At 46.3% G+C, this 144,179-nt stretch overlaps 1 protein-coding gene across 1 annotated transcript; it reads right to left on the reverse strand.

Moving 5' to 3' along the window:
• Window positions 1-5,337: 5,337 nt before the first annotated feature.
• Window positions 5,338-113,245, reverse strand: LOC135043682 (Krueppel-like factor 15). The gene is made up of 3 exons (XM_063955146.1): window positions 113,080-113,245; window positions 92,168-93,220; window positions 5,338-12,218 (listed from the first exon to the last, which is right to left on the reverse strand). The coding sequence occupies exons 2-3, from the start codon at window positions 93,145-93,147 to the stop codon at window positions 12,044-12,046; spliced, it is 1,155 nt and encodes a 384-aa protein (XP_063811216.1). The 5' UTR covers window positions 93,148-93,220; window positions 113,080-113,245; the 3' UTR covers window positions 5,338-12,043.
• Window positions 113,246-144,179: the final 30,934 nt, after the last annotated feature.

Below are 144,179 nucleotides of genomic sequence, written 5' to 3' on the forward strand. Positions count from 1 at the left end.
TCGTCTATATAGACCACGACATGACGGTATAGAATGTCTCTGAAAATCTCATTGACAAAATGCTGGAAGACAGCTGGAGCATTGCTCAATCCGAAGGGCATGACGAGGTACTCATAATGTCCGTCACGGGTGTTAAAGGCGGTCTTCCACTCGTCACCCTCACGGATCCGGATGAGATTGTATGCACCTCGCAAGTCCAGCTTTGTAAAGATGGTAGCTCCGCTAACTCTGTCAAAGAGCTCAGTAATCAGGGGTAAAGGATAACGGTTCTTAATGGTAATGTCGTTCAAACCTCTGTAGTCGATGCACGGCCGCAGACCACCATCTTTCTTTTTTACAAAAAAGAAGCCTGCGCCGGCTGGGGAAGAAGAAGGTCGAATGAACCCCTTTGCTAGGTTCTCTTTAATGTATTCCTCCATAGAATGCGTCTCAGGCAGAGACAACGGATAAGTTCGGCCTCGAGGTGGAACCTTCCCTGGAACGAGATCAATCGGGCAGTCCCATTCTCTATGAGGAGGAAGGATATCAGCAGAAGCTTTACTGAACACATCCGTGAAATCTTGATATGGAGGAGGTGGAACATCAGACGACCTGGGGGAGGAAGAACAGACAGGCAATACTTTAAACAAACATGTCTCTGCACAGGAGGAACCCCATGCCAGGATTTGCGTAGTCGTCCAATCAATTGTAGGATTGTGAAGACGGAGCCATGGAAGGCCCAGGACCACAGGATGTGTGGCTCTTGGAATCACTAAAAGTGAAATAAGTTCGGAATGAAGAACTCCCACTCTCAGACGAACTGGTAGAGTCCTTAGAGCAATAACAGTATCAAAAATTTTACTGCCATCCACGGCAGTTAAGGAAAAGGAGGAAGGAAGTCTCTCGATGGGTAGGGACCACCGTTTAACATAGGCTTCAGTAATAAAGTTCCCAGCTGCTCCGGAATCAAGGAGAGCAATGATGTTCCGATAACGTTGAGCAACTTGAAGCGAGACTGGGAGATTACAATCATGAGGAGATGGAGAGGAGATCATTACTCCTAGCCGGCCCTCTCCTGGGCGAGCTAGGGTTTGGAGTTTTCCCGGACGTTCGGGACAGGCATTGATGGTGTGAGACGGAGCTGCACAGTAAAGACAAAGAGACTCAGAGAGACGTCTTCGGCGCTCAGCAGGCGTTAAACGGGAACGGCCAATTTGCATGGGCTCATCTTTAGATGGTGACAGTTGACGAGGAGGAGGAGCAGAAGATTTTGGAGCAGATGATCTTCCACGCTCAGTTGCTCTCTCTCTGAAACGTAAATCAACTTTCGTGCAGAGTGAGATTAGCTCATCTAACTTAGAAGGTAAGTCTCTGGTAGCTAACTCATCTTTAATAAGCTCAGATAAGCCATGCCAGAATGCAGCATACAGGGCCTCATCGTTCCATGCCAGTTCGGATGCCAGGATCTGGAACTGTATCAGATATTGTCCTACAGTACGTGACCCCTGGCGTAAACGGAGAATCTCGGATGAAGCTGAGGTTACCCGGCCTGGCTCGTCGAAGATGCGCCTGAATGTTGACACGAATGCAGTGTAAGAAGATAGCAGGGTGTCGGACCTCTCCCATAACGGTGATGCCCAGTCAAGGGCGGAGCCACTGAGAAGAGAGATGATGTAGGCAATTTTTGTACGGTCACTGGGAAAATTGCCAGGTTGTAGCTCAAACTGAATCTCACACTGGTTGAGAAATCCCCTGCAGAATCTTGGAGATCCGTCAAATTTTGCTGGCGTTGGAAGATGAAGACGTGGAGCAGAAATGGGTAAGGTGGGTGGGGTTATAGCTGGAGTCACTGTGGTTGACGCACCAGACGCGCCTGTTCCACGGAGAGTTGTCTGAATCCCATCCAGCCGAGTAGAGAGATCCTGGAGACAGCGGATGATGTGGCCCTGTGCAGCCTCCTGATGTTCTAGTCGGGCTGCCAGTTCTTGCATCGGCCTGGCCGCTTGATCCTGGTCTCCGGCTGGATTCATTAGGTCAGTGCTTACTGTCACAACTGAGGGCCTGAGCTGACGGGAGGCAGCCTCAGTTGTAGGGGCTGAGATGTACCGGAACCTGGGAGGTTGTATCAGACCCCTGGACATGTAAGTAACATGAAATAATAACTGCCCGAAGGCGTGACCACGACAACTTGGATAAAAGTCAATGATGTTTATTATGACAACTCCGCAACACAGCAGCAGTAAAAGAAAACGTAAAAGTCAGCAAATAATAAATACAGTTCCTGGGTACTACAGGATGGCAGGAGCCACAGGGCACTGGTAGTGTGAGATAGTTCTTATGATCTTCTAGATGGAAAGTCCTTACCAGGCCCGACTGTAGCAATGGAGATAACCCAGGATTGTGCCAGCTGGTGTTCCAGGAAAAGCTGGGTTGCTGAAGGTAAAACAGCTGCTGTGGATACTGGCTGGAACCAGACTGTTGTTAGCACGGAGTGGATACTGGCTGGAACCAGTTAAATAATAAATGAACTTGGGAGCGATGAAATATGAACTGAAATGTAGAACTTGAGAGCGGAGAAATAATAATACCGGTGGAGAGTGGTAAAGTGTAGAAAGGACACCGGCCCTTTAAGGGAAGCTGTACACTGCTGGAAGCTGAGCTGGAAGCAGGTAATGTTGTAGCTGGAAACAGATGAATCCACAATGGATTGGAGAGTCAGGCTACACCGCAGGTGGAATGCTGGTGCGGGTCTCTATGGTGGAAGTCTTGAGACAGGAGCTGGAACCTGGAAGACAATCACAGGAGAGAGACAAACAGGAACTAGGTTTGACAACCAAAGCACTGACGCCTTCCTTGCTCAGGCACAGTGTATTTATACCTGCAGCAAGGAAGGGATTGGCTAGGCAATTATGCAGATTAACAATACTGACAACAGATTGGAGGAAATGATCAGCTGACAGAATCCAAGATGGCTGCGCCCATGCAGACACTTGGAGGGAAGTTTGGTTTGTAATCCATGTGGTAATGAAAACAGTAATGGCGGCGCCGGCCACTGGAGACAGGAGACGCCAGGCTGACAAGTGCACATCCAACCACGCGGACACAGCGGAGGCCGCGGCTGACGTAATCGCCACTCTGACACTCTGCATGCAGAAGCTCAGGGACGGCGGCGGAGGCCGCGGGAGACGCCATGCCAGATGTAATAAGGCGTTACTGTGACAGCGTCTCAGAGAGACAGGAGAGGATGCAGGAATGTGAACATTAGGATAACAGATGGGATCCGGTCCTGGAGCGCTGAGCCAGCCTTAGGAGGCATCTGATGGGTAAGAAATGGCGTCCAGATACCCGGATCGTGACACCTTGTCAGCAATCGGCGTACGAGGTTACATCCAGAAAATGTGGAGAAGATGATGTTCATTAAAATGAATTATAATCAATTCCTCCGCGGAGACATTGACCAGCAGCAATTGCCTCCACAAAGTACACAGGGAGCTGAGATGGTGGATTCCAGTGGGGACGAATTGATAATCTGTGAGGAGGGGGATGTACACGGTGATATATCGGAGGATGATGATGAGGTGGACATCTTGCCTCTGTAGAGCCAGTTTGTGCAAGGAGAGATTAATTGCTTCTTTTTTGGTGGGGGTCCAAACCAACCCGTCATATCAGTCACAGTCGTGTGGCAGACCCTGTCACTGAAATGATGGGTTGGTTAAAGTGTGCATGTCCTGTTTATACAACATAAGGGTGGGTGGGAGGGCCCAAGGACAATTCCATCTTGCACCTCTTTTTTCTTTAATTTTTCTTTGCGTCATGTGCTGTTTGGGGAGGGTTTTTTGGAAGGGACATCCTGCGTGACACTGCAGTGACACTCCTAGATGGGCCCGGTGTTTGTGTCGGCCACTAGGGTCGCTTATCTTACTCACACAGCTACCTCATTGCGCCTCTTTTTTTCTTTGCGTCATGTGCTGTTTGGGGAGGGATTTTTGGAAGGGACATCCTGCGTGACACTGCAGTGCCACTCCTAGATGGGCCCGGTGTTTGTGTCGGCCACTAGGGTCGCTTATCTTACTCACACAGCTACCTCATTGCGCCTCTTTTTTTCTTTGCGTCATGTGCTGTTTGGGGAGGGTTTTTTGGAAGGGACATCCTGCGTGACACTGCAGTGACACTCCTAGATGGGCCCGGTGTTTGTGTCGGCCACTAGGGTCGCTTATCTTACTCACACAGCTACCTCATTGCGCCTCTTTTTTTCTTTGCGTCATGTGCTGTTTGGGGAGGGTTTTTTGGAAGGGACATCCTGCGTGACACTGCAGTGACACTCCTAGATGGGCCCGGTGTTTGTGTCGGCCACTAGGGTCGCTTATCTTACTCACACAGCTACCTCATTGCGCCTCTTTTTTTCTTTGCGTCATGTGCTGTTTGGGGAGGGTTTTTTGGAAGGGACATCCTGCGTGACACTGCAGTGCCACTCCTAGATGGGCCCGGTGTTTGTGTCGGCCACTAGGGTCGCTTATCTTACTCACACAGCTACCTCATTGCGCCTCTTTTTTTCTTTGCGTCATGTGCTGTTTGGGGAGGGTTTTTTGGAAGGGACATCCTGCGTGACACTGCAGTGCCACTCCTAGATGGGCCCGGTGTTTGTGTCGGCCACTAGGGTCGCTTATCTTACTCACACAGCTACCTCATTGCGCCTCTTTTTTTCTTTGCGTCATGTGCTGTTTGGGGAGGGTTTTTTGGAAGGGACATCCTGCGTGACACTGCAGTGACACTCCTAGATGGGCCCGGTGTTTGTGTCGGCCACTAGGGTCGCTTATCTTACTCACACAGCTACCTCATTGCGCCTCTTTTTTTCTTTGCGTCATGTGCTGTTTGGGGAGGGTTTTTTGGAAGGGACATCCTGCGTGACACTGCAGTGCCACTCCTAGATGGGCCAGGTGTTTGTGTCGGCCACTAGGGTCGCTTAGCTTAGTCATCCAGCGACCTCGGTGCAAATTTTAGGACTAAAAATAATATTGTGAGGTGTGAGGTATTCAGAATAGACTGAAAATGAGTGGAAATGATGGTTTTTGAGGTTAATAATACTTTGGGATCAAAATGACCCCCAAATTCTATGATTTAAGCTGTTTTTTAGGTTTTTTGGAAAAAAACACCCGAATCCAAAACACACCCGAATCCGACAAAAAAAATTCGGTTAGGTTTTGCCAAAACGCGGTCGAACCCAAAACACGGCCGCGGAACCGAACCCAAAACCCGAAAAATTTCCGGCGCTCATCTCTAATATATTTAATAAAAAAATAAACATAAGAAGAGAACAAAAAGACATCAATAAAAATAATCAACACATTGGCAAATATGGTAGGATCATCAACATTTATTATGCCAAGGGACATGGGAAAAAATGTGATGTTTATTAAACCTCTAAGACAAATAGTCATTGTAAGATCAGAATATAAAAATAACTATACAATATTTAGAATTTAAACATGAAACAAATACAAAACAAAAACCAGAAAACGCCCTTTAAAATTACTTTTCAAACAAAACTGTTTTGTGTCAAGAGTTTTATTGCAATTGTAAGCTAGGATTTGTGGCAACCTATGACAGTGAATCACTCAAGATAAGCATAACATGAGCAACTTCTAAATAAAGACAATTAGAGGTTAATTCAATTAACAGCAGTCTGTGGTTTGATGTGCGTACATTATGGTGCCCCAACATCACACATTTTTCTGCACTCTCCATGGGGTGGGAAGTTCAACATGTAACATTGGTGGCTGCAAGGCTCCCAGAATAACTGGCAGAACACCAGCACAAGAAGATCACCTCCTAGTTGAATACCCCTTAAAGCAGTGCAGTCTGAAGTTTTTAGATAACTTTATGAAGGCAACAGCTTCAATTTTACCACTAGCAGAACATTATCACCAAGCTCCCTGTATAGAGCTTCAGAAATGAACAAAATCAATATATGGGTCCTGGCAGACAGCACACTGGACATTCTAGTATCTAACACAAATGTTTGAGCATTGGGGGTAACTCCAAGTTGATCGCAGCAGGAATTTTTTTTAGCAGTTGTGCAAAACCATGTGCACTGCAGGGGAGGCAGATATAACATGTGCAGAGAGAGTTAGATGTGGGTGGGTTATTTTGTTTCTGTGCAGGGTAAATACTGGCTGCTTTATTTTTACACTGCAAATTAGATTGCAGATTGAACACACCACACCCGAATCTAACTCTCTCTGCACATGTTATATCTGCCACACCTGCAGTGCACATGGGGGGTAATTCCAAGTTGATCGCAGCAGGATTTTTGATAGCAATTGGGCAAAACCATGTGCACTTCAGCGGGGGGCAGATATAACACGTGCAGAAAGAGTTAGATTTGGGTGGGTTATATTGTTTCTGTGCAGGGTAAATACTGTCTGCTTTATTTTTACACTGCAAATTAGATTGCAGATTGAACACACCACACCCAAATCTATCTCTCTCTGCACATGTTATATATGCCTCCCCTGCAGTGCACATGGTTTTGCCCAGTTGCTATCAAAAATCCTGCTGCGATCAACTTGGAATTACCCCCATGGTTTTGCCCAACTGCTAAAAAAAATTCCTGCTGCGATCAACTTGGAATTACCCCCATAAAGGGGAACTATCAAATAAGAACATAAATAACTGTTTTGTTTGCATTTTAGTAGAACTGAAACCTGCTATTTTTTTTTTCCTTTAGAAAAAAAAATAGAAACTATAGATTTATTCATATTTATTAATTTGTAATGATCCTCATAAACATGTAGTACGATGGCTAATCTATGGAGAAAGGACATTGCTGGCTGTGGGAAACATTTACTGTACAAGTCACCGAATGTTCTACATAGCTACCAGTGTAATTAAGTAACAACATTAATTAAACTATATTTCAACAAATGAATATCACACACACACACACACACACACACACACACACACACACACACACACACACACACACACACACACACATATATATATATATATATATTTATATTAGAATTTTTCTTAATAGGGAAATGGAAGTAAAATTGTCCAAATAATTTAGAATGATAGTATAGTTAAATGGTTGGAAAATCATGACTACTATCATTGGAAAACAAAACACAGTTTTGTAAAGTTTCAGTCCATAGCTTCAAATGTACAGACACTGTGTGCAGCACGTTTGGGTGTGAAGTATTTGTGACAGTGACATTGTTGCCCAGTTAGAGATCGTTAAATAACATTCTAAAATACGGGTGCTATTCATGTGACCAGCGGTCGGGAGACCGACGGTCACATGACCTCCACCAAAATCCTGCCCCCTCACTATCCCGATGGTCGGCATGCCGACCAACAGGGACTATTTCCACTCGTGGGTGTCCACGACACCCACAGAGTGGGAATAGAACCCGTGGCGACCGCAAGGGGCTTGCTTCACTCGCCCCTCCCCGCTGGGATCCCGGCGTCGGTATGCTGACCCGGTCAGCCATACTACACCCCTAAAATACACCCATATGATCACTGACTGACTGAGAGCTAGGCCACTCTCTTCATCTAACTAAAGGTCCCTACTTGATAAATTATTATTAGTATTTCTCCTGCTTTATGGCTTATGATCGGACAGCAATATGGGTCAATGGTTTCTAAAAAGTATACATAGATTTCAGCTATTGGCGTTCTGGTTTGCTGCAGTGATTCAGTGAAGCAGTCAGGCAAGAGAGGTACCTGCATGTAAAGATCCAGAAAGCAGTCAGCCCGAATGATCTTGTTGCCAACTTGCCATAAGAAATGGATTTAAATATGTCCTTTAGTACATGCATGAAGTGCCAGGACATTTAATACAAATGATAATGTGCATAATGTGACACTTCAGACGTCCTATATAAGTGGTGACAAAACTGTTATGGGGAGATGTATCAATCCATGGAGAGAGAGAAAGAAAGTGGAAAGAGATAAAGTTGCAACTAGTCAACTAATAACTGCCATGAATGTTACAGGAAAAAAGGTCAGTTCATAACCAATTGTGTGGTACTTTATTTCTCTCCAATGCTTGATATATCTCCCCTCTTAATATAGAGTTTGGCATACATAAAGAAAAAAAAAAAATTACTTGTACCTGCTAGCTGAATACTTGCCCTTATACGGACTTTAATCCTATAATAGATTGGATCAGGCATTACCATGCCTAGTGACACACTCCCTTTGAAGAACGAGACAACTACTGTAAATGCCTTTGTAATAAAAAAAGAAAAGAAAACGCAAAACAAGTAAAGCTATATCATAAGTGCCAAAATAAGCTGTAGTGAACACACACTGCAAGTTGGGTATGGCCCAAGAACACTTGGGGCCAAATGTAATAGAGTGAGAGTTTCAAAAAAACGAGAGATTTGGTAAGGTTTTGCAGTGGCAATCATTTACACAGCAAGATCAACCTAGTTTTGCAGTGTAAATGATTACCACTTTAAAAAAAAAAATTAAAAACCTTACCAAATCTCTAACTTTTTGAAACTCTCACTCTATTACATTTGGCCCTAGGCCTCTTTATAAGTCTAGGCTCAGGCTACAATTCAGAATTGCACTTGGGGCCTAATTCAGACCTGATCGCGGAAGCAAAATTGTTCTCTAATGAGCAAAACCATGTGCACTGCAGGTGCGACGAATATAACATGTGCAGAGAGAGTTAAAAATAAAGCAGCCAGTATTTACCCTGCACAGAACAAAATATTCACCCAAATATAACTCTCTGCACGTTATATCTGCACCCCCTGCAGTGCACATTGTTTTGCCTATTACAGAACAATTTTGCTGCTGCGATCAGGTCTGAATTAGGCCCATACTACACTCCCATGCAATGTTGTACATAGTCTCAAGTAGATGTTGATGTAGCATAATTGCCTACCCTCCCTCATTCTGCAGGAGACTCCCTGAAATAGTAGCAATCTCCCCGTCTCCCTGAATAGTCCAGCAATCTCCCTCATTGTACCTTACCCCCATTATGTAGCTGTTATATTCTTGGGGGGGAACAATAAATCAGAGATATATCCATTCAAATGGGATCATCAGTGCCATTTCCCTGTATTGGTTATAAGGCACAATGAACCCTATGGCTACATGCATTTTAAATAAGGGTTTTTATGGCCACTTGCAGTATATGTGTATACAGTATACTAACTTTTGGGCTCATTTACATTTGGATGTAAGCAATTTTCAGGACATGCCTCTCAGATGTAGCAGTACATGTCCACGCTGATAGGTGTTACTTTCACAATCTCCCTGAAATGTTTTTTAAAAAGTAGGCAAGTATGTGATGTAGCAGTAAAGTTTCTTGAGGCTCCAAAAATAGCAATATAATAGCATTTAGCACTTCCTATTTCTGTTGGCAAAAAAAAAGTCAGGACTTCATTCTAAATGATCGAAAGGTTTTGGTCACACAGCCTAGACTGAAAAAATGTTTTAAATGCCAAAATATATTAATCCCTTTGGAAGACTATGGAGTTTTGTAACAGAACCAAATCCCAACCCAAATCCAGCAGAGTAGTATTGTCCAAACTAGAACCACTGTGACATAAGAAATGTACATAAAGTAATTCTAGAGAAACTAAGCCTGCAATCCATGTGTTTTATAGGAAAAGCACCTGGTATCATTAATTTAAGTAACATTTTCCATCAGAACATATTTGACATCGCAAGTAATCAACAGTTATGTTTCTACGTACAAAAAGAAGTCCAGAGGTAACTTATGGGGGAAGACGTCAGGTATGTGAACATAGGTGGTTATACAGCCACATGTGATGCATTGCCCTTTACTAACTACAACATTAAAGAGATTATCCATCAATCCTCATGAGGAATGCCTTATCTATACTCACTGGGAGGACACTGAATGCAAGTGGTTTGAGCTGAATTTCTGGTCGGTCCAGTGAGAAAAAAAAAGCATTTAAACAGTCACTATTTGTGGTCCGTCGACACTGTTCTCACCTTCCACAGGGCAAGGCACCTCCCGCAAATGTGTAACTGCCCGGGAGTACTTCCAGTCATGTGAAAAACAAAGCACAGACTCTTGCAAATGTGTTTTTACATACCAGGACATAAGTAACAATTTGGGAAAACAGTTCCCTTTGTATATAATGCTCATTAGAATAATAGTTTGGAAATTACTTTATAATCATTTGCAGATCGAGGAGAAGCAACAGTTTCTTCTCAATATCATGGCAGATAGTTTCCCCCCCCATAGCATTGTGTTACCGCAAACCTAAATACTCCAGACCAAACTACCAGTGGTTCTGCTTTCACTTGTATAGAGATTGTAGTGATGATCAATAATGACAATCGATTAGCAGCACCTGGCTTCAATAACAGTCTGTATTACAATAGGAGCAGAACAGCAACGGTGCACTAAATTTTTCAAGCCTTCTACACAATTGCTAAATTTTTTATGAATAAATGAAGTAAAACCTTCTCTAAAGGGAGGTACACATGTAGCGATTTTTACTTAATTTCTAGGCAATCTGACTAGATTGCTTTGAAATTAAGCACACATCGCTCCGTGTGTATGCCCAAAGCGACAGTGATGTGTGACCCCGCGCATCACTATCGCTCGAGCTAGATTGCCTGATTGCAGGAACAATCTTGCTAGATCACGAGGCTCTCATTGAGCCTTGCGGTCTAGTTAGGATCGGGCTAGCACACATCACAGCACGTGTACAGACACCCGCTGCGATGTGTGCTAAGCCCACATCGGGCTCAGCACACATTGCGCTGAGCCCGTATCACTGCGTGTGTACCCCCCTTAAGACTAGGTTTATCACATTTATGGGACTTAGGGGTAGATTTACTAAAGCTTCTAAAACAGACAAATGAAGGTGTTGACCATAGAATCTGATTAATTGCTATAGGCAACACCTTTCACTTTTAATTTGTAGAAGCTTAGTAAAAATGCCCCTTGGGAGGGACTTGATGATCGTTAATTATATCCTGAATAGTAAAAAATAGATGTGAAAGATAGTGTACTATTTCATATGACTATTTTCAAATTGAATTTATCATAGTATAGAAATATTGCCTTTTAGCCATATCCAAAATAAATCTACGCTCTCTAGAGTAATGTTAATTTTAATAAAGTACATTCTATAGTTGATAAAAGCAGTTAGGAGACACCTTACCAGAGTAAAGTCTAGTGTTATTTTAATTAAATATTTTGGGGCCCATTTATATACGGGTTTTTGCTAATTTAAACTTGTGACATATGATAAATGGTGCTCCAGCCAATCAGCTCCTGTCATGCGTTTAAGCAATGACAGTTAGGAGCTGATTAGCTAGAGCACCATTTATCATATGCAATGAGTTCTAAATTGCTAACTTCTTGATAAATGGCTCCTTTGTTTGTAACAGCTTCCAGTGTGTATAATACAGTCCTAAATGTAGGTTTATGGTATTGTGTAGTTTGTAATTCTGTATTAAGTGCACACACATACTTTGAACGTACTGTGTTTTTCCTTCTTTTATATATATGACTATATGATCATCTTTCTAAGACAAACACTCCAAAAATAACAAACAAACAACATATAGATGCATTCACACAGCAATGGAAGCTTGATTACACGTGTGTGAACAAATCACAACAGTGTAATAAAAGTAACAGCATTTACAATATGTAAAATCTGTACAAAATTACAGATGGCATTGTACACAAATGTTCTACTTGTCAGAGACCTGACTAACCAAGTGGTCAAGGCAGTCAGTCAACAAATGAGAGGTAGGGAAATATTCACAGGGATTCATTGCAAAAGTCTCCTCATATAGAAATAAGAGACTTACTACTGAAAAGTAATCAAGTAAAACATGACCTATTGGCTGAAAGTTAAGACCACAGTCAGAGGACCCAGCAACTCATGGTCACATAATACTTTCCAGGCCCCTCTGATCCTAACCATTCGTTTGCTACAGTAATCCTTCTTGCAGTTCATCTTTGAAAGAATGAAGGCATGTTATGAGGGAAGCAGCAAGTATTTCACATTGGCCAGCTGGTGTAACTGAAAGGAAGATGAGGAGGTTAAGTGCTGGCTCGCGGTGTCCTGCATCCACCAACCCGCTGGCTACGGTGTATCTTCATGTGTTTGGACAGATGGTCGCTACGAGCAAACTTCTTGTCGCACACAGTGCACTGGTATGGTTTTACCCCAGAGTGAGATCTCTTGTGACGGGAAAGCTCATCAGACCGAGAAAACCTGCAGAAGATGTAAAATATAAGGTGATCAAAATTTGACTTTCTGCTAACACAGGGGTTTGTTACATAATTACCAGCTACATAATTGCTTGTGTGTCTCATTTTTAATGGGTGACCTGGGGTACTCACTACTTAGGGGTCTATTTAATGTCTGTCGGATGCTCTCCAATGGAGAGGATACGGGCATTTCAGCGGGCATTTTCGACACAGTTTTACCCGTCTTCGACAATGCTGATCCGACTTTTTTTTTAAGTCGGACCAGCATTTTCGAAAACGGGCCAAACACCTGTCAGAATTGGCAGCTAATTCTACAAAACACATGGATCCAGGGCTAATCCGCCAATCCATGTGTTTTCCGACAAGTCGGAAAAACGGCAACTCCATTGAATAGGTCGAATCCCGATTCGACCTAAAAAAAAGTCTGAAACTGCCATCTTTCCGACTGGACGGCAATTCCGACAGGCATTGAATAAACCCCTTAGCCTGCATGTGTGTGATCTTGTGGTCTGATTAATAATGGGGCTGATTTCTAAATGGAGACCTGGGGCTCTTCTTCCATAAGAATGATGGTTGGCTGCTGTTGCGCTGCGCCTGCTTGTTTCACTTTTAAGTGCAGTTTTTGGAAGTCTCAGTTACAGTTCAATATATTATACTAGTAAAGGAACTAAACATATGTGGGGTCACCTCAGTCTGCCCCCAGCCCCCCACTCCATCCCACCCCTGCTGTCCTATCATGCCCCTTTTCTAAATATTTACTCTGTGTCCCCCAGCTAAGCTAGGTCTGTCCCGTCTCCCTAGCAGTGGGAGCCGATGGGGTGTGTTCCCTGGTTCCTACTGCACATGCATGTTGGAGACTGGGCGGACCTTTCAGAAATATAGTTTTGAATTATCTGCAGTACCTTACCTGTAGGAGATACTCTTCCCTGCCTTGATCGCCTGCAGCTGGTTCACTTTTACAGTAACACCCCTCACTATGTACCTAGCTGGTGATTGATTGGTATGCAAGTACTAGGGTATGCCATGTCCTAGCTGAGTATCTGTCCTGTATTTTGAATTTTTACAACCTAACTTCTGTTCCTGTAGTCCTGTTAATTGCTGCGATTATCATTTAAGCCTGCAAACCGGTATTTATGTTCCAGTTTTTCCTAGTACAGTCCATTTCCAGCTAATCCTGCAAACCGGTCTCTTCAGTTCCTATTTTGGCTGTTGCCATTATCCAAGCACAAGTGCACTAACAAACTCTTATTTGCTTATGCACACTATCCTAAGAAACAAGCACTTGGCAAACGTGTAGAACAACAACATGAGCCTTGCAAATAACACATACAGGCAGCCAGAGAGTTCTTGACATTGCTACATTGACTCTTTGAACGGGGTCTATCACACATCGCATTATGAAGGAGATACATCCTGCCACGGATAGCATGCATAGCGGTGGTTAAATACACAGTATGCATGTACAACTGTGATTAAAAGCGCAAAGTACAGCTCTTCTGATAGGAGCTGTCCTTTGCGATATAAGGACTTCCCGGGACCTCTGAACATTCGCGGCTGTCAGCCAGTGTCTGCAAAAGCTGCTGTTTGTTTTTTTCTGCAGACTTTACTGGTTCAGTACAACTGTGGTGACTCGCCCGCAGGGTAATCCCCGCTAATTGAATACCTCTGTTGCTGCTAAATGAATACCCCTGTATGGGGCTCATTTAGGGGAAATTCAATTGTGGACGGGAAACTAAAAAAAAAAAAAAACACCACACAGTGCAGGGTTTGGCTACTCAATTGAAGGACAGAAAAAATGGTATGCAGTGATTCTATAGAAACCATTTTTTTTTGTTTTTTAATGCACCTCAAGAGCAAGTCTGATTTTTCATTAAGTAGTTAAATTTAGGGAAAAATCACCAGGATGTGCTCTGGCACCCCGACAGCACCCACTCAGAGGGCTAATTAAGCAATTGGAAGTTTCCAATTAGCTTAGTCTGTAATTACTTTCCAAAGCGGTGTCTTCTCTTCCAGCATCGGGATCTGGTCCTTTGCAGCAGCAGTGAGTATGTGAGGTGTGTGTGACACCCCTGTGCAGTGTCATCCCCCCCGAAGCTGGACGCTGGGAGAACTACAGCTCCCAGCAGCCCTTGAGCTTCCCAGTATCCTCCTTCCAAGTGGGAATATGGAGGGGTTTCCACCGGGAGCTGCAGAGACCACCAGACAGGTAAGTATGAATTATTTTTACTAAATGGATACAGTGGGCATCAGGAGTAAGCATACTCATTGGTGTTTCTATGATGGGTGCAATGGGTGCGGTGCACACGGGCCCCTGGTCCAGGGGGGGCACACACCGCACAAATTGTACCCATTTTTTAATTCTTACCTCTCCGGAGTCCAGCGTTGGGTGCTGCAACCGCGTCGAAAGTCGCAAACAAAATGGCCACCGCACATGCACAGTAGTGATTCTGGTCTCCGTAACATGGCAGACGCCAGGTTTCCAAAGACCTGCTCATGCGCAGTAGACTCTGGCACGATGCCGGAGACAGCTGCTCCGTACACGAGTCTGCACAGGACACCCTCCTCTGTTAAAACGCCCCTGCGCATACCCATGGTAATCCAAAATTGGACACGAGACACAAGGTTTTTTAGCTCACTAAACATTGCACCCAACTGAATTCCCCCTTAAGGAAGGTACACACCTAGAGATGTGTGCTGAGCGATCTATCACGGACTGCTCAGCACACATCTCTCCCCCCACTCAGCACTGAAGTGAGCGACCTGCTAGATTGTACCTGCATGATTGCAGGCTCAATCTAGCACCGGCGACAGCGATGCGTAGCTGGGGGGCATACACACGAGAGATCCGTGCTTAATTTCTAAGCAATCTAGTCAGATTGCTTAGATTTTAAGCACGGATCTCTCTGTGTGTACCCCCCTTTAAGGTCCATATAGACGGGCCGATGCGGGAGAGATGTGTGCTGAGCGAACCGCTCAGCACACATCTCTCCCGCCGCTCAGCACAGCGTGATGTGTGCTGAGCGTGCGGGGGGAGACGGGGGGGGGGGGGGCGCGCATTTCACCCAGCGGGTGAAGTGAGCGACCCGCTAGATTGGCCTGCATGCAGGCCAATCTAGCACCAGCGATAGCGATGCGCGGAGCTGCGCATCGCTATCGCTGTAGGGGGTACACACACGGAGCGATAATGCTCAAATTCTAAGCAATCTAGTCAGATTGCTTAGAATATCGCTCCGTGAGTACCCCCCTTTAGAGTTGAAACAAAGCAATCGCAGCATAGATGTATAACAAATGAGTCTTTTAGCAAATATGTCTATTGCAGGTGTAAGAATAGGCAATCATGAAGACAACATCCAGCTGTTTCTAATTGGCTGGATGCGTAATGATCCCTCTAGCATCATTTAACATTTACTATTCACACTTGGAAGACACATCTCTACACTATGGTGGGGCTTTGTCGGACTGGCTGACCGGGGAACCACTTCTGGTCAATTTATGCCGGGACAATGTTTCGAGGCACCTGGTTCTCTGCGCTCGCACCTGCAAATCACCTACGACTCAGGTAGCGGGTGTAAAGAGCTGGGTGCTTCTAGACATTGTTCTGGCATAAATGGTATATAAATAAACAATAGGTTTGTGTTTTGCTGGAGATGTTCCTCTTCCGTTGGCTCTGCAGGATCGGAGTGCTGGACAAGCCCACTGGATGAGGAGCAGAAAAACAACATCTCCAGTAAATAATGGTATCATCTATGTGTATTTTGCACGGACAGCTGAAACCAACACGTAATTTGTCCATGCCTGTTTAACGGAGGTAAAAGATGTTCTAGCATAGTGGAGGGAATGTAATAGGGTGTGAGAATCAGAAAGTGAGGGATTTGGGGCGATTTCTCCAGGTTTTTTTTTAAAGTGGCAATCATTGACATGGCAAAACCAGGTTGATTTTCGAATGTAAAAGATTGCCATTTTTAAAAAACATGAGAAATCTCCCAAAATCTCTAATTTTCTGATTCTCACACCCTATTACATTCCTCCCCGTGTCTGGGATGGAGACATACGTAGGTGCATTGATAAGTGTGTTCACTCTCCTATCCCATTCGCCTTGAGTGTCAGTTCACTGCATGTAACTGTGACGGCACTAATAAAATAAAATAAATAAAAATAAAAGGCAGGCCTGCTGGCAATCAGGTCAAACAGTCTGTGGAATAAGAATACGTGACTTGTTGAGAGTCATTTTTTTTGTTTGTTTTTGGAGTGCTGTCTACAAAGGGACAAGAAAAAATAGTATTTTATATACGTAACGGTAAATCCTTTTATCGTAGTCCATAGAGGATGCTGGGGTCCAATTTAGTACCATGGGGTATCGACGGGTCCACTAGGAGCCACTGGCACTTTAAGAGTTTAATAGTGTGGGCTGGCCCCTCCTACCAGACTCAGTCTAGAAACTGTGCCCGAGGAGACTGACATACCTCGAGAGAAGGAAATACACAGATAGTGTTGAGATTCACACCAGCTCACACATAACAAAAGGAAAGCCAAGCTAACCAACGTGAAACGATTCAGCAATGGCTGAACCAACAATACTTAACCAAGTAACAATGCAGGAAATCGAAGTACTGGGCGGGCGCCCAGCATCCTCTACGGACTACGAGAAAAGGATTTACCGGTAGGTATATAAAATCCTATTTTATCTTACGTCCTAGAGGATGCTGGGGTCCAAGTTAGTACCATGGGGATGTACCAAAGCTCCCAGTACAGGAGGGAGAGTGCCGAGGTTCCTGCAGAACAGATTGGCCTCTGAGGACCTAAAGTTTGGTCAAAGTATCGAACTTGTAGAACTTACCAAACATGTTCGACCCAGACCAAGTAGCAGCTCGTCAAAGGTGAAGAGCCGAGACACCCCGGGCAGCCACCCAGGAAGAACCCACTTTACGGGTAGAGTGGGCCTCAACAGATTTTGGAATCGGCAATCCTGTCGTAGAATAAGCATGCTGGATAGTAAGTCTGATCCAGTGAGAAATGGTCTGCTTAGAAGCAATCTTGTTGGGATCATAAAGGACAAACAGTGTGTCCGACTTCCTGTGACGAGAGGTTCTCTTCACATATAATTTCTAAGCCCGTACAACATCCAAGGACTTTGAGGAAATCGAGGTGTAGGTAGCCACTGGCACCACAATAGGTTGGTTGATATGAAGAGCCGATACAACCTTAAGAAGAAAATGCTGACACGTTCGGAGCTCAGCTCTATCCTCATGTAAAATCAAGTAGGGGCTCTTGTGCGACAATGCCCGCAATTCTGACACGTCTTGCAGATGCCAATGCCAACAGTGTGACCGCCTTCCAAGTAAGAAACTTTATGTCTACCTCCTGTAAAGGCTCAAACCAATTTGATTGCAGGAACTGCAACACCACGTTAAGACCCCAAGGTGCCATAAGAGGCACAAAAGGTGGTTGGATGTGCAGAACTCCTGTTCAATAATGTCTGAACCTCAGGGAGGGCAGCCAATTGTTTCTGGAAGAAAATGGACAAAGCCGAAATCTGGACCTTAATGGAGCCCAAACGTAGGCCCACATCCACACCCGCTTGCAAAAAGAGGAGAAAACGTCCTAGTTGAAACTCCACCGTTGGAAACTTCTTAGATTCACACCAAGACACATACTTCTTCAAAATCCGATGGTAATGCTTAGACAGTACTCCCTTCCTAGCTTGGATCAGAGTAGGAATGACCTTGTTTGGAATGCCCTTCCGAGCTAAGATCTGGCGTTCAACCTCCATGCCGTCAAACGTAGCCGTGGTAAGTATTGATAGGCGAACGGCAGAGCCGTAACTAGGTGTGTGCAGAAGGTGCATTGCCCACAGCGCACTTGCCCTGTGGGCGCACCTTCTACATACACCCCGAGTGGCCCATATCCCTTCTGCTGACGGCCACTCTTCTGCTCCCCTGTACCTGCCGCCCGCAGCACCAAGCTCCGCCAGCTGGAGCATCTGCCGCTGATCGCTGTGTATAGTCAGCGGCAGCGATGGACAGTTTATCCCCCCTGTGCGGCTGCGCTCCCGAGTTTCGCGGCCCGCCCCTCTCTGTCTGTGAAGTGTAGTGTTCTGTAGAGGAGCCGGCGGGACTCGGGAGCGCAGCAGCATAGGGGGAAAAAAACGTGTTGTTAAGTAAGCGCCTACACTACACTACACCTACACTAACACTACACTAGCGCTGGGGACACTGTGGTGAGCCGCTCAAGAAGAGTGTATGGTCTCTGCTGGGGGAAGCGGCACCGGAAGCTCCTCTCTGGCATTTTCGAGCTGGGCTGGCCGGGTGAGGCAGTGATTGTCTTGTGAGTCACTCATACTGCAGGTGGAGAAGTGGAGTGGGGGGCTTTAACAAATTATGCTTGCCAGGTGAGCCCTCTCTAAGACGGTATCCTGGGGGAGGGGGAGAGGGGTGGGGAGCATCGATGAAAAGCTATGGTGAAATATTTACTTTAATTAATTATAATGGCTGTTTTCCATTTTTATGTGAAAGAGGTGTGTGTATATTATATATATTTATATACTATGTTACTGTATGTGTTTGTGGATATGTCAGCAGTGTGTATGTATACTGTGTGTGTGTCGGCTGTGTGCATGTATGCTGCATGTTTGTGTAAGTATGGTGTGTGTGTGTGTGTGTGTGTGTGTATATGGCTGCATGCTACTGTATGTATGTGTGTCTGCTGTGTGTATATGTATGTATGTATGTATGTATGTATGTATGTATGTATGTATGCTCTGCAGGGCCGTAACTACGTGTGTTCCAGGTGTGCCTGCCACACAGCGCAGTTGCCCTGAGGGCACAACAGCCAGCGGCTTATAATGAGTCAAATTGACTCATTACAAGCCGCTTCTGCTGTGTGCGCCACGCTGGAGGAGAGCAGCAGCGCCGGAAGCAGAGAATGAGAAGGAGGGAGGGGGACTGGAGCCGCAGCAGCGCTATGTAATTGGTAGAGGCGCCACTGCAGCATTCCACTCTCCTTCTGTATTGGCTGCCCGGCACTGCTGTGAATGCTGGGATGCTGTTCCTTCATCCCAGCATTCACAGCTGCGGCGGGCAGCCAATACGGAAGGAGAGGGGACTGCTGCAGTGGCGCTAATACCAATTACATAGCGCTGCTGTGGCTCCAGTCCCCCTCCCTCCTCCTCCTCCTCCCCTGCCTGCACCGAGGGATCTGCCAGCATGGAGGAGCCTGACTGCCAGCGGGGAGAGATGGTAAGTATCTCTCTCTCTCTCTCTCTATTCTGTGCTGCAATATGTAAAAAGGGGATGCTGTCTGCCGTCATGTGTAAAAATGGGACGCGGTCTGCCGTAATGTGTAAAAAGGGGACGCTGTCTGCCGTAATGTGTAAAAAAGGGGACGCTGTCTGCCGTAATGTGTAAAAAAGGGGACGCTGTCTGCCGTTATGTGTAAAAAAGGGGATGCTGTCTGCCATTATGTGTAAAAAGGGGATGCTGTCTGCCGTTATGTGTAAAAAGGGGATGCTGTCTGCCGTTATGTGTAAAAAGGGGACGCTGTCTGCCGTAATGTGTAAAAAGGGCACGCTGTCTGCTGTAATGTGTAAAAAGGGGAATCTGTCCGCCGCAAGGTGTAAAAGGGGCTCTACCTGGTGTAGTGGCGCTACTGTACAGCGTAATTTGAATAATGGAGACTACTGTGCACCATAGTATGAATTGGTATTATTTTGTGGCCACGCCCCTTCCCAATGAAGCCACGCCCCTATATATTTTTTGCGCGCCCCTGTCTTGCATGGAAGGGGGGGGGGCGCCAATGCCGTTTCTTGCACACAGCGCTAAAATGCCTAGTTACGGCACTGGCGAACGGCCCCTGTTGTAGAAGGTCCTCGCGAAGGGGCCTCAGATCCTCGAGCAGTAATTCAAGAAGATTTGCATACTAAGCTTGTCTTGGCCAGTCCAGAGAGATGAGGATCGCTGGAAACTCCAGTTCGCTTTATTAGTTTGAGAATCTTTGGGATGAGCGGAAGTGGAGGGAATACATACACTGACCGGAACCCCCCATGCAGTTAACAGGGCGTCCACCACCACTGTTTGTGGGTCTCGTGACCTGGAACAGTACCTCCAAAGCTTTTTTTTGTTGAGGCGAAAGGCCATCATGTCTATTTGAGGTACGCCCCATCGGCTTGTTAACAAATACCTCCAGATGAAGGCCCATTCTCATGGATGGAGATCGTGACTGCTAAGAAGTCCGCTTCCCAGTTGCCCACTCCCGGAATGAAGATCGCCGACAATGTCACCGCGTGTCTTTCCGCCCAGAGGAGGATTCTTGTTACCTCTGACATTGCAGCTTTGCTCTTCGTTCCGCCCTGTCTGTTTATGTAGGATACCGCTGTGACGTTGTCCGACTGAATTTGAATGGCCTGATCTTTCAGAAGATGTGCCGCTTGTAGAAGGCCGTTGTAAATGGCCCTCAATTCCAGAACGTTTATTGGAAGGAGAGATTCCTGACTGGACCACCTTCCTTGGAAGCTTTCCCCCTTTGGTGACTGCTCCCCAACCTCTGAGACTTGCATCTGTGGTTAGAAGAATCCAATTCTGAATCCCGAACCTGCGGCCCTCTAGTAGGTGAGAAGTTTGGAGCCATCAGAGGAGTGAAATTCTGGCTTTCGGCAAGAGGCGTATCCACTGGTGCATGTGAAGATGTGATCCCGACCACTTTTCCAGGAGATCCAGCTGAAAGAACCGTGCATGGAATGTTTCATACTGGAGAGCCTCGTAGGAGGCTACCATCTTTCCCAGAAGGTAAATGCACTGATGAACTGATACCCGGGCCGGCCTCAAGACAACCCGGACCATTGATTGGATCACCAACGCTTTCTCCATTGCTAGAAATACCCTCCGCACTTCCGTGTCGAGTATCATCCCCAGGAAGGGTAGTCTCCTTGTCGGTTCCAAATATGACTTTGGAAGGTTCAGGATCCACCCATGAGCCTGGATTGCTGAATTGAAAGAGCAATACTCTGCAACAGCCTCTCCCTGGAAGACGCCTTTATCAGCAGATCATCCAGATATGGAATTACGTTCACTCCCTGCTTGCAGAGGAGCAGCATCATCTCTGCCATGACCTAGGTAAACACCCTCGGTGCAGTGGAGAGGCCAAATGGCAATGTCTGGAACGGATAGTGACAGTTCTGTAGTGCACACCTTAGATAGGTCAGATCGGAAAATGTGACGGTACGCATCCTTGATATCAAGGGATACCAGGAATTCCCCCTCCTCGAGACCTGAAACCACTGCTCTCAGAGACTCTATCTTGAACTTGAATACTTGCAAGAATGGGCTAAAGGACTTTAGGTTCAATATTGGCCTTACTGAACAGTCCGGTTTCGGTACCACAAACAGGTTTGAATAATAACCCCTGTTTCTTAGATGAGGTGGAACTGGAACAATGACATTTGTTTGTACCAATTTGTGAATGGCTTCCTGTAGGATAGCACTTTCTGTCAGCGAAACTAGTAAGCCTGATTTGAAGAATCTGTGAGGCGGGAGTTACTGAAACTCCAGTCTGTACCTCTGGGTAACAATATCTCTCACCCAGGGGTCTAGGCATGATGACGCCCAGAAGTGACTGAAATCTTTTAGTCTCGCTCCCACCTGACCGATCCCCAGGCTGGGAGGTCCACCTTCATGCTGAAGACTTGGAGGAAGCAGAACCTGGTTTCTGTTCCTGGGAACCTGTTGGTGCAGGTTTTCTGGGTTTTCCCCGACCTCCTCTAAAGAAGGTTGTGGGGCCCTTGGATATTTTAAATTTTGCGGTCTGAAAGGACTGCAGTGTAGACGTAGGATAAGATTTCCGAGCCGCTGCAGCTGAGGAGGGAAGAAAGGTCGACTTACCTGTAGTTGCCGTGGATGTCCACGCATCTAGTTCTTCCCCAAACAGGGCCTGACCTGTGAAGGGTAGATTCTCCACGCTCTTCTTGGATTCCGCATCCGCGTGCCGAGACTGCCATGGAAGTAGCCCTCACACTAAGCAGGCCAATGTCCTTCATGGCTTCCACCATGAAACTTGCCGAATCCTGTATGTGACGTAAAAACAAGTCAATGTCACTCCTATCCATTATATCAAATGCCTCTAGTAATGTTTAGGAATGGAGAGAGATTGCGCTCACTGAGGGAGGGTAAGTATGAGTGCTGCTTGACCTGGAGGTGTCCTACCTCCTGATACAGATAATATGGAAGAAGTAGGTCAGCGCGCTCTGGGGGTATAGGGGTTGAGGAAAGGGAAGGGGGGGAAGGAGGGGGGGAAATTGGTTTATGCTTGTATGAGGGTACCAATAATAAATATCTTACTTGTAAGTGCAATGATACCTCGTGAGGCAGAATTAGGGTTGTGTATATTTATTAATAAAGTTTGATATGTGGATGAACCCCCTCTTCAGGTATGTCATGCAGACTACCCTTTTTGGGTGTACCCTCCTAGGTGGTACACCTGTGTTGGGGCCCTTATAGTCAATGTGTTTAATTACCACTATCAGGTGCGTCTTGCAGACCACCCTTTATGTGTATACCCTCCTGATGGTATACCCTCTCAGAAGGACCCCAGCTGGGGTTAATGTCGGGTGTACCCTGTTTACGGGTCACCTTTACCATAGGTGTGGTGGGCCTATGTGCTTCTGGTTATTTTACTGTTTATTGCAGATATATGAGTATGACAGTTTGCGGCGTCCCGCCTGTCAGACTCTGTGTCTTGTCCTCGGCTGTGGGTAGCGGGTGTGGGGCTGTGAGATCTCACTTACCGCCGGGGGCAAAGCTGGCGCGCCTGCCGCCGGTGTCTGCAGTCCCGTACCGCTTCCTGCGTTGCCTCCGTGTGTCCTTTCTGTGGTGCCGGTCCCCGTCTCTGTCACAGGCGCCGCGGTCTCTCTCCTGCTTCCGTGGTCTCGTCTGCTCCTTCCTGGTGCCGGCGTCACGTGCAGTGTCACGTGAGTGGGCAATGCAGGTCCGAAGTTGTGTGTTTCTTCTTCTCCAGCCGGAGAAGGGTGTAATTAATGAAAGGAAGTCTGTGTGTGTGTCAGGTCTCAGGTCTCCAACGCGTTTCAGCATACAAGCCTTTTTCTAGGATTACATTCCTGGTGATCTGGCACCAGGAAGGAGCAGACAAGACCACGGAAGCAGGAGAGAGACCGCGGCGCCTGTGACAGAGACGGGGACCGGCGCCACAGAAAGGACACACGGAGGCAACGCAGGAAGCGGTACGGGACTGCAGACACCGGCGGCAGGCGCGCCAGCTTTGCCCCCGGCAGTAAGTGAGATGTCACAGCCCCACACCCGCTACCCATATCAAACTTTATTAATAAATATACACAACCCTAATTCTGCCTCACGAGGTATCATTGCACTTACAAGTAAGATATTTATTATTGGTACCCTCATACAAGCATAAACCAATTTCCCCCCCTCCTTCCCCCCTTCCCTTTCCTCAACCCCTATACCCCCAGAGCGCGCTGACCTACTTCTTCCATATTGCCTCTAGTAATGTGCCTGACCACTTTACTATGGCTTTAGAAATTCACGCACATGCAATAGTGGACCTTAAGGCCATGCCTGTAGCAGTGTATAATGATTTGAGCATAGTCTCAATTTTGCGATCAGCCAGCTCCTTTAAGGCGGTTGAACTGGGGACAGGTAAAACCACCTTATTTGACAACCTAGATACAGAAGCATCGACTATATGTGGATTTTCCCATTTTTCCTGTCCTCTTCCGGGAAAGGAAAAGCAATGAGAATTCTTTTAGGAATTTGGAATTTTTTCTCTGGGTTTTTCCAGGATTTCTCAAACAAGGAATTTAACTCCTTAGAAGCAGGGAAGGTAATCGAGGATTTCTTATTTACAGTAAAATAAGATTCCTCTTCCAGCTCAGGTACCTTTTCAGTAATGTGCAAAACATCCCTAATTGCTTCAATCATTAGTTGCACCCCCTTAGCAAGGGATGCATCCCCCCCATGCATATCCGCATCACCGTCCCCTGTATCAGAGTCGGTATCAGTGTCAGCTTGCATTATCTGGGCAAGTGTACGCTTTTGAGGGTATGTAGATGGGTCTTTTGATGAAGTAGTGGGGGTCGAATATTGTAAACCCTCCAGAGATTTCCTCAAAAACTGCGTATCTTTCTCAATATGTGACATCCTGGTAGAAATCTGGGATATCAATCCCCTTAAAGAATCCACTCATGCAGGTTCGGATTCGGAAGGCTGAGAAAGCATATTGCAGTCCTGAGTACATGGAATAGACTCCTCAGGAGAAGATAAACCACTCTGTAGCACAGGACACAGAGTCCTTAGACATGGTAATGTGGAATATACACACTTACACACACACAGGAAAATGTCAGACACAGTTTCCCCCAAAGTACCTTCAGAGAGTCACAGAGTATAAGGAGCCAGCCACACAGCGCCTCTGAGCAATTATTATGATAAAAGCACGGCGCTGACTAACTATCCTTAATAGGGTAGTCTGTCCTAATATAACACTACACCCCCCCCCCCCCCGGGAGTGAGCGGTCGCCTCGTGGGCTTGCAGTCATCACCCTCAGGAGCTCAGTGTCCTTCAGGAAGTTGGTTCCTACTTCCCCCCTAAGTCCCACGAAGCAGGGAGGCTGTTGCCAGCAGCCTTCCTGTAAAATAACAAACTCTAAACATTTAAAAAAATAATAAAACTAAGAAAACTCCTAGCAGCTCCCCTAGCTGTGACCAGCTCCTCCGGGCACATTTTCGGAGTCTGGTAGGAGGGGCATAGAGGGAGGGGCCAGCCCACACTATTAAAACTCTTAAAGTGTCAGTGGCTCCTAGTGGACCCATCTATACCCCATGGTACTAAATTGGACCCCAGCATTCTTTAGGACGTAAGAGAAATGTATTTCACCTCTGTAAGTTTTAGTGCTAGACGAGCTTGTCACAGATTACAACAACAAAAAAATTACTTATTAGCTTAATTTATATATATATTTTTTTTAAGACTAATGTAGGTATCCTGATACAAGCTGATCCGAGTTTGTAAGTTTTTCCCAGATATGTACCAAGACTTTACCCTGGCAGGTGCTGATCATTCTTCTACAGCCCCTTATATCCAGACTGGCTATCATTTGGCAGCTGCATAGGGTGGTAGGATCAGGGAAGGGAGTGCCACTGAGTGTGCTGGGCAACTTATAATACACCACCTCAGCACTCTCTGTGCATAACAGTCACTAGGGACTGAGGCACCCGCTGCCTTGTGTCTCCACCTCATTACTACTGATATATCATAATAAGCAGGCTGACAGCCCCCAGGACTGTGCACATTATTATATGTACCACCCTGCCAGGGCAGCACTGACCCCCCAGCACATATGTTTGGATTGTGGAAGGGAACTGGAGTACCCAGAAGAAACCCACAAAAGTATGGGGTGAATATACAAACGCAATTAAGCTGGGTACACACTGGAGCCATGGTGGACTGTGCCGGCAGGCAGGGTACCATATGAGTCACTGTCACCTGGCATTTCAGGCTGCCTCCGCTGCAGTGAAAACTGGTGATTCAGTGGTTGACGCGGGCACTATCAGATTATCACGGTCAGCATTTGCGGCACCGTGTGTTGATCGCAAATGTTGCACTACACCTGTTACTTTACATCCTACAAGGCTACGGAAGATCTGTAGGACCAAAGTAAGTAACAGCCTAGCCGACATCCTGGACAGCAAGCGGGAAGATGTGTGTGTGGGGGGGGGCGGCGAATGAATGTTGCCCAACAGTGACTTAGGGGGACATTTACTAAGCAGTGATAGGAGCGGAGAAGTGCCCATGGCAACCAATCAGCAGCACTGAAGTAACATCTATAATTTGCATACTATAAAATTATACAGAGCTGCTGATGGGATGATGGGGCAACTTCTCGACTGGCTCACTTCTCCGCTCTTATCCAGGCTTGCCTACCCTCCCGCATTCAGCCGGAGGCTCCCAATTTTTAAATGAGCCTCCCGCTGCACCGCACACCTAGACAGCCCTCCCGGATTTTGAGGGTCCTTCGTTGAAATTCTGGACTGCACATGCGCAAGTCCGGAAATCGAGGGGCGGGGCCGACACGGGAGACTTCAGAGCCGGCCACCGCAGGGTTGTGTGCAGCGGTTTTTCCCCTGCTGTGTACACAGAGAGGCAGTCTAAAGCTGGGCTTTGCTTCCTGGTTGCTTGCCCCTCCCACCACACTGAGATGGCAGTGTATCAGCAACTTCCCTCCTCCTGCTCCTCGATAGGGTGTGCCTGCGCTGTGCTGCCTTCCCACAGACCCACACTGACTCCTGGGGCCGGCTCCCAGTCCTTACAGGAAGGAGCAACATAGCCAGGTGGGTGCTGTGTGTCCTGTAATGTGGCACTAGGACTGGGTGTAAAATTATGGGGTGGAAGGGGGGGGGGGGGGGGGGGGGGGGGGTATGCAGTGTGTACTCTAGTACTTGGTGTAATATGGGGAGGGGGTATATGTAATGTGTTTGGTGTAATATGGGGAGGGGGTATATGTAATGTGTTTGGTGTAATATGGGGAGGGGGTATATGTAATGTGTTTGGTGTAATATGGGGAGGGGGTATATGTAATGTGTTTGGTGTAATATGGGGAGGGGGTATATGTAATGTGTTTGGTGTAATATGGGGAGGGGGTATATGTAATGTGTTTGGTGTAATATGGGGAGGGGGTATATGTAATGTGTTTGGTGTAAGCTTCTTTCGCAGGGCGCTGCGCCCTGCCCCTTTTTTGAGTGACAGAATGCCACCCTGCCCGTTTGTGCCCTGCCCGGCCCCCCTGCTAAGGACTGCTCTTCTCCCCCCACCGCGCTGTCACTTCTCCCCCCCGCCGCGCTGATAGCTCTCAGCTGAAGGCGGAGACAGGGTCAGCGTGCAGTGGGGAGGAGCAGCCAATCAGAGCCTGCGGTGTCTCCCGCCAGTCCTCCGGCATGGTTTGATTCCCCCTCACTATGGCGCTGCGCGCTGAACTGGGCTCCGCCGTCAGCATCAAGAGACCGGCCCCGCTGACCCGGCACAGCGCTCTCCTCCGCAACGGTGAGTGCCGCTCTGCATCTGCCCTGTGCCTGTCCTCCCCTTCCTCCTAGTGCTCTCTCCCTGTTACAGTGTGCCTCAGTGTTCTCTCCCTGGTGCAGTGTGCCTCAGTGTTCTCTCCCTAGTGCAGTGTGCCTCAGTGTTCTCTCCCTAGTGCAGTGTGCCTCAGTGTTCTCTCCCTAGTGCAGTGTGCCTCAGTGTTCTCTCCCTGGTGTAGTGTGCCTCAGTGTTCTCTCCCTGGTGCAGTGTGCCTCAGTGTTCTCTACCTGGTGCAGTGTGCCTCAGTGTTCTCTCCCTGGTGCAATGTGCCGCAGTGTTCTCTCACTGGTGCAATGTGCCGCAGTGTTCTCTCCCTGGTGCAATGTGCCGCAGTGTTCTCTCCCTGGTGCAATGTGCCTCAGTGTTCTCTCCATGGTGCAGTGTGCCTCAGTGCTCTACCCCTGGTGCAGTGTGCCTCAGTGTTCTCTCCCTGGTGCAGTGTGCCTCAGTGCTCTGCCTGGCGCAATATGTATAACGTGCTCTACCTGGCGCAGTGTGTATAGGAGGCTCTATCTGGCGCAATATGTATAACGTGCTCTACCTGGCGCAGTGTGTATAGGAGATTCTACCTGGTGCAATGTGTATAACGTGCTCTATCTGGCGCAATATGTATACACCTGGCGCAGTGTGTATAGGAGGTTCTACCTGGTGCAATGTGTATAAGCAGCACTATTGTGTGGTATAATGTGATTTGGTACTACTATGTGGTCACGCCCCTTCCTCACAAAACAACTCCCCTAAATTTTTGCTGCACGCCTCCGGCGCGCACTGTCCATGCTTTCACCTATAGGAATGGGAGCACCAAGCATTATAGTATGTACCTAATTTTGCCCTTCTAACTTAAAAATGTGCCCTCACGAATGAAAAATGTGCCCTCACGAATATAAAATGTGCCCTCCCCGTGATCAGCACCCTGCCCTAAAAAAATCCTAGAGTGAACACTATAATGTAATGTGCTGGGTGTAATATGGGGGGGAACGTGTGTAATGTCATTGCTGGGTGTAATATGGGGGGAGGGTGTGTAATGTCAGTGCTGGGTGTAATATGGGGGGAGCGTGTGTAATGTCATTGCTAGGTGTAATATGGGGGGAGCGTGTGTAATGTAATTGCTGGGTGTAATATGGGGGAACGTGTGTAATGTGCTGGGTGTAATATGGGGGAACGTGTGTAATGTAATGTGCTGGGTGTAATATGGGGGGAAGTGTGTAATGTCATTGCTCGGTGTAATATGGGGGAACGTGTGTAATGTGCTGGGTGTAATATGGGGGAACGTGTGTAATGTAATGTGCTGTGTGTAATATGAAGGGGAGCGTGTGTAATGTCATTGCTGGGTGTAATATGGGGGAACGTGTGTAATGTGCTGGGTGTAATATGGGGGAACGTGTGATGTGCTGGGTGTAATATGGGGGGAGCATGTGTAACGTCATTGCTGGGTGTATTATGGGGGAACGTGTGTAATGTGCTGGGTGTAATATGGGGGAACGTGTGTAATGTAATGTGCTGGGTGTAATATGTGAGATGTATGCTGTGTGTAATCTGGTACTGGATGTATGCTGTATATACTTTAATGTGCAGGGTGTATTATGGAGAAGGGAGGCTATGTATGCTGTGTGTAATGTTGCACTGAGGATAATATTGGGGTCAGGCTCCTGCTTTTCACCAGAGTCCCCCACTGCCCCGCAAATTGAAGTACAGCTCCCGGATTCCACAGCGCGAGCGCCCCCTCCCCTCCCCCCCCCCATAGAATATGGACTGCGCATACGAGTCTGGAATTAATGGGGGCGGGGCTGGTAGGACTGTGGGAAGGAACGCAGCATGTGGCCCCTCTCCCGTAATACATCACTCAACATGCTTTCCAGACAGTGCACCAGCAGCTACAGAGACTCCGCAGCTTGGAGGAGCCTGTGCTTCTGATCTGGAACCAGAAGCTCCTCCAGCCACCAGTCCCCGGCGGCATCCACTGTGACAGCATGCCCAGCACAACAGTCACACGTAGCAGAGCCACAGCGGTCTCATTATCCAGCAGGCAGACTCTGTTTGCAGAGTGGCTTGTTTCCTTAGGCTTTCACTTTCTCTCCTCACAGCTGCAAACTTCCCCCTTCCCCATCTGCAGCACCCCTGACCCCCTCTCCCCCACACAGATTCCCCACCTGCTCGCTCTCTCCTTACATCCACCTCCCCTGACCCCCACCCCTCCCCACACAGGTTCCCCTCTGCTGCTCACTCTCTCCTCACATCCCTTCCCCCATCCACGACACCCTTGACCTTCCCCTCCTCACATCCCTTCCCCCCATCCACAGCACCCCTGACACCCCCCCCCCCCCCCCCCCGACACAGGTTCCCTTCTGCTGCTCACTCTCTCCTCACATCCCCTCCTCCATCCAGGGCACCCCAGACCCCCCCCCCCCCCACCACACACAAATTCCCCTCCTGCTCGCTTTCTCCTCACATCCACCTCCCTCATTCACAGTACCCCTGACCGCCCACCCCTCCCCACACAGGCTCGCCTCTCCTGCTCATTCTCTTCTCACATTCCCCATCCACGGCACCCCCAACCCGCCCTCCCTCCCCTCGCCCCCTGCTCATTCTCTCCTCACATCCCCCTCCCCCATTCACGACACCCCCAATGCCCCCTTCCCACAATTTCCCCTCTCATGCTCTCTTTCTCCTCACAGGGTGCTGACTCTGGCGGTGTCAATTAGGTGAGGGCTGCTGGCTGGGGTGTTGAAGCAGTACATTCTTCATTGCTGTCCCCTCTCCCAGCGCGCGACTCCAGCATGGGTGTGACCTGGCTGCTGAAGTCTGATGCCGGCAACTCCCCACAGCCACCTCCGTGTTGCCTGGTTAGTGTTCTCTGCTGCAGGACCGGATTCCTGTTGGGATTGAAGGGGTTTGGAAAGAAGATCTGCCTTCAGATCTCTCTCTGACACCCCTTCTCTCTCACCCCCTCTCTCTATCCCCGACACACTCTCTCTTCCCTCTCTCTCACCTCCTATCTGCCTGTCTATCTATGGAACTCACTTCCCCGCACAGTGCGAGAGGCCCCAACTATAGAATCCTTCAAAAGTAGACTCAAGACTTTCCTGCTTACTCAGCATTGCCATAATTGTCCCTTTAGTATCTCCATGCTTCTGTATTTGATGAAAAGCTGTTCTGTACTTCATTATTTTCTGTACTATGTTATGCTATGTATCTGTTAAGTGCCTTGAGTCCTATTGGAGAAAGAGCGCTATATAAATAAAATTATCATCATCTATCTATCTCTGACACCCTCTCTCTCTCTCTCTCCCTGACACCATCTCTCTTACTCCCTCTCTATCTACTCCTGACACCCTCTCTCTCAACCCCCCCTCTCTCTTCCCTCTCTCACACCCCCTCTCTCTATCAATGATACCATCTCACCCCCTCTCTTTCTAACCCTGACACCTCCTCTCTCTATTCTTGACAACCTCTCTCACTCCCTCTATCTCTGACACCATCTATCTCTCACCCCCCTTTCTCTCTTCCCTCTCTCACCCCCCTCTCTATCCGATACCCTCTCTCCCCCTCTCTCTATCAATGACACCCTCTCCATCACCCCCTTCTCTCTCATTCCTCTTTCTCACCCCCTCTATCCCTGACACCGTCTCACCACCTTTCTGTCCCTGACATCTTACCCCCTCTCTCTCTCTATTCTTGACACCCCTCTCTCTATCACCATCTCTCTCACTCCCTCGCTCTTCCCTCTCTCTCACTCCCTTCTCTCTCTTTCCTCTCATCCCCTCTCTCTATCCCTGACATGCTCTCTCACCCCCATCTCTCTCTATCTCTGACACCGTCTCTCTCTCTCTCACCCCCCCCCCCACCTTCTCTCTTCCCTCCCTCTCTATCCCTGCCACCCTCTCTCGGGATCCGGTCTGAAGGTTGACACTGTCTAGGTCGACAATGTTTAGGTCGACCACTATAGGTCGACAGTCATTAGGTCGACAGGGATGGAAGGTGGACACGGTTTCTAGGTTGACATGTGCTAGGTCAACAGGTCAAAAGGTCGACATGAGTTTTTTCAATTTTATTTTTCCAGAATTTTTTCATACTTAACGATCCACGTGGACTACGATTGGAACGGTAATCTGTGCCGAGTGAAGCGGTAGCGGAGCGAGGCACCTTGCCCGAAGGCGAGCCATGCGAGGGGACATGGTGCACTAATTAGTGGTCGACCTAAACATTGTCGACCTAGAGATACTGTCGATTTGATGATCCACAACCCCCTCTTTCGGTCATCCCCTTCTCTCTCTTCCCTCTCTCTCCCTATCCTTGACATTGTCGCTCACCCCTTTTTATCTCTTCCCTGTCTCTCTCACCCTCTCTCTTTATTCCTGACACCCTCTCTCTCCCTCTCACCCCCTCCATCTATCGCTGACACGGTCTCTCTCACCGCCCTTTCTCTCTTACCTCTCTCTCTATCCCTGACACACACTCCCTCTCTCTCCCTGGCATACTCTCTCTCCCTCTCTATTCCTGACACCCTCTCTCTCACCCCCACTCTCTCTTTCACTTCCCCTCTCTATCCCGCACAACCTCTCACCCCCCTCTCTTTCTATCCCAGACACACTCCCTCTCACCCCTTCTCTCTCTATCAATGACACTCTCTCTTTCTAACCCCCCTCTCTATCAATGACACCCTCTCTCTCACCCACCCTGTTTCTATCCCTGACACCCTCTCTCTCATCCCTTCTCTCTCTATGAATGACACCCTCTCTCTCACCCCCCTCTCTTTCTATCCCTGGCACACTCTCTCTCACCCCCTCTCTTTCTATCCCTGACACTCTCTCTCACCACTCTATCCCCGACACTCTCGCTCTGCCTTCTCACTTTGTCATTACCTCACTTTCCCTGACATCCACTATCTCTCGCATTCCTCTCTCTCCCTCTCACCCCTCTCTCTCTCACCCTGACACTCTCTCGCTCTCTGCTTCTCATTTTCTTACTTTCTCCGACACCCCTCCCCCCTCTCCCTGACACTGTATAAGATCCTCCCACCCCGGGTGGCACGTAAATAATGAACATTAAAAGTCAAACTTAGTAGTTCTCACCAGGCCCGGATTAAAGTCTGTCAAATGTATACGACTGGATTCGTATACCGTCAGCATACCGATGCCGGGATCCCGGTAGTGGAATCCCAGTGGGGGGGCAAGTTTAGCTAGCCCCTTGCGAGCTCGGTGGCGACCGTGCCAAGTGGGAAAAGTCCCTGTTGGTCGCGGGATGCAGGGGGAGGGTATGTGTCCGCTGGTCACATGACTACATGCTGTATATGACACATATACTGTATGTGTATAATGATGTAGATGTGATGTCAGTATTATGCTCTGCTGTGTAATGTAGGTGTGATGCCAGTATTTAGTCCCCATGTGTGATGACAATGTGTAGCCCTGCTGTGTAATGTTGGTGTGATGTCAGTTTGTAGCCATATAATGTAACTGTGATGTCAGTGTGTCGCCCTCTGCTGTGTAATATAGCTGCGATGTCATTGTGTAACCAGTACTGAGTTTTGTACTTCGGTTTTCACCTACCACTGCAGGACACACCCCTGATTGACAGATACGCCCATAGGTGGAGATAGACACACCCCTTGGGTGGAATGTGACAAGCCCCCTCAATGGTGCGCCGAGTGGCACATTAAGAGTGCGATCTATAATCTCCCTGAAACTACTTTTCAAAAGTACGCAAGTATGCTCTTATCACTGCTTAGTAAATGTCCCCCTATATATATTAGTGACATGGCTGCACTGCAGCTAGCTCCCATGTCACCCAGGACCCGTTGCCCCCAGTATCCAATGCTCCCACCCCCACCCCCAGTTAAAGTAATACAACTTGAATAACCGGTAGCCTCATTCTTAATAGGAGGCTCCCAAATTTATTAATACTAAAACATATTAGATTGACTCATAGGAGTCAGTCACCGATATGGGAGCTTCTATCAATAGGAGACTAACATACAGTATAGCATACCTCCCAACTGTCCCGATTTTCGCGGGACAGTCCCGTTTTTTGGGGACTGTCCCGCTGTCCCACCCGCGGGCCGAGTATCCTGCAGTGGGGTGGGCAGTTGGGCGACTCATGGACTCGCTGCCCTGCTTAGCAGAGCAGCGGTGAATAGACGCTGTGCGCATGCGCACAGCGACTATTCACTGGAGTCAGAGGGAGAGGGGGAACGTCCCGCGAAGCCACGTCCCCTTTTCTTAGGCCACGTCCCTTTTTCGGGAGCGCGTGTGTGTCCCTCTTTCCACTGAAGAAAAGTTGGGAGGTATGGTATACGCAGGGTCACAAAGTGTGACCCATTTCATGTTAAACAGATAAACAAGGAAGAGAAGAGTAGAAGGAAGAAGGAAAATAGAAGAACCCAGTTAAAGGAAATAAAAGAGAAGAGACAAGAGAAAAGCAGAGAAAGAGTAGTAAAGAAATCCAGGTAAGGTTATCTCTAGTGTTAAATTATTATTATTTTTATTTTACCTGCTGTTAAAAAAAAAATGTAAAAAAAATTGGTGGCGTTAAGGAGTTCATGTATGCATGATTTCCCCCAAATGTCAGATGTATAGATGTATGTATGTATGTATGTATGTATGTATGTATGTATACCTCCCAACTTTCTGTTATTGTGGAGCGGGACACTCGCGCAGCGAAGCCGCGCGCGCTCCCGAAAAGGGGCGTGGCTTTGCGGGAGTACCCGCGGTCGCGAGCCACGCCCCGTTTTTGTCACTGAGGGGGCATGCCCAGTGCTCTGTAAGCAGCTGGCATGCTCCCTCTCCCTCTGACTCCACTGAATAGACGCTGTGCGCATGCGCACAGTGTCTATTCACCGCTGCTCTGCTAAGCAGAGCAGCGATTGACAGAGCCTCCCAACTGACCCCCCCACCGCGGGACACTGTGGCCCGCGGGTGGGACAGTCCCCAAAAACGGGACTGTACCGCGAAAATCGGGACAGTTGGGAGGTATGTGTATGTATGTATGTATGTATGTATGCATGCATGCATGCATGCATGCATCTACTATTGGGGTGATTCAAACGTGGGTGTTAGTTTCGCTGCCACTGCGTTTTTTTATGCAGCGCCTGTGCGAAATATGCCGCAGAAGGTATCTTAAGTAAAGAAACGCCCACTGCCGGCTTCTGTGACCCACTGCTGCAGCATCAGATAAACTGTGTGGCCATTGGACATCTGTGTAACCCTCAGATTTCTCAGGATGTCCTGCAAAATCACGCTGCTGGGTCCAGTAAAGCACTGGTTTTGGCACGCCCAGAAAACTGGGCTAACGCCCTTATTTATTTGGAGTGCTCACATCAGCACCTACAATACGCCAGTAGCAATGCAATCATGCTGTTGCTTTTGAGACACTGCGACAGACATTGCAGAAACAGATCTGCACACGGGCAGTGTGACTCATGCAGAGACCATTAAACATAATGGAGATTTACGTAAATATCAAAATCTCTGAATCAATCTCTCTCTCTATAATACATATATATATATATATATATATATATATATATATACATACATACATACACATACACATACACAAGTCCCCATTGAGGCAGGTGTATGAGGTGATAAATTTCATATGCGCTATAACTACCGCTGTTCTACACTTACGTGCAACAAGTCAAACAAAACAAATAAAGTAGATTTATGGTAAGAACTTACCTTTGTTAAATCTCTTTCTGCGAGGTACACTGGGTTCCACAGGGATAACATCGGGGTGTAGAGCTGGATCTTGATCCGAGGCACCAACAGGCTAAAAGCTTTGACTGTTCCCAAGATGCACAGCGCCGCCTCCTCTATAACCCCGACTCCGTGCACAGGAGCTCAGTTTTGTTAACCAGTCCAATGTAGTAGCAGGTAAAAGAGACGACAACCGTTAGTAGCCACATACACCACATTCTCACGACAGGAGAAGGTATTAGTGGCTAATGCCATACAAACCCAAGGAAGCTAAATGCGTCAGGGTGGGCGCCCTGTGGAACCCAGTGTACCTTGCAGAAAGAGATTTAACAAAGGTAAGTTCTTACCATAAAACTTGTTTTTCTGCAGCGGGGTACACTGGGGTTCCACAGGGATAACATCGGGGATGTCCTAAAGCAGTTCCTCATGGGAGGGGACGCACTGTAGTGGGCACAAGAGCCCGGCGTCCAAAAGGAGGCTATACTGGGAGATGGAACTATCAAAGGCATAGAACCTTATGAACATGTTCAATGAGGATCACGTAGACGCCTTGCACAATTGTTCAAGGTTCGCACCATGGCGGGCTGCCCAAGAAGGTCCAACAGACCGAGTAGAATAGGCTTTGATGGTAGCAGGAGCTGGAAAGCCAGCCTGTACATAAGCATGTGCAATCACCATTCTAATCCATCTGGCCAAGGTCTGCTATTAGCAGACCAGCCACGTTTGTGAAAACCAAAAAGGACAAAGAGAGAATCAGATCTCCGAAGAGAAGCTGTCCTCTTCACATAAATACGAAGAGCCCATACCACATCCAAAGACCTCTCTTTGGAGGATAAACCTGGAGAGGTAAAGGCCGGAACCACAATCTCTTGGTTAAGGTGGAAAGATGACACCACCTTAGGGAGATAACCAGGGCGAGTTCTAAGAACCGCACGGTCACAGTGAAAAATCAGAAAGGGTGACTGACAGAACAAGGCACCCAAGTCTGAAACCCGTCTAGCAGAGGCAATAGCCAGCAGAAACAAGACCTTAAGAGTATGCCATTTAAGGTCTACAGACTCAAGAGGCTCAAACGGAGACTCTTGTAAGGCATCCAGAACAACTGACAAATCCCAAGGAGCCACAGGCGGGACATAGGGAGGTTGAATCCGTTGAAACACCCTGAGTGAAGGTATGAACGTCAGGCAGTCTCACAATTTTTCTCTGAAACCAAATCGACAAGGCAGAAATATGAACCTTGAGGGAGGCCAGATGAAGGCCTAAGTCCAGGCCCTGTTGCAGAAAAGCCAAGATTTTGGCGGTACTGAACTTTTATGCATCATAATTGTTAGTTGCACACCAAGCAAAATAAGAATTCTAGACCCTATGATATATCCGAGCAAAACCTGGATTACGGGCCTTCAACATAGTTTGAATGACCGCCTCAGAAAAACCTTTGGCCCTTAGTATGGAAGCTTCAAGAGCCATGCCGTCAAAGCCAGCCAGGCCAAATCCTGGTAGACACAAGGGCCCTGAACGAGGAGGTCTGGGCGCTGTGGAAGCAGAAGAGGACGCTCTATCGATAGACCCTGCAGGTCTGAGTACTAATGCCGTCTGGGCCACGCCGGAGCGATTAGAAGTAGTATTCCTCCTTCTTGCTTGAACTCCCCTATCACCCTGGGCAGAAGTGACACCGGAGGGAACACATACGGCAACCAAAATTTCCATGGAATTGCCAGTGCATCCACGAACGCTGCTTCAGGATCCCTTGTCCTTGCTCTGAAGACCGGAACCTTGTGATTGTGTAGAGGCACCATCAGGTCTACATCTGGTACACCCCACTGTTCCACGAGGAGTTGAAAGACCTCCGGATGAAGGATCCACTCTCCGGCGTGTACGTCCTGACGACTGAGGGAGTCTGCTTTCCAGTTTAGGACCCCCGGAATGAACACTGCCGATATGGCTGGCAGATGGCGTTCCGCCCAAGAATCTTTGACACTTCCATCAGTGCTTTGCGGCTTCGGGTACCGCCTTGATTATTTATGTATGCCACAGTGGTGGCCTGTTCTGTACTAGAGGCAGGGTCAGTGTCAACGCATTGAACACTGCCTGCAATTCCAGAATGTTTATCGGGAGGAGAGATTCCTCCCTGGTCCACCGACCCTGAAGAGATTGTTGCTCCAACACCGCGCCCCAACCCCGCAGACTGGCATCCGTTGTCGGAAAGACCCAGTTGGAGATCCAGAATGGATGACCCCTGCTCAGTTGATGGCCCTGCAGCCACCAAGTCAGAGACAGACGGACCTCCGGAGTCAAGGATATCATGTGAGACCTAATCCGGTGAGGCAGGCTGTCCGACACGGAGAGAATTAACCTCTGTAGAGGGCGGGAATGAAATGGAGCATTCTCCACCAATGTCGAAAGTCGATACCATGAGGCCTAGTACTTACATCGCCGAGTGAATTGACACACGTGGGTGAGAGAGGAAGCATCTTATCTTGTACTGAAGCTTCAAGACCTTCTCCGGAGACAAAAACAACCGCTGGTTGTGGGTGTCCAATAGTGCTCTCAGGTGCACCATACTCTGAGCAGGAACCAGGGAAGACTTCTTCCAGTTGATGAGCCACCCGTGGACTTGCAGGAATTGGACCATCCGTTCCAGGTGACGAAGGCGAACCTCTGGGGAGTTCGCCAGGATCAACAAGTCGTCGAGATACGGCAGGATCCTGATACCCTGACAGCGGAGTAGGGCCGTCATGACCGCCATGACCTTGGTGAAAACTCGAGGAGCCGAAGTCAGACCAAAAGGCAAGGCCTGGAATTGAAAATGTAGGTTGCCAATAGCAAACCGCAGGTATTACTAATGTGACACTGCAAAAGGTATATGCAGGTAAGCATCCTGTATATCCAGGGATACCATGTAGTCCTTGGGCTCCAGGGCCAGAACAATAGAGCGAAGAGTTTCCATACGGAATTTGGAAACTTTCACAAATTTGTTCAGAGACTTGAGGTTGAGAATGGGCCGAGAAGATCCATTCGGTTTCAGGACTAGGAACAGCGTTGAATAGTACCCCCTGCCTCTCTGAGCCAGAGGCACCAGCGCTACCACTCCCGTATCCCGAAGGAGTAGTACTAGGCAGACATGCAGTCTTAGCAGACGCTAAGTTAGCGACAATCTTGTTGAGATCTTCCTCAAAAAGAATGTTTCCCTTAAAAGGGATTACGTAATTTTCGAGTCCAGATCTAACGACCAGGACCGCAACCAGAGGATTCGGCGAGCCAGAATAGACGTGGTAGACGCCTTGGCCGCTAGGATACCTGCATCCGATGCCGCCTCTTGAATATAATGAGAGGCTGTATCAATGTACGAAAGACACTGTTTTGCATTATCAGGAAAATTTAACGGTAGCTCTGCCTCAACTTCCTGAACCCAGGCCTCTATAGCTTTAGCAGCCCAAGAGGCCGCAATAGTAGGCCTATGCATGGCTCCAGCCAGAGTGTAAATGGACTTCAAACAACCCTCGACACGCTTATCCGTTGGTTCCTTCAGAGAGGTGACGGTAGTGACAGGCAGAGCAGTTGAAACCACCAGAGGTGCGACCTGTGAGTCCACCGGTGGCGGCGTTTCCCAATTTTTGCTTAACTCTGCAGCGAGGGGATAGCGAGCTAGCATCTTTTTAGACAGAGAGAATTTCTTTCCTGGATATTCCCAGGATTCCTGACGTATGTCAACTAAATGGTCAGAATGCTGTAAAACTAACTTAGTAACTTTCCGACGCTTGAACTTATCTGGTTTCTTAGAGGGAGCTGGTGGTTCTTCGTTGTCATTAATTTGAAGAATCATCCTTATAGCCTCTAAGAGGTCAGGAACATCCACTTGGGTCAGGGATTCTCCATCAGAAGCATCTGCATCAGTGTCTGAAGGATCAGTATATGCGCCATCTTCATCATAAGAAGTGTCTGTAACATGTGTGGATTTTGAGGACGTAATGGCCCGCTTAGATGACCTCTTGGTCTTAGACGGGAGAGGGTTAGGATTTTGCTTGGCCAAAGACTGATTTAATTGCTGTAACTGAGAGGAGAGAGTATCTGCCCACGGTGGTTTAACAGCAGGGACAATATGTAGCTGTAATGGCACAGGAGGTCCCATAGGGGGCACACGTCTAAGTTACCAGCATAGTCAGTAAATTAGAAAATATAGCCCACGGCGGGTCAGTAGTTGCCCCCGTTGTAGTAGACTGACTGAGGGGTACAAAGCCCCCAGCACCTGAACCCTCAGCGGCAATGTTTTCCTCAGAGACATACATGGCATGAACACTGCAGGACGCAGGGTCAGCCACAGAACCCTCACCCTGTTGAGCTGACATTATAAGAAAGCTTTACCTTAGGGTGGAATAGTACAATATAAGCTGACAAAGTACCTAACATCCTGTGATAACCACTATATTATATGAAAACCGTGCCCCCCTCAGGGTACAGAATATAGGGATAGCAGTAGATGTAAGATACACAGAAAGGAAATCACACAGCAGGTATTGGCACACACACAGTCACATGTACAATGCAGAAATGATCACAAATAACAATAAACCTGCACTGGACTAGCAATACTGTAGTACCTGCACTACACAAGTAAAGCTAATTAGGTATATAGATATAGCAATGCACAGTAAAGACTGGATGTATATCACAGGGTACTTGTACTAAATATCCCTGACAATGTCCACTTGTTCTTAACGAACACTGTCTAAAGACCTGTAGAACACTTAAGTGTCCTGTAACTGCCCAGTGCTGATGATGCAGTGCCCAGCAGTCCCAGATCAGCGCAGCTGTGTGTAATTGTTATGATTCCAGCACTCTGGTCTGAGGTGGTCCTATTGCAAGGACCGGAGCACTGGAACGGAATGCTGGGGAAGGGAGCGGGAATAGAAAGTAGCCCCTGGCGCCCTAACTCCGTTGTCTCGCCCGTGTGGTCAGAAATCCCCTGCGAGACTATGGTTGCTTGAGCCCATGGCAGCCGCGTTTGAAGGGCGGATTATGTCTGCCCAACTCCGATGCCCCCTCAGGTCTTAATGGGAGACAAAGGGAAATCCGAGACAGGGTGATAACAAGGGGCCCTCTGACTAAACAACCAGGCCAGGGGCTACAAGCTAACTGACTAAACCTGAGGTATGTGCGGTAACCCGCCAGGGAAAAGGACAACCAAAATCCACTAGTCCGTACTCCTACCCAGCACCGCTGGATACCAGAGTGGATCTGTGGGAGCGGAATCCTCCGCAAAAGCTCCGGAACACAAATAATAAATGATAAATAATTAAGCGGCCCAAGCCGCAACACACGGCTACGCCGTGACTCACGAACACCACTGGATGTTCAAAGGTGCTCAGTCAGGACTCCAGGAACAGATGACGACTTCCGAGTACAGGACAACTGAGAACAGGAACGACCGGATACAGCAGGACTGGAAACACTTTCAGCAAACAGATTCAGCATTCAGGAAGCTATTACCGGCGTCTGTGAGAAGCCCAGGAAGTGTATTTAACAGGGAGTCCTCCAATCAGCTGTTTGGAGGCTGATTGGATTAAATGCCATACAGCTGCCAAGCTGCATGGCCAGGAAAACAGACATCTCATTATTTAAATTGAACCCAGCAACGGGGAACGCAGTCCGTAAGTGGCGTCCCCGTTGCTAGGGTCCGTGCGGCTCCGTGCGCCCGGCGTCTAGCGTTGCCAGGGAGTCGGCGGCTGTACGCGCACGGCGTCTCTGGTTGCTAGGCGCCGGGCCGCAGCGACGAGCGGACCCCGGCGCCTAACAGTACCCCCCCCTTGAGGAGGGGTCAAGGAACCCCTAAAGCCAGGTTTCCGAGGAAATTCCCGAAAAAATGCCCTCTTGAGCCTCGGGGCATGGAGATCCTTATCCAGGACCCAAGACCTTTCTTCTGGACCATAGCCTCTCCAGTGCACCAGAAAATAAAGCCGACCCCGGGACAATTTGGAATCGAGAACCTTCTCTACCAAGAACTCCTGATGACCCTGTACATCTACTGGTGATTTCCCCTGAGAGATCTTCCGAGGAAATCTACTGGATGAAACGTATGGTTTCAACAGGGAGCAATGGAACGTATTTCCGATCCGGAGAGCTCTTGGTAAACGTAACCGGAAAGCAACTGGATTGATTTTTTTAATAATATGAAATGGTCCAATAAATTTGGGGCCCAATCTAGCTGAGGTTTGTCGAAGTTTAATGTTACGAGTCGACAACCATACCCTATCTCCCACCTTAAAAGTGCAAGGCCGCCGGAGCCTGTCAGAAAATTTTTTCTCTCGAAATGCCGCTTTTCTGAGAGCAAGGTGCACTTTTCTCCAAATGAGTCTGAGATGAGAGGTTAAGGTTAGCGAGGAGACAGAGGAATGTTGAAAAAAAGAATTAGCTCTGGGGTGAAAACCAAAAACTGAAAAGAATGGAGACACATTAGTGGAGGAATGGCAAGAATTGTTGTACGCAAACTCCGCCAAAGGAAGAAACTCGGACCAATCATTCTGGAGTTTGGCTGAGTACAAACGCAAATACTGTTTTAATGATTGATTAACTCGCTCGGTCTGCCCGTTGGATTGGGGATGGTAGCCGGACGTTAAAGACAATTTCATCTTTAATGAGGCACAAAAAGACTTCCAAAATTGTGCAATGAATTGTGGACCCCGATCAGAAACAATATCAGTGGGTAACCCATGAAGTCTGAAAACATGGCGGAGGAACAAAACTGCCAATCCCTGGGCAGATGGCAGTCGGGGAAGAGCAATGAAATGGGCCATCTTGCTAAAACGGTCCACTACCACCCATATGACTCGGAATCCGGCTGACAGAGGGAGGTCTACCACAAAATCCATGGAAATATGAGACCATGGCCTGAGAGGAACATTTAAGGGCATAAGTTGCCCGATAGGCAAGGAACGGGGAACTTTATGCTGTGCACAGACCTGACAAGAAAAAACAAACTCCTTAATGTCTTTAGAAAGACCAGGCCACCATACTGAGCGGGAGACTAATTCCAAAGTCTTAGAGATCCCCGGATGCCCGGCAACTTTGCTATCGTGAAACTCAGTCAAAACAGTAGCTCTCAAAAACTCAGGGACATAAAGACGACCAGCAGGAGTATTCCCAGGAGCTTGATGTTGAAGCTGCTTTAACTGGGTAAATAAATCTTGTGTGAGGCCTGCCCAAATGGCTGAAGACGGAAGTATGGGAGTAACAGGACTGTTATTATGAACTGGAAGAAAACTGCGTGACAGGGCATCCGCCTTGGTATTCTTGGAACCTGGCCTGAAGGTGATAATAAACTTGAAACGAGTAAAAAATAAAGCCCAACGAGCCTGCCGGGCATTCAGCCGCTTAGCTGATTCGATGTACTGAAGATTTTTGTGGTCAGTCAATACTGAAATGGTATGTGTTGCTCCCTCAAGCCAATGCCTCCACTCCTCGAAAGCCCATTTAATAGCCAGTAACTCCCGGTTACCAACATCGTAGTTGGATTCAGCGGATGAGAATTTCCTGGACATAAAGGCACAAGGATGTAATTCTAGAGAGTTCGGATCCTTCTGGGATAGGATAGCCCCCACTCCAACCTCCGAGGCATCAACCTCAACAATGAAGGGCAATTCTGGGTTGGGATGTCTGAGGACTGGGGCTGAGACGAAAGCTTGTTTCAAGGCCTGAAAGGATAACTCAGCTTCACGTGACCAGTTGGTAGGATCCGCTCCCTTCTTAGTCAGTGCCACAATGGGAGCAACCAGGTCGGAAAAAGAATGAATAAATCTTCTATAATAATTCGCAAACCCTAAAAAGTGCTGAATTGCTTTTAAGTTGGTGGGTTGCGCCCAACTAAGGATGGCTTGGAGCTTCTTTGGTTCCATACAGAATCCCCGAGGGGAAATAATGTACCCTAAAAAGGATACCTCCGTGACATGAAACTCACACTTCTCCAGCTTGGCATATAGGTGATTTTCACGTAATTTTTGAAGAACCTGACGCACCTGGGTAACATGTTGTTCACTAGAGTCAGAATAGATCAGGATATCGTCTAAGTAAACGACCACGAATCTTCCAAGAAAATCACGGAGCACATCGTTAATGAGATCCTGGAAAACTGCCGGAGCGTTAGACAAGCCGAACGGCATCACCAGATACTCGTAGTGACCCGACTGAGTACTGAACGCCGTTTTCCACTCATCTCCCGACTTGATTCGGATGAGGTTATACGCTCCCCTCAGGTCAATCTTAGAAAAAATCACAGCCGAACGCAGCTGATCAAAGAGGACAGAAATCAGCGGCAGAGGGTAAGTATTTTTAACTGAGATCTTATTCAGGGCTCTAAAGTCGATGCAAGGTCTAAGTGATCCATCTTTCTTCTCCAGAAAGAAGGAGCCTGCACTTAAAGGGGATTTAGATGGCCTAATAAATCCTTTCCCTAGGCTCTCCTTAACATACTCATTCATGGCCGCAGTTTCTGGTCCGGACAATGCATATAACCTTCCCTTTGGCAATGTGGCACCAGGAATTAGCTCAATAGCACAATCATAAGGCCGATGGGGAGGCAGAATGTCCGCATTGCCCTTGGAAAATACATCAACAAAGTCCTGGTATTCCACGGGAATGGGTTCGGGAATGGCAGCAGCTATTCTGACGGGAAACGTAATACATTCCTTATTACAGATGGTACCCCATTGTGAGATCTCCCCCGACTGCCAATCAATGATGGGATTATGAAAGGCCAGCCAAGGGTGACCCAGAACCACTGGAACTGCTGGGCAATGGGTAAGGAAAAACTCAATCTTTTCGGAATGAAGAGCTCCTACCGTAAGTAGTACAGGGGGTGTACAGAGGGAAATAACCCCATTGGACAAGGGACTCCCGTCTAAACAATGCATGGTGACACACCTACCCAAGTTTAACTGAGGAATACCTAAGGCCTTGGCCCACGTTAAGTCCATAAAGTTCCCTGCAGCTCCACTGTCAACAAAAGCCGACACCGAAGAACTGAGGCTGCCAAAGGAAACTTTAGCTGGGACTAACAGGGAGTTATTCGAGGAGATAAGCTGCAGACCAAAGTGAACCCCCTCACAATTCACTTGGTCGAGGCGTTTCCCGACTTGTTCGGACAATTACGGGCAAAATGTCCCTTACCCCCACAGTACAAACAAAGACCAGAGTTTTGCCTTCTGGCTCTTTCTTCTGGAGACAGCCTGGAGAGACCCATCTGCATGGGCTCCTCTATGTCCTCAGGAATGGAAAATACACACGGAGTAGATCTGACCGGTGCTCCTTTTTCAGCCCTCCGCTCTCTGAGACGACGATCAATCTTAATAGAAAGCTCCATGAGTTTATCGAGAGTCTCAGGAGCGGGATACTGAAGGAGACTGTCTTTTATAGACTCAGATAAGCCGAGGCGAAACTGACTGCGCAGGGCTGGGTCATTCCAGCCACAGTCGTTCGACCAACGGCGAAACTCTGTACAATAAACCTCTGCAGGATTTCTACCTTGTCTGAGAGCGCGTAACTGACTCTCGGCGGATGCCTCTCTATCAGGGTCATCATACAAAAGCCCTAAAGACCCAGAAAGGCGTCTACAGACAACAATGCCGGATCCTCTGCTTTTAAACCAAAAGCCCAGGTCTGGGGATCCCCCTGGAGCAAAGAAATAATAATTCCGACCCGCTGAGATTCAGTACCTGAGGAGATAGGTCTTAAACGAAAATAAAGTTTACAGGACTCTTTAAAATTAAAAAACTGCTTCCTATCACCAGAAAAACGGTCAGGCAAGTGCATTTTCGGTTCAGGAACTACCCTCGGGGAAGTTCGTAAAAGATCTTCCTGCGACTTCACCCGAAGGGAAAGATCCTGAACCATCTGAGTAAGTTCTTGAATCTGGCTAACTAGAAGCTGGCCAGGATTTGGCCCTAAACCAGTGGGATTCATGAGGCCGACAAACCTTACAAAACTGAATAAGGGAAAAAATCAAACCCTGTTTAATTTTAAGTTTTGGTGTGGCCGGTAATAATGTTATGATTCCAGCACTCTGGTCTGAGGTGGTCCTATTGCAAGGACCGGAGCACTGGAACAGAATGCTGGGGAAGGGAGCGGGAATAGAAAGTAGCCCCTGGCGCCCTAACTCCGTTGTCTCGCCCGTGTGGTCAGAAATCCCCTGCGAGACTATGGTTGCTTGAGCCCATGGCAGCCGCGTTTGAAGGGCGGATTATGTCTGCCCAACTCCGATGCCCCCTCAGGTCTTAATGGGAGACAAAGGGAAATCCGAGACAGGGTGATAACAAGGGGCCCTCTGACTAAACAACCAGGCCAGGGGCTACAAGCTAACTGACTAAACCTGAGGTATGTGCGGTAACCCGCCAGGGAAAAGGACAACCAAAATCCACTAGTCCGTACTCCTACCCAGCACCGCTGGATACCAGAGTGGATCTGTGGGAGCGGAATCCTCCGCAAAAGCTCCGGAACACAAATAATAAATGATAAATAATTAAGCGGCCCAAGCCGCAACACACGGCTACGCCGTGACTCACGAACACCACTGGATGTTCAAAGGTGCTCAGTCAGGACTCCAGGAACAGATGGCGACTTCCGAGTACAGGACAACTGAGAACAGGAACGACCGGATACAGCAGGACTGGAAACACTTTCAGCAAACAGATTCAGCATTCAGGAAGCTATTACCGGCGTCTGTGAGAAGCCCAGGAAGTGTATTTAACAGGGAGTCCTCCAATCAGCTGTTTGGAGGCTGATTGGATTAAATGCCATACAGCTGCCAAGCTGCATGGCCAGGAAAACGGACATCTCATTATTTAAATTGAACCCAGCAACGGGGAACGCAGTCCGTAAGTGGCGTCCCCGTTGCTAGGGTCCGTGCGGCTCCGTGCGCCCGGCGTCTAACGTTGCCAGGGAGCCGGCGGCTGTACGCGCACGGCGTCCCTGGTTGCTAGGCGCCGGGCCGCAGCGACGAGCGGACCCCGGCGCCTAACAGTAATAGCGCACAAACGCTGACAGGGAGTGAGGGAGAGAGAGAGAGGTGCAGCTCCAGGGCGGGAACATTAGCAGTAAATGGCACCCTGGGGCTGGGGCTACAGGTCAGAGCCAGATCCCCTCGCTGGACTTCACCACCGGGTACTGCGGGCCGTATAGAAATGGATTATTACTAACATCCAACCTGTGCCCTTGCCCTGGTGGTCTAGTGGGGTCCCTGCACGGCCACAGTGTCCACGCCTGCGCACGCGGTCTGCCTCCCAGAGACCGCGGCGGATCGCGGTTTGCAGTGGGTCCCGCCTGGTGAACCCTCTTACCTCCTCCTTGCAGCGGCCACGCGATCCCGGAGAGAAGTGGCAGTGTGTGTGTGCCCTAAGTAAGAACTGGAGCCCTCCGCTGTAGTTACCCAGCAACCAGGACGCGGGAGTGTACAGCACCGCTGGGAGGTGAGGGAGCCGCAGCACGATGTGTCATAATGACACATAGCACTTTTAAAGTGCCTATGCTGAGGCTCTGAAGTGTTCTTTCTTCAATTGAAAGCTCTTTTTAGGGCTGCCCAGCGCAGCCCTCCCTGTTGTAATCCTGCACTGCAGGCACCAACTTACAAACTGAGCTCCTGTGCATGGAGGCGGGGTTATAGAGGAGGCGGCGCTGTGCATCTTGGGAACAGTCAAAGCTTTTAGCCTGTTGGTGCCTCGGATCAAGAGCCAGCTGTACACCCCGATGTTAACCCTGTGGAACCCCAGTGTACCCTGCTGCAGAAAAATCACTTTTCTCAATGGTATCTGTGAACATCAAACGATTTCGCCATCACAATACTATTGTATGGCAATGGAAATCATATAGATGTTACTAAAAAAATAAGCGCACTTTTGTAGATTATCATTTTTCACATATTGGCAGGCTTCCCTGTTGGTATGTGTACTGTACTGTTCAGCGGTGGCATCTGTGATGGTCAGTCTTCACGCAATTTAATAATGGGCCACTACTTATAGACCAGTTGTCTGGACTTGCCACCCAGGCTAAAAGATGCTACGCAGTCCCTGCACTGGAGTGATGTTGGGCCAATTTGGCATTTCATAACAACAAATCATCTACATTGGTCAGTGTATATGCGTGATTGTGCGCCCCCGCTGGCACTAGCGACAGTCATCAGTTTTGATGTGCTGCACAATTGCTATTTGGTGCCTATCGTGCAGTGTGTATAGCAAACCAGATGACAAACGATATGTCGGACCAATATGATGTCACCTTCATGCCACTTCCTGGAACAGAGTGGCATGAAGGTTTTTCTAGTGTCTACTGGAACAACGATTAATCGCATGCGACCACACGATGCAATACATTGTTCGGTTGGTAGAAAGATTGCAGTGTGTGTACATTTAATTTTGCTTGTTCTGGGCACATAGGAAATCGTCAGTAAAGTCAGAACAATTGGCATTGTTCAAGTGTGTAACCAGACTTGGGGCCTTGGTGAAACTTTGAACCCATAACCTCTGTGCTGTGAGGTAGTAATGCTAACCATAACACCATGTTTGTAATTTCTCTAAATGTTTAAAGCTTTGAATATAAGGAGGAATAATGACAAATAATGTAAGGGGCATGAATCAGGACTGAAATTATAGTGCTATGGATTGTTTGAAGGAGGGGGGGGCCCAAACCGGTAAACTTGCCTAGGGTCTCATGAGGTCTAAATCTGGCTCTGCAACCACCTTCTTTCCAATCAACGTCACCACCTATCTAATCTATCTATTAAGACACTGTTACCAAGGCTTAAGCTGGGTAGCTGGGTACACACTGTACGATGTGTGTACCCAGCGATATCGATGACAGGACCCCGCAGGGGTGCCGGCATGCACACTTGCCGTGGAGCCAGGCCATGTTGCATTCGGGAGCATGGCTCACCTGACGGATGATGATGTTGCTGATGACGCGCAAGAGCACGCATCTTCAGCGACATAGTGCTTACACACTGGACGATTTTAGCGATGTGTCATTCTGATCTGTCAGAATTGGGCACATCATTCACAATATCGTCCAGTGTGTACCCGGCTTTAGAGAGTCCAGTGAACTAAGAATTTATTTATTTCCAAATGCAGTCCACAATCTCCCGCTCTGCTTAACTTTGGAACAGGTACGGGAGTTTGGGGGAGCGGTGGAAGAACCTTAACGACCCTGGACATTAATATAAACATTGGTCTTTTTATACACTATTTAACTATAGATGGTCTATAGTAGAGGCTGTATCAAACATTTAAATAATGTAAATAAGTGTCCTGGAAAAAGGTTAAACATACCATAATACATCAATAAATAAATAAACAAACAAACAAACAAACATATATAATAGAACCAGTACTGCACTTTCTAAGCACGCATTCTTCCACCTCATGGATGGGCTCCTGTTTCTTTTTCCTGGTAGCTACTCTCTGATCCAGTGCACTGATTGAGGGCTCAGATCCACACACTGCAAACTTGGTAGAAGAAGCTGCTTCCACTGGACATGTGCAGCAGCTCTGTCCCTTACACTGCATGTTGTGGCGGCAGCTCTAGAAATCTTATTATATACCATTGCTATCGTTGTAAAAATTTGAGAAACTTGCTAAGAGGAGAGGGTTTCCGGGGAAACCAGAAGTATTCTACAAACTTTTTTTTATCTAATGGATGGACAGCATTCTAAACAAGCAGTTATGAACGGATGACCATTTGGCTGGAAAATCACACATACTGTAACATTATCATTATCCTAAATAAATGTCCCTTTTTCATGGTGTTGGAAACAAATAGAACTCCTGATGCATCCCTTCCTGCAGAGATCAGAGGATATATACATTATGGGTGGTCTTCAGTATGCCGCCGGCTGGGATCCCGGCGATGGGATCCCGACCGCTGGCATGCTGACACATATTCTCCCTCTTGAGGGTCCACGACCCCCCTGGAGGGAGAATAAATAGCGTGGCACACACAGCGAGCCTGCAAGGGGCTCATTAGCGTTCGCCCAGCTGTCGGTATGCCGGCGGTCGGGATCCCGGCGCCGCCCACTCATACTATACCCATACATTATGGTAAGAACTTACCATTGATAACGGTATTTCTCCTAAGTCCACAGGATAACATTGGGGATATGATGAAGCGACAGCGGATTTGCAGCAATCGGTCAAAGCTTTTCGGCATCCCAGCATGCAAAGGGCCCATCCATATATCCTCCCCTCCTGGCTCAGGCAAATCAGTTGTTTACCCAAAGCTTAAAGGCAGGAGCATCATAGATAGCCCTAATCAGGCGAGAAGGACACACATGCACACCCTTTCGTACAAGAAGGAAGAGGTTAGTGAGTAAAAGGATCCTCAAATCAGGTGCGTCAGGGTGGGATCCCTGTGGACTTAGGAGAAATACAGTTATCAACGGTAAGTTCTTACCATAACGTATATTTCTCCGGCAGGGTCCACAGGTTATCCACAGGATAACATTGGGATTTCCCAAAGCAATTTATTGGTGGGGATGCTCCTGATTGGACAGGAGAATCCTTCGCCCGAATTCAGTGTCCTGAGAGGCAAAGGTATCCAAGGCATAATGTCTAATGAATGTGTTAATGGAAGACCATGTGGCTGCCTTACATATCTGTTCTGCTGAAGCACCACGTTGTGCTGCCCATGATGGACCTAACTTACGAGTAGAGTGAGCAGAGACATTAGCCGGAACAGGGAGATCAGCGTAAGAATATGCTTCTGAAATAGTCATCCGAATCCACCTCGCCAGTGTCTGCTTATCCGCAAGCCATCCTCTCTTGTGAAATCCGTAGAGAATTAAGAGAGTATCTGTCTTTCTGATGGCACTGGTACGATCCACGTAGATCCTTAAGGCACGGACCATGTTCAGCGATGCATCTCCCGCAGAAACGCCCGGTTCCTGGAAAGCCGGGACTACAATTTCTTCATTATGGTGGAATTTAGACACCACCTTGGGAAGATACCCAGATTTAGTTCTGAGAACCGCTCTATCTAGATAAAAGATCAGAAATCTGATACTCTTCTAGCTGACGCCATGGTCAGTAGAAAGAGAACTTTAGCTGTCAACCATTTAAGATCCACTTTATTAAGTGGTTCAAATGGGGTAACTTGAAGGGCCTTTAAGACTAAACTTAAGTCCCAAGGCACTGTATGCGGAACAAAAGTAGGTTGAAAGTGCAGCATTCCCTTGAAAAAAGTATGCACATCCTATAAGTTGGCAATTTTCTTTTGGAACCATACAGTCAATGCTGACACTTGCACTCTCAAGGAAGCCACCTTCAAACCTTTATCCATTCCTGCCTGAAGGAATGCTAAGACCCTGAAAACTCTGAAAGACCTATGGTCCATTTTCCATTCACTACACTAATGAATATAGGTTTGCCATATTCGGTGATAATTTCGAGCTGAGGAAGGTTTCCTCGCTCTGAGTATTGTTTGAATTACCTGTTGTGAGAATCCTCTTGACTTCAGGATAGAGGTCTCAAGAGCCACGCCGTCAAAGACAGTCGATCCAGATGTCTGTGATAACAAGGACCCTGCGTCAGTAGATCTGGACGTTGAGGGAGCAGGAATGGAGCATCCGTCAACATTCTCTGCAGATCTGTGTACCAATGTCTACTGGGCCAAGCCGGAGCTATTAGTATCACGGCACCCTTTCCTTGCTTAATCTTTCTCACCACCCTGGGTAATAAGTTGATTGGAGGAAACACATAGGCCAGATGAAAGTCCCATCTCACCGACAGGGCATCCACAAAGATCGCTCTGGGATCCTTTGTTCTTGACCCATATGCGAGAACTTTGTTGTTCTGATGGGACGCCATGAGATCCATCTCTGGTAACCCCCACTTGTCAACTAGAGTCTGGAAGACCTCCGGGTGTAGAGCCCATTTACTTGCCTGAATGGGATGTCGACTGAGAAAATCTGCTTCCCAGTTTAGGATTCCCGGAATGAACACTGCGGACAAGGCTAGACGATGAAGTTCTGCCCACTTTAGTGTGTGACTTACCTCCTTCATAGCTTTTTGGCTGCGAGTTCCTCCCTGATGGTTGATGTACACTACTGCCGTCGCACTGTCCGAGTGGATATGAACTGGTTTTCCCCAAAGGATGTCCTTTGCCTGAATCAGTGCCATGTATATGGCCCGAAGTTCCAATATATTTATTGGCAGACAACATTCTTACTTGGTCCATTGTACCTGGAAACAAAACCTTCCTGACACTGATCCCCAGCCCTGGAGACTGGCATCTGTTGTCAGAATTTCCCAATCTGATATCCAAAAGGCCACCAGGCTAATGACCTCCTTACTTCCACCATAAGGACCATAGTCTGCGTTTATATCATCTGATGAAACCCATTCCATTTGGCAAGGATCAGATACTGCAGAGGCCTTGAATGGAACTGAGCATACTCCACCATGTGGAATGTTGACACCATTAATTCCATCACACGCATTGCTCCGTGAATGGATACCCTTTGACCATGGCCAGATTATAGGAGGGTCGACCGTCCAGGGGCCCCCACACATTAGCGACCCCCACAGTCTGTCCCCCAGACTCACCGCTGCAACTGACATGAAAGAATTCTTCCTCTGCGGCGGCTCAGCTGTCATCTAATTGCAGCCACCGCCGAGGATCTTCTATAGAAGAGATTTCCAGCGCCGATGGCCCGGGAAGCGGGTTGCCGGCGGGAATGGCGGCACAAGGGTGGGAGCGCAGCTCTGACAGGCTGCACTCCTGAAGGCTTAATGGCACTTGGTGTACGGCTCTGTGAGGGGCGTCCTGGGCCAGCGCAACATACCCTACACTGGTCACATATGCTAACAGGGGCTAATCCCACTGTTAGCAGCGCAAAACCTCAGGCCAGTATAATCTCAAAAGTGCGGGAAGACGCGCCATTACAGGGGGCGGGGCTTCTCAGAGCGGATCCAGCACTCACCAGCGCCATATTCTCCCTGCAGATCAAACTGAACAGACGCTGACAAGGATCTCTGGCCTCCACATAACTCCAGCACACCTCTGCGGTACCAGGGTGTTATAGACGGGGGGGGGGGGGAGAGAGTGTTATAATCACGGTTTAATCCTATTAAAGGTTATTTAGTCAGCACCGGCTGTTTAGTCTATTAACTGCCTACTGGGGCGCTGTGTGGCTGGCTCCATATACTCTGTGACTCTCTGAAGGTACTCTGGGGGAAACTGTGTCTGCATTTTCCTGTGTGTGTTTATATATCTCACATGAGCATGTCTAGGAACTTTGTATCTTGTGCGGCAGAGTGTGTATCTTCTCCAGAAGAGTCTATTCCCTGTACTCAGGACTGCAATGTACTGTCTCAGCCTTCTGACTCCGAACCCCCATTGGTGGATTCTCTTAGGGGAATGATATCCCAGATTTCATCTCGGATGGCTCAAAATGAGACTGAAACACAGGTTTTAAGAAAGTCTGTTGAGGTTTTGTCGTATTCAGCTCCCACTACCTCATCAAGAACCCCAATTACATAACCAAAGAAGCGTGCTCTTTCCCAGATAATGCAAGCTGACACGGATGCCGACTATGATACAGGGGACGGTGATGGGGACATGCAAGGGGGAGATGAATCCCTTGCTAAGGGGCTGTAACTCATGATTGAGGCTATTAGGGACATTTTACACATTACTGATAAGGTACCTGAGCAGGTAGAGGAGGCTTACTTTACAGACAATAAGAAAACCTGCCTTACCTTCCCTGCGTCTAAAGAATTAAAAGCATTATTTGAAAAATCCTGGGAAAACCCTGAGAAAAAAAAAAAAGTTCCAGATCCCAAAAAAGGTTCTCATTGCTTTTCCTTTCCCTGAGGAGGACAAGAAAAAGTGGAACCCCCGCCTGTAGTAGACGCTTCTGTTTCTAGATTGTCTAAAAAGGTGGTTTTACCTGTCCCTGGGTCCACCGCTTTAAAAGAGCTGGCGGACCACAAGATTGAGACTACGCTAAAATCAAATGCAGGTTTCATGGTGGAGGCCATGAATGACCTTGGCCATCTTAATGCGAGGACTTCTTCCATGGCTGTCTCGGCACGCAGGGGACTCTGGCTGCGCCAATGGTCTGCGGATGCAGAATCCAAGAAAAGTGTGGAGAACCTACCCTTCACAGGTCAGGCTCTGTTTGGGGAAGCGTTAGATGCGTGAATCTCCACTGCAACTGCGGGTAAGTCAACCTTTCTTCCCTCAGCAACACCGCCGATTAGGAAATCTTATCCTACGTCTACAATGCAGTCCTTTCAGACCGCGAAAGTTAAAAAGTCCAAAACCCCTTCCACTTTCTTTAGAGGCGGTCGGGGGAATCCAGAAAACCTGCACCAACAGGTTCCCAGGAACAGAAACCTGGTTCTGCTTTCTCAAAATCCTCGACATGACTGTGGACCTTCCAGCTTGGAGATCGGGCAGGTGGGAGCAAGACTAAGAAATTTCAGTCACGTCTAGGTGTCATCATGCCTGGACCCCTGGGTACAAGATATTGTTACCCAGGGGTACAGACTGGAGTTTCAGGAACTCCCACCTCACAGATTCTTCAAATCAGGCTTACCAGCTTCGCTGACAGAACGTGGTATCCTACAGGAGGCCATTCAAAAATTGCTAAAGTCAAATGTCATTGTTCCAGTTCCACCTCACCTAACAAACAAGGGTTATTACTCAAACCTGTTTGGGGTACCAAAACCGGATAGTTCGGTCAGGCCAATATTGAACCTAAAGTCATTGAACCCTTATTTGAGGGAATTCAAATTCAAGATGGAGTCTCTGAGAGCGGTGATCTTAGGTCTGGAGGAGGGGGAATTTCTAGTATCCCTAGATATCAAGAATGCGTACCTTCACATTCCGATCTGGCCGCCTCACCAGGCTTATCTAAGATTTGCGCTGCTGGACTGTCACCATCAATTCCAGGCACTGCCGTTTGGCCTCTCCACGGCACCGAGGGTGTTCACCAAGGTCATGGCAGAGATGATGCTACTCCTCCGCAAGCAGGGTGTGAACATTATTCCTTATCTGGACGATCTGCTGATAAAAGCATCTACCAGGGAGAAGCTGTTACAAAGCATTGCTCTGTCAACTCAACTACTCCAGGATCATGGATGGATCCTGAAAGTCGCATTTGGAGCAGACTAGGAGACTGTCCTTCCTGGGGATGATCCTCGACACGGAAGTACAGAGGGTGTTTCTGCCAGCGGAGAAAGTGTTGGTGATACAAACAATGGTCTAGTATGTCCTGAAGCCAGCCCGGGTATTGGTTCATCAGTGCATTCGCCTTCTGGGGAAGAAGGTTGCCTCCTACGAGGCTCTACAGTATGGAAGATTTCATGCACGGTCTTTCAAACTGGATATCCTGGACAAATGGTCAGGATCTCATCTTCACATACACCAGAGGATATGTCTGTCGCCAAAAGCCAGAATTTCGCTCCTCTGGTGGCTGCAAACTTCTCACTTACTAGAGGGCCACAGGTTTGGGATTCAGAATTGGATCCTTCTAACCACGGATGCAAGTCTCAGGGGTTGGGGAGCAGTCACATAAACATTCTGGAACTAAGGGCCGTGTACAACGGTCTTCTACAAGCGGCACATCTTCTAAAAGATCAGGCCATTCAGATTCAGTCGGACAATGTAATGATGGTGGCCTACATAAACCGACAGGGCAGAACGAAGAGCAGAGCTGCAATGTCAGAGGTAACAAAAATCCTACTCTGGGCAGAAAAGCACGAGATGGCGCTGTCGGCAATCTTTACTTCGGGAGTGGACAACTGGAAAGCTGTCTTCCTCAGCAGACACGATCTCCTTCCAGGAGAGTGGGGCCTTCACCCGGACGTGTTTGCGGAGATGACAGGTCTGTGCGGCTTACCTCACATAGACATGATGGCCTCCCGCCTCAACAAGAAGCTTCGGAGGTACTTTTCCAGGTCGAGAGACCCACAGGCAATGGTGGTGGACACCCTGGTGACTCCGTGGGTGTTCAAGTCCTTGTATGTGTTCCCTCCACTTCCACTCATCCCAAGGATTCTCAAACTAATAAAAAGAACAAGAGTTCAGGCGATCCTCATTGCTCCTTACTGGCCTAGAAGGGCTTGGTACGCGGATCTTCTGGAGTTACTTCTGGAAGATCCAAGGCCTCTTCCTCTTCGCGAGGAACTTCTGCAATAGGGGCCGTTCACTTATCAAGACTTACCACGGCTAGGTTTGACGGCAGGGAGTTGAACGCCAGATCTTAGCTCGAAAGGGCATTCCGAACAAGGTTATTCCTACCCTGATACAGGCTAGGAAAGGAGTAACGTCTAAACACTACCATCGAATTTGGAAAAACTACGTGTCTTGGTGTGAATCCAAGAAGTTTTCTGCGGTGGAGTTTGAACTAGGACAATTTCTCCTCTTTCTGCAAGGAGGTGTGGATGTGGACCTGCGTTTTGGCTCCATAGAAGTCCAGATTTCGTCCTTATCCATTTTCTTCCAGAAACGACTGGCTGCCCTCCCTGACGTTCAGACTTTCTTGAAAGGGGTTCTGCACATCCAGCCACCCTTTGTGCCTCCTACGGCACCTTGGGATCTTAATGTGGTGCTGCAGTTCCTGCAGTCGGATTGGTTTGAGCCTTTACAGGAGGTTGATGTCAAGTTTCTTACTTGGAAAGCGGTCACATTATTGGCATTAGCATCTGCTAGACGTGTGTCAGAATTGGGGGCATTGTACTGCAAGAGCCCCTACTTGATTTTCCATGAAGATAGAGCTGAGCTCAGGAAGCATCAGCAATTTCATTTCAACCCACTTATTGTGGTGCGAGTGGCTACTGACTCCTCAATCACCTCAAAGTCCTTGGATGTTGTGAGGGCTTTGAAGATTTGTGTTAAGAGAACTTCTCGTCACAGAAAGTCGGACGCTCTGTTTGTCCTTTATGATCCCAACAAGGTTGGGTGTCCTGCTTCTAAGAAGACAATTTCTCGATGGATCAGGTTCACTATCCAGCATGCTTATTCTACAGCAGGATTGCAGTGTCCAAGATCTGTTAAGGCCCACTCTACTCGTAAAGTGGGTTCTTCCTGGGCGGCTGCCCAGGGTGTCTCGGCTTTACAACTTTGCCCGGCGGCTACTTGGTCAGGGTCGAACACGTATGCTAAGTTCTACAAGTTCAATACTTTGGCCTCTGAGGACCTAGTTTGGTCAATCTGTGCAGGAACCTCGGCACTCTCCCTCCCGTACTGGGAGCTTTGGTCTCTGAGGACCTATCTGTGTATGTCCTTCTCTCGAAGTATGTCCGTCTCCTCGGGCACAGTTTCTAGACTGAGTCTGGTAGGAGGGGCATTGAGGGAGGAGCCAGCCCACATTATTAAACTCTTAAAGTGCCCATGGCTCCCAAGGGACCAGTCTATACCCCATGGTACTAATGTTAACCCCAGCATCCTCTACGGACTACGAGAAAAGGATTTACCGGAGGTAATTAAAATCCTATTTTTATGATGCATGTAAAACTATGCTGAAAGACGATATAGACACTTGCAAAGTAGGGAATTAATCTTAGTTTCCTGGGCGCAAATTTCACTATTGCCATACATATTGTCCTTTCTAGTTCTGCCTAACAGGAAACTTAGTGGAATAAGGCAGCCAACTAGTCCGATACCATTCTTCTACTCTCTTAACAGTGCAACAAGGGAGTTTGTTCTACATATATATATATATATATATATATATATACATACACACACATACATATATACATATACACACACACAGTATATATATATATATATATATATATATATAAAGGCTGGAATGAACCATCACTCGATGTTGTAATTGATATCTCATGATGCCCTCAGTGAAGTAGTAGTATCAGACGTGGAAACTGCGGCACTCGTGATGATTTTAGAAGAAAATGCTGTTTAATAAATCATATCCAATATAAAAATGCCCCACAAGGCCTGTATATATTGGATATGATTTATTAAACAGCATTTTCTTCTAAAATCATCACGAGTGCCGCAGTTTCCACGTCTGATATAGATATATACACACACACACACGTATACATATATACACACACACACACACACATATATATATATATATATATATATACACACACACACACACACACACACACACACACACACACACATATATATATGTATATACACATATACATACATACATACATACATACACATATAGGATGGCAAAATATCGTAACCTACAAGTCTTACCAGTCACACCCATAATTAGAACCTAAGACCAGGTCCTGAAGGCAGTCATCGTACATATAGAGTCATGTACGGTAACAGAAAAACCATACAAAGAGGAAGAGAAAATGACAGTAACGCTAGGAATCTTGTAACCAGTTAAAACAATTCTGTCTAGAGCTGGACTTGAACCCAGAACTCTGTGTTTACCAGACCTCAGCATTAGTCTGCTGAGTCACAGCATCCCATTATATATCCACACCGCCGGAAGAGAGCAGCGCCGAGTGGGTGTCCAGCGTCCCCTATGGACTCAGAGAAAGGGATTTATCGTTAAGTACCAAAATCCTGTTTTCTCTATCATCCATAGGGGACGCTGGAGTTCTGTACCATGGGGACGTCCCAGAGCTTTCCAAACGGGCGGGAGAGCGCTGATAATTCCGGAAAACTGCACAGTCGAGCCGAGACTCAAGGTTACAACCAAGAGAACTGTGGAACGTGACAAAAGGATGGCAGGTAACCTAAGATGCATTATGACCCAGAGTCAACCAATACAGTGACCCATCCACACAACTGGGAGACATATATTGTACCAATATCCCTGCCAGCGAACCAGACCGTATGGGAAGGTTAGCCAGGCAGTCATCGAAAGAAAACATGGAGCCATCACGTTTTCACAAAAAACTAAAGTCAAAATCGAGTTCTGAGGGTACATAGACTGCAGAGGCTAGCCCGAGCTAAGGCGGAATGGTGAACCCCAAGATCGCTCTAAAGCAACAGATGAATGTCCGGTAGGGTGCTTCATAGAGAAGACAGACAAGGGAAACCTATCCTTAAGGAACATGAAGAGACCTGCTATGCCACTCAGGCAACATATGCCATCCGATAGGTGCAGGATATCTGGACTAAAAGCGGTCCGCGTCCACAGATGCGGCGGAGTAACACCACAGAACGCTATATGTCCGTCCTAGGAAAGTACACTGTATGTTGCATAAATTGAGAGACCCCAACAGACTGAGCCACCAGAGTTGACACTGCATGAGTAAGCAGGGAAGGAGCAGAAAGGACAGTGAACACCCAGGCCAACTGGTAGAACCACGGAGCACACAAAGGCTCCCTGGTTATGGACCCCACCTGTATACTATAAGTTAGAAAGTTTGTACAGAAATCCCCTGTCACTAAAAGAAGGATTTGGCTGTTGGAAGGACTATGGTCGATAAGATGTCCTGGGGAGTCTAATCTGTGTATTCCTACTCCTAAGAGTATGCAACAATAGGGTGTAGTCTGACCAGACCTAATCACCAACTCTCCCCCCCAAAAAAAAAAAAAAAGGAATCAAGGTGACCCAACCCTGTTCAAATATTCCCAGAAACAGGACATCGATGGGCAAAACCGAAACCGCAGGCGATACCTGTACTGGCTCGGAGAGACAATTTTATTTTTTATTTTTTTTCACAACCAGAACCTTGGGAAAATCCGCAACTGAGTAAAGTTGTGGAAGAAGGCCTATGGGAAGTCCTACTGAAGGTTATCACCGTATGTACTGAGAGTCGAGGAAAAACTTCCCTCATGTAAATCTGTGTGTAAAGAGAAAACAGTATTCAAATTCTCTCTATAAACTGCCCAGAGGAATAGGTCATCCAGATAACAATGAAGCTTAATAGCGGAGGTCATAAATGAGCAACTCCTGTTTGGTGTGGTATGGAAGGTAGATAGTAACTAGATCGACAGTGTCTAGGTCGACCACTATTGGTCGACAGGGTCTTTAGGTCGACAGGTCAAAAGGTCGGCACAAGTTTTTTTTTTTTTCGTGTCGTTTTCTTCGTAGAGTGACCAGGAACCCCAATTAGTGTACCGTGTTTGCTCGCCATGCTTCAGGCAAGGTGCCTCGCTGCGCTCAAACACAGGTTACCGTTCCCAAATGTAGTCCACGTGGATCATTAAGTATGAAAAGGTTAAAGAAAAGAAAAGAAAAAAAAAGTGAAAAACTCATGTCAACCTTTTGACCTGTCGACCTAGAGATCCTGTCCACCTAGAAACCCTGTCGACCAATAGTGGTCGACCTAGATAGTGTCAACCTAGTTACTGTCGACCTAGAGACCGGATCCCACTCCTGTTATCCTGAGTAATGCCTCCCAAGTCACGGGTGGCCATGAAAATCAGATTAAAAACTGGAAAATAACTAGAGGACTACAACTCGAGTTACCGAAGAAGAATCTTTTATAAGGGAACCAGGAGGTACACGTAAAATTATTCAGGAAAACGCCTTACACCCAGACTAAACTGGGAAGAAAAACCCTTCAAGTCTAAAAGAGACCGCGACCTTAACCCAGGTCCCTATATCGCTAGGGGCTGCAGATGAGTTTCTCCTGAACTTTAAAAGAGAAACTAGGTATGTAACCTGAAGGCTTGGAAACTGAAGTAGACTAAGAACCCTCTGCGCCAATCAACTGAAATAATGGTTGCGGAGAGAAGTCAGGTAGCTGAAAAATGACTATCCCTGTAAGCAAATGAAATAGAGTCAGGAGACCCCTTTGTGATACTTCCGTTAGGGTGATAGACAGATTGCATTACCTATGGAACCAACTAAGACAACCCGAATGTACCCATCATCTGTACATGTCCACTAAGTAATACATATAGATATATATACTTGAAGATCTATATATTCTGAGAAATATGTATCCATATATAGATAGATCATATATATATATATATATTTATTTATTACACACACATACACACACCAACACATCTGCACATACATATACTTATCCAGATGTTTGAAAAAGGGGGGTCCCGAGTCCCGACGGACAGGAGACGGAATACTACCATAGTGTAGTCTTCTATTTATAAATAAGGGAGAAGACTGGAACCAGCAATAGATGGCAGAACTCTGTAGAACTTTCTATGAACATTCCCCATACTCTCTAACCTGTAGGATAGGAAGTACACATATACATAAATATTAACATTATATATATATATATATATATATATATACACACACACACACACTCTCGCAGAAATCAATCACTTTGAAGATCTTGATGTGTCAATCAGTTTATTCAGGTTAATCAGGTTCAATAACGTTGCCTTTAACATTCGACATTTCGGTCCTATTATAGGACATTTATCAAGACTGGCAATTCAGAGCATCTACATGATCAAAAAGATAAATACAATATGTATAAAATCAGACTAAAGGTATCAGATCATACCCACACCACCACCACCAGTGCCTCCCAGGCCCTTATAGCAGAAAATAGTGACATCAAGTTAATTAATTAATAGAATCATACTCTATATGGAAACAAGGATAAAGATCAGCATACTCCAAATCTACTCCCACAGGACAAGCATAGCACCTCACTCTAGGGTAAACTTCACAAATTTACCTGGGTCAATATTAGACACAATGAGTCAAATGATAGCTCCTGGAACACAGGACTACTATAAAAGAAAATTGGAAATCTTATTAAAACACTGACCCTCACAAGTGTATAATAGGACACAATATACCATATAGAAGTCATACCTGGATAATTAAAAAGTAACATTAGGCAGCTACAGATCCATCAGCAAAGGCCATATAGTTTTCAGCAGCAAGGTCTGCAATTTAAAACACAAACAAGATATATAAAATAATCCAAACTAGATAAGATATTCCTACCATTGGGGTCCACACCAGCCAGTCCACTCACCACTCTGCTGTTTAGTATCTGATGATAGCTGCATGCTGCACATCAGCAGCTGCATGCTATTTAACACAATGGGACAGGAAATGCCACTTAACCCTGTGATGTAACTATATGTGTGCTAAACGTTAACCCCATAAGAAAAAAGAGTGTTACTTAGATATCAAACCATTAGATATACCCAGCGCTACTGATTTCAGGGGCCAAAATCATCACATGTAGCTTAAAAGTACAATATTGGCTGCATTCGCAGCCGCTGGCAACGCCACTTCCGCGTTCCAGCGACCGGAAATGGATGCGTTCCACGGGCCGGAAGTCCCGCGGACGCCGCTTGGCCAAGCCGCAGGGGCTCTCATAAAGTGAAAAAGACAAAACTAAACTCAAAAAACGGGTGCCAAGAAACATCCCAGCACATGGGTGAAAGCCAAAACAGCAACTATGTAGCTAGCCACATTCGGTCAATAGTCAAGTCGACCTGACCGGAAGTGACGGCACCATCTACTAAGCATAGATGGGAGGGGAATATGCTAATAAACCAACAGAGTATATTAGAGTGAGTTATATTGGACAAAGGCATACCAATAAGGCAACTAGAGACAATTGTTAAATATCAGTGAAACCCAGTAGCGAAAAATCCCTCAGTGTACATAGGCTGTATTTAATTATATTCATAATTTCTTTTCAATAAGGCATAAAAGCATAACACCTATTAGTAAAGTACATCTGTCTATGAACTATCACCATGGGGGATAAAAAGCAGTGGATCCCACTGAAATTCTGCCAAGGACCTGGGTGGCTGATACCCACCCGCGGAGAGGGGGGTATCAAGAGAAGAGGCCGGAGGAGGCGGCATTGAGTACTGTGTTTAACTTGTCAGATACTGAGCTCGGTGAGGCTGAAGTTAGGCTTCTTTCGCGAGGTCTATCGTTTGTCCCCACTTGTAGGACCAACACGTTTAATAGGGTTATTGACCAGTATAAATTTGGCCGTTCTCTCCGCCTTCGTGAATTCTGTGCCAATAAACCCACCAATGAAAATACATCTGTCTTTAGGCCCAAATCTGCCTTTGATCCTCCCTCCGTGAACCCCAGTATCAAGACGTTTTTACGCCTGGTACAGAAGGATTCTGAAATTCCTCCACCTAAACGGATGTTTGATAATCTGTCCCTTGCAGAAAGGAAAGCCATTAAATCCCTACTAGCCACCATGGATGTGTGCTCTTTGTACACTGTTATACCGCACCAACAAGGTATAGAAGTTTTACGGACTCTGTTTTCCAAATCCCCATGTAGAGATTACCAAACTGAGTTTTTGCTGGAATTAGCGACATTGGTATTGACCTGTAATCATTTCATGTATAAAAATGACTATTTTTTACAGGTTGCGGGCACGGCGATGGGGTCGAATTTAGCCCCATCGTACACCAACCTGTTTATGGCCAACTACGAGAATACGTATGTATTACCAGTTTATGGGCAGAAAATCCTTTACTTTAAACGTTTTATTGACAATATTTTTTTACTTTGGGATGGTACTGAATCAGAATTTATCGATATGGTGAACCAAATTAATTCCCTTGACAGTCCCATCAAGTTCACATATTCGGTTTCTGCCGTCAATGTCACTAAGACTGGGAAACAGTTAAACACTACGATGTTCCGTAAAGCAACTGATCGTAATCTAACTCTACATGCAACGAGCCATCATCCTCCTGCCTTGAAAGAAGGCCTCCCTATCTCACAATTCCTTAGAGCAATGAGGATCAATTCGACCCCTGCCCTAAAGGATCAACAATGTGCCGAAATTTCCTTGCGCTTTTTAGAGCGAGGTTATTCTAAAAAAGTATTGGCACGATGTTTAGAGAAAGCTAATAGTAGTTTTCTTGGACAACTGCCTAAAAAAGTAAGTGAGAAGCGTATGATTTTTCCCACCCAGTATGATGGCACTTCAGATAGTATGAGGAAGGCATTATGAAAGCATTGGCCTATTGTGGCTTCTGATGGAAACCTCACTTTTGCAGGAACTCCTGTACCAAAGATGGCCTACCGGCGTGGGGCCAATTTAAAACAGCTGCTAATGAGGCCCACGATGTTCCCTGACCAAAAAAAATCCAACTTCCAACTAATGCAAGCCAGACCAGGTAGCTTCTCCTGCGGAGGATGCACCACATGTCGATCCATGCTCACTGGCCCCTATTTTCACCATCCACACACCGGGAAGAAGATATTTCTAAAATATCACCTCCATTATAGACTAGATTATGTCATTTACATCTTGAAATGCCCGTGTGGGCTCTGTTACATTGGATTGACCACCCGTCAGTTTCGGGATCGAATGGCCAACCATCGGTCTTCAATCCACACGGCCTTGCTCTCTGGCCATACGGACAAGCCTGTAGCGCGTCATTTCGTGTCTGCTAGACATTAAGTGGCGACACTGAAATGCAAGCTTATCGATTGGGTTCCACCACCTCTATTAAGTGGAGATAGAACCCGGATGCTTAAATAGAAAGAAAGCTTCTGGATACATAAGCTTGACACGGTAGCCCCAAGGGGCCTCAATGAGGCTAATCCCTTAAATGTATTCTTATAACTGTTAATGTCCAAATGTGTCCTTATAATGAGTCTACAGTGTCCTTTTCAATAGGGCCCCCGGACTGTAGTTATATGGTGGTTATTTTTAGGGTACCTGTGCAACTCCTTATATTACAGTTGTCATATTAAATGAATACCTGTACATACAGTTTTCTGTGTAATGTCTTTAATATTATTCATGTGATGTTTATCTGTTTTAGTTTTAGTTTCTTTGTTTTATTTTTTCCGGAGCCACCCAGGTCCTTGGCAGAATTTCAGTGGGATCCACTGCTTTTTATCCCCCATGGTGATAGTTCATAGACAGATTTACTTTACTAATTGGTGTTATGCTTTTATGCCTTATTGAAAAGCAATTATGAATATAATTAAATACAGCCTATGTACACTGAGGGATTTTTCGCTACTGGGTTTCACTGATATTTAACAATGGTCTCTAGTTGCATTATTGGTATGCCTTTGTCCAATATAACTCACTCTAATATACTCTGTTGGTTTATTAGCATATTCCCCTCCCATCTATGCTTAGTAGATGGTGCCGTCACTTCCGGTCAGGTCGACTTGACTATTGACCGAATGTGGCTAGCTACATAGTTGCTGTTTTGGCTTTCACCCATGTGCTGGGATGTTTCTTGGCACCCGTTTTTTGAGTTTAGTTTGGTCTCTTTCACTTTATGAGAGCCCCTGCGGCTTGGCCGAGCGGCGTCCGCGGGACTTCCAGCCCGTGGAACGCATCCATTTCCGGTCGCTGGAACGCGGAAGTGGCGTTGCCAGCGGCTGCGAATGCAGCCAATGCAGGTTGATTATCCCATATCCAAATATTCCGAAATACGGAATATTCCGAAATACGGACTTTTTTGAGTGAGAGTGAGATAGTGAAACCTTTGTTTTTTGATGGCTCAATGTACACAAACTTTGTTTAATACACAAAGCTATTAAAAATATTGTATTAAATGACCTTCAGGCTGTGTGTATAAGGTGTATATGAAACATAAATGAATTGTGTAAATGTAGATACACTTTGTTCAATGCACAAAGTTACAAAAAATATTGCCTAAAATTACCTTCCGGCTGTGTGTATAAGGTGTATATGTAACATAAATGCATTCTGTGCTTACACTTGGGTCCCATCACCATGATATCTCATTATGGTATGCAATTATTCCAAAATACGGAAAAATCCGATATCCAAAATACCTCTGGTCCCAAGCATTTTGGATAAGGGATACTCAACCTGTATTGTACTTTTGAGCTACATGTGATGATTTTGGCCCCTGAAATCAGTAGCGCTGGGTATATCTAATGGTTTGATATCTAAGTAACACTCTTTTTTCTTATGGGGTTAACGTTTAGCACACATATAGTTACATCTCAGGGTTAAGTGGCATTTCCTGTCCCATTGTGTTAAATAGCATGCAGCTATCATCAGATACTAAACAGCAGAGTGGTGAGTGGACTGGCTGGTGTGGACCCCAATGGTAGGAATATCTTATCTAGTTTGGATTATTTTATATATCTTGTTTGTGTTTTAAATTGCAGACCTTGCTGCTGAAAACTATATGGCCTTTGCTGATGGATCTGTAGCTGCCTAATGTTACTTTTTAATTATCCAGGTATGACTCCTATATGGTATAGGGTGGCATTCTGTATGCCGGCGGTCGGGCTCCCGGCGCTCAGTATACCGGCGCCGGGAGCCCGACCGCCGGCATACCGACACTTATTTTCCCTCGTGGGGGTCCACGACCCCCATAGAGGGAGAATAAAATAGTGTGGCGCGCGTAGCGCGCCACCGTGCCCGTAGCGTGGCGAGCGCAGCGAGCCCGCAAGGGGCTCATTTGCGCTCGCCACACTGTCGGTCAGCCGGCGGTCGGGCTCCCGGCGCCGGTATGCTGGGCGCCGGGAGCCCGACCGCCGGCCAGCCGTAGTGAACCCATGGTATATTGTGTCCTATTATACACTTGTGAGGGTCAGTGTTTTAATAAGATTTCCAATTTTCTTTTATAGTAGTCCTGTGTTCCAGGAGCTATCATTTGACTCATTGTGTCTAATATTGACCCAGGTAAATTTGTGAAGTTTACCCTAGAGCACAGGTTCTCAAACTCGGTCCTCAGGACCCCACACAGTGCATGTTTTGCAGGTCTCCTCACAGAATCACAAGTAACATAATTAGCTCTACCTGTGGACCTTTTAAAATGTGTCTGTGAGTAATTAATACACCTGTGCACTTGCTGGGTTACCTGCAAAACATGCACTGTGTGGGGTCCTGAGGACCGAGTTTGAGAACCACTGCCCTAGAGTGAGGTGCTATGCTTGTCCTGTGGGAGTAGATTTGGAGTATGCTGATCTTTATCCTTGTTTCCATATAGAGTATGATTCTATTAATTAATTAACTTGATGTCACTATTTTCTGCTATAAGGGCCTGGGAGGCACTGGTGGGGGTGGTGTGGGTATGATCTGATACCTTTAGTCTGATTTTATACATATTGTATTTATCTTTTTGATCATGTAGATGCTCTGAATTGCCAGTCTTGATAAAGGTCCTATAACAGGACCGAAACGTTGAATGTTAAAGGCAACGCTATTGAACCTGATTAACCTGAATAAACTGATTGACACATCAAGATCTTCAAAGTGATTGATTTCTGCGAGAGTGCACCCACCACACGGGTGGTAGATGCGGTATATTTGTAACCTGACAAGGTCATTGGGAGCACCCGCCTATTTATCTCTATGAACTGATGAGAGTGCAGGATATTCTGTAGGTATATATATATATATATATATATATATATATATGTGTAGAGGCAGGGGAGAAGAACAAGCGCCATATGGTGTAGTATTTTAAATAAATAGTATTAAATACGTGTATAAAATGTAAGTACCGGATGGATTCTTGAGATCATGCCCGTCTGTCTCACTCTATTCTTGGTGGCTGTTCCCCACCTATATGTTAGGAGACAAAGATCATCGCCATATAGTGTAGTAACCTCGGATATATCTTAGGGATAATATACAAATTCAAATAAATAAAAATAAATCAAATCAAGAATCTTAGCTGATTGGTATAAGCAGTAGGTAGGTATACCAATCAGCTAAGATTCTTGATTTGATTTATTTTTATTTGAATTTGTATATTATTTCTGTTGATTAAAAATTTTATATTGCTATATAAGGCATTAGCAGGCGATTGTTTGAGCCAATACATCATACTGGACCGACTTGATCCACCTGGATATAAGTATATCCCATATGCTATATTGAATTTTTCTTTTGGTACGCATGAAATATAGGGGAGGGTTCCCTAAGATATATCCGAGGTTACTACACTATATGGCGATGATCTTTGTCTCCTAACATATAGGTGGGGAACAGCCACCAAGAATAGAGTGAGACAGACAGGCATGATCTCAAGAATCCATCCGGTACTTACATTTTATACACGTATTTAATACTCCTATTTATTTAAAATACTACACCATATGGCGCTTGTTCTTCTCCCCTGCCTCTACAGAATTGCATGACTGAATATACCCAAGTCATATTTTGAAGAACTGAGCAGCCACCAAAGAAGCTTGGGAGGTGTTCATTGACGGAGCATTCACGACCGATTAAGTCCAAACAGCAGGACTTTCTGACGACCCCTTCCTTCAAAGGAACATTTGGACGTTAGACTAAGCGCACTGACCTATAAAACTCTCTCCACATATATATATATATATATATACATACATATATATACACACACACACACACACACACACACACACACACACACACACACTTATCCAAAATCCTAGGATAGCAATAGCAGGACCTAACATTACACAAAGTGACAATCTTTTTTTCTTTTCCCGACATTCCACAATTTTACCAGCACATCTGGAACTAAATATATATAGTACGCATTCCAGCCTACAAGTTTTCGTTAGTGGGTAGCTCCGTTTTAAGGTCACGTGTGTGCTTAAGTGGAAAACTCCCGCCTCACGCCTGTAAGCGAAAGGTCGAGTTGCGGAAACGCATAAAAAACTCCACTCAGACTTCTATTCTTTGAAGAGTTTAGCTTGGGCTTCAAACCTACACTATCACAAAGCATATTTGCATATTTGCAGTTATATTATATGTGATACAGTTACCAGGTTTTAATTCTTTAGGCTTTGTGATAGTGTAGGACCTGCATGAAGGTGGGGTACCTTGAAAATCGGTATGCAGGCTTCCGTGCATTGGCCAATCCACCAACTAAACCCCCATCATTTATTTATTGATGTTGTGAGGACAAGTGAGCTTGCTATGGTGAGTGCTGAATTCTCTATTTTGTATGTATTTGGGTAGGTGGCCATGGGCTGCATGCATCCCACCCTATGAGTGGTGAGTGCAGACACTGCACCCCGCTTCTGGGGTGGCGAGTGCTGTGGTTTTCTATATTTGTTTGTATATATATATATATATATATATATACACATATACATATACATACATACACACACATATAGATAGATCACAGGTTCTCAAACTCGGTCCTCAGGACTCCACACAGTGCATGTTTTGCAGGTCTCCTCACAGAATCACAAGTGAAATAATTAACTCCACCTGTGGACCTTTTAAAATGTGTCTGTGAGTAATTAATACACCTGTGCACCTGCTGAGTTACCTGCAAAACATGCACTGTGTGGGGTCCTGAGGACCGAGTTTGAGAACCACTGAGATAGATAGATAGATAGATAGATAGATAGATAGATAGATAGATAGATAGATAGATAGATAGACAAAACAATAACCAATTGCGCTTGGTATAACTTTAAAACACTCAGATTTTAGTATTTCCAATAGCTGTTCTTCCACGGTGTGGATTCTTATAACTGGTATCACCTGCAAGTATACCCTCACACCAGAGAACACACCTATTGACTGTATCTGGATGTATTTCTTTTAAGAATGTTTATATGAATGTATGGAATCTTTTATTTGTAAAAAAATGTTCATATGAATTTATGGAATTCTATATGTTTTTGTTTTAATAAAAACAAATTGGTATCATATCTAATTTAGGCCATTCTGGCCGTCTTTTTGTTCGGGTGTGTTCTCTGGTGTGAGGGTATACTTGCAGGTGATACCAGTTATAAGAATCCACACCGTGGAAGAACAGCTATTGGAAATACTAAAATCTGAGTGTTTTAAAGTTATACCAAGCGCAATTGGTTATTGTTTTGTTTATGTTATTCTTTGAAAGTTCACTAATAGGGACTGGCACTTATATCGGTAAAACAGATTGCCAGTTTAAAATAAGGATGGCACAGCACAGGTTGGCCATAAGAAATGCCCTTGCTTTAGGCAAAGGGGATCAACCGGTTGCTAAACATTTTCTTGAGTACAGACACACCATGGCCACCTTCAAACACAGAATCATTGATCACGTGCCAGAATCTTTGCGGGGGGGTGACAGGGGAAGAAAACTCCTACAGTTAGAATCGATGTGGATTCATAGGCTAAATACCCTTAGACCTGCAGGCCTGAATGACAACCTTGGTTTAATTAATTTCATTTAACAACATAGGCGGTAGGAGGTTAAAACCGGGACTAAAGGGTCACACGACCAGTCCCCAGTAGTACGTGGTAGAGATAACAGCACATGTTCTTTGGGGTGGACGGTACAGGCAATGTATGCCCCCAGTTTACATAGGGGGCGAACTTACCTGGAACTGTATATTTAAATATAGAGATAAAGAAAGGGAAGATTAGTGCTATTCTATTTTTATAGTCTAGGATTTTACAGTAGGGGTTAAAAGTGGGGGTTCCTTGGTGTCTGACAGGGGTTTAACTTTTAGTATGTGTATTTTACTCTGAATGAAGATACAATATGTTTGGAACAGATTAAGTCACGTTTATATGTTGGAAACACTTTCAATATTGTTGTTTTAACAGCTAATATATGGCAGCTCGTACTGTGGTTTTTTCACAAAGCCGTGTCTTATATGATGTTCTTCACGGCACTGTTTCACAATGATTTTTGTGTTTCTATGTTTGGTAGTTAGGCTGGGTTGCTATGGACGCGCCTCCCGGCGCCGGCATGTCACTTCCTGTGAGACACTGGTGACGTCAGTCTGAAGACCGGGACGGCGCGGCCAGCGGCACCGGCCAGATGGGATGTTCTATAGAGGGGGTAAGTTGTATTTAAACACACTGCTTGTTACATTGCACTAATCCTGACGAAGGGGGAAACCCTGAAACGTTGATTTGCACTATTACACGGTTTGCTGTTTTACAAGACTCCGAGTGCCGCCTCGTTATTTCCTGCTGATTATATATATCTTATGGTTTAATATGATCATGCATAGTGATTTAATTGCAATATCTGATAGGAAGCTATATTAATTATCTGTTGTGGCATTATAGTGATATAAATGCTTTTTTTCTCTTACAGTGATCATAGTGGTATGAACATGTATGTAGTTGTATATACTCCGTGTTTTAAAACTGTTTTTAATTTATTGTCACGTAGGTGAGGGGTTGTGGCTATCTGCTGCAGCTACTGCTATCCCTGAACGCCCCGCTAGACTCTCAGCATCTTTTGCGTGGACACTCTGATGGCAAGGGACGCGCTGCACACCCTGGATGTATTGGCGGCGCCATAGCAACAGGTGGAACGCAGGCCTGACTTCCGTCATCTTGTGAAACGCATGGACCGGAAGTTCGGCTACGAGCAGCAGAAGCGCTCAGGGACGCGGACGCCGGCGGGAGCTGCTTGTGCACTTGTCGGTGAGGTATTTAGGGGGTAAGTTTCTATGTGTTCTTGTTGTATCTGTTTGTGCTGTATGTATTCTTGAGAAAGGGGGTTGCACCCCGAAACGTTGAACTCAAATACAGCTTTCTGCATTTATATATTTAAGTCTCTGAGTGCCATCTTTACCTTGGGATTCTGCATTACTGAACTTGATGGAGCACCTGAGCCTGGTGTAACTTGAGTACCCGAGTGCCGGCTGGTTGTGGAGGATATTGTTGTACAGGGGAACATTTGTCTACCCAGTACCTGTTGCAAGGCACCAAACAAATTATTTTCACTACTGCACTGCAGGTGTATTCTCGCCTTTTTGTTTTTGTCCATAATGAATATGGAAGTGACCTTGGGAACACCTGGGATGGTGGACCCGGAGGGTTGTCGTGGAGCATATACCCCTAAGGGGGAAACATTCAGTTTTACCGATGCTGAAATTGAAAAAATTCTATTCAAAGAGGATGTGACTACTACAGATCCTGTATTAAGAGCTGAGTTTGTATATAATCATTTATACAAACTGAAACGCCGGGAAATAGATTATTTACTTCATGGCTCATCATTATCGGAGTATTATAGAGAACGTAAGATTCCCCGTGGCTTCCGGGTCCTGAATGTTCCAACCATCGGCAGGCAGAATCCAGAATTTGTCAGAAAATGGATAGCCATACTAAACAAGTGCGCCCTGGACTTGATGATTCTGGTGATAGAGGAGGCCGGAAGAGAGTTGTCTTCCACTAGGATGAAAATTAATGAATATGAAAAATTACACAAAAAGATCTTGGAGGAAGATCCTAACTGTGAATGGATGGGTAAACTGGAACAGCAATGTAATACATATAAGAATGATCTTATTAAGTTTAAGAACAACAAGAAACAGATTGTGGACCAGGACTACAAGGAAAATGCTGTCTATAGGTGGCGGCAAGCAAAAATCACAACAACAATTGGGCAATATTAGAAAACGTCGTCCCTGGCAAACAAGAAAAGGGAAGGTGGATACACCACCGTCGACTATGGCCCATAGTGATAGCGATTTTGCCTTTACTGATTCCGATGAGAACTCCAGAAGCCAGCCAATCCCTTTAGGAGCAGAAGCTGCAGGACCTTCCTCAAAAAATCTGCCACCCGCCGGGGTGGTCAAAACAAGAGGTGGTCCAAGAAAAAATTACAGAGTGACCTAATCTTCAACCTATCGGACCGGGTTTTGACTGAAGTGGAGATTCAAGTGCTCAACAAAGGGTTATCATATGTTCCTACAAATTTCCATAATGAATTTCAATGGAAAAAAGATTTACATAGCTTTTCTAGGAAGCTACGTCTCAAAGAATTTTACCAGAATAAACCGGCTCCTGTCAACACTCCAGCACTAAGTGAATTTATTAAAAGCAACTCCACTTCTGTATTTGACCCGATGTCTACAAATCCATCAATTAAGACATTTGCAAGACTTATGGATGAAGCAGTGATTAAATACACCAGCAATTCAACTTCGGTGCACCATAACTTATCAAAAATTTAATATAAAGCACTTAAAGATCTAGAGGCATACCAGGACATCATAATCAGACCTGCAGATAAGGGCGGTGCAATCTGCATAATGAACATCACAGATTACCGCAAGGAGATTGAACGACAGTTGTCTGAACCCGGGGTGTACACCAGACTCCGTGGCGACCCTACTATACAGTATCAAAAAGAATTATACGCCATTCTGTCTACGGCTAAGGAGGAAGGAAAAATTTCTTCAAAGCTATTCACCATCCTATACCAGCAATATCCGGTAGTGCCCATCCTGTACACTCTTCCGAAGCTTCATAAGAACCCCTTGCAACCCCCGGGTAGACCGATCATCTCGGCCACGGACTCCATGTATCAGCCGATCTCACGTCTTCTGGATCATATCCTCCAACCATTGCTTCCTCGGAAAAAAGCATTCTTGAAGGATACCACAAGCTTCCTTAAGTTGCTGACTAGGTTCCAGGTGTTGCCACCTAATACTCTACTATGTTGCTTAGACGTTTGCAGTCTTTACACGTCTATACCGCATGATGAAGGACTTGAGGCAATGAAATTGTTCTTATGTGAACATTTATCCACTACCATATTTGACCATGAATTATTCCTTCAATTATTATCTTTGACTTTACATCGGAATTTTTTCCTGTACGACGGCAAATTCTATCGCCAAGAACAGGGCTGCGCCATGGGATCTTCAGTCGCGCCATCATATGCGAATATATATATGTTTGCGCAAGAGGAGAAATTGTTCTTCACTAATGAAAACATCTCGCAACATATACTACTATACACTCGTTACATCGACGACGTGTTTATGTTATGGTCCGGTGGTGTACATCTATTTGAAGAATTGATGACATCTATTAATGCACTCAATAGCTCCATCAAATTCACATATACACACAGTGAGGAATCTGCCCAATTTCTCGATGTGATGGTACACGTTAAGGATGGCCTTTTGTCTACTGAGATCTATTATAAACCTACAGACAGAAATACTATCCTAGCCGCAACAAGCCACCATCCTGATGCCCTGAAAAATAAGAATTTACTTACCGATAATTCTATTTCTCGGAGTCCGTAGTGGATGCTGGGGTTCCTGAAAGGACCATGGGGAATAGCGGCTCCGCAGGAGACAGGGCACAAAAAGTAAAGCTTTAGGATCAGGTGGTGTGCACTGGCTCCTCCCCCTATGACCCTCCTCCAAGCCTCAGTTAGGATACTGTGCCCGGACGAGCGTACACAATAAGGAAGGATTTTGAATCCCGGGTAAGACTCATACCAGCCACACCAATCACACTGTACAACCTGTGATCTGAACCCAGTTAACAGTATGATAACAGCGGTGCCTCTGAAAAGATGGCTCACAACAATAATAACCCGATTTTTGTAACTATGTACAAGTAATGCAGATAATCCGCACTTGGGATGGGCGCCCAGCATCCACTACGGACTCCGAGAAATAGAATTATCGGTAAGTAAATTCTTATTTTCTCTATCGTCCTAGTGGATGCTGGGGTTCCTGAAAGGACCATGGGGATTATACCAAAGCTCCCAAACGGGCGGGAGAGTGCGGATGACTCTGCAGCACCGAATGAGAGAACTCCAGGTCCTCCTTAGCCAGGGTATCAAATTTGTAGGATTTTACAAACGTGTTTGCCCCTGACTATTCTAGCCGCTCGGCAAAGTTGTAAAGCCGAGACCCCTCGGGCAGCCGCCCAAGATGAGCCCACCTTCCTTGTGGAATGGGCATTTACATATTTTGGCTGTGGCAGGCCTGCCACAGAATGTGCAAGCTGAATTGTATTACACATCCAACTAGCAATAGTCTGCTTAGAAGCAAGAGCACCCAGTTTGTTGGGTGCATACAGGATAACAGCAAGTCAGTTTTCCTGACTCCAGCCGTCCTGGAACCTATACTTTCAGGGCCCTGACAACATCCAGCAACTTGGAGTCCTCCAAGTCCCCAGTAGGCGCAAGGCACCACAATAAGCTGGTTCAGGTGAAACACTGACACCACCTTAGGGAGAGAACTGGGGACGAGTCCGCAGCTCTGCCCTGTCCGAATGGACAAACAGATATGGGCTTTTTTGAGAAAAAAAAACCCCCACCAATTTGACACTCGCCTGGCCCAGGCCAGGGCCAAGAGCATGGTCACTTTTCATGTGAGATGCTTCAAATCCACAGATTTGACTGGTTTTAAACCAATGTGATTTGAGGAATCCCAGAACTACGTTGAGATCCCACAGTGCCACTGGAGGCACAAAAGGGGGTTGTATATGCAATACTCCCTTGACAAACTTCTGGACTTCAGGAACTGAAGCCAATTCTTTCTGGAAGAAAATCGACAGGGCCGAAATTTGAACCTTAATGGGCCCCAATTTGAGGCCCATAGACACTCCTGTTTGCAGGAAATGCAGGAATCGACCGAGTTGAAATTTCTTCGTGGGGCCTTCCTGGCCTCACACCACGCAACATATTTTCGCCACATGTGGTGATAATGTTGTGCGGTCACCTCCTTCCTGGCTTTGACCAGGGTAGGAATGACCTCTTCCGGAATGCCTTTTTCCCTTAGGATCCGGCGTTCCACCGCCATGCCGTCAAACGCAGCTGCGGTAAGTCTTGGAACAGACATGGTACTTGCTGAAGCAAGTCCCTTCTTAGCGGCAGAGGCCATAAGTCCTCTGTGAGCATCTCTTGAAGTTCCGGGTACCAAGTCCTTCTTGGCCAATCCGGAGCCATGAGTATAGTTCTTACTCCTCTACGTCTTATAATTCTCAGTACCTTAGGTATGAGAAGCAGAGGAGGGAACACATACACCGACTGGTACACCCACGGTGTTACCAGAACGTCCACAGCTATTGCCTGAGGGTCTCTTGACCTGGCGCAATACCTGTCCCGTTTTTTGTTCAGACGGGACGCCATCATGTCCACCTTTGGTATTTCCCAACGGTTCACAATCATGTGGAAAAACTTCCCGATGAAGTTTCCACTCTCCCGGGTGGAGGTCGTGCCTGCTGAGGAAGTCTGCTTCCCAGTTTCCACTCCCGGAATGAAACACTGCTGACAGTGCTATCACATGATTTTCCGCCCAGCGAAAAGTCCTTGCAGTTTTTGCCATTGCCCTCCTGCTTCTTGTGCCGCCCTGTCTGTTTACGTGGGCGACTGCCGTGATGTTTTTCCCACTGGATCAATACCGGCTGACCTTGAAGCAGAGGTCTTGCTAAGCTTAGAGCATTATAAATTTACCCTTAGCTCCAGTATATTTATGTGGAGAAAAGTCTCCAGACTTGATCACACTCCCTGGAAATTTTTTCCTTGTGTGACTGCTCCCCAGCCTCTCGGGCTGGCCTCCGTGGTCACCAGCATCCAATCCTGAATGCCGAATCTGCGGCCCTCTAGAAGATGAGCACTCTGTAACCACCACAGGAGAGACACCCTTGTCCTTGGATATAGGGTTATCCGCTGATGCATCTGAAGATGCGATCCGGACCATTTGTCCAGCAGATCCCACTGAAAAGTTCTTGCGTGAAATCTGCCGAATGGAATTTCTTCGTAGGAAGCCACCATTTTTACCAGGACCCTTGTGCAATGATGCACTGACACTTTTCCTGGTTTTAGGAGGTTCTTGACTAGCTCGGATAACTCCCTGGCTTTCTCTTCCGGGAGAAACACCTTTTTCTGGACTGTGTCCAGAATCATCCCTAGGCACAGCAGACGTGTCGTCAGGATCAGCTGCGATTTTGGAATATTTAGAATCCATCCGTGCTGTTGTAGCAGTATCCGAGATAGTGCTACTCCGACCTCCAACTGTTCCCTGGACTTTGCCCTTATCAGGAGATCGTCCAAGTAAGGGGTAATTAAGATGCCTTTTCTTCGAAGAAGAATCATAATTTCGGCCATTACCTTGGTAAAGACCCGGGGTGCCGTGGACAATCCAAACGGCAGCGTCTGAAACTGACAGTGACAGTTCTATACCACGAACCTGAGGTACCCTTAGTGAGAAGGGCAAATTTGGGACATGGAGGTAAGCATCCCTGATGTCCCGGGACACTATATAGTCCCCTTCTTCCTGGTTCGTTATCACTGCTCTGAGTGACTCCATCTTGATTTGAACCTTTGTAAGTGTTCAAATTTTTTTAGATTTAGAATAGGTCTCACCTAGCCTTCTGGCTTCAGTACCACAATATAGTGTGGAATAATACCCCTTTCCTTGTTGTAGGAGGGGTAATTTGATTATCACCTGCTGGGAATACAGCTTGTGAATTTTTTCCCATACTGCCTCCTTGTCGGAGGGATACCTTGGTAAAGCAGACTTCAGGAGCCTGCGAGGGGGAAACGTTTCGACATTCCAATCTGTACCCCTGGGATACTACTTGTAGGATCCAGGGGTCCTGTACGGTCCCAGCGTCATGCTGAGAGCTTGGCAGAAGCGGTGGAAGGCTTCTGTTCCTGGGAATGGGCTGCCTGCTGCAGTCTTCTTCCCTTTCCTCTATCCCTGGGCAAATATGACTCTTATAGGGACGAAAGGACTGAGGCTGAAAAGACGGTGTCTTTTTCTGCAGAGATGTGACTTAGGGTAAAAACGGTGGATTTTCCAGCAGTTGCCGTGGCCACCAGGTCCGATGGACCGACCCCAAATAACTCCTCTTCCTTTATACGGCAATACACCTTTGTGCCGTTTGGAATCTGCATCACCTGACCACTGTCGTGTCCATAAACATCTTCTGGCAGATATGGACATCGCACTTACTCTTGATGCCAGAGTGCAAATATCCCTCTGTGCATCTCGCATATATAGAAATGCATCCTTTAAATGCTCTATAGTCAATAAAATACTGTCCCTGTCAAGGGTATCAATATTTTTAGTCAGGGAATCCGACCAAGCCACCCCAGCTCTGCACATCCAGGCTGAGGCGATCGCTGGTCGCAGTATAACACCAGTATGTGTGTATATACTTTTATATGATATTTTCCAGCCTCCTGTCAGCTGGCTCCTTGAGGACGGCCCTATCTATAGACGGTACCGCCACTTGTTTTGATAAGCGTGTGAGCGCCTTATCCACCCTAAGGGGTCACACACTTCATTTAATTTATCTGATTCAGGAAAAACTACAGGTAGTTTTTTCACATCCCACATAATACCCTCTTTTGTGGTACTTGTAGTATCAGAAATATGTAACACCTCCTTCATTGCCCTTAACGTGTGGCCCTAATAAGGAATACGTTTGTTTATTCACCGTCGACACTGGATTCAGTGTCCGTGTCTGTGTCTGTGTCGACCGACTAAGGTAAACGGGCGTTTTAAAACCCCTGACGGTGTTTTTGAGACGTCTGGACCGGTACTAATTGTTTGTCGGCCGTCTCATGTCGTCAACCGACCTTGCAGCGTGTTGACATTATCACGTAATTCCCTAAATAAGCCATCCATTCCGGTGTCGACTCCCTAGAGAGTGACATCACCATTACAGGCAATTGCTCCGCCTCCTCACCAACATCGTCCTCATACATGTCGACACACACGTACCGACACACAGCACACACACAGGGAATGCTCTGATAGAGGACAGGACCCACTAGCCCTTTGGAGAGACAGAGGGAGAGTTTGCCAGCACACACCAAAAAACGCTATAATTATATAGGGACAACCTTATATAAGTGTTTTCCCTTATAGCATCTTTTTATATATTTCTAACGCCAAATTAGTGCCCCCCCTCTCTGTTTTAACCCTGTTTCTGTAGTGCAGTGCAGGGGAGAGCCTGGGAGCCTTCCCTCCAGCCTTTCTGTGAGGGAAAATGGCGCTGTGTGCTGAGGAGATAGGCCCCGCCCCTTTTTCGGTGGGCTCGTCTCCCGCTCTTCAACGGATTCTGGCAGGGGTTAAATATCTCCATATAGCCCCCGGAGGCTATATGTGAGGTATTTTTTGCCAAAAAATAGGTTTACATTGCCTCCCAGGGCGCCCCCCTCCCAGCGCCCTGCACCCTCAGTGACTGCCGTGTGAAGTGTGCTGAGAGCAATGGCGCACAGCTGCAGTGCTGTGCGCTACCTTAAGAAGACTGAGGAGTCTTCTGCCGCCGATTCTGGACCTTCTTCTCTTTTCAGCATCTGCAAGGGGGCCGGCGGCGAGGCTCCGGTGACCATCCAGGCTGTACCTGTGATCGTCCCTCTGGAGCTAATGTCCAGTAGCCAAAGAAGCCAATCCATCCTGCACGCAGGTGAGTTCACTTCTTCTCCCCTAAGTCCCTCGTTGCAGTGATCCTGTTGCCAGCAGGACTCACTGTAAAATAAAAAACCTAAGCTAAACTTTTCTAAGCAGCTCTTTAGGAGAGCCACCTAGATTGCACCCTTCTCGGCCGGGCACAAAAATCTAACTGAGGCTTGGAGGAGGGTCATAGGGGGAGGAGCCAGTGCACACCACCTGATCCTAAAGCTTTACTTTTTGTGCCCTGTCTCCTGCGGAGCCGCTATTCCCCATGGTCCTTTCAGGAACCCCAGCATCCACTAGGACGATAGAGAAAAGGGTTTACCATTCTCCCAAATGGTGAGGGTGGCAAGAATAACTAGTGATCCAAAATTGGTGCCTAAACATCTGGATGATCTAATTAACAAATTTACAGCACGCGGATATGATGAGAAGGAATTATTTCATACAAAATATAAAGTGCTGGCCCTGCAACGTGAAGACCTGTTGGGTGCTAAGGCCAAAGAGAGTAAAAAAATTCTCCCATGGTCCAGCGACTACACCACAGCGAGCCCTATCATCAGACGTGCGTCTCAAGCCTTGTGGCCTATCGTTAAGTCGGATAAAGACTTGCCATGTCTGAAAGAAATTCGACCGGTGGCAGCATTTAGAAGGGGACGTAACTTGAGAGACTTTTTGGTCCATACGGATATCACCGGGATGAATATGCCCAGAGCCCCTAATGTACACTTTAAGGCACCAGGATGTTATAAATGTACACAGTGTGAAACCTGTAAATTTATGATCAGCACGAAGACCTTTAAACATCCTCATAGTGAGCGGGTCTATAACATCCGACATGTGCTAACGTGTACTACCACGCATGTTGTCTATATTATAGTTTGCCCGTGTGGTTTTTATTATGTGGGCCAAACTATCAGAAAATTCCGTGAGCGGATGGCCTTACATAGATCCGCCATCAAGGCGGCCCTCTCTGGCAAGGAAATGGAACAGCCGGTGGCGAGACACTTTAAAGCACAGGGCCATGATTTAGCCTCTCTTAGATATTTTATTATAGATCATGTGAAGGAATCTATTAGAGGTGGAGATAGATCCAGGAAACTGTTGAATCTAGAAACCAGTTGGATCTTCAGGCTGAATTCAGTGCAACCGCATGGCCTGAATGAATAAATCAACTGGAATGCTTTAGTTTAATAATCTTATGGTTTAATATGATAGTGATTTAATTGCAATATCTGATAGGGAGCTATATTAATTATCTGTTGTGGCATTATAGTGATATAAATGCTTTTTTTCTCTTACAGTGATCATAGTGGTATGAACATGTATGTAGTTGTATATACTCCGTGTTTTAAAACTGTTTTTAATTTATTGTCACGTAGGTGAGGGGTTGTGGCTATCTGCTGCAGCTACTGCTATCCCTGAACGCCCCGCTAGACTCTCAGCATCTTTTGCGTGGACACTCTGATGGCAAGGGACGCGCTGCACACCCCGGATGTATTGGCGGCGCCATAGCAACAGGTGGAACGCAGGCCTGACTTCCGTCATCTTGTGAAACGCATGGACCGGAAGTTCGGCTACGAGCAGCGGAAGCGCTCAGGGACGCGGACGCCGGCGGGAGCTGCTTGTGCACTTGTCGGTGAGGTATTTAGGGGGTAAGTTTCTATGTGTTCTTGTTGTTTCTGTTTGTGCTGTATGTATTCTTGAGAAAGGGGGTTGCACCCCGAAACGTTGAACTCAAATACAGCTATCTGCATTTATATATTTAAGTCTCTGAGTGCCATCTTTACCTTGGGATTTTATATATATATATATATATATATATATATATATATATACACACATACACATATATATATATATATATATATATATATATATACACACACACACACACACACATATATATATTTATTAAACACAAGTGTGTGCATATATATATATATATATATATATGTGTGTGTAAAAAATAGAAGTAATCAGCGCCTAATAATGCCTAGAAAATGACGGTGGGGACATAGAATGATATTTAGTGAAAAAAATGGGACAAGCACTTATCTCAGATAGGAATCTTCGGTCCTCAGACCAATATCATCACAGTAATATGCAAAAGAGAAAAAGAAACAACCAATAGTGTGAACCGTTTGGTTTAAACCTATATGTACTTATAGCATTTTTCTACTTAGTGAGTGTTAATTGTAAATGCTCCCAGAATATCACACTCCACAATAGCGTAGTAGAAAGATAATTTTTCACATTTAATCAAGTACATAAAATATATCCACGGTTTAAAATGAGCAGGTATCGCACGTACAAGAAACAAATGATATAGAAGCTTATCTGTCCATAAAAAAGAGGGTCCAGGATATCTCCCTTCACATTTACTTTAGTACATAAATTAAACCACGGTTTAAAACGAGCAGGTATCACACGTACAAGAAACAATAGATATAAAAGCTTATCTGTCCATCAAAAGAGGATCCAGGGTTACCTATGAATCTGAAAACACCAGACCAAACTAGGATCCATGAAAAAGCACATATGGGTGGTCATTCTGAGTTGTTCGCTCGCTAGCAGTGTATTTTAGCTTGGCAGAAGTACGAACGAAAAGATCTCAGAGCGGCTGCAAAGTTTTTTTGTGCAGTTTTCGAGTAGCTCAATACCTACTCAGCGCTTGCGATGACTTCAGACTGTTCAGTTCCTGTTTTGACGTCACAAACACGCCCTGTGTTCGCCCAGCCACGCCTGCGTTTTTCCTGCCACGTTTCTGCGTTTTTTTGAACACTCCCTGAAAACGGTCAGTTGCCATCCAGAAATGCCCACTTCATGTCAATCACTCTGCGGTCAGCAGTGCGACTGAAAAGCTTCGCTAGACCCTGTGTAACCCCTATCGACTAGCTAATCCTTTGGGTTACCAGTTGGTATTGCTATCTAGTGCCTCCACCCAATCAGTTTTGTTTTTGGGCTAGATTGGGAACGCCCGTTGTAGGAAATGTGAATACTGTTAGGTAAATCTTTATATTATGATAGTAAATTATCACTCTCACCTTATCTATATTCTTCTGTCTTATCTTCCAGACACGTGCCCGTGCTTTTCTCCGGAATTCCCTTTGACAGGTAAGTTCAGGAAATAGGACTAATACACAACTAATTGCTTTTAGTACATATATTTTGTGAGTTAGATTGTATAACTACCACATAAAATAAACATTAGGTTACCAACATACTATTATTGTATACAATAGTATCTGCATGCAATACAAAAAAAAAAACCCCAGTGTAAACCGGTTATGAGAGAAAAAATACAAAACCATATAACCAAATTATCACCTTGAGAAGATAGGAGTGCGCAATAATACCACAGTTTATTATTTCTGTCCCTACTATCAGATGCTTCGTTGGTGCACTTGTTGGGGCCCGTACTAACTTATCCAATAGTGGCAGAGTCCATTGATAGGATGATGATAATTATATATCCACAAGGTATTATTTGTTTTGTATAAATTGGGGATCTGTGCCTATTTCTCCTAGTTTATTATTCAGTAATAATTCATTCTCAGTGTTGTCACTGTCCCTTGTCACTGTTATGATTTAGGCAGTCACCTATCAGGCTCCACATCTAATTTCAGTACTCTTGGTAATGAGTTTTGAGAGGTGTTCAACTATAGGATACACTATAACTCGTGCCTTGTATAAATATATCTGGGCAGTATTGCACTGTGAAGTCAGCCACAGGGTGGACAGCTAATCCGAAAGCAATATTTATTGTCCCGTTACTATAATCCCTATAGTGGCATATAGAGTTTTATGAGAATATGGGATTCTTTCGTTCCTTCACTCCATATATCTCCTCCGAAAGGATGCTCTCTTTCATAAGGTAATTTATATCCTCCATACAGGGCTCACTCAGATAGTGAAATAGGATATTATACAGTCTCTGTGGTATTAACAGAAGTATTCTGTGAATCTGCTATGCTGGCTGTCACTAACCATTATAGTGGGAGGTTAGGTCTAGGGTATACTCCCCCTACTGGGGGTATCATTTCGGCTAATTACACCCACTGACCTGGTTTATATAAATATAAGACCTCAGTTACTCAGCTCTTCCCCTTGGGCGTATCAGCAATATTAGGCGTTAAGGATTAATTATTATCTCAGCTGATCTTCCCTGAGGCTCTCACTAATGGATATCTGCAGCGTCCTCTTTAGCGGCAGCATACACAGATCACTGTCTCTGAATCCCGCGGCTCACCGAGGGATCTCTCCGTTCAGGTATCAGCTTTAACCCTCTCTCTTTTTTTCACTCACTGCACTGCAGCGCCCTCCTCAGCGGCCGCCAACACCGATCAATGTCTCCGGGGTATCTCGTCAGTCTTCGTCCTCGTCAGCGGCATCGGACACCGCTCACTGTATCAGGATCCCGCCTATCACAGAGGATCTCTCCGTCCTCCGTCCTCGTCAGCGGCAGTGGACCCCGCTCACCGTATCCAGATCCAGCCGTTCTCACGGGTATATCTCCGGTCTGATCCCGGCACTACCACCTCTCTCCTCTCTCTCAAGTCACCTCATACGTCTCTCTCCCCCCCGCAGCGCAGCTCGAGCTCCCTCACACAGTCTCGCTCTCCCTGGGTCCGTTACCTGGACACCCATACATGGGCACGAGAGCTTCTAGAAAAGTCTAGGACATTCCATATGCCCAATATTGACTACCATAAATAACACTTATATTGTTTTATTTTATTTTATTATACACTTAAAACATTTGATAAAAAACATCAATACATCACCTATACTTATATGCTGTAGTTACCAATAGACGAATTATTTATTTCATTAAATACTACAGTGTTACATTTACCAATAGATGTATTATTTATATCATTAAATACTACAGTGTTACACCTGTGTGAAACGACATCGTTCGTTGTAATAGTACGACGCGCGTGCGCATTGCGCCGCAAACGCATGTTCAGAAGTGCAGTTTTTTTTCCTCATCGCTGCACAGCGAACGAATGCAGCTAGCGATCAACTCGGAATGACTACCATGGTGCGGGAAGATTATACAAACTCCACACAATCAGGTGTCAGCGAGTGTAATCCTATTACCAATGTAGAACTACATCTATATATGTATCTACATATCTATATATATATATATATATATACACATTCAGCCTTACATAAAATGTAAACATCTCAAAATATATATGTGTATGTGTGTGTCCTTTTGCATAACACAGGCCAAAGCGAGGGAGCGAATGGCGCCATGAACCAGTCTTCAAAATGTATTACAGTTCTAAATGATCTGGTCTAGATCCGGGTAGGAACCCAGATCCTAGAGATTTTCTATCTTCTGTGTAGGGGGACCTGATTAACATTTCATAGACATGTTCAATGTACTGTCACCAGAAATATAATGTGTTCACGGAGCATAGCTCCGCCCCCACCCACCTAGATTTAAATCCTAAGGCTGGTTCTGTCTGTTAGTATAATGAGACCACGAAGCTTTTCTCCGCTTCCCCAAAGATGGCGCCTAACTTCAAACCTTTTTAAGCAACGGAACACAGTGCCAATGCAGGGTCAGCACTGCAGCCGCCACATCCAGGAAGGCCACTCCAACAGCCACTGCCAGCACTCCATGCGCTGCCGCAGCACGCTTCAAGGAAACACCACATACACGCAAGCCGCCCCGATGCATCCCGGGAGTCCCCGAACTCAGTCTCTCCCCGCACCGGAGGAGGATCCCCCGGGAAGCACCGCGTGGCAGCGATCCCAGTGTTTGGCGGCCGCACTCCGGGAGTCCAGCGCTGCAATCAGCCGCTCCCTGCACCAGAGCTGGGCCCCCCTGGACGCACCGTGCGGGAGCGATAACACGCAGCTCCAGTGTTGTGGTGGGTACACACGGATAGATATATCTGCCGATCAATTGATCGGCAGATAGATCTATGGACGGATCGGGGCAGTGTCGGGGACTGACACAGCCCGATCCGTCCATAGACGGGTGATGTAGTGTAATAAGTAGGGGAGGGAGTGACTGACGTCAGTTCAGCTGTCAGTCACCGCCGGCCACCGCAGCATGTGTACGGGCGGCTGGCTGGTCCCCCATACACACACAGCGATGCGCCAATATATTGGTAGATATATTGGCCGTAGACTGTGCTGCGGGGGCCGACGCGATATGTCTGTGAACTACGGAGTTCAGACATATCGCCCGTACACACTGGCCGACGTACCCACGATATATCGGCCAGTGTGTACCCACCTTAAGGTGGAAAGGACTACTACCGGAGCGTGGCTTCAGCATGGAGGACTCCCTACCAGCCGCCCCTACTGCTCATGGCAGCGGCTGCAGTACTGCATGCACCTGCCTCAGTCAACTCCACAGATAATAGTTACCTACAGTATATTGGGCTCTTCATAAATTATGAGAGCAAGGACATTACAGTGGGGCATATAATAGATGTTAAATGAGAACATAACTCCTATCCTCTATAATGCTAGGTGCTGTCATCAGAACAAGCAATAAGTGAGGATAAACAGAGCGCTGTTTTCTGCTATAGCCGCCATCTGTCCTGGGGAACCAGGCTATACATTACCGAGCTGTAGTCTTCAGCCATGGTGACCGTAGGGGCGGGCTGTGAGGGGCTTCATCGCAGCAGTGAACTGCTGGATGCAAGACACCCAGGGACTGATGTCCCTGCAGCGGGAACTCAGGCTCCAAACCCCGAAGGGTGGTACAGAGTTTCCCCGGCAGCTCCCACGTAGCAGCCTGGCAGGGGCAAACTGTCAGGCTGTTCTAGAGTGAAAAAGTTATTACTTAAAATAAAATAAAAAATTAAAGCTATCTCTGGAACTCCAGAGGAAGTGACCGGCTCTCCAGGCACATTTCTAAAACTGGTCTGGAGAGGGGGGGAGGAGCCAGTCACACACATTGAAAGATTTAAAGTGCCAGCTCTCCTGATCGCCCCATCTATACCCCATGGTACAGAACTCAAGCATTCCCTATGGATGGTAGAGAAACAGCCAGAGATTCGCATATGTGCACTTTGGCTGTGCTGCGGATACCACTTCCGGGAGTCGGCAGCTGACTTCAAACATTCATTTATTGGTTGGGCACCTGAAGCAATGGCTGGCAATAATTGCAAACCTGCTATTCGATGGAAAACGTAGTTCCATAAAATCAGGAACATTGAAGGTTGCTAAAGATCAGTTTTTGATGTCTATCCCTATCCTAGAAGCCAAGCCATCAATCACAAACACAGCCACACACTTACTTTTAATGTTAAACCAGAACATGTTGAGGATAGCTCCACATGTTTAAGAAAAGAAGGTAAAATGAACAAGCACAGATGGGTGAATTCTACATGGATAGGCTAGGACTACAAACATTCATCCAAGAGATCAGGGTAAGAACTTCCACATCGTTTCAGTGTTCCTTTATATTCCAGTGATTGACTTGATAATCCAGCACAAACAGATCTCTTAAAAGAACCTATACATTATAATAAAATGTAAAATTTACATATACCTCTAAGATAAATGTTTGAGGTCATATTATATCTAAATACAATTCCCCTATCTGAACTTTATTGTCTTTTTATTTTGTTTTACTATTTAGTGGGAAGTTTGCTGCATTTAACATTCAGCCCAGGTACCTGTGTTTTCTGTATAGTATTTATTTTATCTCACGTGTCTTCCAACAGATCACCCACCAACCCAATTATTCACCCTAATAAAGAAAATCAAATCCACTACATCAAATTGTGATTTGGCAACAAGGGGCCACACAATGTAGAACAGATGGAAAATGTTGTTAAATAACTTTATTGGACAACCATATGGGCAGCGTGTGTTCAGCATTACTCATACTATTCATTATAGTGAGTTCTCAAAATAGGATTTTAATACCTACCGATAAATCCTTTTCTCTTAGTCTGTAGAGGATGCTGGGGTCACTTCAAGAACCATGGGGTATAGACGGGATCGACAGGAGACATGGGCACTTTAAGACTTTCAAAGGGGTGTGAACTGGCTCCTCCCTCTATGCCCCTCCTCCAGACTCCAGTTATAGGAACTGTGCCCAGGGAGAGGGACATTTCGAGGAAAAAGGATTTATTGTTAAACTAAGGTGAGATACATACCAGCTCACACCTCAAGCACGCCGTACAACATGGCATTTAACACAACGCAAGTCAACGGCATGAACATCAGCAGCAACAGGCTGACTTTAAACGTAACACAACATGTGTGTAACCACAACTAAAAACTGCAGATACAGTACGCACTGGGACGGGTGCCCAGCATCCTCTACGGACTAAGAGAAAAGGATTTACCGGTAGGTATTAAAATCCTATTTTCTCATACGTCCTAGAGGATGCTGTGGTCACTTCAAGAACCATGGGGTTTATACCACAGCTCTAGAACGGGCGGAGGAGTGCGGATGACTCTGCAGCACAGATTGACCAAACATGAGGTCCTCATTAGCCAGGGTATCAAACTTGTAGAACTTCACAAAGGTGTTTGAACCCGACCAAGTAGCTGCTCTGCAAAGTTGTAATGCCAAGACCCCCTGGGCAGCCACCCAGGACGAGCCCACCTTTCTAGTAGAATGGGCCTTCACCGATTTCGGTAACGGCAATCCAGCCGTAGAATGAGCCTGCTGAATCGTAGCACAGATCCAGCGTGCAATAGTCTGCTTGGAAGCAGGAGCCCCAATTTTATTATGAGCATACAGGAAAAACAGAGCCTCTGTTTTCATAAACTAAGCAGTTCTGGCGACATAAATTTTCAAAGCTCTTACTACATCGAGAAACTTCGATTCCAGCGAGGCGTCAGTAGCCACTGGCACCACAATAGGTTGGTTCAAGTGGAACGACGAAACCACTTTTGGCAGAAACTGCTGACGAGTCCTCAACTCTGAGGGAAGGGTATGGTCAGGGGAGAGGAAGGGAACTTGAGCACAGGTGGTGAGATATAGATATTACGGTTGTAACACTGCTCTATCTTCATGGAAGATCAAATAAGGGCTCTTGTGAGACAAGGCCGCCAATTCAGACACCCGCCTTGCGGATGCCAAGGCCCACAGCATGACCACTTTCCAAGGAAGGAACTTCAACTCTACCTTCTGTAAAGGTTCAAACCAATGAGATTGAATGAATTGCAACACCACGTTAAGATCCCATGGTGCCACAGGGGGCACAAAGGGAGGTTGGATGTGCAACACGCCTTTCACGAAGGTCTGAACTTCTTGAAGAGGCCAATTGATTTTGGAAGAAAACCGATAAAGCCGAAATTTGAACTTTAATTGAGCCCAACTTTAGGCCCGCATCCACACCGGCTTGTAGAAAATGGAGAAAACGTCCTAACTGAAATTCTTCCGTAGGAGCCTTCTTGGATTCACACCAAGACACGTATTTTCTCCAAATACGGTGGTAATGTTTAGACGTTACTCCTTTCCTGGCCTGAATAAGAGTGGGGATGACTTCCTTGGGAATACCCTTTCGGGCTAGGATCCGGCATTCAACCTCCAAGCCGTCAAACAAAGTCGCAGTAAGTCTTGGAACACGCACGGCCCCTGCTGTAACAGATCCTCCCTCAGAGGAAGAGGCCAGGGATCTCCTATGAGTAATTCCCGCAGATCTGGATACCAAGCCCTTCTTGGCCAGTCTGGAACAATGAGGATCACTTGAACCTTTGTTCTTATGAGTGGAAGCGGAGGAAACACGTACACCGACGGTGTCACCAGGGCGTCCACTGCTATTGCTTGAGGGTCTCTCGACCCGGAACAATATCTCTGAAGTTTCTTGTTGAGGCGAGATGCCATCATGTCTATTTGAGGAATTCCCCAAAGACTTGTCACCTCTGCAAAGACCTCTTGATGAAGACCGCACTCTCCTGGATGGAGATCGTGTCTGCTGAGGAAGTCTGCTTCCCAGTTGTCCACTCCTGGAATGAAGATCGCTGACAGAGCGCTTGTATGCCTTTACGCCCAACGGAGCACCTTTGTGGCCTCTGCCATTGCTGCTCTGTTCTTTGTTCCGCCCTGGCGGTTTATGTACGCTACTGCTGTTATGTTGTCCGACTGAATCAAGACGGGCCGATTGCGAAGATGTTCCGCTTGCAGAAGGCCGTTGTGAATGGCCCTTAACTCCAGAACGTTTATGTGTAGACACATTTCCTGGCTTGACCATCTTCCCTGGAAGCTTTCCCCCTGCGTGACTGCTCCCCAGCCTCGGAGACTCGCATCTGTGGTCACTAAGATCCAGTCCTGGATCCCGAACCTGCGTCCCTCTAGGAGGTGAGAGCTGTGCAGCCACCACAGGAGTGAGATTCTGGTCTTGGAAGACAAGGTTATCCTTCGGTGCATGTGCAGATGGGACCCGGACCACTTGTCCAACAGGTCCCACTGAAACACTCTGGCATGGAATCTGCCAAACTGAATGGCCTTGTAGGCCGCCACCAGCAACCGAGTGCATTGATGGATCGATACTCTTGTTGGTTTCAGCAGTTGTTTGACCAGGTTCTGAATTTCCAGAGCCTTTTCCACTGGAAGAAAGACTCTCTGTAATTCTGTGTCAAGAATCATTCCCAAAAACGACAGCCGTCTCGTCGGAACCAACTGTGATTTTGGCAAGTTTAGGAGCCAACCATGGGGGTCATTCAGAGTTGTTCGCTCGTTGCCGATTTTCGCTATATTGCGATTAGTTGCTTACTGCGCATGCGCAAAGTTCGCAGAGCGCATGCGCTTAGTTATTTTACACAAAAGTTAGGTATTTTACTCACGGCATAACAAGGTTTTTTCATCGTTCTGGTGATCGTACTGTGATTGACAGGAAGTGGGTGTTTCTGGGCGGAAACTTGCCGTTTTCTGGGCGTGTGCAAAAAAACGCTGGCGTTTCTGGAAAAAACGCAGGAGTGTCTGAAGAAACGGGGGAGTGTCTGAGCGAACGCTGGGTGTGTTTGTGACATCAAACCAGGAACGAAACTGACTGAACTGATCGCAATGGCTGAGTAAGTCTCGAGCTACTCAGAAACTGCTAAGAAATTTCTATTAGCAATTCTGCTAATCTTTGTTCGCAATTCTGCTATGCTAAAATACACTCCCAGAGGGCGGCGGCTTAACGTTTGCAATGCTGCTAAAAGCAGCTGGCGAGCGAACAACTCAGAATGAGGGCCCATGTTGCTGCAGAATTGTCAGGGAGAGTGTAATGTTCTGAATCAATTGGTCCCTGGATCTCCCTTTATCAGGAGATCGTCCAATATGGGATAATCGTGACTCCTTGCTTGCGTAGGAGGATCATCATTTCGGCCATTACTTTGGTGAAAACCCTTTGAGCCGTGAACAGACCAAACGGCAACGTCTGAAATTGGTAATGACAATCTCGAACTGCAAACCTCAGGTAAGCCTGATGTGGGGGATAAATTGGAACATGCAAGTAGGCATCCTTTATGTTTACCGACACCATAAAATCCCATCCTCCAGACTGGAGATCACTGCCCGGAGAGATTCCATCTTGAATTTGAATTTTTTTTAGATAGAAATTGAGGGATTTGAGGTTCAGGATTGGTCTGACTCGGGACCACGAACAGGCTCGAATAAAAGCCTTCTCCCTGTTGTGACGGGGGAACCCTGACAATGACTTGATTGTGACACAATTTTTGTATTGCGGCGCATACCACCTCCCTGTCTGGAAGTAAAGCTGGTAAGGATGATTTGAAAAAATCGGTGAGGGGGGACATCTTGAAACTCCAGTTTGTACCCTTGGGACACTATTTCTAAAACCCATGGGTCCAGGGCCGAACGAGCCCAGAACTGACTGAAGAGCCTGAGACGTGCCCCCACCGGTGCGGACTCCCGCAGAGGAGCCCCAGCGTCATGCGGTGGACTTGGCAGAAGCCGTGGTAGGACTTCTGCTCCTGGGAACCGGCCACGGGCGGTGATCGTTTCCCTTTTCCCTTTCCTCTAGTAGCAAGGAAGGAAGACCCTCGGCCCTTTCTGTATTTATTGCGCTGAAAGGACTGCATCTGATGGTGGTGTGCTTTATTTGTGGTGCAGGCACATAAGGTAAAAATGATGACTTACCCGCGGTAGTCATAGATACCAAATCAGCGAGGCCGTCACCAAACAACACACCCTCTTTATACGGTAGAGACTCCATAGCTTTCTTAGAGTCAGCATCAACATTCCATTGATGAATCCACAATGCTCTCCTAGCTGAGACAGCCATGGCATTGGCCCGTGATCCCAAGAGGCCAATATCTCTCGCAGCTTGCTTTAGGTAAACTCCAGCATCCCCGATATGACCTAGTGTCAAAAGAATGCTATCCCTATCCAGGGTATCCATTTCAGATGACAAGTTATCTGCCCATTTTTCGATAGCACTACTCACCCACGCAGATGCAATGGCTGGTCTGAGTACCGTACCCGTGGTGACAAAAATGGATTTTAATGTACTTTCCTGTCTACGATCTGCAGGGTCCTTTAGGACTGCCTTGTCAGGGGACGGGAGAGCCACCTTTTTGGACAGCCGTGACAGAGCTTTGTCCACAATGGGGGGTGACTCCCATTTTTCCCTATCCCCAGAGGGAAACGGATACGCCACTACAATCCTTTTGGGAATCTGAAACTTCTTGTCAGGACTTTCCCAAACCTTTTCACAACGCGTGTTCAGTTCATGAGAGGGAGGAAATGTTACCTCAGGTTTCTTCCCTTTATACATACAGACCCTAGTATCAGGAACAGTAGGGTCCTCAGTGATATGTAATACATCTTTTGTAGCAACAATCATGTACTGAATGCTCTTTGCCAGTTTTGGATCTAATCTGGCATCACTATAGTCGACACTTGAGTCAGTGTCCGTGTCGGTATCCGTGTCTGCCAGCTGGGCAAATGAATGTTTTTGTGACCCCGAGGGGGTCTGGACTTGAAACAACACATCCTCCACGGATTTCTTCCAATCCTGGTTCTGAGACTCAGATTTATCCAATCTTTTATTTATCAGAGCCACATTTGCATTCAAAGCACTCAAAACATTCACCCAATCAGGTGTCGGCAGTGCCGACAGTGTCACTCCCACAGCCGTTTGTGTCCCTAACATAGTCTCCTCCTGGGAAGAGCACTCCGCCTCAGACATGCCGACACACGTGCACCCACCACACGCAGATCCACTGGGCCTATAGGGGACAGATCCACAGTAAAGCCTGTCAGAGAGACACAGAGGGAGATATTGCAAGCTCACACCCCAGCGCACAAACCCGGTCTGAAAACACTACAGAAAATGTCCCAGACCTGCAGCGCTTTTATATAATGCACCAAAATCACTGTGCCCCCCCCTCATTTTGCACCATGTTACTTGTACAGCAGTGTGAGGAAGGACCAGCGTCTCTGCAGCCTTGTGGAGAGAAAATGGCGCAGGGCTCTGTGCTGTGAGGGCTAAGCCCCGCCCCCATAATGGAGCGCTTCAGACCCGCTCTTTTTTAAAACTTTTTTATACTGCCGTGAGTCCGGACAGTGCCCTGGCACTTAGTCCGCTCTTGCCAGGTAGTGATTTGAGGTTAAAATGCTGCCTAGGGTGCCCCCCCGCGCCCTGCACCCTGTAGTGCCTTTGAGTGTGGGCGCATGACGCTGCGTGGCCGCTGTGCGGTACCTCAAAGCCATCACTGAAGTCTTCTGATCATCTTCTACTCACCTGTCTTCTGACTTCTGGCTCTGCAAGGGGGGTGACGGCGGGCTCTGGGAACGAGCATCTAGGCGTACCTAGCGATCAGACCCTCAGGAGCTAATGGTGTCCTGTAGCCAAAGAGGCAGAGCCTTTAAACTCACAGAAGTAGGTCTGACTTCTCTCCCCTAAGTCCCACGAAGCAGGGAGATTGTTGCCAGCAGTGCTCCCTGAAAATAAAAAACCTAACAAAGTCTTTTCAGAGAAATTCAGTAGAGCTCCTCAGTGTGCATCCAGTCTGCCTGGGCACAGATTCTAAACTGGAGTCTGGAGGAGGGACATAGCGGGAGGAGCCAGTTCACACCCCTTTGAAAGTCTTAAAGTGCCCATGTCTCCTGTGGATCCCGTCTATATCCCATGGTTCTTGAAGTGACCCCAGCATCCTCTAGGACGTATGAGAAATATAAATATTGTATATTTAAGGTCCATTCTTTGTATCTGAAACCAAGAAGTATTTCCTTACCTCCATCCACATTCTGGCCATGTGCAGACATAAGGCTTTTCCCCTGTGTGCCGTCGGAAGTGGGCTTTAAGATGCGAGCTCTTGGTGTACATCTTGTTACAGCCAGGATGACTACACTTGTGCACCCTGATCACAGCTGGCGCTCCCTTCTGAACTTTTTGCTGTCCTTCACTCACAAATACTCCTCCTAATGTCAATGGTCGGACAGCCACTGGCAGAGGGGCAATTCTCACGTACTTCTGGTCCCCAGGTGATGCTGGCCCGTGAACTGGGGCCAGTGCCAGGCTTTGGCCCTGTACACTGATTACCAGTTGTGTTAGGCGTACACCACCTGTGGAGCTCTGTGGCAAAGTCGCAGCACCAGGCACAGACACGGGTTGGATCTGAAGGATGACAGGGATACTGCCCGTTGTGGAAGGTGAACTGACGGAAGTATCTGGTGTTAGTGGTGCAGACACATTCTCACTTGGCTCCGCTGGTTCTGTTGTTGGAGTCTGTTCACTTGCTGTGCAGCTATGAAGCCATGAACCAGTAATGGGCTGCTTCTCAACTAGTTCTTCTCTGATAAGATCCATATTATCCTTTAAAAACTCCTCAATTTCCTCTAGTGTGGGAGAGAAGTCCCCTGAAATCTGAGCACAAAAGTCTGGGAGCTTTACATGTGTCATTGGTGTGGTTTCCTTTGGGTCCTCCACTGCTCTCACTAGTTGAGATAAAATAATGCCTTCCACCTCTTTAAACCCACCTTCATCCTCACCTTCCTCCTGTATGGAGACAATTGTTTTATTAAGTTGTTCTGCCAGAGATGGAGAACAAGGGCTGGCATCATTCTCAAGAAGTGTGAGCAAAGATATTTCCCCAGAATGTGGCACTGCCATGTTCTGTCCACAAGGAGAGGCAGCATTGGAGAGAAGATCGGAGGCAGAGAGTGGTTCACTGCAGTTTAACGAAACCATTTTTGTCCACCCTGAGGATACCATGTACTCCCTTGCCGAGATGGAAGGACCAGACAAATAGTTACGTGGTCTTTAAATATGTGATGAGCTCAAAGATCTGCAAGGAAATGAGAACTAATTATTACATTTTATTTATAAGGCGCCAGGCCCATAAGGGTTTTTGCAGCGCCGTACATACGGCAGACATTAGAACAATACAGTGTACACAGAAATTAACATTACAGTAACTGAAAAACTAAAAACAGAGCACAGGTAACAATTAGCACTACAATTCCAGCCAGTACACACTACAGCTGAGATGTAAGGAAGCAAAGAAGTAGTCTGCTTACTACTAGGGGCATGCAGCCATTTGAAGAGATAAACAGTAATGAGCGAGAGGAGATGTGGGTACAGACAGGCTCTGGGTAGGAGAGAGCTGTAATTGAAGTGTGAGAAAAGAGGGTTGTGAGAACAGGAGGGAAAAGGTCCCTGGTCCAAGGAGCTCACAATCTAGGGGGCGAGAAAGTGGCCAAGACATGAGGCAGGGGGTTGATAGAGTGGCCACAAGACTAGGTTATGCAGAAGAGTAAACTTTGATGAACGGAGGGGTTTCAGTGCCCGTTTGAAACTTTACAAGGTTGGAGAGAACTTGTTCCAGTGATAGGGGGCAGTGCGGGCAAAATCTTGGATTGGTGCATGGGATGCCGTTATCAGAGAAGAGGAGAGGCGAAGGTCATTGGCAGACCGGAGAGGACTAATTAGACTGTAAAATAAACACAAAATTTAAAATGAAAATTGTGTGACGGTATATTAAATAAATAAGTTTGTTTCTATAGCCTGGACTATGGTAAATGAAGAACTTCTCTACCACTGTTCTGTCTATACAATGCACTTTTGAATGAATAGTGATAAAAATCAGATTTGCGGTGAGTGCTCATTAGAATATGCTTTTATCTCATTCACTTCTAGACTGTGCAGCTGGAATGAAAGCGTGTCTGTGTGCACATTCAGTGTTTGAAGAGTTACATTAGCGGACATCCTGGAACTTTCAGGAAGTGGCTCATAGATATATGCTCAACAATTGAACAGTCACTTTAACCCATTTGATAAAAAGGTGTGGGTTACAGCTGTCAAATTCATAGATTAGAACAGAGGTAGGAGAACGGTCACTCCAGCTGCTGCGGAACTACACATCCTACAATGCCCTGCCAGTTTTAGCCATACTTACTTTTTTAAGAGTATGCATTTCAGGGAGAATGTGAAAGCAACAGCTATGAGTGTGTTGTTAAAGTGGACGTGTACTGCTGTGCCCGAGCATTGTTGCTCAATAAAATCTACTTGTGTCTACACACTGATACTTTTCAGGACTTGTTCATGTATTATCTTCTACTTACATGTGGTTTCATATTAAGGGGCAATGAAAAACCTTGTTTGAAAATGCATATAGCTATAGGGATCATTGTGCCTTATAACCAATGCAAGAAAATGTTACTGATGATCCTATATGAATGTATACTGTATATCCCCGATTTCTTGTTCCAAGTATAAAACAGCTACATAATGGGGAGGTAAGGTGCAATTAGGGAGCTTTCTAGGCTCTTCAAGGAGTCTCATAGGCGTTTCGCTAAAGGGTGCAGTGTGTGCGGTGCACACGAGCCCTAGGCCTGGGGTGGCCCACAGTGCACCCATATGGTATAATTACCCCCCTCCCACGGAGTCCCGCAGTAGCGGCGTCCCTGCAGTATGGACAAAATCTTTTGGAAAATGGCCGCTGCGGCCATTTCCGAGTGATTTGCACATGCTCACTGGAGAGGTTTGTGGGAGCAAGCCGCGGGTGCCATGTTCCCGGAGACCTGCGCATGCGCAGTAGACGCTGACTTTATGCCAGAGTCTACAAACTGCCGGAGAGGCGGGGGCCTGCAACGGAGGCTGCACACGGGTCCCCTCCTCTCTTGGAACACCCTTGGGGAGACGTCTGCTATTTCAGGGAGTCTCAATGACATTCAGGGATAGTTGGCAAGTATGATTTTAGCATGCCCTAGCAGCAAAACTGTGGCAAGGCATGTTGGGATGTGTAGTTCCACAGCAGCAGGAATGTCAAAGGTTGCCTTCCCCTGGATTAGAAAAACATTTCTCTTTTGAAAGACAAATTTTAATACTGTTTCCAAGACCCTTACTGCTAGGTTTATGATGTTGTCACACAGGGCAGCCATCAGGGGGGGACTGTGGGGACTGGTGTCCCAGGCCATTCAAGAGAGAGGGGGCCCATACCTGGCTCCTACCGCCAATACCTGAAGAGCTGCACCAGGTGGTAAAACAACAGTGGGCTGACATGCACAGGGTTGAATTCTTAAAACAGGCCTTCCCTGTGCATCAGCTCTCTATAAACCGTTCCTGTAGATAAAAGATACGCAATGCTCCACCTTTATGTGACATCACATAGGTGGTGGAGCAGTGCTGCAGAATCTTTTTTTTCCCCGAGGGGTGGAGGGGGGGTTGGGGGAAGGGGAGGGAAAGGGGCCACCAATCTAGTAGAGTGGGCCTGTACAGATTTTGGACACGGCAATCCTGCCGTGGAATAAGCATACTGGATAGTAAGCCTGATTCAACGTGCAATAGTCTGCTTTGAAGCAGGACACCCAATTTTATTGGGATCATAGAGAACAAACAGCGAGTCAGATTTTCTGTGACGAGCTGTCCGCTTCACATAGATCTTCAAAGCCCTCACAACATCCAAGTACTTTGAAGTAGCAGAGGTGTCGGTACCACCGGAAACACAATCGGCTGGTTGATATGAAACGCAGACACCACCTTTGGAAGAAATTGCGGACAAGTTCTGAGTTCAGCCCTATCTTCATGGGAAATCAAATAGGGGCTTTTGTGAGACAACGCCCCCAGCTCCGACACACGCCTCGCAGAAGCCAAGGCCAACAGCGTTACGGCTTTCCACGTAAGAAACTTGACGTCAACGTCCTGTAAAGGCTCAAACCATTCCAAATGCAGGAACTGCAACTCAACGTTGAGATGGGATCAGTACTAAATGCCGCCGGAATCCCGGCGGTCGAAATACCAACGCCGGAATCCCGACCACACAGTCCCGACAGGGGTGGCGAGCGGAACGCAGCCCCTTGCGGGCTCGCTTCGCTCGCCACGCTGCGGGCACGGTGCCTCGCTACGCTCGGCACACTATTATATTCTCCCTCTATGGGTGTCGTGGACACCCACGGAGGGAGAATATGTCGGGATTCCGGCGGTCGGGATTCCGGCGTCGGTATTTCAACCGCCGGGATTCCGGCCGGCGGCATCTTCACCGCATCCCGTTGAGATCCCAAGGCGTAGGAGGCACAAAGGGCTGTTGGATGTGCAGAACCCCCTTCAAAAATGTCTGAACCTCAGGGAGAGAAGCCAATTGTTTCTGAAAGAAAATGGATAAGGCCGAAATCTGGACTTTTATGAAGCCCAAATGTAGGCCCACAACCACACCTGACTGCAGAAAAAGGAGAAAACGTCCCAGTTGAAATTCCACTGTAGGAAATTTCCTGTTCTCACACCATTAGACATATTTTTTCCAAATACATTGGTAATGTTTAGATGTTACCCCCTTTCTGGCTTCGATCAGGGTTGGAATAACCCTATCCGGGATCCCTTTCTGGGCTAGAATTTAAAGCTCAACCTCCATGCCATCAAACGTAGCCGTGGTAAGCCTTGCTAGACGAACTGCCCCTGTTGGAGAAGGTTCTCGCAAATAGTTAGAGGCCACAGGTCCTCGAGGAGCATCTCCAGTAGATCCGCATACCAGGCCCTTCTTGGCCAGTCCGGAGCAATGAGAATTGCTTGAACCTTTTACCTTTGTATTCTTTTGAGAATCTTTGGGATCAATGGGAGTGGTGGAAACACGCACACCATCTGGTAGACCCATGGAGTCACCAGAGCGTCCACCACCACTGCTTGCGGGTCCCTCGACGTGGAACAATACCGCTTGAGCTTCTCGTTGAGACAAGAGGCCATCATGTCGATTTGTGGCATTCCCTACTGACGTGTCAGGCACTCGAACACCTCCGGGTGAAGGCCCCACTCACCTGGGTGTAGGTCGTGTCTGCTGAGGAAGTCTGCTTCCCAGTTGTCTACTCCCGGAATGAAGATCGCGGACAATGCCACAGCGTGTCTTTCTGCCCAGAGGAGAATCCTTGTTACCTCCGACATTGCTGCCCTGCTCTTCATTCCGCCTTGTCGGTTTATGTACGTTACTGCCGTCACATTGTCCGACTGAAACTGAATGGCTTGATCTTGAAGAACATGCGATGCCTGTAGAAGGGCGTTGTATATGGCCCTTAGTTCCAGAATGTTGATTGGAAGAATGGCTTCCTGACTTGACCATTTTCCTTGGAACTGTTCCCCCTGGGTGACTGCTCCCCAACCTCTGAGGCTTGCGTCTGTGGTTAGCAGAATCCAATTTTGAATCCCGAACCTTCGGCCCTCTGTCAGGTGAGAAGTCTGAAGCCACCACAGAAGAGAAATCCTGGCTTTTGGCGACAGATGTATCCTCTGGTGCATGTGAAGATGCGATCCGGACCATTTGTCCAGCAGATCCAGCTGGAAGGGCCTTGCGTGAAACCTTCCGTACTGCAGCGCCTTGTAAGCGGCTACCATCTTCCCCAGAAGGCGAATGCACAGATGCACCGATATCCAGGTTTGTCTTAGAACATCCCGCACCCTTGACTGGATCACCAGTGCTTTTTCCAACGGAAGTAATACCTTCTGCTCCTCCGTATCCAATATCATCCCCAGGAAAAGAAGCCTCCATGTTGGTTCCAGATGAGATTTTGGTAGGTTCAAAATCTACCCGTGATCCTGGAGTAGCCGGGTTGAGAGGGCAATGTTGACTAACAACCTCTCCCTGGATGGTGCTTTAATCAGCTTTAGGACTACCTGGGTAGTCCTAAAGTTTTCCTGACTCCAGCCGTCCTGGAAACATATACTTTTCAGGGCCCTGACTACGTCCAGTAACTTGGAATCCTCCAAGTCCCAAGTAGCCGCAGGTACCACAATAGGTTGGTTCACATGAAAAACTGATACCACCTTAGGAAGGAATTGGGAACGAGTCCTCAATTCCGCCTTATCCATATAAAAAAAACAGATAAGGGCTTTTGCATGACAAAGCCGCCAATTCTGATACACGCCTGGCCGACGCCAAGGCCAACAGCATGACCACTTTCCACGTGAGGTATTGTAGCTCCACGGATTTAAGTGGCTCAACCCAATGCGACTTCAGGAAATCCAACACCACGTTGAGATCCCACGGTGCCACTGGAGGCACAAACGGGGGCTGACTATGCAGCACTCCCTTAAAAAAAGTCTGAACTTCAGGCAGTGAAGCCAGTTCTATTTTGGAAGAAAAACGATAGAGCCGAAATCTGGACCTTAATGGAACCCAATTTTAGGCCCATAGTCACCCTGACTGTAGGAAGTGCAGAAATCGACCTAGCTGAAATTCCTCCTTTGGGGCCTTCCTGGCCTCACAGCACGCAACATATTTCCGCCATATGCGGTGATAATGGTTTGCGTTCACTTCTTTCCTAGCTTTAATTAGCGTAGGGATAACTTCCTCCGGAATGCCCTTTTCCTTCAGGATCCGGCGTTCAACCGCCATGCCGTCAAACGCATACGCGGTACGTCTTGGAACAGACAGGCCCCCTGCTGCAGCAGGTCCTGTCTGAGCGGCAGAGGCCATGGGTCCTCTGAGATCATTTCTTGGAGTTCTGGGTACCAAGCTCTTCTTGGCCAATCCGGAACAATGAGTATAGTTCTTACTCCTCTCCTTCTTATTATTCTCATTACCCTGGGTAAGAGAGGCAGAGAAGGGAACACATACACCGACTGGTACACCCACGGTGTTACCAGAGCGTCCACAGCTATCGCCTGAGGGTCCCTTGACCTGGCGCAATATCTTTGTAGCTTTTTGTTGAGGCGGGACGCCATCATGTCCACCTGTGGCCTTTCCCAACGGTGTACAATCATTTGGAAGACTTCTGGATGAAGTCCCCACTCTCTCGGGTGGAGGTCGTGTCTGCTGAGAAAGTCTGCTTCCCAGTTGTCCACTCCGGGAATGAACACTGCTGACAGTGCTAACACATGATTTTCCGCCCATCGGAGAATCCTTGTGGCTTCTGCTATCGCCATCCTGCTTCTTGTGCCACCCTGTCGGTTTACATGAGCGACCGCCGTGATGTTGTCTGACTAGATCAGCACCGGCCGGTGTTGAAGCAGGGGTCTAGCCTGACTTAGGGCATTGTAAATGGCCCTTAGTTCCAGAATATTTATGTGTAGGGAAGTCTCCTGACTTTTCCATAGTCCTTGGAAGTTTCTTCCCTGTGTGACTGCCCCCCAGCCTCGAAGGCTGGCATCCGTGGTCACCAGGACCCAGTCCTGTATGCCGAATCTGCGGCCCCCTAGAAGATGAGCACTCTGCAGCCACCACAACAGCGACACCCTGGCCCTCGGAGACAGGGTTATCCGCCGATGCATCTGAAGATGCGACCCGGACCACTTGTCCAACAGATCCCTCTGGAAGATCCTTGCATGGGACCTGGCGAATGGAATTTCTTCGTAAGAAGCTACCATCTTTCCCAGGGCTCGCGTGCATTGATGCACCGACACCTGTATTTGTATTAGGAGGTCTCTGTCTAGAGACGACAACTCCTAGGACTTCTCCTCCGGCAGAAACCCTTTTTATCCTGTTCTGTGTCCAGAACCATACCCAGGAACAGTAGACGCGTCGTAGGAACCAGCTGCGACTTTGGAATATTCAGAATCCAGCCATGTTGTTGTAGCACTTGTGCTTCTGGCTCTGTAAGGGGGCCGGCGGCGCGGCTCCGGGACCGAACATCGAGGTCGGGTCCTGTGGTCGATCCCTCTGGAGCTAATGGTGTCCAGTAGCCTAAGAAGCCCAAGCTACCACCAGTTAGGTAGGTTCGCTTCTTCTCCCCTTAGTCCCACGTAGCAGGGAGTCTGTTGCCAGCAGATCTCACTGTAAAATAAAAAACCTAAAATATACTTTCTTTCTAGGAGCTCAGGAGAGCCCCTAGTGTGCATCCAGCTCAGCCGGGCACAAGATTCTAACTGAGGTCTGGAGGAGGGTCATAGTGGGAGGAGCCATTGCACACCAGGTAGTCCTAAAGCTTTCTTTAGTTGTGCCCAGTCTCCTGCGGAGCCGCTATTCCCCATGGTCCTTACGGAGTCCCAGCATCCACTTAGGATGTCAGAGAAATAATATTACAGGACAGGGTTCATAACCATATCTGGTGCCAGATGCAATATACTTAGCTATATCTGGTGCCACGTTCCTAAAAACTTACTAAGCCTCAGCTCACGCTGTCCCTTCATCCTGCCTAGTCCAATTCAGTGCATTTGTCAGCTATGTCCTTGATAGCTACTACTTGAACAGTCCAGAAGACAGGGTAAGTCTGCAATTCAGTGGTGAGCCCAATACAAGTAAGAAAGTGGGGCAATCAGCATCAGAAGTGGCACCCCTAGCTTTGGACCACGGGCAACTGCCGGACTTCAACCCTAGAACATAGCCGCTAATTATTTTTTTTTATTTTATTTATAAAAGCTAAGAAATGCCATAATATGGTAAGGATCCACAAACACATCATCCAAAGGACTTCATCTAGAGCTACACTTTAGCCCATTCGTAGGGCATAAAAATAAAGTCTACTCTACATACAAAAACTGTGTCTGGATTTAAATTGAATTAGACTAATACTTGCTGCCCCTTATTCCTGGAAAGGAGAAATGAGAGCAGACACGCACAGCTTGAGTACAAGGGCATGTACACGCGAGTTTAGCATAGGGTACCACCTTGAATGCAACTTGATGAGATGCATACTTCTTAGCAGGGGTGTAGCGAGGGTGGCTCCAGTGGAGCGCGAGCTCCGGGCGCCAAAAAATGTAAAGGGCGCTCTGCCAGTCACCACCTTCCTCCCTTCCTGCGCGCCACTGTACTGGCAGCCGCAGAGCAGGAGGAGGAGAAGTAGATGTGGCACACACTGATTTAGACTTGGAGACTGTGCAACAGGGTTACCTCTGTCCTGCAACACCACAATCTGCCTCCGCTGCTGCAGCACCTCTCTCTTTCCTGTCTGCAGTAGCTCTCTCTGCCCTAGCTGCTGCAGCATCTCTCTCTGCCCTGGCTGCTGTAGCACTTCTATCTGCCGAAGCACCTCTCTCTGCAGCAGCAACTCTTTCTGCCCCAGCTGCTTCAGGGAGAGGCAGGCAGTTCTGGGACAATTTTCATTGAAGCACAGCGGGATTATCAGGTCTGGGATGGCAGTTTATAGGGTATTATTTTCATTGAGGCTTTGGGGGATTATCAAGTCTGGGAGAGGAGAAATTTGGTGCATTATTTTCATTGGGAGTTTGGGGGGTTTCAAGTCTGTGGGGGATCACATTTAGGGCTTTCTTTTCATTGAGGAATTGGGGCGTTGTGAGGTCAGGTCAGTCGGGACATATATATATATATATATATATATATATATATATAATATGTGTTTTTAATTTATTTGAATTAAACAAGTAAATAATAACAATTTACTTACCGATAATTCTATTTCTCATAGTCCGTAGTGGATGCTGGGGACTCCGAAAGGACCATGGGGAATAGCGGCTCCGCAGGAGACTGGGCACAAAAGTAAAAGCTTTAAGACTACCTGGTGTGCACTGGCTCCTCCCCCTATGACCCTCCTCCAAGCCTCAGTTAGGATACTGTGCCCGGACGAGCGTACACAATAAGGAAGGATTTTGAATCCCGGGTAAGACTCATACCAGCCACACCAATCACACCGTACAACTTGTGATCTGAACCCAGTTAACAGCATGATAACAGAGGAGCCTCTGAAAAGATGGCTCACAACAATAATAACCCGATTTTTTGTAACAATAACTATGTACAAGTATTGCAGACAATCCGCACTTGGGATGGGCGCCCAGCATCCACTACGGACTATGAGAAATAGAATTATCGGTAAGTAAATTCTTATTTTCTCTGACGTCCTAGTGGATGCTGGGGACTCCGAAAGGACCATGGGGATTATACCAAAGCTCCCAAACGGGCGGGAGAGTGCGGATGACTCTGCAGCACCGAATGAGAGAACTCCAGGTCCTCCTCAGCCAGGGTATCAAATTTGTAGAATTTAGCAAACGTGTTTGCCCCTGACCAAGTAGCTGCTCGGCAAAGTTGTAAAGCCGAGACCCCTCGGGCAGCCGCCCAAGATGAGCCCACTTTCCGTGTGGAATGGGCTTTTACAGATTTTGGCTGTGGCAGGCCTGCCACAGAATGTGCAAGCTGAATTGTACTACAAATCCAACGAGCAATAGTCTGCTTAGAAGCAGGAGCACCCAGCTTGTTGGGTGCATACAGGATAAACAGCGAGTCAGATTTTCTGACTCCAGCCGTCCTGGAAACATATATTTTCAGGGCCCTGACTACGTCCAGCAACTTGGAATCCTCCAAGTCCCTAGTAGCCGCAGGCACCACAATAGGCTGGTTTAAGTGAAATGCTGAAACCACCTTAGGGAGAAATTGAGGACGAGTCCTCAATTCTGCCCTGTCCGTATGAAAAATTAGGTAAGGGCTTTTATAGGATAAAGCCGCCTATTCTGAGACACGCCTGGCTGAGGCCAGGGCTAACAGCATTACCACTTTCCATGTGAGATATTTTAAGTCCACAGTGGTGAGTGGTTCAAACCAATGTGATTTTAGGAACCCCAAAACTACATTGAGATCCCAAGGTGCCACTGGAGGCACAAAAGGAGGCTGTATATGCAGTACCCCCTTGACAAACGTCTGAACTTCAGGAACTGAAGCTAGTTCTTTTTGGAAGAATATTGACAGGGCCGAAATTTGAACCTTAATGGACCCTAATTTTAGGCCCATAGACAGTCCTGTTTGCAGGAAATGCAGGAAACGACCCAGTTGAAATTCCTCTGTAGGGGCCTTCCTGGCCTCACACCACGCAACATATTTACGCCAAATACGGTAATAATGTTGCACAGTTACATCCTTCCTGGCTTTGATCAGGGTAGGGATGACTTCATCCGGAATGCCTTTTTCCTTCAGGATCCGGCGTTCAACCGCCATGCCGTCAAACGCAGCCGCGGTAAGTCATGGAACAGACATGGTCCCTGCTGGAGCAGGTCCTTTCTTAGAGGTAGAGGCCACGGGTCTTCCGTGAGCATCTCTTGAAGTTCCGGGTACCAAGTCCTTCTTGGCCAATCCGGAGCCACGAGTATAGTCCTTACTCCTCTCCTTCTTATGATTCTCAGTACCTTGGGTATGAGAGGCAGAGGAGGGAACACATACACTGACTGGTACACCCACGGTGTTACCAGAGCGTCCACAGCTATTGCCTGAGGGTCCCTTGACCTGGCGCAATATCTGTCCAGTTTTTTGTTGAGGCGGGACGCCATCATGTCCACCTTTTGGTTTTTCCCAACGGTTCACAATCATGTGGAAGACTTCTGGGTGAAGTCCCCACTCCCCCGGGTGGAGATCGTGTCTGCTGAGGAAGTCTGCTTCCCAGTTGTCCACTCCCGGAATGAACACTGCTGACAGTGCTATCACATGATTTTCCGCCCAGCGAAGAATCCTTGCAACTTCCGTCATTGCCCTCCTGCTTCTTGTGCCGCCCTGTCTGTTTACGTGGGCGACTGCCGTGATGTTGTCCGACTGGATCAGCACCGGCTGACCCTGAAGCAGAGGCCTAGCCTGACTTAGGGCATTGTAAATGGCCCTTAGTTCCAGGATATTTATGTGAAGTGACGTTTCCATGCTTGACCACAAGCCCTGGAAATTTCTTCCCTGTGTGACTGCTCCCCAGCCTCTCAGGCTGGCATCCGTGGTCACCAGGACCCAGTCCTGAATGCCGAATCTGCGGCCCTCTAGAAGATGAGCACTCTGCAACCACCACAGGAGAGACACCCTTGTCCTTGGAGACAGGGTTATCCGCTGATGCATTTGAAGATGCGATCCGGACCATTTGTCCAGCAGATCCCACTGAAAAGTTCTTGCGTGGAATCTGCCGAATGGAATCGCTTCGTAAGAAGCCACCATTTTTCCCAGGACCCTTGTGCATTGATGCACTGACACTTGGCCTGGTTTTAGGAGGTTCCTGACTAGGTCGGATAACTCCCTGGCTTTCTCCTCCGGGAGAAACACCTTTTTCTGTACTGTGTCCAGAATCATCCCTAGGAACAGCAGACGTGTCGTCGGAATCAGCTGCGATTTTGGAATATTTAGAATCCATCCGTGCTGTCGTAGTACTACTTGAGATAGTGCTACTCCGACCTCTAACTGTTCTCTGGACCTTGCCCTTATCAGGAGATCGTCCAAGTAAGGGATAATTAAGACGCCTTTTCTTCGAAGAAGAATCATCATTTCGGCCATTACCTTGGTAAAGACCCGGGGTGCCGTGGACAATCCAAACGGCAGCGTCTGAAACTGATAGTGACAGTTCTGTACCACAAACCTGAGGTACCCTTGGTGAGAAGGGCAAATTGGGACATGGAGGTAAGCATCCTTGATGTCCAGAGACACCATATAGTCCCCTTCTTCCAGGTTCGCTATCACTGCTCTGAGTGATTCCATCTTGAATTTGAACTTTTGTATGTAAGTGTTCAAGGATTTCAGATTTAAAATAGGTCTCACCGAGCCGTCCGGCTTCGGTACCACAAACAGCGTGGAATAATACCCCTTTCCCTGTTGTAGGAGGGGTACCTTGATTATCACCTGCTGGGAATACAGCTTGAGAATGGCTTCCAATACCGCCTCCCTGTCGGGGGGAGACGTTGGTAAAGCAGACTTCAGGAACCGGCGAGGGGGAGACGTCTCGAATTCCAATTTGTACCCCTGAGATACTACCTGCAGGATCCAGGGGTCCACTTGCGAGTGAGCCCACTGCGCGCTGAAATTCTTGAGACGGGCCCCCACCGTGCCTGAGTCCGCTTGTAAGGCCCCAGCGTCATGCTGAGGACTTGGCAGAAGCGGGGGAGGGCTTCTGTTCCTGGGAAGAGGCTGTCTGCTGCAGTCTTTTTCCCCTTCCTCTGCCCCGGGGCAGATACGAGTGGCCTTTTGCCCGCTTGCCCTTATGGGGACGAAAGGACTGAGCCTGAAAAGACGGTGTCTTTTTCTGCTGAGAGGTGACCTGGGGTAAAAAGGTGGATTTCCCAGCCGTTGCCGTGGCCACCAGGTCCGATAGACCGACCCCAAATAACTCCTCCCCTTTATACGGCAATACTTCCATATGCCGTTTGGAATCCGCATCACCTGACCACTGTCGCGTCCATAACCCTCTTCTGGCAGAAATGGACAGCGCACTTACTCTTGATGCCAGAGTGCAAATATCCCTCTGTGCATCTCGCATATATAGAAATGCATCCTTTAAATGCTCTATAGTCAATAATATATTGTCCCTGTCCAGGGTATCAATATTTTCAGTCAGGGAATCCGACCAAGCCACCCCAGCACTGCACATCCAGGCTGAGGCGATTGCTGGTCGCAGTATAATACCAGTATGTGTGTATATACTTTTTAGGATATTTTCCAGCTTCCTATCAGCTGGTTCCTTGAGGGCGGCCGTATCAGGAGACGGTAACGCCACTTGTTTTGATAAGCGTGTGAGCGCCTTATCTACCCTAGGGGGTGTTTCCCAACGCGCCCTAACCTCTGGCGGGAAAGGGTATAATGCCAACAATTTTTTAGAAATTAGCAGTTTTTTATCGGGGGAAACCCACGCTTCATCACACACCTCATTTAATTCATCTGATTCAGGAAAAACTACGGGTAATTTTTTCACACCCCACATAATACCCTTTTTTGTGGTACTTGTAGTATCAGAAATGTTCAAAACCTCCTTCATTGCCGTGATCATGTAACGTGTGGCCCTACTGGAAAATACGTTTGTTTCCTCACCGTCGACACTGGAGTCAGTGTCCGTGTCTGGGTCTGTGTCGACCACCTGAGGTAACGGGCGCTTTAGAGCCCCTGACGGTGTTTGAGACGCCTGTACAGGTATTAACTGATTTGCCGGCTGTCTCATGTCGTCAACAGTCTTTTGTAAAGTGCTGACACTATCACGTAATTCCTTCCATAAGACCATCCAGTCAGGTGTCGACTCCCTAGGGGGTGACATCACTAATACAGGCAATTGCTCCGCCTCCATACCATTTTCCTCCTCATACATGTCGACACAACGTACCGACACACAGCACACACACAGGGAATGCTCCGATAGAGGACAGGACCCCACTAGCCCTTTGGGGAGACAGAGGGAGAGTTTGCCAGCACACACCAGAGCGCTATATATATACAGGGATAACCTTATATAAGTGTTTTTCCCTTATATAGCTGCTGTATAGATTTATCTGCCAAATTAGTGCCCCCCCTCTCTTGTTTTACCCTGTTTCTGTAGTGCAGGACTGCAGGGGAGAGTCAGGGAGCTTCCCTCCAACGGAGCTGAGGGAAAATGGCGCCAGTGTGCTGAGGAGATAGGCTCCGCCCCCTTCTCGGCGGCCGTTCTCCCGCTTTTTTATGGAAAAACAGGCATGAGTTAAATGCATCCATATAGCCCAGGAGCTATATGTGATGCATTTTTTGCCCCCTAAGGTGTTTATATTGCGTCTCAGGGCGCCCCCACCCAGCGCCCTGCACCCTCAGTGACCGGAGTGTGAAGTGTGCTGAGAGCAATGGCGCACAGCTGCGGTGCTGTGCGCTACCTTATTGAAGACAGGACGTCTTCTGCCGCCGATTTTTCCGGACCTCTTCTGCTCTTCTGGCTCTGTAAGGGGGACGGCGGCGCGGCTCTGGGACCCATCCATGGCTGGGCCTGTGATCGTCCCTCTGGAGCTAATGTCCAGTAGCCTAAGAAGCCCAATCCACTCTGCACGCAGGTGAGTTCGCTTCTTCTCCCCTTAGTCCCTCGATGCAGTGAGCCTGTTGCCAGCAGGTCTCACTGAAAATAAAAAACCTAAAACTAAACTTTTTTCTAAGCAGCTCAGGAGAGCCACCTAGACTGCACCCTTCTCGTTCGGGCACAAAAATCTAACTGAGGCTTGGAGGAGGGTCATAGGGGGAGGAGCCAGTGCACACCAGGTAGTCTTAAAGCTTTTACTTTTGTGCCCAGTCTCCTGCGGAGCCGCTATTCCCCATGGTCCTTTCGGAGTCCCCAGCATCCACTAGGACGTCAGAGAAAGTTAAATACAGCTACTTCCATAGCGGCTCTACCATGGTGTAAATGTGTACTGTGTATAAGGGGCTCAACCATAGTGTAACATGTATAAGGGGCTCTACTGTGTGGCGTAACATGAATAACGGACACTACTGTGCGGTGTAATGCGAATCGGTACTGTACTGGGGCTACACACCTTCCTAATGAAGCCATACTTCTATACGGATGTGTTCAACAAGCACTGACCCTATTTTAAACATGGGGGGCACCCAAAGGAAACTTTTACCCTGATCTCCAGAAGGTCTAGAACCGGCCCTGTCACCAATTTAGGATTTCTAAATATTGTTTCTTTCTAAATGTAACATGTCACCACATGTGGGCCAGGCCCCCAATTCAGTACAGGGGATGGGGGGCGCCAAAACATACTCTTGCTCCGGGCACCATGGCGCCTAGCTACACCTCTGCTTCTTAGGAGACTTCACTTTTCTGGACACCTGGGGCTGGAGTAGTTACATACTGATGATGTCACCAGCAACACTAACCAGCCGATTCAGATTTTCTGTTTGCTCAATGATGCATGCCCCTGTTTTCTGAGAAGTACTCCATCGCCACCCCAAAACACAAGCAGCATGTCAATCGTGCTGTGACTGCTTAGGGCACTGCGAGAGACATTGCAAGACCTGATCAGCACATATGCAGTGTGGTTCCTACAAACATCATCCTTGAACATTGGAGATTTATGTATACATCAGATTTACCTAAATCTCGGAAACAGGCCCTATATTGTACTGTATAAAAATAGGGCAATGCAACTTTCACATTTACAACAAGCACTATTATAGCATACAGTATTTACTGCTGACATTGAAATACCACTGCAATTAAATAGGATGTATTTCTAGATAGGTCCAAGACAAAACACACACATAGGGCAACAATTTTTGCAACAAAACTGTTACGTGTAAGCTCCAGACTTAAGGCCCTATTCAGGTTTGCTAGCAAGCCAAAAAACTGGGCAAAACCATGCTGCACTGCAGGTGGGGCAGATGTAACATGTGCAGACAGATTTAGATTTGCGTGGATTATATTGTTTCTGTGCAGGGCAAATACTGGCTGCTTTATTTTTACACTCCAATTTTGATTTCAGTTTGACCGCACCCCACCCAAATCTAAATCTCTCTGCACGTTACATCTGCCCCACCTGTAGTGCAAGATGGTTTTGCCCAGTTGCATGCTTGTTTTGATTTTCTAACAAACCTGAATAACCCCCTTAACCCCTTCAGTGGCAAGTTTTTAATTTAAAAACACACCCTGCGGGGTGTGTTTTTACATTAAAGTGGGAGAGGGGGGAAGGTGCAGGGGGGGAGGCGACTGTTGGGGCAGGGCGAGTTAATCACCTGACGATTGCCAGCCACAGCGCTGATTCCCGGCCGCTGCTAAGCCCGCCCCCCCGGCCAATAGGTGTCCGGGGGGGCGGGCAAAACTCCATAATGGAGTATACCGATTCCCAGGCGCCGTGTATGCTGCACAGCTGTCCCTGGGATCTCAGTCAGTAGTATGCCCGGAAATCGTCCAGGGTTGCCAGCGCTGTCAAGCCCGGAAGATTTCCGGCCATGCCACCGAAGAGGTTAAAAGCACTATTCATTTTTAGATAACACCTAAATTAGCTATTGCTATTTTCAATAACAATTAAACAAAATAAGCAAACGTAACTACATATTATATATTTCACTATTCGTTTAGGAAATGGTTGTATTATTATTGCCAATTCACCATAATTGTAAACTGGCTTAAAACATTCAACACTCAGTGTACAAGCATAGCAGAACAATAGATAAATCTTTTATTCTAATGGAACATAAATAAATGCATGGACAGGTGAGTCATACTAATCACACGTACTGCTCCTATCTGCCATACTAATGAACACTGGGCAGCATATGGGGAATGGGCCATATGGCAGCTCTTGGGAATATGGAGAACAGTTTTGGGAACCTTATAAAAAGGACATAGGAAAACTCAAGAAGGTTCAGAGATGGTAAAACAAGCGTGACCTGAGGTCACCTATAAAATGTATAAATATATCCAAGGTCAATACAAAGAACTGACTAATGAAACAGGGTCGGCTCTACCATTAGATAACTGCCTAGGGTGCCGGGATCTAGTGGGGCGCCACTGATACCTATTTTATACTGAATGAGGCGGGTCGATCCCGGGAGCCTGACACGGGTGCTTCCCAGCTGCGACCCGCCTCAGGCCCCTCCTACGCCACTTCCAACCCGGCATATTGCCAGATTGGTGAAGTCAGCGTTGACGGCGCTTGGAAATCACGTGATCTTCAAGCGCCGTCTGTTCACACAGTGAACGGGAAACGGGTCACATTGACCCGGCTTCCCGTTTACACAGCACAGCGAGCCGGGTTGAACCCGTGTTACATAGTTTCTGAGGTTGAAAAAAGACAATTTGTCCATCGAGTACAACCTATTTGTGGTCTCCTACGCTGTATTGTTTTTAGGACTAATTTTATGTTCAACCCTGCAAGCTACCAGAGTTGGAATACTGGGTTACCCGACCCGGATTATTCCAACTGGGCCATTTTACATTGCACAGCAACATGGGTTATGCATGCTCATGTGCAATAACCCATGTTCAAAGCTGGCAGTGTAAAAGGGGTTTGAGTCTGCCTATCACAAAATTAAGGAGGTCTCTGAAAGAAACACCCTTGTACTTAACGCAAGTGGTGATTGTGGAATTTATAAGTCACACTTTCATCTGAATGGCTGGGGAGTGGGTATTGGTTGAGGGCAGTACGCTGAAGTGTTGCCTAGGGTGTCGGGAAACCTTGCACCAGCCCTGAATGAACATCTTACAATAAGAGAGAGGGGTCATCAGATGCAAGCAGAAGAAAGAAGGTAATTAGTATAGGAATGTGTAGCCTTTATTACAGTGGCTTAGCTGTTGAACTCCTTACCATAAGAGTACACTTTGGAAGGGATTAATCCAGGGAATGTGTCACAGAGCCGTTTTAGGCATCTTGGGGGGATATCTCTCATCTACTCCAAACGCTTGGTTGACAACTGTCACATTAGGGATTTTATTTGGTCTTCCAATAGATCGATACAGTTACAATTTTAGATGCTGCATGACCTGTATGTTCCATAGTTCACTATGGAAATCTGCTATGTTGAATTTCCTGATCCCACACATTGTAATGCTCCAAAAATCCATGAATTACTGTAAAAAGCAACAACAACAAAAATGCATGGCATATGTACTGGAAAAGATTAACAAGAACAGATAGGATAGCAACCTGTAGAGATGATGAACGGTCAGGTCAAATATCCTCATCAAATACCCCTAGTTAGAAAATATTTGAAATAAAAACGTGTCAAATGCAGAACATATCTCTAGCATGATTTATAGGTCCTGCCAATGTATTAGTCGAGCAGTGAACTCAGTAATCCCCTATACGAGGAATGTGCATCATCTTAGTAGGCAGAAACCATCAGTGTCGGACTAGGGCATGAAGGGCCCAATAGGAGGATCAGTAGTAGAGGCCCATGCTTAGGAGTGGGGCTTCTTGGCTAACCATTAGAGAGTGCATGGTCTGGTCCGCTTTATTAATATCTATAGTAAATACTGCTAGTGCATGCAGGATAATGTACCAGATTAATAATAATGCACTGTAGAAAATACACCACAGTCCTGTGCAGTATAAGGTAACATATGTATATGGTATAATTCAAGTGCACAGTCTGGAATCTGATTCCTAGAGGTGGAGGTGTGGGGCCCACCGGGGGAAGGGGGGATTCCATTGTACCCCCTGTGGGCCAGTCCATCCATGGAAACCGTACAGTTTCTACTGCCACTTATAAGTATATGTACCCCTCACTGTTACATCAGAGCTATGTATCCCTCTGAGCCTTCACTCCTTCCAGGTTTGCGGTCATATTTGTTAGTTACAGCTTGTAAGACTTTGTTACAAGGCCTGCTAATATGTTGTTACAGATTGGGGTCTCTTTCATTCACCGATTCACTTATTACGGAGCTTAAAGGCCCATACACACTTGACGATAAAATGAACGACGTCGTTCATTTCAGCCCTCATCAACGACGTCGCTCATTATATCGTCAAGTGTGTATGCATCCGACGACCACCGATGCGCGGCCCCGCGGGACGTTAACGACCCTCGCTTATCTGTGGAGCATGTATGCTCAATTTCCACTATGGTCGTTACTGACCAGAGACGTCGTTGAATGTGTATGGTGTGAAAGACCAACGACCAACGACCAAGCCACTGTTCACCAGCCCTGTTCCCAGCTCATTATTTTAATAAACTGTTCAGCTTGGATGCTTCAACGATGAATGGTCTTTGGTCTTTGGTCTTTGGTCTTTGGTCTTTGGTCTTTGGTCTTTCGTCGTTGGTCGTTGGTCGTTGGTCGTTGGTAGTTTGTATGCTCATGTCGTTTGCTCAGCTGTTCAAGGGAAGTTCAAGGGAAGTCGTTAACGACGGTCGTTAACGATGTGTGCATCGTCAAGTGTGTATGGGCCTTTAGAGTAACATATGTCCCTTTTCCGAAGGTAAGAGGGGCCGCCCCATTGAGCCACCCAAGTGTATCAGGTTGCCAATTATTGCCAACATGTATCAACAGAGACATTGAAAGTTTGTATGATGAACTAATGTTGGCACAGGACGGTTGTTTTCCTTTAACACTGCCATGTTACTAGATCCTAACTAGAACCAGTGTACAGCTGCTTACTGTACTTAACCCTTTGCTACAGTGTTAGGAATATTACAAGATACATATCAGTTCTATGAATGGAACACACCAGATTACCGGCACTGGATCCTTTTAGGGAAGATAGAACAAAAATTTTGCATAAGGACATAAAGACTTAGAAAAGAATGGAGCCTGTATAAAGGCATGTTACAGATTAACAAAGTGATTCTCTGGGCAAGCCCTTTACACTTGAAAAAGCTACTGCATGGCTTCCGGTCAAGGGACAAGGTAAAGGCAATACATTGGTGCGGTGTTTTAGCAAACATGGAGAGGTCAAGATTAGCATACAAAACTAAAAATGATGTAAAGAATAAGCCGGCATCAACAGGAATAGCTTTATTAGACGAGACAGCCCGGATCCAGTCCTAGATCACATTCATTCTTGCAATGCTTATCTAGACTTATACAGTACTTGAAGTTAGTCCGCTGTAATATAACAGGAGAGCCCAGAGATGCTCGATTCCTCTTTCCCTCATCTCATTCCAGAGGGGAGGCCGGCTCTCATCCTATGCCTGGGGACATTCATAGAAGGCTTCCAGCCTGGCGTGAGCCTGACACACCCACCTCCTCTCCTCCGGGTGACAGTGCAGCAGCACAGGCGGGACAGGACCGGCTGCAGTACAGGAGAAGAGAGCCCATCGGGCCTACACCATGCCAGTGCCCAGCACAGAGACACTAATGCCCCGTACTGTATTTACCACAAATTGCACAATAAACTTATTTCCCCACGGAAAGTGCACACTGCCCGATATAGGGTATTGCGCGTTTTCTCCCCTGATGTACGTCCCGGCATATACGGCGCGCACATAAGCGGCACACATTAGCATGCGTGCTCACACCCACACAGCCATGATCACGGGTGGGTGTGGGCGATACCTACATGCGCTACACCAAATGTGAAAACATCAACTCTACTGCCTGAAGTAAACTTTGCAGAGCGGAAGCGGCGCCGCACACTCGCATGCATACACACCTGCACAGGCGCGTCACTGGAAGCGTGCCTGATGACAGCCGCTCAGGGGTCAAACAGTGAGATCCCCCCGCTTTACCCGAGGGCCCGCATGGCGCTGCTGCAGCTCCCGTCTTCCATGCTGGCAGTCAGCACTCACATGACTGGGGGAGGCTCGCTCACCAGGCACCTCCTCCCATTGGTCACCAGCATGGGGGCTCGGCTACAAGCTTGCGCTCCGATTGGCCCCAATGTGAAAGGGGCTCGCAATGGCATAGAGGGGCGGGGGTTAGAGAGCTGCATGTGTCTCATAAGAGGTGTGCCTGACGGGTCATAACCAGCCTTCTCCAGAATAGTTTAAAGCCCGACAGCAGCACCTTCTAGGCCTCTAGCAATCAGCCAGCAGCAGCAGCAGCGTGCTCTGTGTGTACCGTGCTGCAAGACCACGTGGCTTAATTTGCTAAACAATGACAGGGGTTTTAAGACTTTGGAAATAAGACGTATCATCAACCTTGACAGCAACACGATAAATAGGATTTCTATATTTGCAATGTTGATTTATATAATGTTTTGCAGAAACGCGTTTTTAAACTTGTTCTCAGCACCACTGCAATGCTTATAACGTAATGGATGTATACTAGTACATAGACTTTGCATAGGCTGAGTCACCTCAGCCTGCTCTGAGTCCTGCCCCCACCCTCTCCCTGACATGTCCCATCCTGCTATATTTAGCCATTCACGGTGCAATGGTCCTCATGCTCTCCAATGGGTCTGTTCTGTCAGGGGCAAATGCAGGATTTGCAAGGGGGAGGTTTCCAGAAAGAGGTGGAGCCAAGCATGGGGGCTGAGACTCAGGTGAACCAGTATATACCTGGTCCATGTGTATATCTAGGTACACTAAATATGTATACTGTAATATATATATATATATATATATATATATATATATATATACACTGCTCAAAAAAATAAAGGGAACACTAAAATAACACATCCTAGATCTGACTGAATGAAATATTCTTATTAAATACTTTGTTCTTTACATAGTTGAATATGCTGACAACAAAATCACACAAAAATTATCAATGGAAATCAAATGTATTAACCCATGGAGCAGGGCCGGTTCTTGCCCTTGTGGCGCCCCGGGCAAAAGTTGGGGGTGTGGCTTAATATGGGGGCGTGGTCAGTCACGCCCCCATTTGTAGCGCCGCTGAAAGGGAAGAATAAAAAAAAAAAGTATACTTACTATACCCCGCTCCTGATTCCAGACTCTGCAGACCGGCGCCGCTCTTCTCCTCGGATCTATGGGAGCAGGGCCGGATTAACAATGGGGCGGATGGAGCTGCAGCTCCAGGCCCCCCACTGGAAATAGGCCCACAGATCCCCTGCAGTTCAGATAGTGTTGACAGGAAGAAAAAAAAAACTTTTCTCCTGTCATCACCAATAGCATTAACTCACTCGACTCCTGTCACGGAGAGACAGAACTCTGCCTATCCCCTCTAAAGCTGCCAGCAGCTGTCACTGCCCAATGAAGCACATACCCAGGATTGAAATAAGCTCCTCCCCCAGATCGCGATAAGCTCCGCCTCCTGGTGCATCTACAGCTGTGCCCACGATTGCTCAAAGTTCTTCTCACTTGCCATCCCAAGCTGTGTCTCTGTGGGACCTTTATAAACATACTCTGCCCCCTGGTTCTTCCATGGTTGAGCCCTGGCCCCTGTTGCCTGAAGCCACACCCCTGGGCCGTTCTAAGCCCGGCCCACTGGACAGTACACTGCACTGCAATGCTCCCCGCCTGTGTGATCTGTGAGGTGTTCTGCAGCTGCGGTTTGAGGTACAAAGGAGTATATGCTGTGTAGCCCTATGCCCAGGACTTTCTCACACTTAAAGTTATGTGTGCACGAGGCTGAAGTTAGCTTCTTATTCGGCCAGCTTCTTATTCACTTCTTATTCGGCTCCAGCTTCTTATTCACTTCTTATTCGGTTCCAGCTTCTTATTCAGAAATTATTATATTAAAATAAATTAAATAAGGATAGATCACTAAGTTAACATTGCATAAACTTCAAATAGTGTCCCTTTCACCAATTTACATGACATTTTGCATTAAACAAAAAAGATTTGGGCATGAAAATGGTGGCAAGGTGGGCACAGACACCAGATTTCATCATTTTGAATAAGAAGCTGTAGCTGTGCAAGGGTTAAACAGCGTTGGTCAACAGATTTGACACTTGAAACTCACACAGGGTGGTCACTTACATATCACCCACTTGCAGTTTGTCTTGACCAACAAGCATTTGGGCATGAAAATGGTGGTAAAGCGGGCACAGACACCAGATTTCATCATTTTGAATAAGAAGCTGTAGCTGTGCAAGGGTTAAACAGCGTTGGTCAAAAAATTTGACACTTGAAACTCACACAGGGTGGTCACATACATATCACCCACCTGCAATTTTCCTTGACCAACAAGCATTTGGGCATGAAAATGGTGGCAAGGTGAGCACAGACACCAGATTTCATCATTTTGAATAAGAAGCTGTAGTTGTGCAAGGGTTAAACAGCAATGGTCAAAAGATTTGACACTTGAAACTCACACAGGGTGGTCACTTACATATCACCCACTTGCAGTTTGTCTTGACCAACAAGCATTTGGGCATGAAAATGGTGGTAAAGCGGGCACAGACACCAGATTTCATCATTTTGAATAAGAAGCTGTAGCTGTGCAAGGGTTAAACAGCGTTGGTCAAAAAATTTGACACTTGAAACTCACACAGGGTGGTCACTTACATATCACCCACCTGCAATTTTCCTTGACCAACAAGCATTTGGGCATGAAAATGGTGGCAAGGTGGGCACAGACACCAGATTTCATCATTTTGAATAAGAAGCTGTAGCTGTGCAAGGGTTAAACAGCGTTGGTCAACAGATTTGACACTTGAAACTCACACAGGGTGGTCACTTACATATCACCCACTTGCAGTTTGTCTTGACCAACAAGCATTTGGGCATGAAAATGGTGGTAAAGCGGGCACAGACACCAGATTTCATCATTTTGAATAAGAAGCTGTAGCTGTGCAAGGGTTAAACAGCGTTGGTCAACCGATTTGACACTTGAAACTCACACAGGGTGGTCACATACATATCACCCACCTGCAATTTTCCTTGACCAACAAGCATTTGGGCATGAAAATGATGGCAAGGTGGGCACAGACACCAGATTTCATCATTTTGAATAAGAAGCTGTAGCTGTGCAAGGGTTAAACAGCGTTGGTCAACAGATTTGACACTTGAAACTCACACAGGGTGGTCACTTACATATCACCCACTTGCAGTTTGTCTTGACCAACAAGCATTTGGGCATGAAAATGGTGGTAAAGCGTGCACAGACACCAGATTTCATCATTTTGAATAAGAAGCTGTAGCTGTGCAAGGGTTAAACAGCGTTGGTCAAAAAATTTGACACTTGAAACTCACACAGGGTGGTCACTTACATATCACCCACCTGCAATTTTCCTTGACCAACAAGCATTTGGGCATGAAAATGGTGGCAAGGTGGGCACAGACACCAGATTTCATAATTTTGAATAAGAAGATCTAGCTGTGCAAGGGTTAAACAGCGTTGGTCAACAGATTTGACACTTGAAACTCACACAGGGTGGTCACTTACATATCACCCACTTGCAGTTTGTCTTGACCAACAAGCATTTGGGCATGAAAATGGTGGTAAAGCGGGCACAGACACCAGATTTCATCATTTTGAATAAGAAGCTGTAGCTGTGCAAGGGTTAAACAGCGTTGGTCAAAAAATTTGACACTTGAAACTCACACAGGGTGGTCACTTACATATCACCCACCTGCAATTTTCCTTGACCAACAAGCATTTGGGCATGAAAATGGTGGCAAGGTGAGCACAGACACCAGATTTCATCATTTTGAATAAGAAGCTGTAGTTGTGCAAGGGTTAAACAGCGTTGGTCAAAAGATTTGACACTTGAAACTCACACAGGGTGGTCACTTACATATCACCCACTTGCAGTTTGTCTTGACCAACAAGCATTTGGGCATGAAAATGGTGGTAAAGCGGGCACAGACACCAGATTTCATCATTTTGAATAAGAAGCTGTAGCTGTGCAAGGGTTAAACAGCGTTGGTCAAAAAATTTGACACTTGAAACTCACACAGGGTGGTCACTTACATATCACCCACCTGCAATTTTCCTTGACCAACAAGCATTTGGGCATGAAAATGGTGGCAAGGTGGGCACAGACACCAGATTTCATCATTTTGAATAAGAAGCTGTAGCTGTGCAAGGGTTAAACAGCGTTGGTCAACAGATTTGACACTTGAAACTCACACAGGGTGGTCACTTACATATCATCCACTTGCAGTTTGTCTTGACCAACAAGCATTTGGGCATGAAAATGGTGGTAAAGCGGGCACAGACACCAGATTTCATCATTTTGAATAAGAAGCTGTAGCTGTGCAAGGGTTAAACAGCGTTGGTCAACCGATTTGACACTTGAAACTCACACAGGGTGGTCACATACATATCACCCACCTGCAATTTTCCTTGACCAACAAGCATTTGGGCATGAAAATGGTGGCAAGGTGGGCACAGACACCAGATTTCATCATTTTGAATAAGAATCTGTAGCTGTGCAAGGGTTAAACAGCGTTGGTCAACAGATTTGACACTTGAAACTCACACAGGGTGGTCACTTACATATCACCCACTTGCAGTTTGTCTTGACCAACAAGCATTTGGGCATGAAAATGGTGGTAAAGCGGGCACAGACACCAGATTTCATCATTTTGAATAAGAAGCTGTAGCTGTGCAAGGGTTAAACAGCGTTGGTCAAAAGATTAGACACTTGAAACTCACACAGGGTGGTCACTTACATATCACCCACTTGCAGTTTGTCTTGACCAACAAGCATTTGGGCATGAAAATGGTGGTAAAGCGGGCACAGACACCGGATTTCATCATTTTGAATAAGAAGCTGTAGCTGTGCAAGGGTTAAACAGCGTTGGTCAAAAAATTTGACACTTGAAACTCACACAGGGTGGTCACTTACATATCACCCACCTGCAATTTTCCTTGACCAACAAGCATTTGGGCATGAAAATGGTGGCAAGGTGGGCACAGACACCAGATTTCATCATTTTGAATAAGAAGCTGTAGCTGTGCAAGGGTTAAACAGCGTTGGTCAACAGATTTGACACTTGAAACTCACACAGGGTGGTCACTTACATATCACCCACTTGCAGTTTGTCTTGACCAACAAGCATTTGGGCATGAAAATGGTGGTAAAGCGGGCACAGACACCAGATTTCATCATTTTGAATAAGAAGCTGTAGTTGTGCAAGGGTTAAACAGCGTTGGTCAAAAGATTTGACACTTGAAACTCACACAGGGTGGTCACTTACATATCACCCACTTGCAGTTTGTCTTGACCAACAAGCATTTGGGCATGAAAATGGTGGTAAAGCGGGCACAGACACCAGATTTCATCATTTTGAATAAGAAGCTGTAGCTGTGCAAGGGTTAAACAGCGTTGGTCAAAAAATTTGACACTTGAAACTCACACAGGGTGGTCACTTACATATCACCCACCTGCAATTTTCCTTGACCAACAAGCATTTGGGCATGAAAATGGTGGCAAGGTGGGCACAGACACCAGATTTCATCATTTTGAATAAGAAGCTGTAGCTGTGCAAGGGTTAAACAGCGTTGGTCAACAGATTTGACACTTGAAACTCACACAGGGTGGTCACTTACATATCACCCACTTGCAGTTTGTCTTGACCAACAAGCATTTGGGCATGAAAATGGTGGTAAAGCGGGCACAGACACCAGATTTCATCATTTTGAATAAGAAGCTGTAGCTGTGCAAGGGTTAAACAGCGTTGGTCAACCGATTTGACACTTGAAACTCACACAGGGTGGTCACATACATATCACCCACCTGCAATTTTCCTTGACCAACAAGCATTTGGGCATGAAAATGATGGCAAGGTGGGCACAGACACCAGATTTCATCATTTTGAATAAGAAGCTGTAGCTGTGCAAGGGTTAAACAGCGTTGGTCAACAGATTTGACACTTGAAACTCACACAGGGTGGTCACTTACATATCACCCACTTGCAGTTTGTCTTGACCAACAAGCATTTGGGCATGAAAATGGTGGTAAAGCGGGCACAGACACCAGATTTCATCATTTTGAATAAGAAGCTGTTGCTGTGCAAGGGTTAAACAGCGTTGGTCAAAAAATTTGACACTTGAAACTCACACAGGGTGGTCACTTACATATCACCCACCTGCAATTTTCCTTGACCAACAAGCATTTGGGCATGAAAATGGTGGCAAGGTGGGCACAGACACCAGATTTCATAATTTTGAATAAGAAGATCTAGCTGTGCAAGGGTTAAACAGCGTTGGTCAACAGATTTGACACTTGAAACTCACACAGGGTGGTCACTTACATATCACCCACTTGCAGTTTGTCTTGACCAACAAGCATTTGGGCATGAAAATGGTGGTAAAGCGGGCACAGACACCAGATTTCATCATTTTGAATAAGAAGCTGTAGCTGTGCAAGGGTTAAACAGCGTTGGTCAACAGATTTGACACTTGAAACTCACACAGGGTGGTCACTTACATATCACCCACTTGCAGTTTGTCTTGATCAACAAGCATTTGGGCATGAAAATGGTGGCAAGGTGGGCACAGACACCAGATTTCATCATTTTGAATAAGAAGCTGTAGCTGTGCAAGGGTTAAACAGCGTTGGTCAACAGATTTGACACTTGAAACTCACACAGGGTGGTCACTTACATATCACCCACTTGCAGTTTGTCTTGACCAACAAGCATTTGGGCATGAAAATGGTGGTAAAGCGGGCACAGACACCAGATTTCATCATTTTGAATAAGAAGCTGTAGCTGTGCAAGGGTTAAACAGCGTTGGTCAACCGATTTGACACTTGAAACTCACACAGGGTGGTCACATACATATCACCCACCTGCAATTTTCCTTGACCAACAAGCATTTGGGCATGAAAATGGTGGCAAGGTGGGCACAGACACCAGATTTCATCATTTTGAATAAGAAGCTGTAGCTGTGCAAGGGTTAAACAGCGTTGGTCAACAGATTTGACACTTGAAACTCACACAGGGTGGTCACTTACATATCACCCACTTGCAGTTTGTCTTGACCAACAAGCATTTGGGCATGAAAATGGTGGTAAAGCGGGCACAGACACCAGATTTCATCATTTTGAATAAGAAGCTGTAGCTGTGCAAGGGTTAAACAGCGTTGGTCAAAAAATTTGACACTTGAAACTCACACAGGGTGGTCACTTACATATCACCCACCTGCAATTTTCCTTGACCAACAAGCATTTGGGCATGAAAATGGTGGCAAGGTGGGCACAGACACCAGATTTCATCATTTTGAATAAGAAGCTGTAGCTGTGCAAGGGTTAAACAGCGTTGGTCAAAAGATTAGACACTTGAAACTCACACAGGGTGGTCACTTACATATCACCCACTTGCAGTTTGTCTTGACCAACAAGCATTTGGGCATGAAAATGGTGGTAAAGCGGGCACAGACACCGGATTTCATCATTTTGAATAAGAAGCTGTAGCTGTGCAAGGGTTAAACAGCGTTGGTCAAAAAATTTGACACTTGAAACTCACACAGGGTGGTCACTTACATATCACCCACCTGCAATTTTCCTTGACCAACAAGCATTTGGGCATGAAAATGGTGGCAAGGTGGGCACAGACACCAGATTTCATCATTTTGAATAAGAAGCTGTAGCTGTGCAAGGGTTAAACAGCGTTGGTCAACAGATTTGACACTTGAAACTCACACAGGGTGGTCACTTAACATATCACCCACTTGCAGTTTGTCTTGACCAACAAGCATTTGGGCATGAAAATGGTGGTAAAGCGGGCACAGACACCAGATTTCATCATTTTGAATAAGAAGCTGTAGTTGTGCAAGGGTTAAACAGCGTTGGTCAAAAGATTTGACACTTGAAACTCACACAGGGTGGTCACTTACATATCACCCACTTGCAGTTTGTCTTGACCAACAAGCATTTGGGCATGAAAATGGTGGTAAAGCGGGCACAGACACCGGATTTCATCATTTTGAATAAGAAGCTGTAGCTGTGCAAGGGTTAAACAGCGTTGGTCAACAGATTTGACACTTGAAACTCACACAGGGTGGTCACTTACATATCACCCACTTGCAGTTTGTCTTGACCAACAAGCATTTGGGCATGAAAATGGTGGTAAAGCGGGCACAGACACCAGATTTCATCATTTTGAATAAGAAGCTGTAGCTGTGCAAGGGTTAAACAGCGTTGGTCAACCGATTTGACACTTGAAACTCACACAGGGTGGTCACTTACATATCACCCACCTGCAATTTTCCTTGACCAACAAGCATTTGGGCATGAAAATGGTGGCAAGGTGGGCACAGACACCAGATTTCATCATTTTGAATAAGAAGCTGTAGCTGTGCAAGGGTTAAACAGCGTTGGTCAACAGATTTGACACTTGAAACTCACACAGGGTGGTCACTTACATATCACCCACTTGCAGTTTGTCTTGACCAACAAGCATTTGGGCATGAAAATGGTGGTAAAGCGGGCACAGACACCAGATTTCATCATTTTGAATAAGAAGCTGTAGCTGTGCAAGGGTTAAACAGCGTTGGTCAAAAAATTTGACACTTGAAACTCACACAGGGTGGTCACTTACATATCACCCACCTGCAATTTTCCTTGACCAACAAGCATTTGGGCATGAAAATGGTGGCAAGGTGGGCACAGACACCAGATTTCATCATTTTGAATAAGAAGCTGTGCAAGGGTTAAACAGCGTTGGTCAACAGATTTGACACTTGAAACTCACACAGGGTGGTCACTTACATATCACCCACTTGCAGTTTGTCTTGACCAACAAGCATTTGGGCATGAAAATGGTGGTAAAGCGGGCACAGACACCGGATTTCATCATTTTGAATAAGAAGCTGTAGCTGTGCAAGGGTTAAACAGCGTTGGTCAAAAAATTTGACACTTGAAACTCACACAGGGTGGTCACTTACATATCACCCACCTGCAATTTTCATTGACCAACAAGCATTTGGGCATGAAAATGGTGGCAAGGTGGGCACAGACACCAGATTTCATCATTTTGAATAAGAAGCTGTGCAAGGGTTAAACAGCGTTGGTCAACAGATTTGACACTTGAAACTCACACAGGGTGGTCACTTAACATATCACCCACTTGCAGTTTGTCTTGACCAACAAGCATTTGGGCATGAAAATGGTGGTAAAGCGGGCACAGACACCAGATTTCATCATTTTGAATAAGAAGCTGTAGTTGTGCAAGGGTTAAACAGCGTTGGTCAAAAGATTTGACACTTGAAACTCACACAGGGTGGTCACTTACATATCACCCACTTGCAGTTTGTCTTGACCAACAAGCATTTGGGCATGAAAATGGTGGTAAAGCGGGCACAGACACCGGATTTCATCATTTTGAATAAGAAGCTGTAGCTGTGCAAGGGTTAAACAGCGTTGGTCAACAGATTTGACACTTGAAACTCACACAGGGTGGTCACTTACATATCACCCACTTGCAGTTTGTCTTGACCAACAAGCATTTGGGCATGAAAATGGTGGTAAAGCGGGCACAGACACCAGATTTCATCATTTTGAATAAGAAGCTGTAGCTGTGCAAGGGTTAAACAACGTTGGTCAACCGATTTGACACTTGAAACTCACACAGGGTGGTCACTTACATATCACCCACCTGCAATTTTCCTTGACCAACAAGCATTTGGGCATGAAAATGGTGGCAAGGTGGGCACAGACACCAGATTTCATCATTTTGAATAAGAAGCTGTAGCTGTGCAAGGGTTAAACAGCGTTGGTCAACAGATTTGACACTTGAAACTCACACAGGGTGGTCACTTACATATCACCCACTTGCAGTTTGTCTTGACCAACAAGCATTTGGGCATGAAAATGGTGGTAAAGCGGGCACAGACACCAGATTTCATCATTTTGAATAAGAAGCTGTAGCTGTGCAAGGGTTAAACAGCGTTGGTCAAAAAATTTGACACTTGAAACTCACACAGGGTGGTCACTTACATATCACCCACCTGCAATTTTCCTTGACCAACAAGCATTTGGGCATGAAAATGGTGGCAAGGTGGGCACAGACACCAGATTTCATCATTTTGAATAAGAAGCTGTGCAAGGGTTAAACAGCGTTGGTCAACAGATTTGACACTTGAAACTCACACAGGGTGGTCACTTACATATCACCCACTTGCAGTTTGTCTTGACCAACAAGCATTTGGGCATGAAGATGGTGGTAAAGCGGGCACAGACACCAGATTTCATAATTTTTAATAAGAAGCTGTAGTTGTGCATAGTGATGTACACCGGACATTTTTCGGGTTTTGTGTTTTGGTTTTGGATTCGGTTCCGCAACAGCCGTGTTTTGGATTCGGACGCGTTTTAGCAAAACCTCCCTGAAAAATTTTTGTCGGATTCGGGTGTGTTTTGGATTCGGGTGTTTTTTTTAAAAAAAAACCTCAAAAACAGCTGAAATCATAGAATTTGGGGGTCATTTTGATCCCATAGTATTATTAACCTCAATAACCATAATTTCCACTCATTTCTAGTCTATTCTGAACACCTCACAATATTATTTTTAGTCCTAAAATTTGCACCGAGGTCGCTGGATGACTAAGCTAAGCGACCCAAGTGGCCGACAAAAACACCTGGCCCATCTAGGAGTGGCACTGCAGTGTCAGACAGGATGGCAGATTAAAAAAATTGTCCCCAAACAGCACATGATGCAAAGAAAAACAGAGGTGCAATGAGGTAGCTGTGTGACTAAGCTAAGTGACCCAAGTGGCCGACACAAACACCTGGCCCATCTAGGAGTGGCATTGCAGTGTCAGACAGGATGGCACTTAAAAAAAATGGTCCCCAAACAGCACATGATGCAAAGAAAAAAAGAGGTGCACCAAGGTCGCTGGGTGGCTAAGCCAAGCGACTCAAGTGGCCGACACAAACACCTGGCCCATCTAGGAGTGGCACTGCAGTGTCAGACAGGATGGCAGATTTAAAAAATTGTCCCCAAACAGCACATGATGCAAAGAAAAAAAGAGGTGCACCAAGGTCGCTGGATGGCTAAGCTAAGCGACCCAAGTGGCCGACACAAACATCTGGCCCATCTAGGAGTGGCACTGCAGTTTTCTAGCGAGAGGATGAGTGCTTCCATCCTCATGTGAAGCTGAACCACTAGCCATGAACATAGGCCAGGCCCTCAGCCGTTCCTTGCCACTCCGTGTCGTAAATGGCACATTGGCAAGTTTACGCTTCTCCTCAGACGATTTTGATTTACATTTTTGGGTCATTTTACTGAACTTTATTTTTTTGGATTTTACATGCTCTCTACTATGACATTGGTCATCGGCCTTGGCAGACGACGTTGATGGCATTTCATCATCTCGGCCATGACTAGTGGCAGCAGCTTCACCACGAGGTGGAAGTGGATCTTGATCTTTCCCTATTTTACCCTCCACATTTTTGTTCTCCATTTTTTAATGTGTGGAATTATATTCCAGTAATATATCAATAGCAATGGCCTACTACTATATATACTGCGCACAAAAACTTAAATGCATCACAGGTATGGATGGATAGTATACTTGACGACACAGAGGTAGGTAGAACAGTGGCCTACTGTACCATACTGCTATATATTATATACTGGTGGTCAGCAAAATGATGCACTGTCCTACTACTATATATATACTGCGCACAAAAACTTAAATGCACCACAGGTATGGATGGATAATATACTTGAAGACACAGAGGTAGGTAGAGCAGTGACCTACTGTACCGTATTGCTATATATTATATACTGGTGGTCAGCAAAATGATGCACTGTCCTACTACTATATATATACTGCGCACAAAAACTTAAATGCACCACAGGTATGGATGGATAATATACTTGAAGACACAGAGGTAGGTAGAGCAGTGACCTACTGTACCGTATTGCTATATATTATATACTGGTGGTCAGCAAAATTATGCACTGTCCTACTACTATATATATACTGCGCACAAAAACTTAAATGCACCACAGGTATGGATGGATAGTATACTTGACGACACAGAGGTAGGTAGAGCAGTGGCCTACTGTACCGTACTGCTATATATTATATACTGGTGGTCAGCAAAATGATTCACTGTCCTACTACTATATATATACTGCGCACAAAAACTTAAATGCACCACAGGTATGGATGGCTAGTATACTTGACGACACAGAGGTAGGTAGAGCAGTGGCCTACCGTACCGTACTGCAATATATTATATACTGGTGGTCAGCAAAATGATGCACTGTCCTACTATATATATATATACTGTTCACAAAAACTTAAATGCACCACAGGTATGGATGGATAGTATACTTAACGACACAGAGGTAGGTAGAGCAGTGGCCTACTGTACCGTACTGCTATATATTATATACTGGTGGTCAGCAAAATTATGCACTGTCCTACTACTATATATATACTGCGCACAAAAACTTAAATGCACCACAGGTATGGATGGATAGTATACTTAACGACACAGAGGTAGGTAGAGCAGTGGCCTACTGTACCGTACTGCTATATATTATATACTGGTGGTCAGCAAAATGATGCACTGTCCTACTACTATACATATACTGCGCACAAAAACTTTAATGCACCACAGGTATGGATGGATAGTATACTTGACGACACAGAGGTAGGTAGAGCTGTGGCCTACTGTACCGTACTGCTATTATATACTGGTGGTCAGCAAAATTATGCACTGTACTCCTATATACTACAATGCAGCACAGATATGGAGCGTTTTTCAGGCAGAGAACGTATAATACTGGTGGTCACTGGTCACTGGTCAGCAAAACTCTGCACTGTCCTCCTACATAATACTGGTGGTCCCCAGTCCCCAAAATAAAGCACACTGAGCACAGATATTTGCAGCACACTGAGCACAGATATGGAGCATTTTTCAGGCAGAGAACGTAGATATTTGCAGCACACTGAGCATAGATATTTGCAGCTCACAGAGCACAGATATTTGCAGCACACTGAGCACATATATTTGCAGCACACTGAGCACAGATATTTGCAGCACACTGAACAAACTGAGAGAACGCCAGCCACGTCCTCTCCCTATCATCTCCAATGCATGAGTGAAAATAGCGGCGACGCGCAGCTCCTTATATAGAATCCGAATCTCGCGAGAATCCGACAGCGGGATGATGATGGCCGAGGGCGCGCTCGGGTTAACCGAGCAAGGCGGGAGGATCCGAGTTTGCCTCGGAACCGTGTAAACTGGGTGAAGTTCGGGGGGGGGGGGGGGGGGGGGGTTCGGATTCTGAGGAACCGAACCCGCTCATCACTATGCAGAACTACAGCTTCTTATTCAAAATGATGAAATCTGGTGTCTGTGCCCGCTTTACCACCATTTTCATGCCCAAATGCTTGTTGGTCAAGACAAACTGCAAGTGGGTGATATGTAAGTGACCACCCTGTGTGAGTTTCAAGTGTCAAATTTTTTGACCAACGCTGTTTAACCCTTGCACAGCTACAGCTTCTTATTCAAAATGATGAAATCCGGTGTCTGTGCCCGCTTTACCACCATTTTCATGCCCAAATGCTTGTTGGTCAAGACAAACTGCAAGTGGGTGATATGTAAGTGACCACCCTGTGTGAGATTCAAGTGTCAAATCTTTTGACCAACGCTGTTTAACCCTTGCACAACTACAGCTTCTTATTCAAAATGATGAAATCTGGTGTCTGTGCCCGCTTTACCACCATTTTCATGCCCAAATGCTTGTTGGTCAAGACAAACTGTAAGTGGGTGATATGTAAGTGACCACCCTGTGTGAGTTTCAAGTGTCAAATCTGTTGACCAACGCTGTTTAACCCTTGCACAGCTACAGCTTCTTATTCAAAATGATGAAATCTGGTGTCTGTGCCCACCTTGCCACCATTTTCATGCCCAAATGCTTGTTGGTCAAGGAAAATTGCAGGTGGGTGATATGTAAGTGACCACCCTGTGTGAGTTTCAAGTGTCAAATTTTTTGACCAACGCTGTTTAACCCTTGCACAGCTACAGCTTCTTATTCAAAATGATGAAATCTGGTGTCTGTGCCCGCTTTACCACCATTTTCATGCCCAAATGCTTGTTGGTCAAGACAAACTGCAAGTGGGTGATATGTAAGTGACCACCCTGTGTGAGTTTCAAGTGTCAAATCTGTTGACCAACGCTGTTTAACCCTTGCACAGCTACAGCTTCTTATTCAAAATGATGAAATCTGGTGTCTGTGCCCACCTTGCCACCATTTTCATGCCCAAATGCTTGTTGGTCAAGGAAAATTGCAGGTGGGTGATATGTAAGTGACCACCCTGTGTGAGTTTCAAGTGTCAAATTTTTTGACCAACGCTGTTTAACCCTTGCACAGCTACAGCTTCTTATTCAAAATGATGAAATCTGGTGTCTGTGCCCGCTTTACCACCATTTTCATGCCCAAATGCTTGTTGGTCAAGACAAACTGCAAGTGGGTGATATGTAAGTGACCACCCTGTGTGAGTTTCAAGTGTCAAATCTGTTGACCAACGCTGTTTAACCCTTGCACAGCTACAGCTTCTTATTCAAAATGATGAAATCTGGTGTCTGTGCCCACCTTGCCACCATTTTCATGCCCAAATGCTTGTTGGTCAAGGAAAATTGCAGGTGGGTGATATGTATGTGACCACCCTGTGTGAGTTTCAAGTGTCAAATCGGTTGACCAACGCTGTTTAACCCTTGCACAGCTACAGCTTCTTATTCAAAATGATGAAATCTGGTGTCTGTGCCCGCTTTACCACCATTTTCATGCCCAAATGCTTGTTGGTCAAGACAAACTGCAAGTGGGTGATATGTAAGTGACCACCCTGTGTGAGTTTCAAGTGTCAAATCTGTTGACCAACGCTGTTTAACCCTTGCACAGCTACAGCTTCTTATTCAAAATGATGAAATCTGGTGTCTGTGCCCACCTTGCCACCATTTTCATGCCCAAATGCTTGTTGGTCAAGGAAAATTGCAGGTGGGTGATATGTAAGTGACCACCCTGTGTGAGTTTCAAGTGTCAAATTTTTTGACCAATGCTGTTTAACCCTTGCACAGCTACAGCTTCTTATTCAAAATGATGAAATCTGGTGTCTGTGCCCGCTTTACCACCATTTTCATGCCCAAATGCTTGTTGGTCAAGACAAACTGCAAGTGGGTGATATGTAAGTGACCACCCTGTGTGAGTTTCAAGTGTCAAATCTTTTGACCAACGCTGTTTAACCCTTGCACAACTACAGCTTCTTATTCAAAATGATGAAATCTGGTGTCTGTGCTCACCTTGCCACCATTTTCATGCCCAAATGCTTGTTGGTCAAGGAAAATTGCAGGTGGGTGATATGTAAGTGACCACCCTGTGTGAGTTACAAGTGTCAAATTTTTTGACCAACGCTGTTTAACCCTTGCACAGCTACAGCTTCTTATTCAAAATGATGAAATCTGGTGTCTGTGCCCGCTTTACCACCATTTTCATGCCCAAATGCTTGTTGGTCAAGACAAACTGCAAGTGGGTGATATGTAAGTGACCACCCTGTGTGAGTTTCAAGTGTCAAATCTGTTGACCAACGCTGTTTAACCCTTGCACAGCTACAGCTTCTTATTCAAAATGATGAAATCTGGTGTCTGTGCCCACCTTGCCACCATTTTCATGCCCAAATGCTTGTTGGTCAAGACAAACTGCAAGTGGGTGATATGTAAGTGGCCACCCTGTGTGAGTTTCAAGTGTCAAATCTTTTGACCAACGCTGTTTAACCCTTGCACAACTACAGCTTCTTATTCATAATGATGAAATCTGGTGTCTGTGTCCGCTTTACCACCATTTTCATGCCCAAATGCTTGTTGGTCAAGACAAACTGCAAGTGGGTGATATGTAAGTGACCACCCTGTGTGAGTTTCAAGTGTCAAATCTGTTGACCAACGCTGTTTAACCCTTGCACAGCTACAGCTTCTTATTCAAAATGATGAAATCTGGTGTCTGTGCCCACCTTGCCACCATTTTCATGCCCAAATGCTTGTTGGTCAAGACAAACTGCAAGTGGGTGATATGTAAGTGACCACCCTGTGTGAGTTTCAAGTGTCAAATCTTTTGACCAACGCTGTTTAACCCTTGCACAACTACAGCTTCTTATTCATAATGATGAAATCTGGTGTCTGTGTCCGCTTTACCACCATTTTCATGCCCAAATGCTTGTTGGTCAAGACAAACTGCAAGTGGGTGATATGTAAGTGACCACCCTGTGTGAGTTTCAAGTGTCAAATCTGCTGACCAACGCTGTTTAACCCTTGCACAACTACAGCTTCTTATTCATAATGATGAAATCTGGTGTCTGTGTCCGCTTTACCACCATTTTCATGCCCAAATGCTTGTTGGTCAAGACAAACTGCAAGTGGGTGATATGTAAGTGACCACCCTGTGTGAGTTTCAAGTGTCAAATCTGTTGACCAACGCTGTTTAACCCTTGCACAACTACAGCTTCTTATTCAAAATGATGAAATCTGGTGTATGTGCCCGCTTTACCACCATTTTCATGCCCAAATGCTTGTTGGTCAAGACAAACTGCAAGTGGGTGATATGTAAGTGACCACCCTGTGTGAGTTTCAAGTGTCAAATCTGTTGACCAACGCTGTTTAACCCTTGCACAGCTACAGCTTCTTATTCAAAATGATGAAATCTGGTGTCTGTGCCCACCTTGCCACCATTTTCATGCCCAAATGCTTGTTGGTCAAGGAAAATAGCAGGTGGGTGATATGTAAGTGACCACCCTGTGTGAGTTTCAAGTGTCAAATCTTTTGACCAACGCTGTTTAACCCTTGCACAACTACAGCTTCTTATTCATAATGATGAAATCTGGTGTCTGTGCCCGCTTTACCACCATTTTCATGCCCAAATGCTTGTTGGTCAAGACAAACTGCAAGTGGGTGATATGTAAGTGACCACCCTGTGTGAGTTTCAAGTGTCAAATCTGCTGACCAACGCTGTTTAACCCTTGCACAGCTACAGCTTCTTATTCAAAATGATGAAATCTGGTGTCTGTGCCCACCTTGCCACCATTTTCATGCCCAAATGCTTGTTGGTCAAGGAAAATTGCAGGTGGGTGATATGTAAGTGACCACCTTGTGTGAGTTTCAAGTGTCAAATCTGTTGACCAACGCTGTTTAACCCTTGCACAACTACAGCTTCTTATTCAAAATGATGAAATCTGGTGTATGTGCCCGCTTTACCACCATTTTCATGCCCAAATGCTTGTTGGTCAAGACAAACTGCAAGTGGGTGATATGTAAGTGACCCCCCTGTGTGAGTTTCAAGTGTCAAATCTGTTGACCAACGCTGTTTAACCCTTGCACAGCTACAGCTTCTTATTCAAAATTATGAAATCTGGTGACTGTGCCCACCTTGCCACCATTTTCATGCCCAAATGCTTGTTGGTCAAGGAAAATTGCAGGTGGGTGATATGTAAGTGACCACCTTGTGTGAGTTTCAAGTGTCAAATCTGTTGACCAACGCTGTTTAACCCTTGCACAACTACAGCTTCTTATTCAAAATGATGAAATCTGGTGTCTGTGCCCACCTTGCCACCATTTTCATGCCCAAATGCTTGTTGGTCAAGACAAACTGCAAGTGGGTGATATGTAAGTGACCACCCTGTGTGAGTTTCAAGTGTCAAATCTGTTGACCAACGCTGTTTAACCCTTGCACAGCTACAGCTTCTTATTCAAAATGATGAAATCTGGTGTCTGTGCCCGCTTTACCACCATTTTCATGCCCAAATGCTTGTTGGTCAAGACAAACTGCAAGTGGGTGATATGTAAGTGACCACCCTGTGTGAGTTTCAAGTGTCAAATCTTTTGACCAACGCTGTTTAACCCTTGCACAACTACAGCTTCTTATTCAAAATGATGAAATCTGGTGTCTTTGCCCGCTTTACCACCATTTTCATACCCAAATGCTTGTTGGTCAAGACAAACTGCAAGTGGGTGATATGTAAGTGACCCCCCTGTGTGAGTTTCAAGTGTCAAATCTGTTGACCAACGCTGTTTAACCCTTGCACAGCTACAGCTTCTTATTCAAAATGATGAAATCTGGTGTCTGTGCCCACCTTGCCACCATTTTCATGCACAAATGCTTGTTGGTCAATGAAAATTGCAGGTGGGTGATATGTAAGTGACCCCCCTGTGTGAGTTTCAAGTGTGAAATCTGTTGACCAACGCTGTTTAACCCTTGCACAGCTACAGCTTCTTATTCAAAATGATGAAATCTGGTGTCTGTGCCCACCTTGCCACCATTTTCATGCCCAAATGCTTGTTGGTCAAGGAAAATTGCAGGTGGGTGATATGTAAGTGACCCCCCTGTGTGAGTTTCAAGTGTCAAATTTTTTGACCAACGCTGTTTAACCCTTGCACAGCTACAGCTTCTTATTCAAAATGATGAAATCTGGTGTATGTGCCCACTTTACCACCATTTTCATGCCCAAATGCTGGTTGGTCAAGACAAACTGCAAGTGGGTGATATGTAAGTGACCACCCTGTGTGAGTTTCAAGTGTCAAATCTGTTGACCAATGCTGTTTAACCCTTGCACAGCTACAGCTTCTTATTCAAAATGATGAAATCTGGTGTCTGTGCCCGCTTTACCACCATTTTCATGCCCAAATGCTTGTTGGTCAAGACAAACTGCAAGTGGGTGATATGTAAGTGACCACCCTGTGTGAGTTTCAAGTGTCAAATCTGCTGACCAACGCTGTTTAACCCTTGCACAGCTACAGCTTCTTATTCAAAATGATGAAATCTGGTGTCTGTGCCCACCTTGCCACCATTTTCATGCCCAAATGCTTGTTGGTCAATGAAAATTGCAGGTGGGTGATATGTAAGTGACCACCTTGTGTGAGTTTCAAGTGTCAAATCTGTTGACCAACGCTGTTTAACCCTTGCACAACTACAGCTTCTTATTCAAAATGATGAAATCTGGTGTCTGTGCCCACCTTGCCACCATTTTCATGCCCAAATGCTTGTTGGTCAAGACAAACTGCAAGTGGGTGATATGTAAGTGACCACCCTGTGTGAGTTTCAAGTGTCAAATCTGCTGACCAACGCTGTTTAACCCTTGCACAGCTACAGCTTCTTATTCAAAATGATGAAATCTGGTGTCTGTGCCCACCTTGCCACCATTTTCATGCCCAAATGCTTGTTGGTCAATGAAAATTGCAGGTGGGTGATATGTAAGTGACCACCTTGTGTGAGTTTCAAGTGTCAAATCTGTTGACCAACGCTGTTTAACCCTTGCACAACTACAGCTTCTTATTCAAAATGATGAAATCTGGTGTCTGTGCCCACCTTGCCACCATTTTCATGCCCAAATGCTTGTTGGTCAAGACAAACTGCAAGTGGGTGATATGTAAGTGACCACCCTGTGTGAGTTTCAAGTGTCAAATCTGTTGACCAACGCTGTTTAACCCTTGCACAGCTACAGCTTCTTATTCAAAATGATGAAATCTGGTGTCTGTGCCCGCTTTACCACCATTTTCATGCCCAAATGCTTGTTGGTCAAGACAAACTGCAAGTGGGTGATATGTAAGTGACCACCCTGTGTGAGTTTCAAGTGTCAAATCTTTTGACCAACGCTGTTTAACCCTTGCACAACTACAGCTTCTTATTCAAAATGATGAAATCTGGTGTCTGTGCCCGCTTTACCACCATTTTCATACCCAAATGCTTGTTGGTCAAGACAAACTGCAAGTGGGTGATATGTAAGTGACCCCCCTGTGTGAGTTTCAAGTGTCAAATCTGTTGACCAACGCTGTTTAACCCTTGCACAGCTACAGCTTCTTATTCAAAATGATGAAATCTGGTGTCTGTGCCCACCTTGCCACCATTTTCATGCCCAAATGCTTGTTGGTCAAGGAAAATTGCAGGTGGGTGATATGTAAGTGACCACCCTGTGTGAGTTTCAATTGTCAAATTTTTTGACCAACGCTGTTTAACCCTTGCACAGCTACAGTTTCTTATTCAAAATGATGAAATCTGGTGTATGTGCCCACTTTACCACCATTTTCATGCCCAAATGCTTGTTGGTCAAGACAAACTGCAAGTGGGTGATATGTAAGTGACCACCCTGTGTGAGTTTCAAGTGTCAAATCTGTTGACCAATGCTGTTTAACCCTTGCACAGCTACAGCTTCTTATTCAAAATGATGAAATCTGGTGTCTGTGCCCGCTTTACCACCATTTTCATGCCCAAATGCTTGTTGGTCAAGACAAACTGCAAGTGGGTGATATGTAAGTGACCACCCTGTGTGAGTTTCAAGTGTCAAATCTGTTGACCAACGCTGTTTAACCCTTGCACAGCTACAGCTTCTTATTCAAAATGATGAAATCTGGTGTCTGTGCCCACCTTGCCACCATTTTCATGCCCAAATGCTTGTTGGTCAATGAAAATTGCAGGTTGGTGATATGTAAGTGACCACCTTGTGTGAGTTTCAAGTGTCAAATCTGTTGACCAACGCTGTTTAACCCTTGCACAACTACAGCTTCTTATTCAAAATGATGAAATCTGGTGTCTGTGCCCGCTTTACCACCATTTTCATACCCAAATGCTTGTTGGTCAAGACAAACTGCAAGTGGGTGATATGTAAGTGACCCCCCTGTGTGAGTTTCAAGTGTCAAATCTGTTGACCAACGCTGTTTAACCCTTGCACAGCTACAGCTTCTTATTCAAAATGATGAAATCTGGTGTCTGTGCCCACCTTGCCACCATTTTCATGCCCAAATGCTTGTTGGTCAAGGAAAATTGCAGGTGGGTGATATGTAAGTGACCACCCTGTGTGAGTTTCAAGTGTCAAATTTTTTGACCAACGCTGTTTAACCCTTGCACAGCTACAGCTTCTTATTCAAAATGATGAAATCTGGTGTATGTGCCCACTTTACCACAATTTTCATGCCCAAATGCTTGTTGGTCAAGACAAACTGCAAGTGGGTGATATGTAAGTGACCACCCTGTGTGAGTTTCAAGTGTCAAATCTGTTGACCAACGCTGTTTAACCCTTGCACAGCTACAGCTTCTTATTCAAAATGATGAAATCTGGTGTCTGTGCCCACCTTGCCACCATTTTCATGCCCAAATGCTTGTTGGTCAAGGAAAATTGCAGGTGGGTGATATGTAAGTGACCACCCTGTGTGAGTTTCAAGTGTCAAATTTTTTGACCAACGCTGTTTAACCCTTGCACAGCTACAGCTTCTTATTCAAAATGATGAAATCTGGTGTCTGTGCCCGCTTTACCACCATTTTCATGCCCAAATGCTTGTTGGTCAAGACAAACTGCAAGTGGGTGATATGTAAGTGACCACCCTGTGTGAGTTTCAAGTGTCAAATCTGTTGACCAACGCTGTTTAACCCTTGCACAGCTACAGCTTCTTATTCAAAATGATGAAATCTGGTGTCTGTGCCCACCTTGCCACCATTTTCATGCCCAAATGCTTGTTGGTCAAGGAAAATTGCAGGTGGGTGATATGTATGTGACCACCCTGTGTGAGTGTCAAGTGTCAAATCGGTTGACCAACGCTGTTTAACCCTTGCACAGCTACAGCTTCTTATTCAAAATGATGAAATCTGGTGTCTGTGCCCGCTTTACCACCATTTTCATGCCCAAATGCTTGTTGGTCAAGACAAACTGCAAGTGGGTGATATGTAAGTGACCACCCTGTGTGAGTTTCAAGTGTCAAATCTGTTGACCAACGCTGTTTAACCCTTGCACAGCTACAGCTTCTTATTCAAAATGATGAAATCTGGTGTCTGTGCCCACCTTGCCACCATTTTCATGCCCAAATGCTTGTTGGTCAAGGAAAATTGCAGGTGGGTGATATGTAAGTGACCACCCTGTGTGAGTTTCAAGTGTCAAATTTTTTGACCAATGCTGTTTAACCCTTGCACAGCTACAGCTTCTTATTCAAAATGATGAAATCTGGTGTCTGTGCCCGCTTTACCACCATTTTCATGCCCAAATGCTTGTTGGTCAAGACAAACTGCAAGTGGGTGATATGTAAGTGACCACCCTGTGTGAGTTTCAAGTGTCAAATCTTTTGACCAACGCTGTTTAACCCTTGCACAACTACAGCTTCTTATTCAAAATGATGAAATCTGGTGTCTGTGCTCACCTTGCCACCATTTTCATGCCCAAATGCTTGTTGGTCAAGGAAAATTGCAGGTGGGTGATATGTAAGTGACCACCCTGTGTGAGTTACAAGTGTCAAATTTTTTGACCAACGCTGTTTAACCCTTGCACAGCTACAGCTTCTTATTCAAAATGATGAAATCTGGTGTCTGTGCCCGCTTTACCACCATTTTCATGCCCAAATGCTTGTTGGTCAAGACAAACTGCAAGTGGGTGATATGTAAGTGACCACCCTGTGTGAGTTTCAAGTGTCAAATCTGTTGACCAACGCTGTTTAACCCTTGCACAGCTACAGCTTCTTATTCAAAATGATGAAATCTGGTGTCTGTGCCCACCTTGCCACCATTTTCATGCCCAAATGCTTGTTGGTCAAGACAAACTGCAAGTGGGTGATATGTAAGTGACCACCCTGTGTGAGTTTCAAGTGTCAAATCTTTTGACCAACGCTGTTTAACCCTTGCACAACTACAGCTTCTTATTCATAATGATGAAATCTGGTGTCTGTGTCCGCTTTACCACCATTTTCATGCCCAAATGCTTGTTGGTCAAGACAAACTGCAAGTGGGTGATATGTAAGTGACCACCCTGTGTGAGTTTCAAGTGTCAAATCTGTTGACCAACGCTGTTTAACCCTTGCACAGCTACAGCTTCTTATTCAAAATGATGAAATCTGGTGTCTGTGCCCACCTTGCCACCATTTTCATGCCCAAATGCTTGTTGGTCAAGACAAACTGCAAGTGGGTGATATGTAAGTGACCACCCTGTGTGAGTTTCAAGTGTCAAATCTTTTGACCAACGCTGTTTAACCCTTGCACAACTACAGCTTCTTATTCATAATGATGAAATCTGGTGTCTGTGTCCGCTTTACCACCATTTTCATGCCCAAATGCTTGTTGGTCAAGACAAACTGCAAGTGGGTGATATGTAAGTGACCACCCTGTGTGAGTTTCAAGTGTCAAATCTGCTGACCAACGCTGTTTAACCCTTGCACAACTACAGCTTCTTATTCATAATGATGAAATCTGGTGTCTGTGTCCGCTTTACCACCATTTTCATGCCCAAATGCTTGTTGGTCAAGACAAACTGCAAGTGGGTGATATGTAAGTGACCACCCTGTGTGAGTTTCAAGTGTCAAATCTGTTGACCAACGCTGTTTAACCCTTGCACAACTACAGCTTCTTATTCAAAATGATGAAATCTGGTGTATGTGCCCGCTTTACCACCATTTTCATGCCCAAATGCTTGTTGGTCAAGACAAACTGCAAGTGGGTGATATGTAAGTGACCACCCTGTGTGAGTTTCAAGTGTCAAATCTGTTGACCAACGCTGTTTAACCCTTGCACAGCTACAGCTTCTTATTCAAAATGATGAAATCTGGTGTCTGTGCCCACCTTGCCACCATTTTCATGCCCAAATGCTTGTTGGTCAAGGAAAATTGCAGGTGGGTGATATGTAAGTGACCACCCTGTGTGACTTTCAAGTGTCAAATCTTTTGACCAACGCTGTTTAACCCTTGCACAACTACAGCTTCTTATTCATAATGATGAAATCTGGTGTCTGTGCCCGCTTTACCACCATTTTCATGCCCAAATGCTTGTTGGTCAAGACAAACTGCAAGTGGGTGATATGTAAGTGACCACCCTGTGTGAGTTTCAAGTGTCAAATCTGTTGACCAATGCTGTTTAACCCTTGCACAGCTACAGCTTCTTATTCAAAATGATGAAATCTGGTGTCTGTGCCCACCTTGCCACCATTTTCATGCCCAAATGCTTGTTGGTCAAGGAAAATTGCAGGTGGGTGATATGTAAGTGACCACCTTGTGTGAGTTTCAAGTGTCAAATCTGTTGACCAACGCTGTTTAACCCTTGCACAACTACAGCTTCTTATTCAAAATGATGAAATCTGGTGTCTGTGCCCACCTTGCCACCATTTTCATGCCCAAATGCTTGTTGGTCAAGACAAACTGCAAGTGGGTGATATGTAAGTGACCACCCTGTGTGAGTTTCAAGTGTCAAATCTGTTGACCAACGCTGTTTAACCCTTGCACAGCTACAGCTTCTTATTCAAAATGATGAAATCTGGTGTCTGTGCCCGCTTTACCACCATTTTCATGCCCAAATGCTTGTTGGTCAAGACAAACTGCAAGTGGGTGATATGTAAGTGACCACCCTGTGTGAGTTTCAAGTGTCAAATCTTTTGACCAACGCTGTTTAACCCTTGCACAACTACAGCTTCTTATTCAAAATGATGAAATCTGGTGTCTTTGCCCGCTTTACCACCATTTTCATACCCAAATGCTTGTTGGTCAAGACAAACTGCAAGTGTGTGATATGTAAGTGACCCCCCTGTGTGAGTTTCAAGTGTCAAATCTGTTGACCACCGCTGTTTAACCCTTGCACAGCTATAGCTTCTTATTCAAAATGATGAAATCTGGTGTCTGTGCCCACCTTGCCACCATTTTCATGCACAAATGCTTGTTGGTCAATGAAAATTGCAGGTGGGTGATATGTAAGTGACCCCCCTGTGTGAGTTTCAAGTGTGAAATCTGTTGACCAACGCTGTTTAACCCTTGCACAGCTACAGCTTCTTATTCAAAATGATGAAATCTGGTGTCTGTGCCCACCTTGCCACCATTTTCATGCCCAAATGCTTGTTGGTCAAGGAAAATTGCAGGTGGGTGATATGTAAGTGACCACCCTGTGTGAGTTTCAAGTGTCAAATTTTTTGACCAACGCTGTTTAACCCTTGCACAGCTACAGCTTCTTATTCAAAATGATGAAATCTGGTGTATGTGCCCATTTTACCACCATTTTCATGCCCAAATGCTGGTTGGTCAAGACAAACTGCAAGTGGGTGATATGTAAGTGACCACCCTGTGTGAGTTTCAAGTGTCAAATCTGTTGACCAATGCTGTTTAACCCTTGCACAGCTACAGCTTCTTATTCAAAATGATGAAATCTGGTGTCTGTGCCCGCTTTACCACCATTTTCATGCCCAAATGCTTGTTGGTCAAGACAAACTGCAAGTGGGTGATATGTAAGTGACCACCCTGTGTGAGTTTCAAGTGTCAAATCTGCTGACCAACGCTGTTTAACCCTTGCACAGCTACAGCTTCTTATTCAAAATGATGAAATCTGGTGTCTGTGCCCACCTTGCCACCATTTTCATGCCCAAATGCTTGTTGGTCAATGAAAATTGCAGGTGGGTGATATGTAAGTGACCACCTTGTGTGAGTTTCAAGTGTCAAATCTGTTGACCAACGCTGTTTAACCCTTGCACAACTACAGCTTCTTATTCAAAATGATGAAATCTGGTGTCTGTGCCCACCTTGCCACCATTTTCATGCCCAAATGCTTGTTGGTCAAGACAAACTGCAAGTGGGTGATATGTAAGTGACCACCCTGTGTGAGTTTCAAGTGTCAAATCTGTTGACCAACGCTGTTTAACCCTTGCACAGCTACAGCTTCTTATTCAAAATGATGAAATCTGGTGTATGTGCCCACTTTACCACCATTTTCATGCCCAAATGCTGGTTGGTCAAGACAAACTGCAAGTGGGTGATATGTAAGTGACCACCCTGTGTGAGTTTCAAGTGTCAAATCTGCTGACCAACGCTGTTTAACCCTTGCACAGCTACAGCTTCTTATTCAAAATGATGAAATCTGGTGTCTGTGCCCACCTTGCCACCATTTTCATGCCCAAATGCTTGTTGGTCAATGAAAATTGCAGGTGGGTGATATGTAAGTGACCACCTTGTGTGAGTTTCAAGTGTCAAATCTGTTGACCAACGCTGTTTAACCCTTGCACAACTACAGCTTCTTATTCAAAATGATGAAATCTGGTGTCTGTGCCCACCTTGCCACCATTTTCATGCCCAAATGCTTGTTGGTCAAGACAAACTGCAAGTGGGTGATATGTAACTGACCACCCTGTGTGAGTTTCAAGTGTCAAATCTGTTGACCAACGCTGTTTAACCCTTGCACAGCTACAGCTTCTTATTCAAAATGATGAAATCTGGTGTCTGTGCCCGCTTTACCACCATTTTCATGCCCAAATGCTTGTTGGTCAAGACAAACTGCAAGTGGGTGATATGTAAGTGACCACCCTGTGTGAGTTTCAAGTGTCAAATCTTTTGACCAACGCTGTTTAACCCTTGCACAACTACAGCTTCTTATTCAAAATGATGAAATCTGGTGTCTGTGCCCGCTTTACCACCATTTTCATACCCAAATGCTTGTTGGTCAAGACAAACTGCAAGTGGGTGATATGTAAGTGACCCCCCTGTGTGAGTTTCAAGTGTCAAATCTGTTGACCAACGCTGTTTAACCCTTGCACAGCTACAGCTTCTTATTCAAAATGATGAAATCTGGTGTCTGTGCCCACCTTGCCACCATTTTCATGCCCAAATGCTTGTTGGTCAAGGAAAATTGCAGGTGGGTGATATGTAAGTGACCACCCTGTGTGAGTTTCAAGTGTCAAATTTTTTGACCAACGCTGTTTAACCCTTGCACAGCTACAGTTTCTTATTCAAAATGATGAAATCTGGTGTATGTGCCCACTTTACCACCATTTTCATGCCCAAATGCTTGTTGGTCAAGACAAACTGCAAGTGGGTGATATGTAAGTGACCACCCTGTGTGAGTTTCAAGTGTCAAATCTGTTGACCAATGCTGTTTAACCCTTGCACAGCTACAGCTTCTTATTCAAAATGATGAAATCTGGTGTCTGTGCCCGCTTTACCACCATTTTCATGCCCAAATGCTTGTTGGTCAAGACAAACTGCAAGTGGGTGATATGTAAGTGACCACCCTGTGTGAGTTTCAAGTGTCAAATCTGCTGACCAACGCTGTTTAACCCTTGCACAGCTACAGCTTCTTATTCAAAATGATGAAATCTGGTGTCTGTGCCCACCTTGCCACCATTTTCATGCCCAAATGCTTGTTGGTCAATGAAAATTGCAGGTTGGTGATATGTAAGTGACCACCTTGTGTGAGTTTCAAGTGTCAAATCTGTTGACCAACGCTGTTTAACCCTTGCACAACTACAGCTTCTTATTCAAAATGATGAAATCTGGTGTCTGTTCCCGCTTTACCACCATTTTCATACCCAAATGCTTGTTGGTCAAGACAAACTGCAAGTGGGTGATATGTAAGTGACCCCCCTGTGTGAGTTTCAAGTGTCAAATCTGTTGACCAACGCTGTTTAACCCTTGCACAGCTACAGCTTCTTATTCAAAATGATGAAATCTGGTGTCTGTGCCCACCTTGCCACCATTTTCATGCCCAAATGCTTGTTGGTCAAGGAAAATTGCAGGTGGGTGATATGTAAGTGACCACCCTGTGTGAGTTTCAAGTGTCAAATTTTTTGACCAACGCTGTTTAACCCTTGCACAGCTACAGCTTCTTATTCAAAATGATGAAATCTGGTGTATGTGCCCACTTTACCACCATTTTCATGCCCAAATGCTTGTTGGTCAAGACAAACTGCAAGTGGGTGATATGTAAGTGACCACCCTGTGTGAGTTTCAAGTGTCAAATCTGTTGACCAATGCTGTTTAACCCTTGCACAGCTACAGCTTCTTATTCAAAATGATGAAATCTGGTGTCTGTGCCCGCTTTACCACCATTTTCATGCCCAAATGCTTGTTGGTCAAGACAAACTGCAAGTGGGTGATATGTAAGTGACCACCCTGTGTGAGTTTCAAGTGTCAAATCTGCTGACCAACGCTGTTTAACCCTTGCACAGCTACAGCTTCTTATTCAAAATGATGAAATCTGGTGTCTGTGCCCACCTTGCCACCATTTTCATGCCCAAATGCTTGTTGGTCAATGAAAATTGCAGGTGGGTGATATGTAAGTGACCACCTTGTGTGAGTTTCAAGTGTCAAATCTGTTGACCAACGCTGTTTAACCCTTGCACAACTACAGCTTCTTATTCAAAATGATGAAATCTGGTGTCTGTGCCCGCTTTACCACCATTTTCATGCCCAAATGCTTGTTGGTCAAGACAAACTGCAAGTGGGTGATATGTAAGTGACCACCCTGTGTGAGTTTCAAGTGTCAAATCTGTTGACCAACGCTGTTTAACCCTTGCACAACTACAGCTTCTTATTCAAAATGATGAAATCTGGTGTCTGTGCCCACCTTGCCACCATTTTCATGCCCAAATCTTTTTTGTTTAATGCAAAATGTCATGTAAATTGGTGAAAGGGACATTATTTGAAGTTTATGCAATGTTAACTTAGTGATCTATCCTTATTTAATTTATTTTAATATAATAATTTCTGAATAAGAAGCTGGAACCGAATAAGAAGTGAATAAGAAGCTGGAGCCGAATAAGAAGTGAATAAGAAGCTGGCCGAATAAGAAGCTAACTTCAGCCTCGTTATGTGTGCATGTTCTGTGACCTTAATGGCATACTGTTTTCATTTATCATGCATGATAATCAATTGAATTCCGGCCAGTGTGTATACGGACACTACCTTGGGTGTAATGTGATTATCAGACGCTGCCGTGCGGTCTAATGTAACTATTGGACGTTGCCGTGCGGTGTAATGTAACTGTCGGACACTGCCTTGTAGTGTAATGTGACTCGGACACTACCTTGCGGTGTAATGTGACTATCGGACGCTGCCGCTCGGTGTAATGTAACTATAGGACACTGCCTTGTAGTGTAATGTGACTCGGACACTACCTTGCGGTGTAATGTGACTATCGGACGCTGCCGCTCGGTGTAATGTAACTATCGGACACTGCCTTGTAGTGTAATGTGACTCGGACACTACCTTGCAGTGTAATCTGACTATCGGACGCTGCCGCTAGGTGTAATGTAACTATCGGACACTGCCTTGTAGTGTAATGTGACTCGGACACTACCTTGCGGTGTAATGTGACTATCGGATGCTGCCGCTCGGTGTAATGTAACTATCGGACGCTGCCGTGCGGTGTAATGTAACTATCGGACACTCCCGTGCTGTGTAATGTAACTATCGGACGCTGCCGTGTAGTGTAATGTGACTAGGACACTACTGAGTGGTGTAATGTAACTGTCGGACGCTGCCGTGCGGTGTAATGCAACTATTGTACGCTGCCGTGCGGTGTAATGTAACTATCGGACAGTGCCGTGTGGTGTAATGTAACTATCGGACGCTGCCATGCAGTGTAATGTAACTATCGGACGCTGCCATGCGGTGTAATGTGACTATCAGATGCTGCCGTGCGGTGTAATGTGTCTATCGGACTCTGCCGTGCGGTGTAATGTGTCTATCAGACTCTGCCGTGCGGTGTTATGTGACTATCGGACGCTGGCGTGCGATGTAATATAACTATCGAACGCTGCCGTGCGGTGTAATGTAACTATCGGACGCTGCCGTGTGGTGTAATGTAACTATCGGACGCTGCCATGTGGTGTAATGTAACTATCGGACGCTGCCATGCGGTGTAATGTAACTATCGGACGCTGCCGTGTGGTGTAATGTAACTATCAGACGCTGCCGTGCGGTGTAATGTGACTATCAGACGCTGCCATGCGGTGTAATGTGACTATCAGATGCTGCCATGCGGTGTAATGTGACTATCGGACGCTCCTGTGCGGTGTAATGTGACTATAGGACGCTGCCGTGTGATGTAATGTAACTATCGGACGCTGCCAAGTGGTTTATTGTAACTATCGGACGCTGCCATGCGGTGTAATGTGACTATCAGATGCTGCCATGCGGTGTAATGTGACTATCAGACGCTGCCGTGCGGTGTAATGTGACTATCGGACGCTCCTGTGCGGTGTAATGTGACTGGTTCCGGTATGAAAGATAGATAGTGTCTAGTTAGACAGTCAATAGATAGACACCATATGTTAGACAGACATTAGGTCGACAGGGTCAAAAGGTCGACAGGGTCAAAAGGTCGACATGGAAAAGGTTGACAGGTCAAAAGGTCGACAGTTCGAAAGGTCGACATGGAAAAGGTCGACAGGTCAAAAGGTCGACAGGGTCAAAAGGTCAACATGAAAATGGTCGACATGAAAAAGGTAGACACCATGTTTTTTGCATTTTTGTGCTTTGTGTGGATAGTTTTGTCATCTGGCACCCCACTTGCAGAAAGGCATACCCTCGCGGGGCTCGCTTCGCTCGCCACGCTTCGCTCGCCACGCTTCGGGCACGGTGGCTCGCTGCGCTCGCCACAAGGTTTATAACCAACTCTATGCCGACATGGATAGAGAAAGTATGAAATAATCCAAAAACATGTTAAATTAAAAAAACACATTTGTCTATCTTTTTTATGTCGACCATTATCATGTCGACCTTTTGACCTGCCGACCTTTTGACCTGTCGACCTTTTCCATGTCGACCTTTTTACCCTGTCGACCTTTTGACCCTGTCGACCTAATGTCTGTCTAATATATGGTGTCTATCTATTGACTGTCTAACTAGACACTGTCTATCTACTAAACGGATAGGAATGTGACTATAGGACGCTGCCGTGTGATGTAATGTAACTATCGGACGCTGCCGTGTGGTTTATTGTAACTATCGGACGCTGCCGTGTGGTGTAATGTAACTATCGGACGCTGCCATGCGGTATAATGTAACTATCGGACACTGCCGCACGGTGTAGTGTGACTATCGGACGCTGCCGTGTGGTGTAATGTAACTATCGGACGTTGCCGTTTTAATTTGTCATGCATGATAATCAATTGAATTCCGGCCAGTGTGTATACGGACACTACCTTGCGGTGTAATGTATCTATCAGACGCTGCCA

The sequence above is a fragment of the Pseudophryne corroboree genome, chromosome 2 (assembly GCF_028390025.1).
Source record: "Pseudophryne corroboree isolate aPseCor3 chromosome 2, aPseCor3.hap2, whole genome shotgun sequence".
Classification (NCBI taxonomy): domain Eukaryota; kingdom Metazoa; phylum Chordata; class Amphibia; order Anura; family Myobatrachidae; genus Pseudophryne; species Pseudophryne corroboree.

What these genes read in the sequence shown, in the direction of transcription:
- LOC135043682 (XM_063955146.1), bottom strand. Translation starts at nt 93,147, where the DNA reads ATGGTATCCTCAGGGTGGACAAAAATGGTTTCGTTAAACTGCAGTGAA. An exon ending in TGGCCAGAATGTGGATGGAG is followed by an intron (nt 12,219 to 92,167) that starts GTAAGGAAATAC and finishes CATCTTCTGCAG; the next exon opens with GTTTTCTCGGTCTGATGAGC.